Consider the following 144,179-nt stretch of genomic DNA (forward strand, 5'->3'; position numbering starts at 1 on the left):
CAGGGGGCACAACAGACAGCAGCATTTTCAGTCTGAGAGAGAGGGGAGTGTTACTATAGATGTGGCACTAACAAACTGAAGCAGAAATCCAACTTATACTTTATAATTTGTTACAGCAAACTGTTTTCTTTTTTTTTCCTTTGGGATAAAAGTTCTACATAGATACATGAAATCTGATCATTTTAAGCACCCCTGCCACTCTTAAATGGTCTGTCTCTTCCCTGTAACTGCAAAAGAACTTTTCTGCTGGAAAACAAAAGATTTAATGGGTGGATTGCCAGATGAAAATAAGAGGGAAGAAAGCCTTAAAAAGGAAAGAAATTTAGTTATCACATCTAATGCCCCGTATACACAATAGGATTTTCCGATGGAAAATGTGTGATAGGAGCTTGTTGTCGGAAATTGCGACCGTGTGTAGGCTCCATCGGACATTTTCCATCGGAAATTCCATCAAATAAAATTTGAGAGCTGGTTCTCAAATTTTCTGACAACAAAATCCATTGTCGGAAATTCCAATCGTTTGTACACAATTCCGATGCACAAAGTGCCACGCATGTTTGGAATCAAGCAGAAGAGCAGCACCGGCTATTGAACTTCATTTTTTTCAGCTCGTCGTATGTGTTGTACGTCACCGTTTTCTTGACGTTCGGAATTTCCGACCAATTTTGTGTGACCGTGTGTATGCAAGACAAGTTTGAGCCAACATCCGTCAGAAAAAAAAACATGGATTTTGCTGTCAGGAAATCCTATAGTTTGTACAGGGCATAAGGATTGGTAAGCTGCAATATAATAAATGGATGGTTTTGTGTGTAAAGTCTGTACAAAGTCATACAGAGCAGAAAGAGAGGGGTCATTCAACTGTGTGTGTAATCTGCGCCTCAGCTAACTAGCTTTATGAAGCACAAACTTTCTTTTTTTAGCAAAGTAAGCATGTGGAAATGAGTGATATGAGTTCCCTAACCAGATAAATGGAGGGTTTCTTTTTAGATAAAATAACAAACATAATGTTCTACAAATATGTCAGGCTGTATGTAATTACATTATTGCAGCACCATACAGATTCGTTGGTAAAATGCTATTGCAAATATTAAATAGTATTTTTAAAGGTCAGATGTGTCGGACAAAGCTCCAATCCATCTCTAGTGATATAGCTGTTTCAAGTTTTTAAAACACAGTTTGATTTAAATTAACAAAATTTGATTAACAATTTTAGCAACACTGCAAAATTAAACTGGGGCTGCCAAGACTTTTTTCCCCTAGTCTTTGGATAGAGTTGGTAAGGGTTATTGTGGATGTTTGTGACCCCATTGGAGAGATCTTCTATCAATTCCTATTCTGAAGATGCAGAAGAAAGTGAGAGAAAATATCCTCACACAGAAAACAATCAAATCCCAACAGGAAAAAAAAAATGCCTTTTTAGTTTTATATACATGCATGCTTATGATGGTACTCTGACACAAGGTAGGGTTTCCTGCTGTTTGTACCAGTTCTGATTAGTATTCACTATGTGAAAACCTGTTGATTTATTCTGTGGTTAAGAGAAAAAAAAATCACCTGTCAGTTTGCACTTAGCAAACATCTCTCTGAGCATATTTGACGTAGCTATTAAGACAGTTTAAAATTCTTTTTTTTTTTTTTTGCTTAAATAATTCCCAGTATTTACAAATCTGTTTCTGCACTTTTCTTGCATTCCTTAGTATGTGTCACCCCATGCTAATTACTATTCAAGGAGTTTGTCTTTGGCTGGCATAATTACAGAACAATGGTCATTTAAATCAATTCTTAAGGGGGCCCAAAGGATTCCTTAATGGTTATTAACTGGGCGTAAGACTTTACTGCCACTGCATTTTCATCGGTTTTAATTCTGTTTAGATCTACTTAATTGTGTATCTATTCAATAATTATATAGAAAACACTGAACAAGTTCTTGGCTAAGTGACTTCTCTAGGGCTTTATTAGATAGTAGGGATGAGGTTTGAGTTAGCAGCAACACCGAGTTGACTGCAAAGTTGGCTGTTTCCTGTTACTCCTAATTAGCTTGTTTGCCTGCAAAGCAAACCAAAACCAGTTGCTGCAGGAAGTCAAAGATTTAATGGAGGTGTTACTACCACCCCAAAAGGTGACAGCTTCCTGCTAAGAGCCATACATCCACTCCCCTCATTGGTTCCTAGGACACTGTCAGTCGTATCAGGCCACATGCCCTCTACAAGGATACATCCCCCGACAAAGCACCTTGTCTAAATGTTGATGAGGACAAGGGCCTTCTTCCTACATACCTGACCCAGTAGATGTCGAGGTCTTTGGGGGAGACTTATCAGAATTTGTGAGCTACTTTAAAATAACATGGCCCCTAGCTATGCACCTATTCCCCCCTCCATGAATAAGTAGGTAGCACATAATACCCCTAGTTGCTCATTCAAAAAAAAAAAAAAACAGTAAATAAGCACACAGAAACATTTTAAAAAGTTTGTTATAAATAAAAATAATGAAATAACATGTTCCATGGTGCAAATCTGCCGTTAGCTATGTAGATCTATGTCAATCATGATGAGCATCACTCCCTGACTCACTGAAAGAAATTGCACCAACCTGCACCACAATGCGCTCCCAACAGACTTTCGCTGCAAATAAAATGTCCTGGTCCAGCAGCCGAGTATAATCAAAGCAGATCCCAGGTGTCATCATTGCCCCCCAGTGCAGTGGCCAGCTTCCCATGACAAGTGGGCACAGATTAGGAGCCCAAAACATGGGTTTGTGGCTGCCATGTTTTTAAATAAAGTTTTTAAAATTTTATACAAAAAAAAGGAATAAAGAGTGGGCTTCTAGGCGGGAAACACGTTTTCCCTCACGTGTCAGGGTTTTTAAAAAACCCCTGTTGTGACAAGTCCCACTCACAATTGTCCTGGATCAGCTTGGCTGAGCTCCCCCTTTCCTCCCACCCTTGTCGCTGGCACCATTGTGTGGTTATGTCACCCTTGAATCAAGAGGGATTTGTTTTTTTATGAATTCATTCATCTATAGCTCAAGTTCTGTGACTGAGCAAGTTTAGAGTTTGTTTTAAATTTTGAAGTATACATTTATTATTTATTGTTATTTGAATAAAGCTTATTAGATTTCAATACCAATAAAGGTGCCGCGGCCGTTTTAATACCAAATCTTTGTGTTGTGTAATTTATTAATACATTTAGTCATTTAAGTGTGCGACCTACAATCTCATGTCTTTTATTTGACAATCCTAAAAAAATAAAAAAATAAATAAAGGTCCCACAATGTCACTGCCACCTGTCCCCACTGCAATCTGTCCCCACTGCAATCTGTCCCCAGTGCCACCTGTCCCCAGTGCCACCTGTCCCCCGTGTGCCACCTATCAGTGCCATCTGTCCCCAGTGTGCCACCTGTCAGTGCCATCTGTCCTCAGTGCCACCTGTCAGTGCCATCTATCCCCAGTGCCACCTGTCCCCAGTGCCATCTGTCAGTGCCATTTGCTCCAGTGCCGCCTGTCAGTGCCATCTGCCCCCAGTGCCACGTATAAGTGCCACCTGTCATCAGTGGCACGTATAAGTGCCATCTGTCATCAGTGCCACATCAGTGCCACGTATCATCAGTGCCACATAGTGCCATCTGTCATCAGTGCCATATCAGTGGCACATGTTTTCAGTGCCACATATTAGTGCCATCTGTCATCAGTGCTATGTATCAGTGCCATCTGTCATCAGTGCCACCTGTCAGTGTCACGTGCCATCTGTTATCAGTGTCACTTGTCATCAATGCCACGTATCAATGCGATCTATCATCAGTGTCACGTGTCAGTGCCTCGTATTAGTGCCATCTGTCATCAGTGCCACGTATTAGTGCTATCTGTCATCAGTGCCACGTATTAGTGCCACATGTCATCAGTGCCACATATAAGTGCCATCTGTCATCAGTGTCACATATTAGTGCCATCTGCCATCAGTGTCATGTGTCATCAGTGCCACGTATTAGTGCCATCTGTCATCAGTGCCACATCAGTGTCACATGTCATCAGTGCCACGTATCAGTGCCATCTGTCATCAGTGACACGTTAGTGTCACTGTCCTGGTGCTCCAGGGCCTTCAAAACTGTAATAGTTAGTCAACAAGTTAGATGTGTAATTTATGCTCCTAGAACACCCAATGGTGCTCCCTGCATGTTGGGCCTCTCTGAGTGGCTAGGCTGTGGAAAAGTCCCACACATGTGGTATCGTAATACTCAGGAGGAGTAGCAGAATGTATTTTGGGGTGTTATTTGTGGTATACACATGCCAAGTGAGAGAAATAACCTATTACAATTTTGTTTAAAAAAAAATCTTAATTTTGCAAAGAATTGTGGGAAAAAAATGACAACATCAAAAACCTCACCATGCCTCTTACTAAATACCTTGGAATGTCTACTTTCCAAAAAGGGGTCATTTGGGGGGTATTTGTACTTTTCTGGCTTGTTCGGGTTGCAAGAAATGAGATAGGCCACCAGTACATCAGATGTGATCAATTTTGTATGATTTGCACCACAACTTGTAGACTCACACTTGTAGACTTTCACAAAGACCAAATAATATTCACTAATTTGGCTTATTTTTACCAAAGATATGTGGCAGTATAAATTGTGGGCAAAATTCATGAAAAAAAAATAATTAGCAAAATTGTATCACAGAAACAAAGAAAAATGAATTTTTTTTCAAAATTTTCGGTCTTTTTTCATTTATAGCGCAAAAAATAAAAAACCCAGAGGTGATCAAATACCACCAAAAGAAAACTCTATTTGTGGGGAAAAAAAGGACAAAAAATTAATTTGGGTACAGTGTTATTGTCATTCAAAGTGTGAGAGCCCTGAAAGCTGCAAATTGGTCTGGTCGCGAGAGGGGTTTAAGTGTCCAGTTGTCAAGTGGTTAAAAATGGTTTTGTTTACAAACCAAACTAAGCTGGCAAGGAAAACGGAAAATATATATCAAATACTTACCGTAATTTTCCTTTCCTGATAGGCTCCATGGCAGCATACGTGTGGGTAGCCCCGCCTCCACGATTACCCAATAGGACCCAACTCCCATAAATCTTTGCTCCTGGCCACTATCAGTGTTCCGTAACTAGCCAACTCCAGACATTTGGGAGGGAACTCCTGCTGCCATGGAGCCTATCAGGAAAGGAAAATTACGGTAAGTATTTGATATAAATTTTCCGTTTTCCTGAAAGGCTCCATGGCAGCATACGTGTGGGAAATAACTCGCCAAACACACCCGGGTGGGCAAAATGTCGAGCAAAGAACAAAAGTTTATTTAGCATTGTCAACCGACAAAACTTGCAAACCAAAATTAACAGAAGACAGAGCCGCTGGCTCTACACAGTAATGAGAAACAAAGGTATTAATAGAAGACCAAGAGGCCGCTCTGCAAATAACTTCAGGCGCCACATGGCGAGAAGCTGCCCACGATGTTGAAATACTCCGTGTTGAATGAGCCGTTAATGCCTCAGGAGGAGCCAAGCCCTTTGCTCTGTACGCCCTCTGAATGATCTGAACGATCCAGGTAGAGATAGATCTAGCCGAAGCTCGCAATCCTTTATTCTTGCCATGAGGGAGAACAAAAAGAAATTTCGTTTGTCTAAAGGGAGCTGTGACTTCCAAATATTGTTTCAGCGCGTGTCCTACGTCCAGAGGATGAACATCCTGACTCTCTGAGTTTTTGAAAGTGGGAAGCACAACTTCCTGATTCTCATGGAAGACCGAGGTTACTTTGGGATGCGATCCCAACATGGGAATCAATACTGCCCTATCTGGAAAGAAAGTCAGAAAGGGTTCTTCCGAACCTAGATTCCTAATCTCAGAAACTCTCTTGGCTGAGGTTATAGCTACCAAGAAGATGGTCTTGAGAGTGAGATCCCTTATGGACAGAGGCTCCGTAGAATCCTTTCCAAGGTTTGAGAGAAAATCCAGCACTAAAGGGAGGTCCCATTTAGGAAACCTTGGTTTTCTTTGGGGTCTGAGCCTAGTAGCTCCCTTGAAGAATTGTTGTACCAGTGCATGGTTTGCCCAGGAAATACCCGTAAAGGCTGAAATAGCCGATACTTGGACTCTCAATGAACTGATAGCTAGAGGTAAATCAAGGCCTGTTTGAAGAAAGCTTAGTATGTCTTGTATTGTTGGAGAACTGCAAGAATTTTCTCTGGAGGACATATGGGCCGAAAACTTGGACCATATACGCTCATATACCCTATTAGTACTCCCGCGTCAGGAATTGAGAAGGGTTGGGATGACCTCTTCCGGACAACCAAGAGCTTCTAGCCTTTCCCTCTCAAAAACCATACCTTGAGGTTCAGACATGATGGGCATGGATGTAACCTTGTGCCTTGAGATAGCAAATCCGACCTGAGAGGCAGGGGAACTGGCTCTTGATAACTGAGGAGCAGCAGTAGAGGGAACCAAGGTCTGTTGGGCCAGAAAGGAATTACTGCGAGAATCTCCGCCTTCTCTGACCTGAGTCTCCGAAGGAATTGCAGGATCACCGGAACTGGAGGGAAGGCGTAAGCTGTCTGAAACTTCCAATGTTCTGTGAGGGCATCTATCCCATATGCCTGGGGATCCCTGAACCTTGAGTAATATTTCGGAAGCTTCCGATTGCACGGGGAAGCGAACAAGTCGACTTCCAGGGACAATCCTAAGGTCAGGAGCCAATCGAATACTTCCCGGTGTAGAGACCACTCGTTGTTGTCCAACTCGACACGCGATAGGAAGTCCGCCTGAACATTCTGCACCCCTGGGATGTAGACTGCAGAAAGGTTGGACAAATTCTTCTGAGCCCAATTCATTATTGGCTCCGTCTCCTGTAACAGGGACCAGCTGCGAGTTCCCCCTTGCTTCTTTACGTAAGCCACCGCGGTTGTGTTGTCCAACCTTAGCATGACCGAGGCATTCGCTGTCAGATGATGGAATGACCGAAGCGCCTGGAAGGCCGCTCTTAGCTCCAGAACATTGGAGACGACTCTCTGTGATGGAAACGTCCACCTGCCCTGAGCGACCTCCGAAAGGCAGTGAGCACCCCATCCTTGGTTGCTGGCATCTGAAGTTACCGTGACCCATGAGATGGGAATGATTGAATGGTGGTTGCGCAGGTTCTTCCCCTGTAGCCACCAAAGAAGAGACGTCCTCATGGCTGGAGTGAGGAATATGCGCTGTGTCTGGCTGGATAAGTCCCACTGTTGTAGAAACCCCTTCTGAAAGGGACGAGTGTGCCACTGGGCCCACTTTACCATGGGAATGGTGGCTGACATTGTGCCAATCACCCTCAGACATTGGAGAGCCGAGAGATGGGATGCTGCAAGGGCTGCATGAATCCTGTCTCGTATGACTCCAACCTTCTCTTCTGGAAGGGCGATAGTACCTTCTGCTGTATTGAACTGCGCCCCTAGGAAAACAAGAGACTGAGTTGGATCTAGGTGACTCTTTTCTAAGTTCAGAAGCCACCCGAACTCCTGTAGAGTGGAGATGACTAGGTCTTTGTGCTCCAAGAGCTGATCTTTGTTCTGGGATAGCAGAAGAAGGTCGTCGAGATAGTGATGGAGACGAACACCTTTGACTCTGAGAAAGGCCACAACTGCCAAAAGAACTTTGGAGAAGACCCGTGGGGACGTTGTTAACCCAAAGGGAAGACATGTAAATTGAAGATGTTGAATGCCTACTGCAAAGCGGAGGTATTGTTGAAACTCCTTTGCCACGGGAACATGGAAGTAAGCGTCCTTCAAATCGACTGATATCATCCAGTCCCCCAGATACACGGACTGCTGGATGGTAAGCAGAGATTCCATCTTGAACTTCTCTTTGCGAATGAAGGAATTGAGATGGGTCAAATCTATTACCGGCCTCCATGTGCCGTTTTTCTTTTGAACCAGAAACAAAGGGGAATACATGCCCTCTCCACGTTCTTCTTCTGGAACGGGAACGGCTGCGCCTTGATCCAGTAAAGAGTTCACGTAAGTCAATAGGACTTGTTTCTTCTCTTTTGATTCTGGAAGATTTGTGGGAATAAATCTTAGCTTTGGGGTGCTGATAAAACCCCACTTGTGACCTGAGGAAATTGTTTTTACAGTCCAAAAATCCCGAATTGAGGCCGCCCAAACATGCCTGAAGTGGAGAAGACGAGCCCCCACCTGACAAGTTTGAGCGGGCCCAATTTCAAAAGGATTTCGCGGAATCCTGCTTGCCGGACGAACCCCCTTTTGAGGTATTTTTGAAAGAAGATTGCCTGGATCTCCATGACCTTGAGAATTCTCGACCAGGTCTATAGCTCCGCGCCTCCCTGGCACGATCAGGGCCTTGTCTTCTAGGAAATGGATGCCTTTGATTTTGAAGACGTCTGTCCTGGGGAAGAAACCCAGATTTCCCACCTGTAGCCCGGGATATGGCAGTATCCAGCTTGTTACCAAACAAAGATGACCCCTCAAAGGGAATACGGCACCAGGCCTGTTTGGATGCTGGATCCGCCAGCCATGGACGGAGCCATAACGCACGGCGAGCTGAGACTGCTGCTAACATATCCCGAGATATCAGGCGGATAACATCAATAGATGCCTCCCCCAAAAAGGCAGACGCCATCCTGATTTCTTGAATAGGGGAGTCTTTTGCTGATTCAATAGAAATACCCCTCAGGAATTCCTCTACAGAATCAGCCCATGATTCTATGGCCTTGGATACTGCTGCCATTGCAAGCACTGGTTTGCAAGCCATTCCAGAAGTCAGATATATCCTCTTAAGGTCTGAATCGATCCGCCTTTCCAAAGGATCTTTAAAGGATACCGTATCCTCTAAGGGTAGGGTTACATATCTCACCAAACGCATGAGCGCTGCATCCACCAGTGGTGCTGACTCCAGGTGCTTCACATCCTCTTCTTTAAAGGGATATAATTTCAGGATTTTTGACTGCATGGAACCCTTTTTATCCACCTTGCTCCATTCCTCGGTAATAATGTCACCCAACTCTGAAAGGAAGGGAAAAAATTGTCGCTCCTTATTGAGCTGTTTAAAGAACTTTCTCTGCTTTGGTGGGGAAGTAATAGGGTCTTCCCACTTCAGAGCCTCTCTCACTGTTTTGACCAATGAAGGCACCAGTCCATAGTCAAAACCTAAACCAGGATCCTCACAGTCAGATTCACTATCTGAGATGGGAGCAGATAGGCGGCTTGGCTGAGAGGATTCCCATGTCTCCTGCAATGGGTTCTCTCCAGGTGGAGGAGCCAATAATTCTGACGGGGATTCACACAGCTGTAGAGCATCCCTCTCCTGCAGAGACTCCTTCACAACCCGTCTTACTATTGACTCCAAACGCTGGTCTGCACCATCCCTTTCATCTGCAGCTTTGGAGAAGCAATGATCGCATAAGGATACGTCCGAAGGAACAGGCATCCTGCACCCCCAGCATGATTTTTCCGTACGCTTGCTGGAGTGAGCAGCAGGGGGGTGAGAATAATTCTTATTATGCTGTTCAGATCTTGACCTATGCTGGCTAGATCTTGAGGAGGATTTATGGCGGTGTGATCTTGATGATCCACTGCGTCTAGAAGTGTTAGGTTGTGGATCAGACCCAGAAGGGCTGTAAGGGTAAAACAGACAGAGAGAGAAAAGGATATACAGTCAATCCTACCTATGCCAAACACTCTCTCCAATATATAAAAAGCATAAATACTAAAAGACCTACCTAACATGAGCGGGCTGGCCACTAGGAGGCAGTAAGGCGTCCATATTCACAATAAACCCACAGTTTAAGAAACACTGCAACCAAAAAATAAAACACACATTTTTTTTTTTTTTTTTTTTTTAAAAGCATTTCCCCAGCCTAAGGGACACGCTCTTACCTTAAACCGCCGCGCTGACAGCCCCGGGAAGTCGCTGCGACCACTGCAAACATTCCCAGGGTTCTGACAGCTTCCAAAGCCTTTTAAATTTGGCGCCCGTGACGTCATCGCCGACGTCAGACGCGAGGCGCTCGCGCGCATGCGCGGGAACCAAGCCTCGGTCTCATACCGGGTTCGCACATGCGCAGAACGCCTGCATAACCCGGAAGTAGGAGAGAGGTTTGCTGGAACGCGGAAGCGAACGCAAACGGCATGGAGGAGACCGCAAGACAAACAAAAGAAATACACACAAATACAATGCTGCCATGGATAGATAAAAGGCTCACCACTCCACCAACGATCACCTGGCCGAACGGACTGGAGCACACACACGCCATACCTCCAGCAGATAATGGTCACCCATAACAACGGGACACAGACCGTGCGCACTCAGGTAGGAAATCCTTTCTTCAGCGCTACTCTGCAAATACTCTCCATACCCTGCTTAACAGTCAGGGCCTATCGGAGGAAAATTTCTCAGTCAATCAGCCAATCGATCGTCGTGAAGTTTTATTTCCAGGAAAGAAACCATCTGGTCCTACTGGGGAGGACAAAAAAGGAACACTGATAGTGGCCAGGAGCAAAGATTTATGGGAGTTGGGTCCTATTGGGTAATCGTGGAGGCGGGGCTACCCACATGTATGCTGCCATGGAGCCTTTCAGGAAAGGTCATTTAGTGACAAATTATATAATTTTTTTTATTCTAAATGTCACTTTTGTTTTAGTACATCCTACAGATGCGCCACTCCATAGGTTGGCTTAAGGCATTCCCCAAGCAGATTATTTAAATGATGTCTTAATTTTTACTGTTTCACATTAATAAAGGAGTTGCTCTCCACTGAACAATATTTTTTAAACACCATTTTTTTTGCACTGGTACATGTCCCCCCTGGCAGTGCTCAGCTCCCCATGCTCTTTGACAAATCCTTGCCAATTAGCCTTGAAAATGGAGAGAATCAATGTTTAAAATTTACCTCCAACTTACTATCATGGGGTTTGCATTAACATAATATGTGATTTAATTTTTATTGCAATGTGAATCAAACTCAAGTAGATTTACCCATCGCCAGATCATTGTATTGGAGCAAAGATCTGAAAACCATCTGAATTACCTGCATAAGCAAAGAGCCACTATAGATGTGGACAAATTAAAATCATAATGTTTGGGAACCACTTAGCCCTGTACAAAAAAAAAACACATTGGCTGCCACTCCTGACCTATTACTTGCTCTTTCCCAGGCTTAAATCCTCTTTAACTTAGTCCAAGCATGTAAATGTAATCAGAGTACAGTCAGTCAATTCCTAATCTCTATGCTTGTTCCAGGACTAAGACTCAGAATATTCTGAAGCCAAATCATCTGCAGGACAGCCAAGCAAGTAGCATCTGCAGGAAAAGATAGCAATAATAGCCTACATAGTTCTCTCTCGATGGGTTTAATTTAAACAATTACCACACATTTATCTTACTTTTGTGCACCTAAATAGACTACAGAGAAATTCCAGACAGTGAAACCATGAAGCTATTGGCTCCTGCAGCTGTCAATCACAACCAGTGAAGAGGGAGCGGAGGGCAGAGCTGAGCCATGCTCTTTGAGTCTTATGGACACAGAGAGACGGGCTTGGTAGTGAACACACTCTCGGCAGGGAGAAGGCCCCCGTAGCAGCACCAGAAGACCCCAGAAGATGACGATCAGGGCTGTTCTGTGCATAACCATTGCACAGAGCAGGTAAGTATAACATGTTTTTTTTTATTATTATGTTTTTAATTTTTTTGCTGTGCACTGGGAGTACAGATATCGTTATCCCGGAGCTCTGATGGAAGAGATGAGGCTTTGTCACACAGCAACAGCTCTGCACACCACTCCCCTCCACAGTCAATAAACAGTAGGCTTTACATTTTGTGAATGGGGTTACATAATGCAAAGTGTTCTGTGATTGTGTAGGAGGAGATAAGGGGCAGGCAGATCAGCTGCATGTGACTTTGCAGCTGCTGGAGCTGAGAACAGAAGGTCCAGTCTTGGAGTGCCGAAAGTATAGCCATTGCTATGCTTCCAGCACTCAGTAAAAATGTAAATTGTAAATTAGAGATAAGTCCATGAGGTGGTGTACATCTTTAAGTTTCTAGTTTAAATACTCTATTTACTTATGTATTCTTAACCCAAAAAAAACAACAACTTTCTTTTGCTCTCAGCCTCCTTCAAATCTCCAGTCTTTTTTTTATTTGGTGCTCTTATCTAACTTGCTGTTAGAGGGTGGCCATGTTCATTCTCCATGGTCCCACTGTAAGTCTGTAAGAGCACAGCCACCCTTTCTTTCTCATGTAGCGGTCAGAGGTATAGGAGACCGCAATGCAGGTTTCAAGTACGGGACAGCAGACAAGGAGGCTGAAACAAAAACCGGCTTTATTAAACAGTGAGATATAATGGCCGGAGGAGGAGGATAACAGTATTAACAATTCACAGTAGTTTACAGTAAGGCTAACTGGAATGTGGTACACAAAATGGCTTTCCCGCCAACACATGCACAGTGATACAGGCTACCCTCTTCTAATATGTCCTGCCTGATTCCCGCTTATCGGGACACGTTTCTACAACGTACTATCTCATTAGGGACTGTACTATTCCCTATCACAATCCAGCACCGGTGCTCACTCACAGTTTGTTAGACAGCTGGAGGGTCCCTTGTCTTGGCCTCCTTCATGAGGCAGGTGAAGTCCAGTTCCTAGTGCTGCAGCTTGCCCGTCTGGGACGGATGGATGAACACAGATGCGGCCCAAAATCACCACAGCTCTCTCTCTCTGCCCGAGATGCCCGATCTTTAGCTGGATACTGCGACTCTTTATCCACACAAAGTCTCCCTCTCCTCAGGGCAGACTTGACTTTTCCTCAGCTCCGCACAGGAATCCCTCAGCTGCCCACACACTCCTCACAGTTCTCTCTCACTGCCACTTCCTGTTTCCTCTCCTCTGAAGGGTCGGCAGCAACAGTGACATCTTGTGGCTAAACTGGAAATAGCAGGCTGTATATATTATAGATGGAACACAGTGCAATATAGTTCAGTAATCCTAGGGGCTGACCCCTACATGCCTCCCCGCTTAAAGGTGGCCGTCCTCGGCCTTGCTATATAGTCCATGGGGAAGAAAAAGGGTTAAATCAATCTTTAACGGCAGCACAACATTGTTCATAATACATACAGTTAGACCAAATAAACTGATCAGCATTGTACCTGTTTGGTGGAACCCCTGCAGTAGACCTACTAGATCTCCGAAGGTCTTGTCTTTCTGTTAGGACTTGTCCTTCCTCCCTTGGAGCTGGTACTGGTTCTATAACAGGGGCTTCATCACGTGCAGAGTCAGGAACAATCCACCAGTCTTCAATATTATTCCCATCGGAAATGACAAATTCTGAGGAAGGGGCAGGGAGTGGTGTCCTCTGTGCAGGTATCCGATCTTCTGACCGACATGGCCGTAGCATATTCCTATGTAGAACCCTTGAAGCCGACTCCCCATTCTCAACACGAACTTCGTAAACTGGACCATTGGGATACACTCTCTTGATCACTTTGTACGGCTGTACCTCCCAACGCTCACTCAACTTGCCTCTGGGCCGTTTCTCTCGAACCAGCACCCGGTCTCCAGGTTGCAACGGAATCTCTTGGATGGGAGGACGGTCAGTATAAGTCTTTTCTTGCAATCTCTGGCCTACTAACCGGCAGATGGTCTGGAGTCGCTTGCGGTGTTCTTTCACCCATGAGGTGGTTGATCGCTCTATCACATCTTCTGGCTGTTCCAAATTCAATTCGACAATTTCTCGTCCGGCTCTACCGAACAGTAGCATGTATGGGGTATAGCCGGTGGTAGTGTGGACACGATTATTGTAGGCCCAGACTAATTCAGGCAGATAGTCTGGCCAGTGTGTCTTTTTGTCCTCCTCTAAGGTCCTCAGCATCTGAAGCAGAGTCCGATTAAAGCGCTCACAGGCCCCATTCCCTTGGGGATGATATGGAGTTGTCCTGGATTTTCCAATGCCATACAGTCGGTGTAACTCCTCCATCACTTTCCCTTGAAAGCATGCTCCTTGATCTGAGTGAATCCGTTTCGGGCATCCATAGACCCGGATGAAATCTTGACAGATGGCCCGAGCTGCAGACTCAGCCGTCTGGTCCCGAGTTGGAGTGACCACTGCAAACTTGGAGAAGTGGTCAATCATGACCAGGCAGTATTGTGGGCCTCTGGCTGACTGTCCCACGAGGAGATAATCTATCAGCAATCTCTGTCATGGCCCACACCAGGGCAAGGAGCTCTAGCCGGAAGGAACTATAGTTATGAGGGTTTCGCTCCGTATCCCGCAGGGACCTACTGGCATAGGCAATCACTCTTTCGTGTCCGTCCTGCATCTGTGACAACACTGCCCCGAGTCCGTAGAGACTACCGTCAGTAGATAAGAAGAATGGTTTGTCAAAATCAGCATAAGCCAAGATGGGGGCCGATGTCAGAGCCTCTTTCAAGGTCAGGAAGGCCTCCTCTTGCTTCTGTCCCCAGGGAACACTTTGACTCTTGGATTGCCCAGCAGTTCCTCTCAAAATCTCATTCAGAGGGCCCGCTATCTTTGCATAGTCTTTGATGAACCGCCGGTAGTAACCAGTCAGACCAAGGAAGGCCTTCAACTCACGCAGCGTTCTAGGCTCCGGCCATTGTTGAATGGCAGCCACTTTATTTTGGGATGGCAGCACCCCGTCTTTGGACACCGTATGGCCTAAGTACTCGATCTCCTTCTTGAAGAGATGACACTTCTTTGGCTTTATCTTCAGGCCATGGGCCCGCAGTCGCTCAAGTACCTGTCCTAATCGGGCCAAGTGTTCTTCAAAAGTAGCAGAGTACACTATAATATCATCCAAGTATATCAGGGTAGCTTCAAAATTTAGATCTCCCAGACATTTTTCCATCAGCCTCTGAAAGGTTCCTGGGGCATTAGACAGCCCAAATGGCATCCTATTAAATTCAAACAGACCCATGGGAAGTATGAATGCTGTCTTTTCCTTGTCTTGTTCAGCCACCGGTACCTGCCAGTATCCACTTGCTAAATCCAAGGTGGAGAAGTATTTAGCCCGCCCTAGGGCTGTTAGGGACTCTTCGATGCGAGGCAGAGGATATGAGTCCCGCACTGTGCACGCATTCAATCTCCGGTAATCCACACAAAATCGAATGGTGCCATCCTTCTTCTTGACAAGCACCACTGGGGCTGCCCAGGGACTTTGACTACCCCGAACCACTCCTGAATCGATCATCTGTTTCAGCAATGTCTTCACCTCTTGATACAACTTGGGTGGAATCTGTCGATATCTCTCTCGGCTTGGGGGAGTGTCCCCCGTCGGTATCTCATGTGTGATAGCATCTGTGCAACCAAAGTCATTGGCATTGCGGGCAAACGCAGCTTGATTCTCCCACAGCATGGTTTCAACTGCTCGTAAATGATCCGGACTTAGAGCTTTCACATCTATCTCCATTTGTTCCAAGATGACTGTCCCATTCCATTCTGGGGTCGGTGCCTCTGCAGGCTTTGCAGTAACTGCCAAGGTCCAAGCAGAATTGCCTATCGGAGCTAGAGTCACTTCTCCCTGACTCAGCACTTCTCCCCGATGTAGGTACACGCGAGCCAGTTCCACTCCTGGCACCAGAGAGACTTCCCGTTGTCCAACGTTTACAGCTCTTATGGGTACTCGTCCATTTTGGACTACTGCCAGTGTCCGGGCCACTAGGACATCCTGACCTAACTCTCCCAGGCCTTCAGGCTCAATGATCACCTCCATACCTTCAAGGTTGCGGGAGGTTCCCACGGGCAAAGTCAGTATAGTCTCCCGATCAGGAGGGAGGGTAAGGGTAGCCCTTCCCGGCACTCGAATATTTCCTACAGACTGATGTACTGGGACACTCTTCTGTGTCCCACAAAACCGGATTAACCGTTGAAATGCCTTTTGCGTTGGTTTGTGTGGAGTGGCATTCTTCCAATAGCCCGGCCCCCTTTTAGTGAACATAATTTGATCCAACTCTCGCAGGATATTCATGCCCATTATCACCGGTACATCTTCTTTGAAGGTTTCAGGGACCAGCAGGATACCTTTTTTTCCAACTTCCTGTCCACACAGACGTACATTCATCCATACGACACCTGTGACAGGGATTTGTTGCTGGTTAGCTGCTGTGACCCGGATCAATGTCCCCTGTTCTGGCTTGGCCAGTGCTTGAAAGTAACGGTTGAAATATGACTCAGGCATGGTCGTTACCTGTGATCCGGTGTCCACTAAACAGTTGACTGGAATGCCTTCAAACTCGGCTCTTATGGTGGGACATCCTGCAACCAGGTGTTCGGAGCTGTGCTGAGTGGCCTGACACTCTACTTCCCCCGCAGTGTGCCTCATTACTGCGGGGGCCTGAAGTTTAACGCCGGCTCTGGGCGTCTAGGCAGGTCCCTCCGGCATTCTCTAGCGAAGTGTCCTTTTTCTCCACACCGCCAGCACTGAGCCTCTCTGCGTTGTTCTCTCTGTCTGTGTGCGGGAGGCGCCCGTAGGCCTGGACTGGCCGAGCTCACTGGAGGATATTGAGGGACTCGGTAGGTGGGAATACGTGGGTAAGGATGCTCTGGTGCAGGAACCATCGAGGCAGTCTGATAAGGTTGTTGTTGCCCCAGATATGCAACCTCAGGGGGGTAGCTCAAATCCATCCGTCTCTCTATTTGCGTCAACTTCTCATGCATGAGACCCAGGGAGCTTTGTAGGTCCTGCACCACTCTAACCAGGACCTCTTCATTCTTCGCAACCCCGAGGGAGGCGGTCTGGGTCCGTATCACTCCAGAGGCATAAATTTCTTCTTTACTTCGCTCCACGGCCTCAGCCAATATTTGCCGAAAATTCAGTGTAGGGTCCACTCTGACTCGTTCCCGTAGGGCTTGTCTCAGGTGAGAGCTGTAGAGTCCCAGGATCAATTGTTCCCTCAGTATCCGGTCTGCGGATCCCATGGCGGTTATCCCGTCTGCCTCTTTTTTCTGTATCTCAGCCAGTACTTCCTGTAGAGCCGTTGCATATTGTGAGACCCCTTCATTTTCCTGCTGTACCCGGTAGAAGAACTTTGCCCGGAGGTGGCCCGCACTAGCTGTTTCACCGTATATTTCTTCTAGAAAGCGCACAATCTCTTTCAAGGTACTGCGCGTAGCTTCCGGTTGTAAGCAAACAGTTTTCCGCGCTTCACCCTCCAGGGCAGCCAAAGCAATTTCCACCTGTAGCTCTGGGCTGACATTGTAAATTCTAGCAACGCTCTGTAATCTCGTCACCCAGTCTGACAGTGACATGTTCTGGCCATCAAATTTTGGCAACAAGTTAAAAAGCATGCCCATAGGGAGGGTCCTTGTAGGGGTTCCACCATTACCTAAGGCATTCACATCAACATCAGGTACGTTGCCTTCAGCCGCCTCCATCTCTGTAACCGTACCCTGCTCGCAGCGCCACTTGTAGCGGTCAGAGGTATAGGAGACCGCAATGCAGGTTTCAAGTACGGGACAGCAGACAAGGAGGCTGAAACAAAAACCGGCTTTATTAAACAGTGAGATATAATGGCCGGAGGAGGAGGATAACAGTATTAACAATTCACAGTAGTTTACAGTAAGGCTAACTGGAATGTGGTACACAAAATGGCTTTCCCGCCAACACATGCACAGTGATACAGGCTACCCTCTTCTAATATGTCCTGCCTGATTCCCGCTTATCGGGACACGTTTCTACAACGTACTATCTCATTAGGGACTGTACTATTCCCTATCACAATCCAGCACCGGTGCTCACTCACAGTTTGTTAGACAGCTGGAGGGTCCCTTGTCTTGGCCTCCTTCATGAGGCAGGTGAAGTCCAGTTCCTAGTGCTGCAGCTTGCCCGTCTGGGACGGATGGATGAACACAGATGCGGCCCAAAATCACCACAGCTCTCTCTCTCTGCCCGAGATGCCCGATCTTTAGCTGGATACTGCGACTCTTTATCCACACAAAGTCTCCCTCTCCTCAGGGCAGACTTGACTTTTCCTCAGCTCCGCACAGGAATCCCTCAGCTGCCCACACACTCCTCACAGTTCTCTCTCACTGCCACTTCCTGTTTCCTCTCCTCTGAAGGGTCGGCAGCAACAGTGACATCTTGTGGCTAAACTGGAAATAGCAGGCTGTATATATTATAGATGGAACACAGTGCAATATAGTTCAGTAATCCTAGGGGCTGACCCCTACACTCACTCCCCGGATGGACTATTGGATTTGTAGTGTGCATAGGGAGGTGCACATAACCACGACTAACATGCATTGCTCGTTTCAAACCAAAGTGAGAGGGAAAGAAGAAGTTTGGGAGCTCATGGAAGATGTTATAAGGAGGCAGAAAAACACAGTATGAAGGAAAAATAGATTACAGGGCCATTAGGTAGTATATGTGTATTATTTTAGAAAAGAAGGATATTGTTTAGTGTCACATTAATGGCAGACTGTGTCTGCATGTACCATGTTTCCCTGGAAATAAGACCTACCCTGAAAATAAACCTACTGTTATTTTCCAGGAGGGCTGCAATATAAGCCTTGTGTGCTGTGAACAAGGTTTCTGCCGACGCCCATTAGCCCTCACCGTTGTTATACATGGACATATTGGAATAAAGACTATCAAGACTTAATTTCCAGAAGTGCCAGCTCCTTTATGATTTGATTTTATTGAAAGGACGTCGTCTTGAGCCAGAGCCTGGACTGGGTGTGCCATTTACTGTCCTACTAACAGCTACACTGCTCGGAGCGGTGTTTCCCTGTGCTGAATATAAGCCGTAACCAGAAAAATAAGCCCTAGTTTAAAATGGTTATAAAATCCTATAATCCACTCTATTACAGTATTATATAATGTACATTGTGTGTGTTTCTGTAATATAATTGTGCCAAATACTTTTGGTTAAGGCGCTGCTCGGCGCTCAGCTGACCTCCTGCTGACCTCCTGCTGCCCTCCTCTTCTCCCAATTGTCAGCGGGGGATCTCACCCCTGCAGCGCTCGGAACGGGGCAGAGAGCTCCGGCAGAAAGCGGAAGTGCCGTGTGACGATATAACAAAGGTATTTAGCACAATTACATTACAAAAACTCATACATTGTACATTTTATAGTACTGTAATAGAGTGTATTATAGGATTTTATAAGCATTTTAACTTGGTTCACACTGGGGATTCCTGACAGGCAGGGAGGGAGAGGGGGAGAGAAGACAGCAAATTACATGGTAAGACCTACCCCTGAAAATATGCCCTACTGTGTCTTTTGTTGCCAAAATAATATAAGACCCAGGCTTATTTTTGGGAAAACACAGTAGGATATGTATTTTTTTTTTTTTTTTCATTTTAAATATTCTTTAATACAAGACATGCTTGTATGTCTTATTGATCCATTTTACCATGCCTTGTGCATGTTTTCACGCACCTCTATGAATTTTCCTGTAAAACTGTGAAGATACAAGAAAATGTTTATTGATGAGCATAAAAACCAGAGTGAATGCACATCAACATTCCATATGTGTAGATGGAAAAGATCAGTAAGAGGAAAGCAGACTCTAGGAGCTGACAGTGTGAGTGTAAACAGTGAGAGTTATATCCTATGCTGCTCAGACATTGCTAACAGCATGCCATCAAACAGTAAGACATAAAAAAAAAAAACAAGTGGCCTGAGAGTGAACAGAAAGCATTTAGAAACAGTTCAGCTGCTTCATGACTTTGATATGCATAGCTAGGAAATCTCCAGAAATGGCCTGGGGACTCCTGCTAATTATTATGAATACTACACCTCCAAGCCAGTCTGGCAAGCAGAGGCTATCGCAGAGGAGGGGGATAGAGTCAGATGGGGGTGCAGGCTCTGCAGGCTTCCTCTCCCTCTGAAAGGGTAAAGCAGGTCATAGGCAAGTCAAAAACTTTTTGATGATTGGAAAATGAAAATGGCGCATATAAATGCACCATAATTTGTTTTGTTTTCCGAAGAACACAATCCAGAATGTTGGAACAGGCACTTTCGATTGCGACATGAAAATCGCATGTCTCAGCTGGCACACTAATGATGCGAAAAACGAATGACCAATAATTTTCTATGGAATGCTTAAGTGTGTGACAAGATGGAGAAGTAAATTGATGGGAGGCCTGGAGCAAAGGTAAGCTGCCTGTGGAAAGACAGAATGGGGGTTATTTACGAAAGGCAAGTCCACTTTGCACTGCAAGTGCACTTGAAAGTAAAGTCTCTGTAGATCCGAGGGGGACATGCAAGGAAAATAAAAAACAGCATTTTAGCTTGCACATGATTGGATGATAAAATCAGCAGAGCTTCCACTCATTTCAGATCTACCCCTTAGATTTAGAGCGACTGCACTTCCAAGTGTACTTTCAGTGCAAAGTGGATTTACCTTTCGTAAATAATCCCCATTGTGTTTTGATTGTTCTTGCCTTTTATCATCTATGTACAGCCCATTCATTGCCTGTGCATTTTCATAATTGCCCATGTAGCCACCTTGCCGTAAACAGAGGTGACTAATTAAATTTACTGTACTTCTGCCAGGTTGTAATCTGCCTGGGGTAATTTGTAGCATCTCATTTTGCTTTACACAAAGTTCAGTGTTGCTGCTGTTTATGGCTGATGCCAATATTTATCGCTGGCTGGCACCTCTGGCAAGAGACAAGGGAGCTGCAGCAACGCTGGTTTATGAATATTTATTGGCAAATGTGCACATTTAAAAATAAAATTAAATATGAAAACTCAATACAATCTTGTGTATTTAAGAAAGTGTCAAGTGTTATAAACCAAATGTCTGTGCTAGAAACACCTTCTTCGTTGATGTGTATGTAACTACTAAATAATAAAAAATGCAATTCATATGCTATACGTAAATAACCATGTGCAATACAGGCATACCTTTCAAGGCATACTTTTTCAAGGTGCTGTATTATTGCACATGGTTATGTACCTATAGCATATGAATTGCATTTTTTATTATTTAGTGGTTACATACACATCAACGAAGAAGCTGTTTATAACAAAAACTAAAAAATATTGTTTTGTTTTTTTCAAAATTGACCCTCTTTTTTTTGTTTATAGCGCAAAACATAAAAAACGCAGGGGTGATCAAATACCACCATTGTCAGTTAAAGCTCTATTTGTGGGAAAAGGAGGACATCAATTTTGTTTGGGCTCCACGTCACATGACCGCACAATTATCAGTTAAAGTGACACAGTGCCGTATCGCAAAAAATGGCCTGGTCATTAACCACTTGACCACTGGGCACTTAACCACTTTCAGACCGGACCATTTTGCTGGTAAATGACCAGAGGTCTTTTTACACTTTGGCACTGCGCTGCTTTAACTGGTAATTGCGCGGTCATGCAATGTTGTACCCAAACAAAATTTGCGTCCTTTTCTTCCCACAAATAGAGCTTTCTTTTGATGGTATTTGATTGCCTCTGCGATTTTTATTTTTTGCGATATAAACGTAAAAAGACCGCAAATTTTGAAAAAAAATGATATTTTCTACTTTTTGTTATTAGAAAAATCCAATAAACTCAATTTTAGTCATACATTTAGGCCAAAATGTATTCAGCCACATGTCTTTGGTAAAAAAAAAGTCAATAATTGTATATTTATTGGTTTGCGCAAAAGTTGTCACATCTACAAACTAAGGTACGTTTTCTGGAATTTACGCAGCTTTTAGTTTACGACTGCCTATCTCATTTCTTGAGGTGCTAAAATGACAGGGCAGTACAAAACCCCCCCAAATGACCCCATTTTGGAAAGTAGACCCCCTAAGGAAATTGATAAGAGGCATGTTGAGCCCATTGAATATTTTATTTTTTTGCCTCAAGCGATTGAATAATGACAAAAAAAAAATTTTTTTTTTTTTTTTACACAAAGTTGTCACTAAATGATATATTGCTCACACATGCTATGGGCGTATGTGAAATGACACCCCAAAATAAATTCTGCTGCTTCTCCTGAGTACGGGGATACCACATATGTGGGACTTTTTGGGAGCCTAGCCGCGTACAGGGCCCCGAAAACCAAGCACCGCCTTCAGGCTTTCTAAGGGCGTAAATTTTTGATTTCACGCCTCACTACCTATTACAGTTTTGAAGGCCATAAAATGCCAAGATGGCACAAAACCCCCACAAATGACCCCATTTTAGAAAGTAGACACCCCAAGCTATTTGCTGAGAGGCATGTTGAGTCCATGGAATATTTTATATTTTGCCACAAGTTGCGGGAAAATTACAAACTTTTTTTTTTTTTTTTTTTTTTTCACAAAGTTGTCACTAAATGATATATTGCTCATGCATGCCATGGGCATATGTGAAATGACACCCCAAAATAAATTCTGCTGCTTCTCCTGAGTACGGGGATACCACATATGTGGGACTTTTTGGGAGCCTAGCCGCGTACGGGGCCCCGAAAACCAAGCACCGCCTTCAGGCTTTCTAAGGGCGTAATTTTTTGAGTTCACTTCTCACTACCTATTACAGTTTTGAAGGCCATAAAATGCCAAGATGGCACAAAACCCCCACAAATGACCCCATTTTAGAAAGTAGACACCCCAAGCTATTTGCTGAGAGGCATGTTGAGTCCATGGAATATTTTATATTTTGCCACAAGTTGCGGGAAAATTACAAACTTTTTTTTTTTTTCACAAAGTTGTCACTAAATGATATATTGCTCACGCATGCCATGGGCATATGTGAAATGACACCCCAAAATAAATTCTGCTGCTTCTCCTGAGTACGGGGATACCACATATGTGGGACTTTTTGGGAGCCTAGCCGCGTACGGGGCCCCAAAAACCAAGCACCGCCTTCAGGCTTTCTAAGGGCGTTACAGTTTTGAAGGCCATAAAATGCCAAGATGGCACAAACCCCCCCCCCCAAATGACCCCATTTTAGAAAGTAGACACCCCTAAATTTAGGGGTACACTAGTGAGACTAGGTAATAAATGGCGGGTGCCCTGAAACTATAAAAAAATAACTAACCAACCAGCGTCACCTGTAACAGTTATATGGTGATCACTGGTGAAAGGGTTAACTAGGGGGCAATCAGGGGGCTTTATGCGGTAGTATATGGGGGTCCCTGGCGCTATAAAAAGCTGCGGCGAACCTAAATACCTACCTGCCTAACTAGCGTCACCTGTGACACTAATACAGCGATCAGAAAAACGATCGCTTATTAGGCTGGGTTCACACTGGAGCGATGCGGGAACGCCACGAATGCGCGGCGGGTTCCCGCATCGCATGCCTCCCGGCGGCAGTTCACACTGCCCTATGCGAACTGCTGGGAGTGTCAGTGAAATGTTAATGACACCTCCAGATCAGTTCGCATATCGCAGTGCGATCTGCAAACTTGGATCGCATGGTGTGAACACCCATGCGATCCGATTCTGCTGCGGACCAAAAAAAGGGTCCCGTGCGAGTTTGCGGCGGGTGCGGCGGGTGCGACACGAATTCAGCCATACTATCTGTATAGCTGAACTCGAATCGCACAGAGATCGGATGTGATTTGCACTGCAGTGCGGTGCGAATCACATCCGTTCTCATAAACCGCTGCAATGTGAACCCAGCCTTAGTGACACTGGCGACGGGGGGTGATCACGGGGTTAAACCTTTATTGGGGGGGTTAGGGGGGTACCTTAGAACTAAAGGGGGCTAACCCTAACTGCCCTAACAGTTATTAGTCACAAATGACACCTGCCGGGTGATCAGGGGGTTAAACCTTTATTAGGTAATAAATGGCGGGTGCCCTGAAACTATAAAAAAATAACTAACCAACCAGCGTCACCTGTAACAGTTATATGGTGATCACTGGTGAAAGGGTTAACTAGGGGGCAATCAGGGGGCTTTATGCGGTAGTATATGGGGGTCCCTAGCGCTATAAAAAGCTGCGGCGAACCTAAATACCTACCTGCCTAACTAGCGTCACCTGTGACACTAATACGGCGATCAGAAAAATGATCGCTTATTAGGCTGGGTTCACACTGGAGCGATGCGGAAACGCCGCGAATCCGCGGCGGGTTCCCGCATCGCATGCCTCCCGGCGGCAGTTCACACTGCCCTATGCGAACTGCTGGGAGTGTCAGTGAAATGTTACTGACACCCCCAGATCAGTTCGCATATCGCAGTGCGATCTGCAAACTCGGATCGCATGGTGTGAACACCCATGCGATCCGATTCTGCTGCGGGCCAAAAAAAGGGTCCCGTGCGAATTTGCGGCGGGTGCGGCGGGTGTGGCGGGTGCGGCGGGTGCGGCGAATGGCTGAACTCGAATCGCACAGAGATCGGATGTGATTTGCACTGCAGTGCGGTGCGAATCACATTCGTTCTCATAAACCGCTGCAATGTGAACCCAGCCTTAGTGACACTGGCGACGGGGGGTGATCACGGGGTTAAACCTTTATTGGGGGGGTTAGGGGGGTACATTAGAACTAAAGGGGGCTAACCCTAACTGCCCTAACAGTTATTACAGTCACAAATGACACCAATGCAAAAAAAAAAAAAAAAAAAAAAAAAAATGACATTGGTGTCACTGTGACTGGGGGGGCAGGGGTAATTGGGGGGGTGATCGGGGGGTAAAGGGGGGGTGTGAGTGTGCCTGGCATGTTCTACTGTGTGTGGGATGTGTTGGTGCAACTCACTGATCCGCTCTCCTCCGTGTCGGAACGAAAAATACCGACACGGAGGAGAGAATACATCACTTCCTCTCCTGTGTTTACATTACAGGAGAGGAAGTGATGTCACCGGGGATTTCCATTCGTCGGGAGCGATCGCGAGGGGGTGGCCATGAATGAATGGCCGTCCCCTCGTCCGGGATCGCTCCCGAACGAAAACCGACCGCCGCAGGCACCGGGCGGGGGCCCGATCGGGCCCCCGACCCGCGGGAGGCAAATCACGTACATGTACGTGCTTATGCCTGCCCGTGCCATTCTGCCGACGTACATCGGCGTGAGGCGGTCGGCAAGTGGTTAAACACCCTTAATAACCAGACCAATTTTCAGCTTTCAGTGCTCTCACAATTTGAATGACAATTACTCGGTCATGCAACACTGTACCCATCTGAAATTTTCGTCCTTTTTTTCCCACAAATAGAGCTTTCTTTTGGTGGTATTTGATCACCTCTGCGTTTTTTATTTTTTGTGCTATTAATGAAAAAATACCGAAAATTTTGTAAAAAAAAGCATTTTTCTTCATTTCTATTAAAATTTTTTGCAAATAAGTAATTTTTCTTCATAAATTTGGCCAAAAATGTATACTGCTAAATGTCTTTAGTAAAAATAACCCAAATTAGTGGATATTATTTATTCTGCGTGAAAGTTATAGGGTCTACAAGCTATGGTGCCAATCACTGAAAATGTATCAATTTGATCACAGCTGTACTGACAGTCTATCTCATTTCTGGAGACCCTAACAAGCCAGTAATGTACAAAAACCCCCCAAATGACCCCTTTTTGGAAAGTAGACATTCCAAGGTATTTAGTACGTGGCACGGTTAGTTTTTTGAAGTTGTAATTTTTTCCCACAATTCTTTGCAAAATAAAGATTTTTTTATTTTAATTTTTTTTCACACCAAATTGTCATTTTACCAGGCTATTTCTCTCACACGGCATATACATTCCACAAATGAAACCCCAAAATACATTCTGCTGCTCCTCCTGAGTACGGTGATACCACATGTGTTAGACTTTTACACAGCATGTACACTAATCATTATTGTTATTTGCATTCACGGTTTATATTTCACTTACTTTTTTTAACATTTTTGTCACTGTTTGAGTGCACAGATGATTTATGTTTAGCACTACACACTGTCGTGGCACAGGCGGCACAGGTGGGCACTGATGGACACAGGCAGCACAGGTGGGCACTGATGGGCACAGGTGGGCACTGATGGACACAGGCGCCACTGATGGACACAGGCGGCACTGATGGACACAGGCGGCACTGATGGGGCACTGCAGTGGCACAGGTGGCACTGATGGGCGCAGGTGGCACTGATGGGCGCAGGTGGCACTGATGGGCACAGGTGGCACTGATGGGCACTATAGTGACTTTGGTGGCACTGGTGTGGCTCTGGTGGCACTGATTAGCACACAGATGGCACTGGTGGGCACAGGCGGCACTGGTGGGCACAGGCGGCACTGGTGGGCACAGACGGCACTGATGTGGCACTGCAGTGGCGCAGATGAGCACTGATGGGCACAGATGGCACTGATGGGCACAGGTGGCACTGATGGGCACAGGTGGCACTGATGGGCACAGGTGGCACTGGTGTGGCACTGGTGTGGCACTGGTATGGCACTGGTATGCACTGTAGTGGCACTGGTATGCACTGGTATGCACTGGGGTGGCACTGGGGTGGCTCTGCTGGCACAGAGGTGGCACAGAGGTGGCACAGAGGTGGCAAAGGTGGCACAGGTCGCACAGGTGGCACAGATGTGGCACAGGTGATAGATGGCACTGGTCTGGCACTGGTCTGGCACTGTTCTGGCACTGTTGTGGCACTATTTGGGCACTGCTGGGCACTGCTGGGCACTCACGGTTATTTTTTATTTTCACTGGAATGTTCTCCTCTCCTCTCACGCTGCATCGGTGTGAGGAGAGGAGACTGATGACCTTAGCTTGACCCGGCAAGCCGAATTGTTTACATTTGTGATCGCTCCGTCATTGGACGGAGCGATCACGTGGTAAAGGACCGCTGCCATTGGTCCTTTACCGCGATCCGTGTTGCGCCGGGTCCCGTGAACTCGGCGAGCACGGATGTTCCGGCGTGCGCGCCCCAGGGGGCGCGCACGAACAATTCTCCGGGAGGCCGTTAATTAACGGCCTCTCAGAGATAGCAAACCGACCTATAGCCGTTAATCGGCTATAGGCCGGTTATTAAGTGGTTAAGGGGGCAAAGCCTTCCGGGGCTGAAGTGGTTAAAGTAAATTGAAATCTGCAGAATTGTGACAAAGTGCATGTGGAATGTAGAAAGATAAGGCCCGATTACATAAAACCTAACAATGCTAAGTGAAATTGTGTCCATAACTGCAAAGGTCTAGTACAAACTAAAGCAACCTCTTTTTTTTCTAACACATCATGTATACAGACTGACAGACCTGTATTGGACACTATACCAAATTACATTTAATGACTTTTTTTCTCTTAGGCGCCTACTGGCTGATTCCCCAGGGAAACAGACTTGACAGCAGGGGTGCTGTTGGTCTACATTTGGGTTTTGTCAAGGTGCAGCTAGTACCACTTGGCTCTATCGGACTCCCCAGCATTAGCCCTTTCCCCTGGTTTTGAGGACAAAAAATATCTTATTGGTTTCCACACCGCTAAAACTCTGAACAAGGTAAATAGTGCCTTGCCTCTAGATTACTAATTAAACTTTCTTTTGTGGTCTTTGTATAACCAATTAGGGCCACTAAGATAATTAACTTACATGTGGATTTACTTTTCATACCCTTTATTCTCTCCCTACGGTTGCATATATGCCCTCTAAACTCAAGCCTCAGTCCAAAAATCAGGATTTTTCAATTCATTCAAGCAATACCGTGAATCAAAGGATCTGGCAAAACATGCATTCTCAGCTCATTATCAATATATATTTCTTGTAAACATGTATATATTCACTGTTCATTGTATGTTTATGTAATCCTTTTTGACATGATTATCACAATAATTTCTATGTATAACTTTTCATTATTGTTCATTTATTTTGTAGTATTTAACTTCATGCAACACTTTTAAAAGCTCCTGAGGAAGCTCTTATAAGTGAAACATGTAGCCTAAGAAGTGGTTGCACATGTTGTATGAATATCATGCTTTTGAACATTTATTGTCATTTTAAAGAAACATACATCTAAATAAAATGTATATTTTTATAAAATTACTGTATATCTTTTTTGGTACCTCTAAAGTCCTGCTTGTCTTTTACCAATTGTTCAAGTTTAATGACTAGTTCATCTTTAGAACATGTTACATGTTACACCTGTATTGAAGGCATACCTCCCAACAGTCCCGGATTGGGCGGGACTTTCCTGCATTCACACCTTTGTCCCACTGTACAGGGGCTTTGTCCCATATAATTCTGTTGCTTATATGTCAACTTCTGGCTGAATAGGACCTGTAGCAGTGTGAACATCCAGCACATTCAGGGATTGGCGAGCAAAGGATGTGCACTGTGCAGCTTCGATGAGACTTCACCTGTCAAATCCAAGCTGTGATGTCAGGTATGGGCAGGACTGCTACGCAGACCCACCCTCTCTGTCAAACAACCGGTGTAATGAAAGAGCCCAACATGACAGCTCGGATTTGACAGGTGAAGTCTCGGATTTGAGCTGCATGGTGCACATCCTGCTGGCTTGTTCGCCAATCGCTGGATGTGCTGGATGTTCACACTGCTGCAGGTCCTATTCAGCCAGAAGTTGACATACATCACTGGCTGGGACAAAGATGTAAAGTGTCAGGATCAATTGTCTGTCCCCCTCCCCAGGGGTTTCTTTCAGCCTTGTGTAGCCCTGCACTCACAGATCGCTACTTTCACTTTAAAATGCAGAAGCCTGACTTTTGTAGTTGAAAGTGAAAGTAATATCTCTGCCACTGTTTCGTCACATATGGCGACCCATCACATTTGGCTACCCAATAGACTGCACATGTACGACGCCACCATGTGCGTTGTGCATAGGAAACCCTGCACCCTATGTAAAAGGCACACCAGAAACCTGCAGTCTGTACCTAGTGCTCTCCTGAGTCCTGCACTCTGTAAATAGAGCACTCTGTAAATAGAGCACTCTAGAAACCTACTCCCTGTGCATACCAGACTCCTGTATGAGGCACTCTGTACATAGCACGAGGAATGAGCTTGATGTTCGGGTCAAACATAAGTTCCACTCGAACATCTGGTGTTCGCCCGTTCGCTGGAGAGCGAGAATTATGGGGCGTTTGTGGCAAATTCAAGCACCGTGGAACGTCCCATAATGCACTGCGAGATCGCAGTACATTGTTGTATGATGATTGGCCAAAGCATACACCTGACCTGCATGCTTTGGCCAATCACAGCGCCCTCTGCTAAGACAGCCATAATTGGCCAAAGACAGGGTACATGTATATACTGTATATATATATTATTATTACACTAGTCTAGTATATATATATATATATATATATATATATATATATATATATATATATATATATATATATATACAGTGGTGTGAAAAAGTGTTTGCCCCCTTCCTCATTTCCTGTTCCTTTGCATGTTTGTCACACTTAAGTGTTTCGGAACATCAAACCAATTTAAACAATAGTCAAGTACAACACAAGTAAACACAAAATGCAATTTGTAAATGAAGGTGTTTATTATTAAAGGTGAAAAAAAATCCAAACCATCATGGCCCTGTGTGAAAAAGTGATTGCCCCCTAAACCTAATAACTGGTTGGGCCACCCTTAGCAGCAACAACTGCAACCAAGCGTTTGCTATAACGTGCAATGAGGCTTTTACAGCGTCCTGGAGGAATTTTGGCCCACTCATCTTTGCAGAATTGTCCTAATTCAGTTACATTAGAGGGTTTTCGAGCATGAACGGCCTTTTTAAGGTCATACCACAACATCTCAATAGGATTCAGGTCAGGACTTTGGCTAGGCCACTCCAAAGTCTTCATTTTGTTTTTCTTCAGCCATTCGGTGGTGGACTTGCTGGTGTGTTTAGGATCATTGTCCTGCTGCAGAACCCAAGTTCGTTTCAGCTTGAGTACACGAACAGATGGTCGGACATTCTCCTTCAGGATCTCTTGGTAGACAGCAGAATTCATAGTTCCTTTTATCACGGCAAGTCTTCCAGGTCCTGAAGCAGCAAAACAGCCCCAGACCATCACACTACCACCACCATATTTTACTGTTGGTATAATGTTCTTTTTATGAAATGCAGTGTTCCTTCTACGCCAGATATACTTGGACACACACCTTCCAAAGAGTTCCACTTTTGTCTCATCGGTCCACAGAATGTTGTCCCAAAAGTCTTGGGGATCATCAAGATGTGTTGTGGAGAAATTGAGACGAGCTTTGATGTTCTTTTTGCTCAGCAGTGGTTTTCTCCTTGGAACTCTGCCATGCAGGCCATTTTTGCCCAGTCTTTTCCTGATGGTGGAGGCATGAACGCTGACCTTAACTGAGGCAAGTGAGGCCTGCAGTTCCTTGGACGTTGTTGTGGGGTCTTTTGTGACCTCTTGGATGAGTCGTCGCTGCGCTCTTGGGGTAATTTTGGGCGGACGGCCACTCCTGGGAAGGTTCACCACTGTTCCATGTCTTCGCCATTTGTGGATAATTGCTCTCACTGTGGTTCGCTGGATTCCCAAAGCTTTGGAAATGGCTTTATAACCCTTTCCAGACTGATAGATCTCAATTACTTTCTTTCTCAATTGTTCCTGAATTTCTTTGGGTCTCGGCATGATGTGTAGCTTTTAAGGATCTTCTGGTGGACCTTACTGTGTCAAGCAGCTCCTATTTAAGTGATGCCTTGATTGTGAACAGGTGTGGCAATAATCAGGCCTGGGTGTGGCTATAGAAATTGAACTCAGGTGTGGACAACCACAGTTATAGTATGTTTTAACAAGGGGGGCAATCACTTTTTCACACAGGGTCATGATGGTTTGGATTTTTTTTCACCTTTAATAATAAACACCTTCATTTACAAATTGCATTTTGTGTTTACTTGTGTTGTCCTTGACTATTGTTTAAATTGGTTTGATGTTCCGAAACACTTAAGTGTGACAAAACATGCAAAGGAACAGGAAATGAGGAAGGGGGCAAACACTTTTTCACACCACTGTATATATATACTATGCATTTAGCATAGGCTATATATTTAGTGTTTACTATATATATATATATATATATATATATATATATATATATATATATATATTCTGCATCCAGTGTAGCCTATATCTACAATGCATTCTGTGGTGTACTGTTTCTAATACACTTCAGGTGGTGTACACAGTATCTAATACAGCGTGTGCAGTGTCTACTACACTTCTGGTGGTGTACACAGTATAAAATACAGTGCAGCCATTGTACAGTTGCTAATACAGTGCAGGCGGTGTACACAGTATCTAATACAGTGTGTACAGTTTCTACTACACTTCTGGTGGTGTACACAGTACAGTGCCTGTAAACAATTTTTCAGTCCTCAGCGCCAAGGTCTGATCAGTTCAAGCAACCATTGCCAGCATCTGCATTACATGGTGCAGGAATATCTAGGGGCAAGAGCAGACTTGGAGACCTTTCCAACAGAGCATCCATTGGGTTACTGGGTCTTGAGGATGGACCACTGGCCAGAACTAGCTCAATATGCAATTGAGCTACTGGCCTGTCCTACATACAGCGTGCTTTCTGAACACACATTCAGTGCTGCTTGAGGGTTTATAATGTATCAAAGAGTGCACCTGTCCACAGACCCCGTTGATAGGCCCACATTCATAAAAATGGATCAGTCTTGATCAGCAGCTATCAAGCACCTGATGCTGATGTAACTAATTGAATTTGCTATGGATGTAGGATCCCTTGAAGACTGCCTATACTGACTATCCTATTCCTCCTCAATCTTGATAATGCTAGCTTCCAACAATATTTTTGGCTTAGGGCACCACCACCCAAGGCCCAATCCTTCTGCCCTGTTTAACAGGGGCATGCAATTACAATTTTTGATCCAATATTTCACAGCAGGGCCCGTTCCTGCGCCCAACAAGAGTATCTGTGAGGGGTTACAGTGTTGTGGCACCACCACCACCATGGCCCATTTTTTCTGCCCCTGTTTAACCACTTGAGACCCACGCTATAGCCGAATGATGGCTACAGCGCGGACCTCCTTTGCCGGGACGATGTCTATTGACGTCGTCCCGTGCACAAGTGGCCTGCGCGCCCCCTGAGGGGCGCGCGGCACGATCTGTGATCGGCGAGTCTATGAGACTCGCCTGATCACCGATCCGAGCAAGGGGTCGATCCCGACCACTTATGACGTGATCAGCTGTCAGCCAATGACAGCTGATCATGTGATACAACGGAGCCGGTAATCGGCTATTAGAGCCGATCACCGGCGGCCTTGATCGGGACATCAGTCCCGATCACGGCCAGCCCTGCCAGTGCCCACCTGCCCCCTGCCAGTGCCACCTCAATAAAATATAAGTGCCCCCCGTCAGTGCCACCCAGCAGTGCCCACAGTGCCACCCAGCAGTGCCCACAGTGCCACCCAGCAGTGCCCACAATCTGCCTCAACAAAGGTGCTGCACCCCAGTGCCACATATCCGTGCCCATCAGTGTCATCTACCAGTGCACATCAGTGCCGCCCATCAGTGCCCAGCAGTGCCACCTATCAGAGCCACCTATCAGTGCCACCTATCAGTGCCCATCAGTCCCATCTATCAGTGGTAATGTTAGGTGTGACCTCAACAAGTCACCTATTTGTCAGGTTATGTTACCGTTTCCCAATTGTTAGTTAGAGTTCTTATCCAAGCAAAGAGACACGGAGATATTATTCAGTATTTCTGCTCAGAAGTCCGTCGTTAACTCTGACTGTCTCTGACTGACTGTGGCTCTGAGGCTTCTTTATTACATCTTTTATAGACAGAAAAGGGCAAACATCAGCAAATGTAAAAAAAACAACATTTTTGCAAAGGAAAGACAATTCTCCGGGTGTTATCAGCTGATAAGACAATCTTCTGGGCGTAGACTGCTTTTTAGGGCTGATGCGGCCTCTTCTTGATGAGTACGTGACAATAGATGACGAATCCTTATTTTACAAAGAAGGATAGAAAAATACATGTATTTAGTATGACATAAGGTCAACCATTTTGTTTTGACACCCCTTAATCCTTACATTTCCCCCTTTGACATCACCCCTCCCTCTTGCCCTGGGTCCACCTGAACAAGTTCTAGTCGGCCTATATCCAGAGTACTCTCCCTGACCGCGAGTTGTCAGAGGGGTATACACCCATCCCCCTGGACAGTACCAACATCTAAAATTCAGGAAGAGTGGCTTTTCTGACAGATGGGTGATGTCAAGAAACTAAATCTACCTATCTTCACAAAAGTTCCATCTTTTCCGCATCATTTACCTTGGCTTTCTTGCAAAAGCACATAAACAGCTTAAAGCATGCATAAAAGAAAAATACGAATAAGAGCACCACTATAATCGTCATTGCTGCCTTCTTAACCCAAGAGAATAACCCTGAGAAACTAAAAGTTCCACCAAACGGATCCCAGTCGCGACCAATATTTCGGGCCTTCTCTTGTAAATTCTTTACTTCCGTACGGTGTTGTGCAATGATGTCATAATAATCAGGTACCTCAATGCTGGTGTTATGTATCCAAGTACAGCACTCATAGTCCTCAGTAGTTTCACAGAGTCCTGTCAGTGCTGCACTCATACTTTCAATTGCTAATTCATGTAATTCTAATTGTTAATGCTACTGTTAGCAAGATCAGTATAGTTTATAGGAACTGCCATCAGTGGTATACTTGCTGTGCTGGGGTGTAATTTGCTACAAATCCAACATTTCTCATATCCTGACTTCTGGGCATAAGCATATTTAAACTTCAGTAATAACATTTTTTTAGAAAATCCTTCATCCTTGTGTATTTTATTCTGTGAGGTAACCAAACTATTAGCCAGAATTACTGAAACAATAAAAAGATACATGTTGTCATTTGCCAACTGGCTCCTTTTTACAATGAGAAGCGTGGATCCAGGTAGGTTTCCCTTCCAATTTCACTGAGGTTGCTGTAATCAATAGCACCTGGAAAGGACCTTCAAACCTTGGTTCCAGTGTCTTTCTGGTATGTTTCTTTACATACACATAGTCTCCTGGTTGTAGATCGTGTGTACCTGTGACAGAATTAAGGTCTGGAAGAGAAGAATACACACTCTTGTGGATTTTAGTCAGACGCTGTTGCAACTGTATTACATACGTAGTTAAACTATCACATTGTAATTGCATACTTTGAGGAAAATATAAACCTAATCTAGGTGCACTTCCAAACAGTATTTCATATGGGGATAACCCTGTTTTTCCTGTTGGGGTGTACCTAATAGAGAACAAAGCTAAAGCTAGGCACTCAGGCCATTGTTTGTTCAACTCCTGCATAGCTTTTTGTATTTTCAGCTTGATTGTACCATTTACTCTTTCTACTGATCCTGAACTCTGTGGGTGGTAAGGAGTATGAAAACTTTGTTGAACCCCTAACATTGCCATCACATTTTGCATTATTTCTCCCGTGAAATGTGTCCCCCTATCTGATTCTATTGTTTCTGGGAGACCAAACCTAGGTATCAGCTCAGTAATCAGTTTCTTGGCGGTGGCTTTTGCCGTAGCTGATTTCACAGGATAACTTTCGGACCAGCCTGAAAAATAGGCAGATGCACACGAGAACAAATTCAAAGGGGCCGCTCTTAGGCATTTGTATGTAGTCAATCTGCAGTCTCTGAAAGGGATATTGGGCCCGGACCTGATGTTTACGTGGGGTTTTCACTCTCTGTCCTGGGTTATTAATCAGACAGATTTGGCATGCAGCACAGTAGTTCCTTGCAGTACTACTGAATCCAGGGGCTAGCCATCCTTGGCTTACAATCCTATACATAGAATTGGAGCTGACATGAGTGGGTAAGTGAACAGCCGCTGCCATTGCGGGGTATAGAGAAGCGGGTAGACATATTTTGTCTCCTTCTCTCCATACATTGTCAAGGCCTGGTGCAGCTCCCTCCTTAACCCAACGGTCCTTCTCAATAGCCCCTGCTTGTTCCTGTAGTTCCATTAGCTGCTGCCATGTGGTTTCGGGCATACTCACCTGTACCGTGGCTAAGGTCTCAGGGCTTACTTCCCCTAGAGCTGCCTTCTTTGCAGTTAAATCTGCAAATGCGTTTCCTTTTGCCTCAGTTGTTTTTGCGCTCGTGTGTGCCGCTATCTTCATGATGGCTACTCTTATAACCTTTTGAAGATTGTTCAGGACTCTTTTGATTCCTTCACCATGTTTAACAGGTGTGCCTGCTGCTGTAAGGTAACCTCTAGCTTTCCATATGTGGCCATAATCATGTGCAACACCGTAGGCGTATGCGGAATCAGTGTAAATGTTCCCTTGTCCCTCCAAGTGTTCTAGGGCTTTCTCTAGAGCGGTTAGTTCCGCTTCTTGTGCCCACATGTGTGCTGGTAGTGACTTTGCCTCAATTACCTGTGTGTCCGTTACCACAGCATAACCTGTGTGATATTTACCTTTGTCATCGGCAAATCTACTACCATCTATGGAAATGTGTGTTCTGCATTTGTAATGGGTATGTCTGTGACATGTGGGAACCCCGTGGTTTCTTGTTCCATAAGTTGAAAACAATCGTGTTCATCAGATGTTATGTCCTGAAACGAAAGTGTGTCAGAATCCTGAGTATCTTGTGCTGTATCTACACCATTATCATCATTACTCCCCCCTGTCAAATCTGTCTGTAATGGTAAAAGCTGTGCTAAGTTAAAAGAAGTGCATCGCTGAAAGGTAACATTGGGGGGTAGGAGCAAAATGCATTGTAGACGCAGCTGCCTTGCCATTGATATGTGTTTTGGTTGGACCTGTGACAAGATGGCGTGTATGTCATGTGTGGTATGTACCACTACAGGATTGTCTAAGACAATTTCTGAGGATTTGTCAATGATAATTGACACTGCTGCAACTGCTCGTACACAGGACGGTGATCCTCTAGAGACAGGATCGAGAGCCGCCGAGAAGTATGCTACCGGCCTTTGTTTGATGTGTTGTTGTGTCAACACCCCTGTTGCGTGTCCCGTGATTTCAGCAATGTACAAATGAAATGTTTTGGTATAGTCAGGGATCCCGATCGCAGGTGCCGAAATTAGTAACCTTTTTAAGGTGCTAAAAGATTCATGACCTGCTTCTGTGAGTACATAGGGTACTATTTTCAAGCAATCATATTATGGCTGCATCAGAGAACTGGCATGTGGTATCCATTGTCTACAATATGACACCATTCCCAGAAACATACGAAGTTGCTTAAAATTGCGTGGGATATTCATTTGTCTTATGGCCTGGACTCGGTCTTCAGTGAGGTGTCGAGTACCCTGGGATATACAGTGGCCCAAAAAGACAACCTTTTTCTGACATACCTGTAACTTAGTTCTATTCACCTTGCACCCTTTTTCAGCCAGGAATTGTAACAATGATAGAGTGGCTTTTAAACAAGTATCGTTATCTGGACAACATAACAATAGGTCATCTACATATTGCAACAATACACAAGTGTCAGGCGGTTGCCATTCTCCCTATTTTTACCTTTTAAGGTTTAGTCAGTGGGGCATCGGACAAAAGACCGTCATAACCACTTATGGGTATGGTGTCACGGGATGTCATGTGTGGAGGGACTACTGAATCAGACAACAGACTGCGTGACGCTCCTGTGTCAACCAAACAAGGAATATGTTTACCTTCCACCTTCATCAACATGTGGAGCATTTTGTTCTCTGATTCAGCTAGGACTGGGGCAAGTCATGCGGTCGGATCGTCCCTATCATTGGTACGCCTCTGTCTGTAGTCCCTCGTGTCTCTGTCCGTGTTTCCTTCCTGTTCGTCTTTTATCCTTTTCCTACAGTCTCTTTTTATATGTCCCACCTTGTTGCAGTAATAACAGGTAAGAGGTTTACGGGAGGAATTCCCTCCTTCATTGACCCGGGCAACAGTGTTAACTCCCGGTGTCCTTCTGGGTTTAGTTTCTGCTAAATCAGCCTCTATGCCTTGTGCTTTCTGCAACAATGTTCCTCTGTCCCGTATGGCTCTCCATTCGGGAGTACATGCCTTCAGTTTGTCACCTATTTGGGGTACTAGTCCTTCCATAAACTGTCGATTGAAAGCCCTAATGGTGATGGGTAAGGCTAAATCTAGACCTTCGTCAGCCATCATGCTTTCCATGTTGAGGTAAAATTCTGTAACAGTCTGACCTGGGGCCTGTTTTATGGGCGCTGTCGAACCCCTTTCCTGCTGTTTCCCTTGGCAAAATTCTCGTAACTGAGCAATAAACAGGGGTCTAGAGTCTATATGACGGGGGTGTACTCCTGGCGGATCTGCCGCTGGATCCCCATTCGGTCTATGTGGAGCAATTTCATTCATAAATTGATTAAACATTGTCAGTGTCATTTTATGTCTACATATATCTTCCCCATCTTGCCAAGTTGCTTCATGTGTGTCTAGTAATTGTGTCACGAATCTACAGAATGCGGCAGGTTTTGCTACGGGATCAGGAGCATTCTGTATTAATGCCATAAGAGTGTCAGCCGACCAAGGTGTCCATGTCCTCAGAACGACTTGTCGGGTCACTGTAGGTGGCTGTCCTGCTTGACCCGCATTTGGATTATTTACTTGTATTACCCTAGTCCGACTATGGACTGGAGCTACGGGCTCTGGTCTTTGAGCGCCGCAATGCACACATTCCTGTGCCCAGTCTGGGTTCTGGGTACCGCATACTCGGCATACCCATCCTCTTCCTCTTAAGGAAGGATAAAGTTTTGGTCTTTCATTACCTGGTGTGGTAGTGTTATAAGGAGGTGGAGTATCTCCCGTATTAACCCTATCGCCGGGAGCAGAAGGAAGACTTTTGTGTCGGACCTTCATATCCCATCCACCCTTTTCCTGACAATACTCCCATCCCTCCTCTTCAGCCCTGTTGGAAACCTTAATTAAACATTGTATTTGTGATACCCATCTGTTCTGCAATATCTCTCCCTGTTTGTCTTTCTTTATTTCTTCCCAACCTTCTACACTTAATCCATTTTCTCCATCCATCCCCAATTTCTTGAGAATCCTATTTGTGCCCTGTGCCTTATCCTTCCCATACAACATTGTAATTATGTCTTTAACAGCATAACATTTCTGAGATTCCTCCTGGGGTTTACCATGTGTCTGGCCCATTTTGACAGTCCTGCCTAGGTGGCGTTTGGATCACTTACTAAGTGTCTCGTTGCCTTCTCCTCCTAGGGTGCCAAAATACTAAAAACCTCTCCTGGATGAGATTTCTGAAATCGAATTACCTTATATGCTAGCCAACTGACAAATATTATGACCAGACTGACAGCTACAACATATACAAGCATTCCCTTTTGGTGGCCAAACACATATGACTAGGTCTCCGGGACTTGTGGAGACCTTATTTCCTTCCCATTACCATGGAATCTCTCAGCATTCGTTTCTTATTCCTGCTTTATTGAGGCAGTCAGGACTTATACTTTCAACCCGTTTTTAGGCTCATGAATCAAAAAGGCATATATCAAACGTAAGTGTCAGACCCCCAAAGTACTCTTACGAGTTAAGGGCGCATTCCGTTACCCATTGGGATGATATATGTTTCAATTCACACCATACAAACAGGGCTTATTTCATTCACAACAGACAGATGACAAGTAGACAGACAAGAAACAACGGTAACATAAGCCAAAATATTAAGTTCAAGACCCGCTTACTACAGAGGTTGGTGTTTACCTGAAGAACAATTCAGACAGATCAGGTGGGCACAAATCTAAGAAGCACAGAGTTTATAAGAAAATAAAGCTTTTCTTACCTGCGCAGGATTTGTCTGTGGTTCTTTGATGTGCCCAGCCATTTCGTTCCGTCCTTATGTTCGTTCGCCTCTTGTAGTTTCTTCAGCGAGTCCCTGTTCGGGCGCCAGAAATGTTAGGTGTGACCTCAACAAGTCACCTATTTGTCAGGTTATGTTACCGTTTCCCAATTGTTAGTTAGAGTTCTTATCCAAGCAAAGAGACACGGAGATATTATTCAGTATTTCTGCTCAGAAGTCCGTCGTTAACTCTGACTGTCTCTGACTGACTGTGGCTCTTAATCCTTACAGTACCTATCAGTGCCCCTTAGTGCCACCCATCCGTGCCACCCATCCATGCCACCCATCCGTGCCATCTTATCTGTGCCCATCTTTGCCCATCAGTGCCGCCTTATCTGTGCCCATCGGTCCCGCCTTATCTGTGCCTATTAGTGCCGCCTTAACTATGCCTATCAGTGCCCACCAGTGCAGCCTATCAGTGCCCACCAGTGCAGCCTATCAGTGCCCACCAATGCAGCCTATCAGTGCCCACCAGTGCAGCCTATCAGTGCCGCCTCATCAGCGCACTTCAATGAAGGAGAAAAATGACCTGTTTGCAAAATTTTATAACAAACTATTAAACATGATTTTTTTTTGCACCTTTTTTTGTTTGTTTAGCAAAAAATAAAACTCCCAGCTGTAATTAAATACCACCAAAAGAAAGCTCTATTTGTGGGAAAAAAATGATAAAAATTTAATTTGTGTTGTATGCCCGCGCAATTGTCATTCAAAGTGCATCAGCGCTGAAAGCTGAAAATTGGTCTGGGCATGAGGGGGGTTTAAGTGCCCAGTAAGCAAGTGGTTAACAGGGGCATGTAATTACAATTTTTGATATAATATTTCAATGCAGGGACTGTTCCTGTGCCCAACAAGAGTAACTTTGAGGGCTTACAGTGTTGTGGCACCACCACCCAAGGTCCTATTTTTCTGCCCCTGTTTAACAAGGGCATGTAATTACAATTTTTCATATACTATTTAACAGCAGTAATGCATTCCTCAATCCTTCCACACTTTGTGTAATGCACACTTCCATATTTTATGCAAAACCATTTGCAATGTAAGATTTTCTTTTTTTTTATGATAGTGCTGGGGTTTGTATGTGTCCGTAAGACTCTATCTTGTGGCACAGCAATCAAAGAATATTTTAGAGGTACAAGAAAACCTGGGTTTTATTTAACCACACCCATTAAGCTCATTCCACTGTTAAGAATTTGACCACACCCACTTTTGCTGCAGTGCCCGTAGCTTGCTGTCTGTTGCTTCCTCCCTCAAGTGTCCCTCATTCTAAAGTTCAAAAGTTGGGAGATATGTTGAAGGTGTAACATGTAGCATGTTCCAGCCTCCTAAGCTCCCTCCCCTCCCCCATGACAGTGGGCAGAGGTTCATCTTCCCCACAGCCGCTGTGAAATTTAAAATTGATGTGGCTATGCAGGGCTTTGCCTGCCTAGTGGCATCATTCATTCACAGGGATCTTTGAATTAATAAATTACAGTCTCATCTTCCTTGTCTTGTAGTTCTCAATGGACAAAAATTGCACTGGTCAGCACCCTCACAGTCCATTCACCCTTACTCCAGCTTTCTAACTGAAAGCTGATGGGAGAGTGTGTGTAGGATCCTGACAGAAAGTGAGAGGCTATACCTACAAAGTCAGGAAATCCCTGGTTGTTACTAGGATCACCATAACTAGTGCCCTCATTGAAAAATTGTCCCTCTATTCCTGTTCCAGTGACAACCCAAAATGTGTTTGTTTGTTTTTTTCACTTTTCACTTATGGTAATAATGGTAAACAGGACAAATAGAGAGGGTGACTCTCCCTATCCGGGGCACAGATAGCAGTAAAAACCTGACAGGTGTTCTAATCCCTCTCAGCTCTGTCCTAAACAAAACAATTTTTTTTTATTTAGTTATACTTTAAATTAAACCTACATTCCTACAAGGAACGCCTATTGTTGTGCTTAACACCCTATAAATTACTTTTATAGGTTGATGCATCTGTACAGACCCTCCCAACTAACCAGAACTAAAATAGCCCATAGAAGATTTTTTTTTTTCAACCAGTGGGTTGAATGAAAAAAAAAATGACTTGATTCCTCCATCCACGTATTCGAGGTGGATGGAGGAATTCTCCCACTGAGCCATTGTATTCTGACAGTAAAGAGACATTTTCCAGCGGGGAGGCTTCACAGAAGTCAATCGGTAGATTGACTTCTGCACAATCACCATGCCCATACATAGATCAAAATGCATCCAGTCCCTGCTGAACCTGCTGAATTTTGATCCATGTATGGCTGGCTTAACAGCCTTAAAAACAAATAAAACTTCCATTTTTATATAAACTGGGGGTTACACAGTACAACTAAACATCATCATTCTTGGAGGTGGCAGCCATCTTTACTCTCTTGCTGCTACCTGACATTTAATGCATGTCTTGGCTAGCATTTCCCACACATGTCACTGTGGTTGTGCTGTCCATTACATCATAACAAGATGCAACAGTAACATGGTGCCTGGCTGAAGGGACAGCAGCATGCAGGAGAGCACATGCTAACAATAACACCAATACACAAGTTTTAGATAGCAGTGGGGCTCATAGCTCTACAAGACAGCAAATGATGGACGTGCTTTCTTCTAGACAAGCAAGTAATCAAGTTTTTAATTTAAAGGGCTTTTTTTTATTATTATTATTATTATTAACATGGACACCCAGGCAGAGGGGGGGAAAAAGCAGCTCAGGCTGCAAGACTCATTTTCATCCCCTGCAGTAAAGCTATTTGGCCACAAGATGCCCTCAGCCTCATTCAACCTGGTACTCTGAAGACATTCTATAAATGTATAGGTGTCATGGCTTTGCCATGTAAAGTGTCTCCATGGCACCTTTCATTCAAAGTGTATGTTTCATCCAAAGTTATGTCAGTCCTCTACACCTTTGAAGGTCACCCACTACAGCAGAAGAGGTAAAGGAGAAGACCCAGCACAGCATATAGATGAGCTTGAAGTTGAGAATTGTAGCTACCACCTTCTAGGATAGAATACCAATATTATGTGTTGGTAAGGGAATAATTAATATTAATCGATAGTGTCCAAATAACCAAGGATAAGAAAATAATTTAAGTACAAAGAATCTCATCAAGCATTCTCCAGTGAAGCAGTGATTTCATTAATCCAATGAATGGGTGACTGTAGGAATCCTCCACCAACGCCAAGCACTCAGCCCACTCACCAGATGGAGATGATCCCTATTACGGAGATCATAACAGCATTGAGAAATTAGATATTTCTGAAGATCTGTCTCAGTAAGCCCTGTGGTACCTCGGATCGACCACTTAAGGGGGATGGCCACGTGTATCCGGGTCAGACATGAAACAAAGAACAATCTTCCATGGTGAAGTATATCATAAAAAGGTTTATTTAATAAAATAATGGCTCTTAAAATCAATCAACAAAGAACAAAAGTAAAAAGTATACAAATGGACGCGGGAACGTTTGCGCTCCACCAGGGTTCCACTGTGGGCGGAAGTGACTTATCACTCTCAACCACACCCAAGTGTTTCATCAGCACGTCTGACATCATCAGGAGTCACATGATATGTCACCTCCATTATTTATACTGCCGCCCACATTCCACATTTAATTGGGATTAAATGTGGAATGATTCCTCAAGCCACTATCCTGGAATGTTTTGAAGGGAAGAAGGACTCCGAGGAAGAAGGTATCCCTTTGAAATGCGTCATACAGCAGTGCTTCTTACGTCCTCTCTTCCGTCATCTGAAGACTGCTATCACTAGATGGATTGCCACAAGTTAAAGGCTTTCATGTTGCAGTTCCGTTTATATGCTTGTGAGTAGTTTTTATTCTTTCTTTTAATAAACATATCAAAGGATAATGCACAAGGCTGGTGGGCCCTCTTTTTCTATTTTATTTCATTAATAATAACTGCTATGGGCTAAAATTTACTTGCAGTTGGAATCTATACAAGCAGAGTTTTTTGGACCAAGTTCTGATGAAGGGAGACTGTTCAATCACCACCAAAACCTTCTTTAAGGAAACAGATAGGAACAGTTACATCACTACAGCGAGTTGCCATCACCCCAAATGGCTGGGAGGAATCCCAAAGGGACAGATGATGTGTGTACGACACAACTGTGATAGTTTGGGAGATTATCTAACACAGATATAGTTGTGAAGAAGTTTAAAGAGAAAGGGTACCACGTGCAAAACATAATCCCATTGCAGCAGCAGTTAATGGAAATGGATAGAGGGACATTATTGATAGACAAACCAAAAAAGTGTAGAATGAGTGAGCAGATGGGTTTTTTAACCAACTTTAATAGAGATTATAAGGCATTAGAATGCATAGTGAGGAAACATTGAACAATATTGCTTAGGGATAAAACTTTAGTTAATCTAATCCCCAAGTGTCCACAGTTTATCTATCGTAGAGCACCAAATTTAAGAAAGACTAGCTCCCAACATTCATGACCCCCCAAAAAGAAGGTCACTTTTCTAGATCAAACTGTTTTTTTCTACTGCCAGATGTGTAAAGCATGCAAAACCACTAGAAAAAAACATAAGAAAAATAGATAAATTAGAATCTTTCAGCACGGGTAGAGAATTCAGTAACTAGAAGTTCAGCACCTGTAAATCCACACATGTCACATATCTAGTGGCTTGTGCTTGTGGGTTACAGTATATTGGGCGAACTATGAGGCATTTGAGTACAAAAATAAATGATATATTATTGTTTTGTTTTTATTGTGGTTGAACTGGATGGACTTGTGTCTTTTTTCAACCCGACTAACTATGTAACTAACTACTGTATGTAACCCCTCGATAATATTTAAAAGGAGGTCCCAAAACACAGTCTTTCAAACCATTTTAGAATGTATCACAACTAGGTATGAGCCGAACACCCCCCCCGGTTCGGTTTGCACCAGAACTTTCGAACGGACCAAAAATTTGTGCGAACTTTAGAACTAAAATGTTTTTAAAAACTGCAGTTTTTTCAGGAGCACTGATTTTAATGATGATTAAAGTGAAAAAAAAAGTGAAATATTCCTTTAAATATCATGCCTGGGGGTGTATATAGTATGCCTGTGAAGTGCCACGTGTTTCCTGTGTTTAGAACAGTCCCTGCACAAAATTACATTTAACGGAAAAAAAGTCATTTAAAACTGCTTGCGGTTTTAATGTAATATCTGGTTCCAGCAATATGGATGAAAATCATTGAGAAAAATGGCATGGGTAGCCCTCCCTGCCCATTACCAGCCACTCTGGGTCTTGTACGGATATTAAGGGGAACCCCGTACCCAAGCCCTATATACTCAGAACAGCAGTATACAGGCGGTGCAAACAAGACAGGGACTGTGTAGGATTCTTGTGTTAAGTAGAACCTGTTTGTAATTTTGAACTGGTACATTCTTAAAGTGTAGCTCCAGTCAAAAAAGCTATTTTTAAGCTTTTTGGAAAACATAGGGAAGGGTTATCACCCCTGTATAATTTATTTTTGTTCCGTTTGCAAGTAGGAGACGTTTGTAAGTTGGATGTTTGAAAGTAGGGGCCTGCCCTATATGCTCTGCAGAAATGGCGGAACAAGATGTTGGTGTTACCACAACATTGTAAGTCCTCACAGTTACTCTCGGTGGGCACAGGAACGGGCCCTGCTGTGAAATATTATATCAAGAATTGTAATTACATGCCCCTGTTAAACAGGGGCTGAAAAATTGGGCCTTAGGCACTGCTTGCTGGTGCCACAACACTGCAACCTCTCCCAGATACTCTAGTTGGAGTGCAGGAATGAGCCCTGCTTCAAAGCATTGCATCAAAAATTGTATTACATGCCCCTGTTAAACAGGGGCTGAAAAATTGGGCCTATACACTGCAACCTCTCCCATATACTCTAGTTCAGGGCTTGACAAATTTGCTTGGAATCTAGGAGCCAGCTTAAAAAGTTAGGAGCCAGGTCGGTAACGGCGATCCGGACCTGTCCCTGGCCTGACATGGAGACGAGTGAGGGGAAGAACAGTGAAAAAAATAAAAATAAAAAAGTTAAAATAAGGAAAAAAATATATATATATTTTTAAACGTGCCCTGTCCCGCCCGCATATGAAAGCGGTGTTCAAACCACACATAGGAGGTATCGCCGTGATCGGTAGAGCGAGAGCAATAATTCTAGCCCTAGACCTCCTCTGTAACTCAAAACATGCAACCTATAGAATTTTTTTAAACGTCGCCTATGGAGATTTTAAAGGGTAAAAGTTTGTCGCCATTCCATGAGTGGGTGCAATTTTGAAGCGTGACATGTTGGGTATTAATTTACTCGGCGTAACATTATCTTTCACAATATAAAAAAAAAAATTGGGCTAACTTTGTTTTCTTACTTTTTTATTAACTAAATTATTTTTCCCAAAAAAATTGCGCTTGTAAGTCCGCTGCGCAAATACGGTGTGACAGAAAGTATTGCAACAACCACCATTTTATTCTCTAGGGTGTTAGAATAAAAAATATATATAATGTTTAGGGGGTTCTAAATAAAGGGAAGTAGATAGGCAGGTAATAAAAAAACAGGCAGAGCAAGCTTCATTAGCATTGCTGGTTGTCATACCAACGGCCATCACAAGAGGGCGCCAGATTCCAGAAGGAATAATAGGACCGCAGAAGGCCTCAAAGCCGCGGCCTCATTTACCGGCCGCCGGCGGAACGGCCCGACGCGATCACGCTGGGGGTGTCCACGGAGACAGGATATCCCCAGCTGTGCTGCCCTAGGCACCAGGTCACTATTTCTAGTCGCAAATGCGACCTGGCGCCTGGGTTTTGTCGAGCCCTGCTCTAGTTGTAGTGCAGGAATGAGCCCTGCTGCAAAGCATTGCATCAAAAATTGTAATTACACGCCCCTGTTAAACAGGGGCTGAACAATTGGGCCTTAGGCACTGGTGCTGGTGCCATGACACTGCAACCTCTCCCATATACTCTATTTGTAGTGCAGGAATGAGCCCTAATGCAAAGCACTGCATCAAAAATTGTAATTACATGCCCCTGTTAAACAGGGACTGAAAAATTGGGCTGGTGGCATCACCCAGAACCAAAAATGTTCTTCCACGAGGAGGAAGAGGATAGCCAGTCAACATAACAGGACAGTCACTCAGCATCAGCATAGGCAGTTTTGAAGGGATGTGATATTTCAAAAAAAAATATTCGGTTACATCAGCTTCAGGTGCTTGATAGCTGGTGGGGATCCAAGACTGATTCATCTTTATGAAGGTCAGTCGATCAACCGAGTTGGTGGACAGGTGCAACCTGTGATCGGTTACCAAGCCACCAGCAGCATTGAAGTTGCGTTCCGAAAGAACGCTGGATGCAGGACAGGCCAGTAGCTCAATTGCATACTGTGCAAGCTCTGGCCAGTGATCCATCCTCAAGACCCAGTAAGCCAGAGGATTTTCGGTGGGAAAGGTGTCCAAGTCTGACTTTGCCCCTAGGTATTCCTGCACCATGTAAATCAAACGCTGGCGATGGTTGCTGGAACCGATCATACCTTGGGGCTACGGACTAAAAAATTGTCTGAACGCATCGGTCAGATGGCCACCTTCTCCACCGCTCCTTTTAACCGATGCCTCAGTAACACGTTATCCAGGACCAGGAGTTTGTAACCTCCCAGTCTCGGGGAACGCGTTGCACAGACCTTTCTGCAAGGCCTCCCGGAGATGTCTCATCCTCTGCTCCCTCTGCGACGGCCAGATAAGGTCCGCAACCTTACCCTTGTACCGTGGATCAAGGAGAGTGGCCAGCCAGTAATGGTCCCTCTCCTTGATCCGAAGAATACGAGGATCCTTCCGCAGGCTTTGCAGGATCAGGGAGGCCATGCAGCGTAGGATAGCTGAGGCATTCAGTCTGGAGTCCTCTGGGTCACTAAGGACAACTTGATCCGCAGCTACCTCCTCCCAGCCACGTACAAGTCCACGGGTTTCTTGGGACTATAAATCATCCCTACAAGACTGCTGCTGCTGCTGCTGATGCTGAGAGCCAGGCTCCACCTCCATGCTGACACAATCATCCTCATCCTCCTCCTCCTCCTCCTCTTCCTGTGTGATGGGTGGGACAGCAGGAACACTGTCTGGATAAAGGGGGCCTTGAGAGGCAAGGAAGTCCTCCTCTTCCTGCCTCCGTTCTGCCTCAAGTGCCCTGTCCATTATTCCACGCAGCGTATGCTCCAACAGGTGGACAAGAGGTACAGTGTCACTGCTCACCATCCTTGTGGCCTCCTCAAATGGTGACAGGACAGTGCATGAATCCCTGATCATGCCCAACTGGCGTGGTGAGAAAAAACCGAGCTCCACTGACCCTGTCCTAGTGCCGTAGTCGCACAGGTACTCATTGAAGGCCCTCTGCTGTGCGTGCAGCCGCTGCAGCATGGCCAACATTGAGTTCCACCTGGTGGGCATGTCAATTATAAGGCGGTTCTTGGGCAGGTTCAACTCCTTTTGGAGCTCAGCCAGCCGAGCACAGGCATTAAATGATTGTCGGAAATGCACACAGACTTTCCTGGCCTGCTTCAGGACATCCTGTAAGCCCGGGTACCTGCCCAAGAACCGCTGCACCACCAGGTTAAGGACGTGAGCCACACAGGGCACATGGGTCAGTTGTTCCTGTCGGAGGGCAGAGAGGAGGTTGGTGCCATTGTAACAAACCACCAATCCTGGCTTAAGCTGGCATGGCATCAACCACCTCTCGGCCTGCCCCTGCAGAGCTGACAAAATATCTGCCCCAGTGTGGCTCCTGTCCCCCAAACAAACCAGCGCAAGCACAGCATTGCATCATTTTGCCTGCGTACTTGCGAAGCCCCTTGAACGCCTATGGAGCACCGCTGGTCCAAGGACAGAGCACTGGAAGAGGCCATGGAGGAAGAAGAAGAGGAGGGGGTGGAGGAGAGAGGTGTGTCACAACCAGTAGTAGAATTTTGGAGGCGTGGTGGCGGAACAACCTCCAACACTACTGCACCTTGTCCTGCATCCTTCCCAGCTGCCAGAAGAGTGACCCAATGGGCCGTGAAAGACAGGTAACGTCCCCGCCCATGCCTGCTAGACCGTGAGTCAGCAGTAATATGCACCTTACCGCTGACTGCCCTGACATTGCCTTCCACATGCCGGTAGAGAGCCGTAATTAGCCTTGCGTGAGAAAAAGTGTTGTTTGGGGACCTGCCACTGAGGAACCGCACATTGCACAAACTCACAGAAGGGGGCCGAGTCTACCAACTGAAAAGGTAGCAGTTGAAATGCTAGCAACTTCAACCGCTGGGCATGTGGATGGCTGGGAGTGAACTTCTTAATACGGTCCAGCAGCTGAGGCAGGGAAATTTGCCTGCTACACTTGGCTGTGACACACCTAATTCTACACCTTCATTCCTCTCAGTGCAGGTTTCAGAGAAGACTGAAGGTCTAGTGGGGTTGGAGATCCCAGCTGATGAGGAGCAAGGAGAGGTCCGCTTTGTTCTTTGGTGTGGGTCTTTGAGGTAAGCTTGCCAACGAGCTGCATAGCAGGTCAACATATGTCTGGTCAAGCATGTGGTGCCCAAGCGGCTGATGTTTTGGCCACGCGAGATATGCTTGAGACATATGTTGCAAATAGCAGCGGTGCGATCTGATGCACTCGTCTCAAAAAAGGCCCACACTAAAGAACTTTTAGAATAACGCACAGAGGCAGCGCCCTGTACAGGCGGAGCTCTGCGGTGTGATTCAGTCGGTGTGCTGCTCCTAAGCTGGCCCCCGGAGGGCATCCTGCCTCATTGGAGATGTGCCTCCTCCTCCTCCTCCTCTCTCCTACCAGGCACCCACGTGGAGTCAGTGCCCTCATCATCCTCTACCTCTTCATCGCTGAAGGAAACCTGGCAGTATGCTGCAGCTTGTGGAACATGACTGCTAGATTGCTGTCCTTCTTGAGCATTCCCTCTCTCTGCGCTCACGCTACTGCCTTCCTCTAGCTGAGTATCATCATCAGAACATACAAAACACTGGCCATCCTCCTGGAGCATGTACCCAACACTGTGCTCAAAGAGTTCAGGGGACACCTCAGGAGGATGTGGTGGGTCTAGGGAAGGAGTCACTGATGATGACATTGAGACGAGGGAAGAGGATGCGTTGGCAGCTGCTTTGCTAGTACCCCGATCCTGGGTGAGAGAGGATGAGGAGGATGAAGAGGGCTTGGTCATCCACTCTACCAAGTCTTCAGCATGATGCGGCTCAACACGTCCAGCTGCTGAAAATAAGGACAAGCGTGTCCCATGGCCACGTGTTGATGACGATGCACCGCATCCACGACCAGCACTGTTGTCTCTAGACACAGAGCCTGCTTGCCCTCTTTTATCGGCTCGTGCCTGTCTGCCTCTCCTTGTTGGCCTTCCAGACATGGTAATGGCCTGAAGGGAGATGGGAAAACCAGCAATTGGGTAGTGTATATTGTGCTGGAGGCACAAAACACCCACTAACTCCTGCAGATACCTTTATTATAGAACACCAGCAATAAAGGGCAGATACAGGTGTATATTGTGCTGTGCTGGAGGCACACAACACCCACTAACTCCTGCAGATGCCTTTATTATAGATCAACAGGAATTAAAGGGTAGATACCGGTGTATACTGTGCTGTGCTGGAGGCACACAACACCCACTAACTCATGCAGATGCCTTTATTATAGAACAACAGGAATTGAAGGGTAGATACCGGTGTATACTGCGCTGTGCTGGAGTCACACAACACCAACTAACTCCTGCAGATGGCAGATGGCTCAATTAGAGAAGAGCAATATAGGTAGATACAGGTGTATACTGCACTCAAGGCACACAGAAAACACCCAGAAACTCCTGCAGATGGCTGATAGCTCAATTACAGAAGAGCAATATAGCAATATAGGTAGATACAGGTGTATACTGCGCTCAAGGCACACAGACAACACCCAGAAACTCCTGCAGATGGCTGATAGCTCAATTACAGAAGAGCAATATAGCTATATAGGTATATACAGGTGTGATTGGCCAAGCATGCGGGGTCACAGTGCATGCTTGGCCAATCATGAGCCAGCAATGCACTGCGATGGCGCAGTGCATTGTGGGCCATGAGCGCCACGCGAATTTGGCGCGAATGGCCCACAGAGTTCTGGCTTCGCTCATCCCTAATCACAACATAGACCCAAGTTTAGCAACATTTTTTGGTATAGATAGGGTAGAGCCCCACTGGGGGGGAGACATGACCCAGAGGATTTAAAAAAATAAAACTGTGTGGATCTTTAGATTGAATACACTCAATCTGGCGGGTATTAATGTCGACATAGATCTGAATAGTTTTTTGTCAAATTATTAGTGATTATGATATTTCTATCTATATTGTAAAAGGTGTCCTTTATCCAATCTAAGCTTTTCTGCCATATGAGATATATGTTAGTCATAAAGCGGGATTCCGCTGCCGTTTTTTTTTTTTTTTACCTGTGTCACTGGTGGGCGATTCCTACAGTGTCTTTGCAGTCACGATCAGCGTCTTTTTAACCCCCAGCGTGACGATTTCATTGCTAAGGAAAACTTTTAAAAAAGCAGTCCGGCGGTTTCCATTTTCACTGTGGGCGTTTGAAGCCCACAGGCATTTACTTCCTGGATGCGATGACGCTGAGCTCCCAGCATCCACCACTCCATCTCGCACATGCTCATTGAGTGTCCTCTTTGTTTTCCTTCCTCTTGCCTCATGTGCTATAGTGGTAATGGCAGATAGAGCTGCCTGCCCACTTTCAAAATGGCAATTTCGGACACGCCCTCGTCACGTGACCTGCGTCCTCCTTCCGAAATCTCACGAGATTTCGGCATGACTGTGTCCCCCACGGATTCCTGGGAAATAGCTAAAAAAGTTCCCAGGGACCATTGCGAAGCCGATAAACACGCCTACTCCCACGGGAGGAGAGCCGGAAGTCGGCATAAACATTAAAAATAAAAGATAAATACTGCATATTATTTTATTTCAATGGTCATAACTGTATCTATGTTCCAAAGCCATTTGAATAAGATGAACTTGCAATTTTCTGTACAAAACCGCTTTAAGTTGTGATAAATATTACCGATGGCCGCCACATGATGGCGACATTTGTGAATCAATACCCTATTTGGGTTTGACCACTTACTCTCCGCCACCACAAGGTGTCCCATGTGAGGCCAAACTATTAAATTTTCCAATTTTCTGTAGTAATTTTTATCTATTATATTTTAATATTTTTTAACCAATATAATTCTTTATCCACTATTGAACATGTACATGTACTAGTACAAAGTTTATTTTTAATCAGTTCAATGCCAATTGGAAGGATTGGATTGGATTGGATTGGATTGGATATCCTTGAGTGGGCGGCAGTATAAATAATAAAGGTGATGTATCCGGTCATATGAAGTCAGACATGCTGATAAAACGCGTTGGATGTGGTCGAGTGTGATAAGTCACTTCCGCCCATAGTGGAACCAGGTGGAGTGCAAAAGACGTCCCACATCCATTTGTATACTTTTTACTTTTGTTTTTTGTTGGATTGTTTTAAGATATATTTTTTATTAAATAAACCTTTTTATGATATACTTCACCATGGAACATTGTTCCTTGCTTCATGTCTAACCTGGATATGTGTGGCCACCCCCCTTAAGTGATCGATCGGAGGTACCACCGGGCTTGCTGAGACGGATCTTCAGAAATATCTAATTTCTCAATGCTGTTATGATCTCCGTAATAGGGATCATCTCCATCTGGTGAGTAGGCTGAGTGCTTGGTGTTGGTGGAGGATTCCTACAGTCACCCATTCATTGGATTAATGAAATCACCGCTTCACTGGAGAATGATGAGATTCTTTGGACTTTAATTATTTTCTTATCCTTGGTTATTTGGACACTATCGATTTGTGATTCTTATTGAGTTGATGGAATTTATATGTTTGATCACAGTTTATTTACACTTGTGTTTATTATTTAGTGTTTGATTAATTCTCCCTTTGGAGTGAATCTGGTGGTTGTATACTTTATTTTGCACTGTATGAACGTTAAATTAAGGTATTAACCCAGAGGGAGCACGGTTCATCACACACAATACTAATCTATAGTAGAACTCTATGCAGATATAAAAAAAAAACACAAAATAAAGCAGGACTGTAATCAGTAATACATCAATAAATACATTTTAAATGGAAACAGTATAAGTACCTGCATTTGACCTGTTTTCAGCCTCTTGAAATGTTGGAGTGTGACAGGAAGAAGCAGATCCAATCAGTTCATGTGCTGACAAGAAGAATGCTGCTAGGAGGAGAGATGAGAGTAACTAAGATAAGTTAATCATGGTGCTGCTTCTCCTTTCACTCACCAGTCACAAATTGGAGAAGAGTCCAGGACAACCTGGGCTCAGCAAAAGTAGAATAATGGTTGGCATCAAACTGAGGATATTTATTAGCAGGAAAAAAAGTGAATTATGCAGCAAAAGCAGTTTTTTCTATTTTATCTTTCAGTAGGTTAATTATTTGTATTATATTTTAGCAGGAGTTCTGAATTAAAGTCTTAAAAAACCCTAAAAATTGAATACAAATAGTAGCAGCTTACCAGCCACCTGAGCTGGTCAGAAGATCACTACCACAGGTTTCCTCTGCTCAGCTGGCACCATTTCCTTGTGTGTCCTAAGGAGCCTTACGTGTGCTGTCCCAGGAGAGAGACAAGCTGGCCTTACATGCTGCCAGTGCATGTGGCGTAGAGAGGATTAATAAGGGGGGGATCAGGGGACATTCTGTGCTGTTATCATTGCATGTTCCCTGACCTGAATTTCAGAGAACACTGTTAATTATAAGTTGGTTCATTTAACTGAAATGTTGCTGAAAACATTAGGACTAGGACTGAGCTGGGTTTGTTGGAAATCAGCTCGGCAGAACCTTTTGGAAGCTATCACATGAGCCATACCTTTCAACTTTCTGAGGTGTGAAAGAAGGACACATATTCTACTTTAAGGTAAATTCCCAGGTGCTGACCCAGAAAGAAATCCATACAAATCCATAACTGGTAGAGAGGTACTCACTGATCTTGTAGAGGAGATAGATCAAAACAGTAGAGTGTTTATTGTTGATGTTTAGATGAAGCTCAGTCATCTTTCCTCAACGGTCATCAACAATAAAAACTCTCCTCTGCAAGACCCGTGAGTGCCTCTCTACCAGTTATGGATTTGTACAGATTTCTTTGTGGTTCAGCATCTGGGAATTTACCTCAAACATAGAATGCAGTTGCTACTCTTGAGACTATTAGCAAAAAGTATTTAGGCAAAGGATGCACTCTTGCTGCACCCCTGTTACCTGGAGAATTAATCCGTAGCAAGGTCCCAGGCCTCCTTCGGTCTAATGCGTACTTCCAGGGCCAGGTATAGCTGACATCCTTCTGTATGTAGTGGGTTGTGAGGCATAGTGGGTACAAAGATGGTGAAAGTCATTGGGTGCCAGACACTTCTTGGATGCAAATGAGGTTTTATTTCTCTTAACAGTCCTTTTTGTATTTTTTTGGGGGGGGGAGAGGTTTAGAGCCAGGACACCCTTAGGTAGTTGCAAGATTAAATGTCAGACTCTGAGGCTTCAATAGAAGGACAGCCATGCAGGGAAAGGCATCCAGCAAGATGCCACTTCTGCATGTGTAGGAATGCTGTCCCCATATGGCAACAGTCTTTAACAGTTCCAAACACAAGACTTAACAGTTCCTTCACTCTTACTACAATCGCGCCTTGTATTTATACAATACACTGAGCTCACAGTCCCTTGAGCTCCTTCAATCTTCACGGTGGTATCTTCCTCAAGTGTCACCCCTGCTTCTCTGCTGGGTCCTTAGCTTGGCACTGTAGATACCCCTCAAGCTTCACTCCTGCTTCACTGCTGGGTTCTTAGCTTGGCACTCTAGCTACCTCTCAAGCTTCACCCACGCAGATAGTTCCTTACTGGCAAAACAGCTTTCCCTATACCTCCGACCATGACAGGTTCTCCGGCCGGGAGAACTGTTCACTTATTGTTGGACTGCGAGCCACAATCCCAAACCTGCACTGCTTTTACAGACCGCCCACTGACCTTATACATTGGTACTTTGAAGAGGGATATCATTGCTATGGCAACAGCTAGTTGCCATAATCCCGGTATCCTCTTCTTCAGCGGGCGGTCCACTTTCAGATAAAAGTGGTCTCTGCAGCTGATTAGTTGCAAGGTCTCTTTTATCGGCGGCAGGAGAGGATCCCCCTGCCGCCGCACTCCGGTGCCCTCCGCCGCTTACCGGAGCCATCGGTAGCAGTGGAGGCAATTGGTTCATGTGTCCTGTTAGGTATGGAGACGAGTATGGGGAAAGATGACTTTCACTCGTCTCTATACCATTGCAGGGCTGAGGCGACGTCAAAACGTCACTTCCGCTCATAGCTCTTAAAGAGACTTTTTTTTATTGCATTTTAGTGTAAATATGAGATCTGAGGTCTTTTTGACCCCAGATCTCATATTTAAGATGTTCTGTCATGTTTTTTTTTCTATTACAATGGATGTTTACATTCCTTGTAATAGGAAGAAAATTTACACTTTTTTTTTTTTAAACAGTGTAAAAATAAAAAATAAAAGGTAAAATAAACAAGAATTTTTTTTTTAACGCACCCCGTCCCACTGAGTTTGCGTGCAGAAGCGAACGCATACATGAGCAGCACTCGCATATGAAAACGGTGTTTAACCAGTTCCCGACCAGCGCACGACGATGTACGTCGACAGAATGGCACGGGCAGGCATATTGGCGTACAGGTACGTCCAATATTCAATGCCGCCCTGCCATCGGGAGCGCGCCGCCGGCGGCGCGCTCCCGCGCTGGTCGGGACCCCCGTGAGTCCAGTCGCGGGACCCGCGGACTCGATCGCCGCGGGCATCCCCGCGATCGTCTCACGGAGCGGCCGAATGGAGGAAATGCTGTGTAAACAACATTTCTCCATTCTGCCTAGCAACTAGTGATGCTGATCTCTGCTCCATGTGATTGGAGCAGAGATCAGTGTTCACTAAATGAAAGCCCACCCCCCCACAGTTAGTAACACACCCCTAGGAACACTTAACCCCTACACTGCCACCCACTGGTTAACCCTTTCACTGCCAGTGTCATTTACACAGGAATCACTGCATTTATATAGCAGTGATTACTGTATAAATGACAATGGTCCCAAAAATGTCCGATGGGTCCCCCACAATGTCGCAGTCACAATAAAAATCGCTGATCGCCGCCATTACTAGTAAAAAAAAAAAATACTAAAAAATTATTAATAAAAATGCTATAAAACTATCCCTATTTTGTAAACGATATAACTTTTGCGCAAACCAATCAATAATCGCTTATTGCGATTTTTTTTACCAAAAATATGTAGAAGAATACGTATCGGCCTAAACTGAGGGAAAAAAATGTTTTTTTATATATTTTTGGGGGATATTTATTATAACAAAAAGTAAAAAATAATGTGTTTTTTTCAAAATTGTCGCTCTATTTTTGTTTATAGCGCAAAAAATAAAAACCGCAGGGGTGATCAAATACCACCAAAAGAAAGCTCTATTTGTGGGAAAAAAAGGACGTCAATTTTGTTTGGGAGCCACGTCGCACGACCGCGCAATTGTCAGTTAAAGCGACGCAGTGCCGAATCGCATAAAGTGGTCTGGTCTTTGACCAGCAAAATGGTCCGGTCTGCAAGTGGTTAACCACTTGCTTTTTTTTTTTTTATTATTGTTTATTTCTTTATTTGACATATTACAAGTTATAACAGACCAAGTTACAATATCAGTATATATTTTACAGTTTTGTTTCCTTATACCGCTAATACATCATATTCTCGTTTTCCTATTTATTTCAATTGATCCGTGCAAAACAACTTTTTATATTTTTCTCTTATTCTTACTTGCCACTATCATGTATACTACCTAACCATCCTTTAGACACAAGTATTTACAAACATACACACAGAAATAAACACAAAAAAAAACAAAAAAAAAATAAATAAAAAAATATAAAAAACACACGCACTCTCTGGGCGAAAAATCCATAGCGTAGTTTCCATAGTGAGTTATATATCACAAGCTGACAAAGGAGGAGAATGTTTATACCCACATCTTCCTTTGAATACTGCTTTTACTGTCCCGCTCAAACAGAAAAAGAAAAACGATACTAACCACTCAATACAGACTCCCCCATTACCAATGAGGGTGGAGCTACCCGTGGATCCGATATCCATCGTTTCCATATTTTAATCCAGTTATTGGATTCTCCCCTATTGCAACCAATTTGTTGTTCTTTCAAGATGTTTTCATTTACCTGAAGACGCCAGTCCTCAAGTAAAGGTGCATTCGAAGATATCCACCTTAGAGCAATTAACTTACGTGCAATAAACAATAGTCTGGTAACTAATATCATCACCTCCCTGGGAAAGAAACCTTCCTCGTCCAAATATCCCAGTAGACATGTCATAGGGGTCCTGTCGATATGCCTATTACATGTAGCATTGATTGTATTAACCACCTCTCGCCAATATCTAGCCACTTTTGGACAATTCCACATCATGTGTATTAAATCCGCTGGAGACTTTTGACATCTAGGACACTCTGGAGAATCGCGTCTGCCCCACTTAAATAATTTAACTGGTGTTCTATATACCCTATATATTATAAATAGTTGCGTCAGGCAATGAGCCGGTGATAATGATACTAGGGGTACCCTTCTCAAAATAATTTGCCAGTTTTCATCTGAGATGTCCCCTATGTCTCTCTCCCAGCCTGTTCTACCCGGGCTGACAACTTTATCCTGATAAAGTCTCATCAATTGACCATATAAAGACGAGATCAAGCCCTTTTTTCCCTCCCCCCTTGCTAATGATGTTATAAGTGGGGTAGGTTTTATCACTATCTTTTCCCTTCTAAACTGAGTTTGAATCGCATGCCGTAATTGTAAATATTTATAGAAGTGACTAGAAGGCAGTTGAAAGGATTCTTGCAGGTCCTGAAAGGAGCGCAGAACGTTATGTGTAAACATCTGTTCTATATATTGAAGCCCCTTAGAGTGCCAGCTTTCGAATCCCTCCAATTTATATAATTCTTTGTATTGCTTATTCCCCCAAAGCGGGGAGTATTTTGAGACTCCTTCAAATTTCATTATACTCCTCATTTCCTTCCAGACTCTATTCATAAGTGTCGTTGTTAGACCCCTACCGGTGTTACCCAGGGCTCCGGATTCCAACTGAGCCACAAGATTATATCGAAAACTGTTATTTAACAGTAAAACCTGTATGGGGTCTTCCCAATTACTTTCCCCCCAGCCTGCAAAATGCTGAAGCTGGGAGGCTATGAAGTAGAGTCTTGGCTGTGGTACCGCTAATCCACCCCAATCCCTTGTCCTCTGGAGAATTGATAACTTAATTCTCGGGGTTTTTCCTTTCCACAATAGCCTACTAAATATTGATTCTGTTTTTTTGAACCATTTTAAAGTTATCCATATCGGTGAATTATGGAGTATATATAACAATTGAGGGGTCCAGATCATTTTTATGAGATTTGCACGGCCTACCACCGATAATGGCAATTTGGTCCACGCCATGCTCTTAAGTTGAAATTTGTTAAGAATAGGTGACAAGTTATCCATTAAATAGTTTTCTATTCTAGAGTTTATAATTATTCCCAAGTATTTAAATGATGACACTATTTTAACTTGAGGGGCCTCTTTTAACCTGGACAGACTAGGATTGTCTAAGGGAAGTAGTACGGATTTATCCCAATTAATAATGTAACCAGAAAACGATCCAAATTGTTTTATTAGTGACATTAAGGAGCTTAAAGAACCTTCTGTATCCCCAAGAAACAGTAATGCATCATCAGCATACAAGGAGATTTTTTCAATCCTCGTTCCTCTAATAAATCCGCAAATAGATTCTGCCTGTCGAACGGCCTCGGCCAGTGGTTCAAGGGCCAGTGCGAATAGTAAAGGAGACAGGCGACACCCCTGTCTTGTTCCTCTGTATAATGGGAAAAATTCTGAAACCGTGCCATTTATTTGCATACATGCCCTCGGAGTGGCATACAGCATCCTGATCCACCTTATAAACTTGTCCCCCAGGCCAAACAAACCCAACACCTCCCACAGATATGTCCACTCGACACTGTCGAAAGCTTTCGCAGCGTCGAGTGACAAAATCGCTCTTGTCCCAATATTATCAGTTGGTATTTGCATATTCAAATAAAGCCTCCTTATATTAATAGCTGTAGACCTTGTTGGGATAAAGCCACATTGGTCACGATGAATCAATCCCTGCATATGTCTACTTAGTCTTTTAGCCAGGACCCTGGCTAAAATCTTAGCGTCCGAGTTCAACAATGATATCCACTTGCTTACTGGGCACTTAAACCCCCCTCAGTCCCAGACCAATTTTCAGCTTTCAGCGCTGATGCACTTTGAATGACAATTGCGCGGGCATACAACACTGTACCCAAATGAAATTTTTATCATTTTTTTCCCACAAATAGAGCTTTCTTTTGGTGGTATTTAATCACAGCTGGGAGTTTTATTTTTTGCTAAACAAACAAAAAAAGATGCAAAAAATAAATAAAAAAAATCATGTTTAATAGTTTGTTATAAAATTTTGCAAACAGGTCATTTTTCTCCTTCATTGAAGTGCGCTGATGAGGCGGTACTGATAGGCTGCACTGGTGGGCACTGATAGGCTGCACTGGTGGGCACTGATAGGCTGCATTGGTGGGCACTGATAGGCTGCACTGGTGGGCACTGATAGGCATAGTTAAGGCGGCACTAATAGGCACAGATAAGGCGGCACCGATAAGGCGGCACTGATGGGCAAAGACGGCCACAGATAAGATGGCACGGATGGGTGGCACTAAGGGGCACTGATAGGTACCACTGATAGATGGGACTGATGGGCACTGATAGGTGGCACTGATAGGTGGCTCTGATAGGTGCCACTGCTGGGCACTGATGGGCGGCACTGATGGGCACTGATGGGCGGCACTGCTGGGCACGGATATGTGGCACTGGGGTGCAGCACCTTTGTTGAGGCAGACTGTGGACACTGCTGGGTGGCACTGTGGGCACTGCTGGGTGGCACTGCTGGGTGGCACTGTGGGCACTGCTGGGTGGCACTATGGGCACTGCTGGGTGGCACTGACAGGGGGGACACATTTTCTATTCAGGCAGGCAAAGCAGGGGGCAGGTAGGCACTAGCAGGGGGCAGGTGGGCACTGGCAGGGCTGGCCGTGATCGGGACTGATGTCCCGATCACGGCCACCGGTGATCGGCTTTTTTTTTTCTCCTCGCGCTGTCAGCGCGAGGAGGAATAATAGCCGATTACCGGCTCCGTTATATCACATGATCAGCTGTCATTGGCTGACAGCTGATCACGTGATAAGGGGTCGGGATCGACCCCTTGCATGGATCGGTGATCAGGCGAGTCTCGTAGACTCGCCGATCACAGAGCGCACCGCGTGCACCCCTCAGGGGGCGCGCAGGCCGCTTGTGCACGGGACTACGTCAATAGACGTAGTCCTGGAAAAGGAGATCCGCTCTGTAGCCGTCATTCGGCTATAGCGCGGGTCTCAAGTGGTTAAACCACACACATGAGATATTATCGTGATCGGTAGAGCAAGAGCAATAATTCTAGCCCTAGACCTCCTCTGTAACTCAAAACATGCAACCTGTACAATTTTTTAAACGTCGCCTATGGAGAATTTTAAGGGTAAAAGTTTGCCGCCATTCCACGAGCGGGTGCAATTTTGAAGCATGACATGTTGAGTATCAATTTACTCGGCGTAACATTATCTTTCATAATATAAAAAACATTGGGCTAACTTTACTGTTGTCTTATTTTTAATGCAAAAAAAAGTGTATTTTTTCCAAAAAAAGTGCGCTTGTAAAACCGCTGCACACATACAGTATTTTATTCTCTAGGGTGTTAAATAAAATATATATATATTCTTTGGGTGTTCTAAGTAATTTTCTAGCAAAAAAAAAACAGTTTTTAACTTGTAAACACCAAATCTCAGAAAAATTCTCGGTCCTTAATTGGTTATATTAGATTTGGAATTTTACAAATACAATTTAAAAACTGGATGAAAGGTTTCACACTGAGGCACTTCTAAACTGCCAGTAAAACACAGTGCTTCTGAAGAGCTGTTCAGGCGCTTTTGAAGAGCTTTCCATTCATTTCAAAGGAGAGGGGTGTTTTTTCACCGCTCTTCCAGCGTACTGCTCCAGTGTGAAAGCATTTATTGATTTTAATGGAAACAGATTTTCGTGAGCTTTTCAGGTGCTTTTATTTAGCGTGAAAGTGCCTCAGTGTGAAAGGGGTCTTAAACACTTTTTAATAGATAAATAGTGATTTTTTTACACAGGTATACAAGTCTGACCAAAATGAGGCGGAAAGAGGGACAGAGAGACTTTGTTCCAAAGAAGGGACCATCCCTCCAAATCAAGGACCGTTGGGAGCTATGCATTGTTGCGTCTCCACTCAAACAGCTGTACCCGGGGTATTCCCTACCTCACAGCTCGACATACACAAAGGGCTGGGGATGCTCAATTGACTTAATATGACCACATGGCCATTTTTTGGTCAACACCAATGACTAAAGCTCAATTATCTCATGACCAACCAGTGGCGGCCCATCCACTAGAGGTGCCCGTGCGCCGCCACCCACCTATATGCAATGGATTCAATCATAGCATGAATCTATCCACACCCGCTGCGGCCACTCCCTATTCATGCGTCCGGCCCCTTTTAAGCACCTAATTATAGTAGGGTGACCAGACAACATCCCCGGATTGAGGACACTGTCCCTGGATCAAGTGTGTCCCCAGTTTTGTACCTGGATTGGATTTGAACAGGGGCTGGGGCAGTTTCAAAGACAGTGCCGTGATGACCCGTGGAGAGCAGGAGAATGGGGGGCCCCCGAGCAGGCGAGGCCAACGGTGATGGAGTAAGTGCTACCGTCCAACCAAGCAATGGGTGGTTGGGGTGGCATACTGTTTGCCACACCCACCCCAAAAAATTTGCACCAGGCTGCCACTGTGACCTCTTTGTGTGAGGTAATGCTCCAGTCACAGCTCATTGGCCTAGTGGGGATGCAATCGTGTGGCAGTTTCTGTGAAACTGGTTTTGGACCGATTTCCTCCAAATCCAGCTTATCAGGACCAGGCAAGGTCTACAAACCACCATGTTAGAAATGTGGGCACATAAAGTCAGCTGCCTTACGGCAACTAAGCCTCTGTTATCCTTTACAAAGATAGTAGGAAAATAGCTGTTAAAATAAACCCATAGCTCCCAACTGTCCCTGATTTCGAGAGACTGTCCCTGATTTGGAGCAAAGTTCCTCTGTCCCGCTTTTCTCCTCATTTTGGTCTGATCTATATAGTTGTATATAAAATGCACTTTTTAGCTTTCAAAAAGTGTTTTCCAGTGCTAAACATTTCATCTGATTTCTAAATGGCTGAATTTGTACATTTTCAATGCCAATATAAAGGAATAGTAGTGGTAAAAAAAAAAAAGCCCTTATGGATTTAATTAAACTTTTGTTGGTTAATGCTCCTTTAAAGGGGTGTGGCAGGGGGCGTGCCCTATACCTACATATGTTTGCTAGTAGGTGCCCCTCATTCCCATCTCAAAATGTTGTAAGGTATATATAAAATAAACTATAAAATAAACTGACCCCCAAACTTCAAGATTTATTTTTAAATGTTTATTCGCCCTAACCATCCTTATTTTCAGAGTGTGACTAGCGATAATACCGATCGTTAATAACAAATAACGATCGCTATCCCTCATTTACCATAGCGGTGTCCTATCAAATTGGCCAACTCATCAGAAACTCCAAAACAGCGGCGCTCTGACCATGAGACGTGGTACGTGGTGACGTCGTGGTTTATTTCTGTCCTCCGAATTTTCTCTCCCTCTCCGTGCCTTTAATGGTGACGTCAGTTATCCCAGCTAGCTTTTCCTGGACGCCGAAGCATTGGTCCTCCTTTGGAATTAAAGGGGAGGTTCATTACTCTCCGAGGCCTTCTAGGCCTCCTAGTCATCCCCGGGCTTTCCTGAGAGTCCCCGCGGAGCGGAAAGACATACACGTGGCGGTGGCTCAGTACGAGGTAAGGCAGGAAGGATATGGACTGGAGCACGGATGGGGATTTACACTGACATGATGTGTGTATTCCCGCACGGTGTGTCTGCATTGTTTACACAGGAGGAGGCCAGCATACAGTGTGTACAGCCCGGCTGTGTGCTCCTGTGTACTGCCACCTATTCTATAAGGGTTGTATGTCTGTATCCAGGGACAGGCTTGGCTTCAGGTTATCATTAGATCCCAGTGTGCAGACAGTGGGGGACTGATCACTAAGCACATCGAAAATAAACCCTTCCCCTATAAACCTCCATACATTCTAACATTCACCATGCGTTATTTAAACAAAAGATCTTGTGTATGTATTTTTTGCTGTGTGTGTTTTTTTTTGTTTTTACAATTTTTATTTTTAGAGGAGTGTGTGTGTGTAATAAAAAAAATATATAAATAACCATATATATACTTTTGTTATTGTTTTTTAAATCCCTGAGAAGTGTTTTCACCTTAACAAATAGGATGCATTAAGGTGAAAAAATCAGAACCTTTGAAACCCCTTTAAGTCAGTAGCTACAATATTTGTGAGGGGCTGAACACCTCTTTAATGGCCAGCTCATATCACAAAAAAGTCCTCCAGATCCATTCCGGATGCTTTTCTGTATGTGAGTTTTATTTTTATTTTTTTATTTTTTTTTTAATGTATTTTTGGTGCGTTTCCAGATGCATTCCAAATGCGTTTTTTTTAATTCTTTTTTATTTTTTGTGCCTTTACTTCCTCTTTAATCACTTGAGCTTTGGAAGGTTTTACCCACTTCATGGCCAGAGCATTTTTTTTTACTATTCAGCACTGCGCTACTTAACACAAATTCCATTTATAATATTTTTTTTTACAAAAATAGAGCTTTCTTTTAGTGATATTTGTTTTTATTATATAAACGAAAAAAAAGACCGGAGGAGATTATCAGTAATTGTACTCGGTCTTAAGAGTTGTATCGGTGCAACCCTAAGGCCTAATGTACACGGGACGCTGAGGCAACCTCTTCTGAACGATTTTTTTTTTGACAGCTTGAAACCAGCGTTTAAAAATGCCTGTTTAGCGATGTTTTGCCGCGTTCGCGTCTAGGTGCATTTATTTAAGATAACATCATAAGACTCTCCCAAAGCACAAAAAAAGGTATTATTTAACTATTTCAGCCATTCTGTGAGACCTGAGAGAGCATCAGTGTGTTTGTATCTACTTCAATTTCGTTCCTTTTACTATGGATCCCATAATGAGCATATGTGAGGAAATTAAAAAGCCAGATAATAAATTTCACGCAACTATGTTTGATCAAGTCGGGGGGATCAAGCTCAATGGTGAGGTCATCTGGTTCAAATCTAACAACATATAGGTTAAATTCCAATTCTACTTTGGCTAACCGCAATGGTAGTGGTGTATTGGATTGGATCATGGGCTCATTAGCGGTATATAAATGGTCTATGAAGCATTGCAAGCAATTACACGATTTCATTTGCTATCGTTTTTAAGTTTTGTAATGTAAAAAAATTGGGGCACTTTTTTTTTTTTTTTTTTTAAACGCTTCTAAACGAAAACGCCGGTAACGCATTTAGGGCCAATTGGCATCTGAACTTTATTTTTTTTGCCTTTAAAGAAAATCCTCAACGCAACTGCGTTAAAACTACAATAAATGAACGTGTGTACATGGACACATAAGATAACATTGGATGAGTTCAGGGGCAGTTGAAAAAAGCAGCCAACTGCCTCTGAACTAGAGGTCGACCGATATGGGTTTTTCTCTGGCCGATGCCGATGCCGATATTTAGAAATCATGGTGGCCGATAGCCGATATATGATGCCGATTTTTTTGGGCCGATATGTTAGGCCGATTTTATTTTATTTATTTATTTTTAATCCCCCTTGATCTAACACACCTTTCCCACTGGGGCGTTTTTTTAAGGCGCTTTTGGGCTAAAAATAGCGCCTGTAAAGTGCCTGCAAAATGGCTCCTCTGCAGTCTGTGTGAAAGACAGAGTGCTTTCACACTGAGGCGATGCGCTGGCAGGATCTTAAAAAAAAAAAGAAAAGGCCTGCAAGCAGCACGTTTGGAGTGGTGTATACCGCTCCTCCACCACTCCTGCCCATTGATATGAATGGGCACCACTGCCGAAGCGCATGCAATGCGGTTTGGCAGCGGTGCTTCATGGGTGCATTTAACCTCTTCCTTGGCCGCTAGCTGGGTTATATGTGCCCCACTAGCAGCCAAATAGCACCGCTAAAATGATGGTAAAGAGCCGCTAAAACTTGCGTTTTACCATCAACGCCTGCTCGCTCCAGTGTGAAAGCGGCCTTCATAAGTGATACAGAAAATTTCTTACACTTAAACATTTATTAAACAAAACAAACCTCCAATCAGTTTACTTGTATGTGTGATCGAGCTAAAAAAAAAAAAACTATATATTAAATAAAAACAGGTAGTCAAAACTTTTGGACAAAAAAAAAAGGGGCTAACTTTACTGTTTTTATTTTATTTTTATTTTTTAAATGGTGTATTTTTTTCCCAAAAAAATGCATTTGAAAGACCTCTGTGCAAATGCCGTGTGACATAAAATATTGCAACAACCGCTATTTTATTCCCTAGGATCTCTGCTAAAAAAATATATATAATTTTTGGGGGGTCTAAGTGATTTTCTGGCAGAAAATACAGGATTTTTACTTGTAAGCAACAAGTGTCAGAAAAGATTTAGTCTTTAAATGGTTAAACTGAGAACTTCTACACACAGAGATGACTTCATTCATTGAAGTGTAAACATTGTATCATTTAGTTCTTTTCTTGGCAGCCTGCCCAGAGAGGAGGAAAGTGTTGCTATGACGACTCAGGCAACTCACACTGACTTCTTACAGAAGTCATTTCAAAGTCCCGCTGTCGAATCGGCTTTTTATCAGCACAATCGGCCAATGCCGATTATTTAAAAAACGGCAAATATCGGCCGATATATCGGTCGACCTCTACTCTGAACGTCCATTTACCAGCAGCTGTGTATGTGAGGCCTATTATGCAGTATAGCATGCTTGTTATACTCACTGTCTGCATTGTGAAAAAAGGCTGTTTTACCACTTCCCACCCGGTCAATAGCAGATTGATGTCTGGGAAGTGGTATCCTGACTGGGCATCATATGACGTCCTTCAGGATAACAGCCCCCACGCACCTGTGGGTGCGCGCATCGGCGACCGGTGGAGTGGCGTGATCAGCTGTGTCCAGTCACGGCTGATCATTATGTAAACAGTAAAAGCCGTTGATCTGCTTTTCCTGACTTTTGTCTGATAGACGTGAGTCGATAGGCGGCTCTCCTGATGGGGGGGGGGGGGGGGGTCTGCGCTGATTGTTTATCAGTGCAGCCGCCCTCAGATGCCCACACTAGACCACCAGGGAAGCCCCCAGGACCACCAGGAAGGGGGCAACATGTGGATGGCCGTCCACATGTGCAAATGACAGCCCAATCAGTGCCCACAAATGGGCACTCACTGGCACCATCACATAACAAATTAACTCGGTGCCACCCTTCAGTGCCACCCATAAGTACTAGGGGTGCAACGGATCAAAAAACTCACAGATCAGATCGTTCCTCGGATCAGAGTCACGGATCGGATAATTTTTCGGATCAGCAAATTAATAATTGAATTTGCAAAAACCTGTGAAAATCTATAGTTGCCACTGTAAAATACATCTCCCCCACTTCAACATTGGCTGAGCATTGGCTGGGTATTGCAAGGTATTGCAGAGTATGGAGAGATGGCTGTGACTGCACTTGTCACAGCACAGCGCTGTGGGCTCTACAGATGCAGCCCACAGCACTGCTGGCATCCGATCTCTCCCCTCCACGGTACAGATCAGTACACAGAGGGGAGAGAGGAACCGGCGACATCATGATGCCGGTTTGTTTACAAGTGAATGATCAGTTATTTGACGGAGCGATCACATTGTAAACGCCGACGGGTGCACCAAGATGGCCGCCGCTTCGGAACTAGGCCAAAGCCGTGACCTTCCTAAGGCCGAGATCATGGCGTGTGCTGATCTGAACAGGGTGACTCGTTTGGATCACGGATCGTGACGATCCATTGCACCCCTAATAAGTACCCACCAGTGCCGCATATCAGTGCCCATTAGTGCTGCCTTATCAGTGCCCATCATTGAAGAAGAAAACCAACTTATTTACAAAAAAAATTTAACAGAAACAAAGAAAAACTTTGTTTTTACAAAATTTTCGGTCTTTTTTTTTTATTTGTTGCATAAAAAATTTAAATTGCAGAGGTGATCAAATACCACCAAAAGAAAGCTCTATTTATGGGAACAAAATGATAAAACAAATTGTCATTCAAATTGCTACAGTGCTGAAAATTGGCTTGGGCAGGAAGGTGTCTAAGTGCCTGGTGTTGAAGTGGTTAATCCTGTCTTTTCTGATCCTCCCCCATTTCCACTGTCCCCAATCCATCTGCTAATAGAACAGAGCATTGGGGCACTCTGCACATGCTCAGTTTGGTGTATATTGCTAGGGAGTTCCCCCCCCCCCCCCCCCCCCGGGAAGATATATGTGATCTGCACAGGGCCCAATCTGCATTGTCCAGAGGGTCAAGGGTCTTGCAGTCTCATAGAACAGTCAGAAAACACACCCTACAAGCTTTAACCAGTGCTTGGCTGCACACTGATAGAAGCCGCAAGACTACTTTAACTGCTGATGAGAAAAGGTATTTTTCCCCAATCGTCTTTCAGGACAGCCACCTTTGAGAGACACTGGCTCCTCCCCTCTTAGGAAACACCGCCTTGATTTTCATGATTTAAGCCTCCTCCTCCCTTCGTTCCTCAGTTATGGTGTTTCCTCCGGTGGGGAGACATCGCTAAGGAACCTTAGCTGAATTCGGTTGGTGAGACTGAAGCTATCAGAGCGGAGCCCCGGCCCCACTCGGTTACCCGACCGTCTATCGGTCGGCCCTTGACAGTCGGATCAGCGGGGAGCTGAAGCGTTCGTACTGTCTATACACCCTAAACTTCGCTTGGGGAAAGCAGGAAGTTTTACAGGGTCGTCCGTCCGTTCACCCGCGGGTGTTTTAACGGAACAGGCAGTCCGGTCGGCTGGGGAAGCTGAACTTTTGACTGACCTTTTTCTCTATACGCACTCCAATCTTCGCTTGGGGAAAGCAGGAAGTTTTTGGGGAGGTTCATCCCTGCGTTTCGCCCAGTGGGGCGCTGCAACGAGGACGTCCAAGGCCCCCCTGTGTATCCAGTCGGCTGGGAGCCAGAGGCCGGACCGGTTGGCGGGCGACGTCAATTCCGGTGGGGGCGGACCTCTTCGTTGGATCCGCGTCTTCCGGTTCCGGACGCGGCACGTGGAGGGGAACCTAGCGTTCGGCTGGTGCAGCCTCTCTTTCTACAGTTGCACAGGTAGCTGTTGGAGGCACGTTCGTACCACTCTTCCTCAACAGGAGAATGTCCAAAGCAGTGGCTTCGGGAGCTCCAGGAGTAACGGCACCAGCCACTCAAAGGTAAAAGCCCTGGCGAGGGGTTCCCTTACCTTACAACCAGTAGCTCCACTGGTGTTTTTTCCCCCTAGGTGGTCGGGGGGAAGGGCAGTGCGTCTGGGATCCAGATGGAGATTGATCCTAGGGGAGGGCACTCCCGGTGGTCCTCTTAAGTAGTGCTGGTGTTTGTTTTTTTTAGGATTTTATGCTGCTCTTTTATCTCTAGGTCTCTGAAGGACATGAGCAAGTCTCCCTTTGGTTCTAGGAGGGAGCGTCCTTCATATAGAGCCTCTTTGGGGGAATCCCTGGGTCAAAGGCACTTGGTAAAGAGTGTATTGAGGCACCGGATAGCTCAGTCAGACCTTTAACCTAAGGTTCCAGTGGCCTCAGAGGGTTCAGGTCCCTGTTTGAGCGCCATTAGGAAACAGGCAGCAGAACACGGTGCATATCTGGCGGCTTCTGTGAAGGTTACAATGGCCTCAGCTCCAGAGCACTCTTTCACCAGCACAGCAGAGTGTTCCACCTAACCCGATGGATGTTCCTCCTGCAGGTTAAGGGAGAGTCTAGAGGGTTCCAGAGAGGAAGTTGAGGAAGAAGTTGACAGTGCCGTCTCAGACTCCCAAGGGACTCTGATAAAGGTGAGGGCTTGGGTGGGGAACCCAAAAGAACCCCTCGATATAAACTTCCCCCTGGATGAAGTGGATAAGCTCTTGAGAGCTATTCATACCACTTTAGGAAGAAGGCATTGTCACCCCACGATCAGATGTACTAGGACCTGGGGGAAGCGGGTGTTCCCGGTTCATGATGTCTTGATCGATGCCATCAGGATGGCGGGGTCCCGAAGGAAAACCTTTCTTTTCTGGTGCTTTAAAGCAAAGGTTTTTTCTTGGGCGGAAGAGGAAGCTCTTGTCTGGAATAGAATCTCCCAGGTTAGAGACTACCTTTCTTCAGACGTCCAGGCATACTGACCTGTCCTCAGGGACATGGGAATACTTTCAGACCCTATGTTTGAAATGATGGACTCACTTCTGAAGTCTATCCTCCTTTCCCATACTGCTTAAGGTGTTGGCATACGCTGCTTCGATTCAATCCAGGCGAATGTATGCAAGATCTTCGGCTCTGACCAACTCAGCCTGGAGGGCTCCAAGGCTGAAGACATGGCAGGGGGTCAAGGCGTCCAAGGCAAAAGCTCTGTGTAATCCTTTTTACAGGAAACCTGCTGTTGGATGGATTCACTTCTGAAGGATGCCTGGGATTTATAATAAGAAAATCTTTAAGCCTGACATAGAAGCCACAGTGGTGGCTCGTAATATGAAGTGTTAGCTTATCCAGATTAATGCATGAAGCAATGACAGCAGAGGAGACTTTTCTATCCTCCTCTCCCATGGTGCTTAAGGAGTCAGCATACACTGCGGGTGCTTCGACTCAATCCATGCGAATGTATGCAAGGTCCTCGGCTCTGGCCAACTCAGCCTGGAGGGCCTTAAGGCTGAAGACATGGCAGGGGGACAAGGCGTCCAAAGCAAAGCTCTGGAATCCTTTTTACAGGAGACTGCTGTTACTGCTACTGTTTACTGCTGTTTTGGCCAGGTCTTGAAGCAGTGCTAGATCGCACGGCTGATAAGAAAAAGGCCTTTCCCCTTAAGAAATATGGGGAGCAGTAAAAAAGGGGCCTTCCTCCCCCAGTGGGAGATGATCACCTCCAATCAGTTTGTGTTGGGGATCATCGTAAGAGGTTACCGTTTGGAGTTTTCAGAGCTCTCCTCTTTTGAGACTCCTTGTCACTGAGCTGCCAAAATGTGCCCTTCTTTCCTCTTCAGGAGTTAGAGGAACAGGAAGTGGTAATACAGGTCCCAGCAGGATATATAGAAAGGGCTCCTATTCTCACATTTTTGTGGTTCACAAGCCTTTGGGAAAATTCAGGCTCATCCTGAACCTGAAACGTCTGTGTGTCTTAGTCACCTACAGATGGCTTTCGTTGGTTTTGGTCACTGGGTGAGGGCACCTCTTCCACCAAAACTTTTTCAGGGCATGGATAGTATGGATGCATACCTGCATATTCCCATTGCAGAGAACCACCAGCGTTTCCTTAGGCTGGCAGTGATAACTTCTGTAGGGGTGCTACACATTCAGTTCAAAGCACTTCCCTTTTGGGCTATCCCTTTCCTCCTCCTATCTTCACCAAAGTGATGGTAGAAGTTCTGGCATTCCTGCGTCTCAGGGGAGTCTCGGTGATCGTGTGTCCTGAAGATCTTCTCCGGTTTGTACCTTCTCTGACGCAGTCGATTTGGGATCAACAGGTAACAAAAGACCTGTTTGTGAGCCTGGGTTGGCCTCTGAACCTAGAGAAACCCAACTTAAATTCCTTACCAGGGGGTCACCTTCCTGGGGTAGGTGCTGGGCTCAACAGAACAAAAGGTCTTCCCTCCTTGGAGAAGATCCAGAAGATAGACAGAGCACTGTTGTTTCTCCAGGGCAACTGTCAAAAACTCAGTTAGGCAGGTTGAGTTTACTGACAGCCACGCTCCTAGCAGTTCAGTGGACGGGGTCATGTTACCGTCCTCTGTAAACTATTCATCTTGAAGATTTGGGACCACAGTCAGGGGTCTTGGGACTCTTTGGTTCCAACTCAGGTAAAGAGGTCCCTTTGGGAAAGGGAGCACGTTTGTTACAAGACCTAGAATGGAGTTTCCCAGTATCCAGGGTGGTTACAACCGATACGAACGGCTTAGGTTGGGGTACACACCTAGACTCCTGTTTGGTACAGGGTACCTGGGAGAGGAAGGAATCTAAGAGATCCTCAAATTGGAGGGAGTTGAGAACAGTAGATCTGGTTCTCAGGACCTCTCAGAGTTCTCTGGAGACTTCATGTAAGAGTCATGGAAACAATCCCTTGGCAGTGGCTTGCGTCGACAGGATGGGGACTCCTGGAGCGGATCCTTTATGGGTCCTAGCGAAGGCCATCCTCAGATGGGCCGAATATTGAAATCCTGTCTTTTCAGTGATCTGTTTTGAAGGAGAGCAAATCCTGATTTTAGATTTCCTCAGAGCAACCAGGTTCTCAAGCAGGAGGTTCTTCGAATGGATCACCCAGAGTTGGGGGATTCCTTGGATGGACCTCTCTTTTTCTCAAGGGAAAACGCAAAGGAAGCCATCTCCTGTTCCATGAACAGGGGAGATGGGAGGTCGGGAGCAGACACACTAAAGCACAGAGTTAGGGTTTCTCTAAGTGCTATGCTTTCTCCCCTCCCGTTCTGATTCCTGCAGGGTCAGGGAAGTTTTCAGGTGGAGATTACTACCTATTTTTTAATCACACCTCTTGGGCCCAGGAGGCCGTGGTTCTCCATTCTGAAGGGCCTGTCAGGGGAACCCCCCCCCCCCGGGTTTTCCCGGTCTAGGAGTGTCCCTTCTCCCAGGGTCCAGTCTGCGGTCCCCAGGTGGATTCTTGCAGCTTGGCTACTGAGAAGGAATTGCTGAAGGGCAAAGAGGTCTCAGACTGTTTAATAGCCACTCTTCTGAATTGCAGGTAAATAGAAACTCAGACCATTTTCTTGAAGGTATGGAGACGGTTCAACAGCTGATGCTCAGAGAACTCCTTCAATGTGCACAGCCTCGTAGCCGTTCTAGAGTTCCTGCAGTCAGGGGCAGATAAAGGTTTAGCCCCATAAACATTGAAGAGTCAGGTTTTCGCTTTTAGCGTATTCCTGGAAGGGCATCTAACATCAGACCTTGGTATAGTAAGGTTCTTAGAGCCTTAAGTAGGCAAAGACCAAGCCTTTGGTCGCCCCCTTCCCAGTCGGGGTCACTCATTAGTTTTACAGGTTCCCACAAAGGAACCTTTTTCAGCAATTGGAATCTGGCTGGTTATGGTTGATCACTCTCAAAACTGTGTTTTTTTGTGGCGATCACTGCGGCAAGGAAAGTGAGTAAACTCGAAACCTTTTCTGTTAAGGCACTCCCTTTCCAGACCATTCAGTTTTTAAGATCATTCTGGCCTTTTTACCTAATGGTAGTCTCTAATCCTCAGAGAGTCCGAGAGATTATGCTGCCTATTTTTCGTTCAAAACCAGTGAGCGAACAGGACACATCTTCTTGGACGTGTCCTTCATTATTTTGGTTACACAAAGCCAGTTCAGGAAGTCTGATTTACCTTTGGTGTTACTTCCAGGGGCTAGGAAGGGTTCCAAAGCCTTTAGACGTACGCTAACCAGATGATTAAGGTCAGCCATTGGGCAGACTTGCGCGGTTGGGGTATTAAAGCCTCCAGTTAGAATTAAAGCACACTCAGCCAGGACAGCGGCAACTCCGCAGACAATGTGGGCTGGTGTGTCTCCTGAACAGATCTGTAGAGCCGCAACGTGGTTCAAGTTTTCTACGTTCGTGAAGCACTATAGATTGGATCTTCTCTCAGCCAAAGACCAAGCCCTTTGGTCACAAGGTGCTGCAAGCAGTAGGTCCCACCCTAAGACAGGGTACTCGCTTATCCTCTCAAAGGTGGCTGTCCTGAAAGACGATTGGGGAAAAATGGAATTACGTACCGGTAATGTCCTTTTCCAGGAGTCTTTCAGGACAGCACCGGTTCCCACCCAAGTTTTTTGCAGATCATCGGGAACTCATTACATGAGGCCGTCAGGTAAGACTTAAAAGTTTGTTTATTTGACGTGTTCTTGTGTCTCCCCAGTTGGCCGGAGGTACTCTGGAAGAACTGAGGAACGAAGGGAGGAGGAGGCTTAAATCATGAAAATCAAGGCGGTGTTTCCTAAGAGGGGAGGAGCCAGTGTCTCTCAAAGGTGGCTGTCCTGAAAGACTCCTGGAAAAGGACATTACCGGTACGTAATTCCATTTTTTTTACTAAAATAATTGCCTTTCCATGTTCTGTGGGAGACCAGATATTGTGAATGTGGGGTCCTGGGTTTAGTAACACTTTAATGCCTATCTGACAGACTCGGTTCTATAGATGGTGTAAAATGAAAATGGCATAAACTGATTTTGGTCACCTTGTGTTGATTCTTCTTGATTAGTTGGTAAAATGTGTAAGTTGCAAACACCAAAATTATGTGAATTTTTATATATATATAATAATTTTTTTTACATTACACACACTCTAACTCCTTTTTTATTTTTCCAGAGAAAGAATTTTTATGAAAGGATTATTTAGACATTTACTTCTTCAAACGGCAAGGACGTTTTCACCACTGTCAAGGAGCATTTCAAACACTACTACGCCCTTTCTTCATTACTGCTCAAGATTGCCTCGTCTCCATACCTTACAGATACACTTTGCTATAAGAATCAGTGGCTGCCACAACATGGCAGAGCAGCGATATTGTGTAGAATATGCCAAGCGCGGGACTGCTGGCTGCAAAAAATGCAAAGAAAAGATAGCAAAAGGCATAGCACGAATTGGAAAAATAGTTCCAAATCCTTTTAGTGAATCAGCAGGAGATATGAAGGAATGGTACCATGTCAAGTGCATGTTTGAGAAGTTGGAGCGTGCACGGGCAACCACGAAGAAGATTGATGACCTCACAGAACTTGAAGGCTGGCAAGAGTTACAGGATGCTGAAAGAGAACTCATCAATCAGCATGTGAACGGTAAGAGTTCCTTAAAAGACACATGGGTAATCATCCTGAAAATGTTAGTTTCCTGGCTGTCCATTAGTCATAGTCCCAGATCAGATTTAAATGTATACTAGTTACAGGTCAGTTGCTGAAAGTACTGAAGCCACTAGCTCAACATTACAGCCAGCCACCTAACTTTGTTTTTAAAAGGAATTCACAATGGTATCAGACACATTTCTTTTAGTAAAGGTTTATTTTAAAAGACAAATATGGGAATTGTTTTTTTTTTCTGTTTTTGTTCAGAATCCTACTTACCTAGGTGGATGCTGCAGGATAGTTTCAATGCTGTATCTGTACTTTGCCGGCTCGAAGACTGAGAATTGAGCAATCAAACGCCGATCTCTCATGGCTCCCTGAGAGAAAGCTGGTGACTGTCGGTCACCGCTGTCTGCTCTGCCCTGTCGCTCGCTGGATCGTTGGGATGTAGAGGCGGCAGGAGCAACCAGCTCAGGCTCTCAGCGACTCGTTGAGAGGGTGAGCCAAGTGCATATGGACAGATCCTGACTACATGGTCGTGATTTTTCCTGTGCCTGGCCCAGCTCTGTGACGCCAGCCGACAGCGGGCCTTAGCCTGTTGTCTGCTGAAAATGGGTCACTAGAGTGTGGAACGAACTGCACACCTGCAATTCACTGGAGAAGTAGAGCTACACAAGCTTTGGCTGTACTTCCCCTTTAAAATTAAATTATGTGGACAGTAGAGGCACTTGTGTCCAAAAGCTGTGGTTTTAGTGGCAACCAGCTACCATCTAATTCTTATGTGTGTTATTTAAAGTAAGCTTTACATAAAGCATAGTAAATATTTTAAAGGCATTATAATTTCAGCCATAGTTTTTTGTTTTTTAGGATTTAAAAAACAAAAAAAAATTTCTATATACTTTAGGACTACTTTACCAAAGGTCAGTGTTGCATTTGAACACTGATTCTGCGCCCAACACCTTGGTCATCTGTCAGCTTATAGCTTCTGTTTTTCTGGATAAAGCAACCGGGAATATTTTGAGTTTTAACTTTCCAGGAACTTGTCTTTCCACTACTGTGGAAAAAAAAAAAAAAGTAATGTAAGTCAATCTTAGAAATGACAGACTAGGAGACACTACGCTCCTGATTTTTTTTTTTTTTTTTTTTAGCTGGGATAGGCATATTAATTATCAGTCTTTTTTTCTGTTAATAGTAATGAGCGCCTCTTTCATATGCAGCAGTACATTGCATATAAGGCCTTAAATGGGTTGGAAACCCTCATGGTTTTCCACCTTAAAATGGTTGTAAACCCTTACAAACCACTTTGACCTACAGGTAAGCCTAGATTAAGGCTTACCTGTAGCTCCAAGAAATATCTCCCAAACCTATACAGTTTAGGAGATATTTGCCCGAAGACGGGCACCACTATCAGCGGTGCGCAGGCGCACTGAGCGGGGCATCCCTGATGACGGCAATGCCGCGAGTCTCGGCTCCCGTGTGCATGCGTGGGAGAGACGTCATCGCTGCTCCGGCGAATCACAGCGCTGGAGCAACGAGACCCACCAAGAAGATGGACGCTCAGAAATACAGGGGACAGCGGTGACTTTGCTGGCTCCTGTGTCAGGTAAGTGACACATAATGGACTACTATGCGATGCATAGTAGTCCATTATGCTTTGCCTTTACAGGGAATGAAAGAGGAAGTAAACTCATCAGGGTTTACTTCCTCTTTAATGCATTCTATGCATTAAGGTGAACAACCCTCTGTGGTGCTGGAGCCCCCCGAGCCCCCATTCTACTTACCTGACCCTGATCTTTTTCCGGCTGGCAATGAGAGCACACCGGCTCTATCTGGTCTCTTGTGTCCTGATTGGATAGATTGATGGCAGTGCAGCCATTGGCTCCCGCTGCTGTCAATCAAACCCAATGACACAGGGCCAAGTCCTGCATTCTGTGTGAATGGATGCAGGACTCGGGAGTGCGCCCGCATGGGTGCTTCTCCAACGTGGACACTGAATGCGGGGGGGAGCCACCAGTGCCACAGAGGGACACCAGAAGAGGAGGACCAGGGCCACTGCAAAACAATCTGTACAGTGGAGGTAAGTATGACATGCATGTTTAAAAACAAAAATAAAAGGCAACATGTATTTATTTGTGTCATTTTATTGGCTACTTTCCCAGAACTTGCTGCTAAAGCTGGAGCTGCACCAACACCTCGCAAAAAGACTCCTTCAAAGGCCAATCAACCACCAACAGCACCAAGTCCATCTCCATCAAAAATGCCTGCACCAAGCCCTTCACCTTTGAAGTTTTCTGGGTTTTCAGGTATGCGTGTCTGATTTCAAAGTGCTTTACACTTTAAATTCAAGCAATAAAAATGTAATGTAGTATTTAAAATGTTATGGACAGCCAGATCTGCCATCCATATGCTACAGGCCAACAAGGGTTTCAGCCCCAGCAGGAGACCTCTGAGTGCTTGTTTGACCTTATTTGTACACCTTTTTACACCCATTTTTAGGGTGTAACATGCTATGAACAGACCGGCCCCTGCTCCCTCTTTATCCTCAGCTCTGATAGCTAGCAGGGATCTTCTGTATGTTTCCACCTGGGAATATTTTCTTTCATTTACTGTCCCAGTGATACAGCCAGAAATGAAAAGTAATCGCCCAATAGCAAGGGGAAATCCTACATACTGGTATGACCATTGTTTCTGGAACAGGCATCCCCGCTGAGAGATTTTCCTTTTGCGGTGACCACTCTAAATGTTAAGACTTCCTCTCACATTTCCTCCCAGTACTAACAGTCACCAGGATACAAATAATAACAGCAGGACTAGACTTTTTAGGGCCTCACCCAAGGACACAAATTCCAGAATGAACTGTTTTAATACTGGGCACTTTCTCCCTCTTCCTGCTCAGGTCAGTTTCAGCTTTCAGTGCTGTCTCACTTTGAATGACAATTTCGGGATCTTGCTATTCTGTACCCTAACTACATTTTTATAATTTTTTTCACACAACTAGAGCTTAATTTTGGAGGTATTCAATCCCCACTGGCTTTTTTGTTATCTTTTGCTAATTAAACGAAGGATTGAACATTTTGAAAAAAAAACAAACACCTTTTGTATCTGTTTTGAAATAAAAAATCATCATACATTTAGGCCATAATGTATTCTGCTACATTTCTTTGTTGAAAATAATCCAAATTGGTGTATATTATATAGTCTACAGACTATGGTATATGTATCTGAAATTCTATCAATCCTGATGGGCTATCATTTCCTGAGGCCCAAGAATTCCAGGTTAGCTTATATGAAATTACCTGTTCTTAGAAAGTAGACACTCCAAGGTATTTAGTAGGAGGCATGACAAGCTTTTTGAAAAAAAGAAATGTAAAAAAATTCACAATTTAGTGATTTTTATTTCTTAAATAAAAAAAATACAAATTGCTTGTTTAAAAAAGGGATTTTCTTTCTTTTTTCCGTGACCCGAGCAAATATAGTGTTACCACAAGAACACTGTACAATTTTGGGGAGGTGCTAACAATTATTTATGACCTCTTTATAGCAGTGATCATCACTGTTATAAGCAACCATTTTTTCGGAATGAAATCCATTCCTTCAGTGTACACTATTGTGATTGGCCACAGCTAATTACAAGGTACAGGTGAGCTGTGATTGGCCCTGTCTGTACCATGCGATCACTGTAACCAATCAGATATCAACACAATGGAAGCCTTCAATTGTCACGTTATCTGCTGTGATTGGTCACAGCAATCTGGTACACTGATCTGTCACCCACTGACATAATGGATGAATTATTGCACCGCAGCACAGCCTGATACTGGGTGGACTTCATATGACATCCAGGATGGGGAGAGCTCCTGCTCAGCTGTCATTTTACAATGGGTGAGAAGCAGTTAATAAAGACTGCGTTTACCTTCAAAAAACTATAATAAACGCACATGTTTTTGAAGGTAGGAGAGTACATGTACTTCCCAGGAGCTTGCAGCACATTGTACCTGGTATCAGTGGCTCACAGGTGCATCGCCGGGCTCCTGCACAGTATTTCTACAGCTCTCTGCCTGTAATTCCTTTGTGGGCTATCAGTTTCAGAGCTGCAGGAACACTAATTGGACTACAAGCAAACTCGTCAGCACCCCCGCAGCCCATTGAAACGAAAATGTTGTCTGCTGCGGTAGCAGACAGTACTTACAAATGTTAGGAAAAAATGTATGCACTGCCACTGATCTAGCCTATAAATATTGCTGCTAATACCTGTTGTGTTCCCAAACTGACAGGTCAAGAAAATTATACAATGGTCGCGTGCATCGCCACTCCTGTTTAACATATATTGTTTTAATAGTGGTGATGTCTCTTCACCATTTCCTAAAAAGCAGGTGATACCACAGCCCCAGTGCTGCAAGTCCATCACATTAAACACACCATCACAATTGCGAATATATGTTCGTGCCTTACTTCATGGGATTACAGCAACCAGATTGTTACCCCTACATTTGAAAAGAATCTCTTAAAGGGCCCAACACACCATGTTTTACCTCCCAGAGTTCATTCTAAAAGAAGAAAGCTCCACTGGTGAGCATGAAGGGTGCACGGTGGTGAAACCTCCTCCGTCCTTTTTTATTTCTTTTTTTCCCATCAGAACGCTGCCTCGCATAGCAGAGAAGACCTCAAAAGTGCATATTGAACACACGTTTCTGGACTTGCAGCACTGGAATCATAGTATTCACCTATATCGCGATTCTCACATTTGTTTTGGGTTCATATAAGCTTTCAATATGTATCATATTTGTTTATAGTTTTATGTTTCTATTTTGCGGTTGGAGCCCTGCACATTGATTTGAAATTGTGACAGCGGGTGCAAGAAGAACTCCCGTATGCTACCAGGGGTGGTGCTGCATAGTAACATTTTACACCCTAAATACGGGTGTAACATGTTACTAAAGGTGAACTTTAATCACATCCTGTGAAAGTTTAAAAAAAAAAAAAAAAAATCACATGATCTACAGTACAATATTCATTCCGGAGGCAGGGTTTATGTGCTTCCACTGATAACAAATGGAAGTTAGGCAAAGGTTTCATTAGGATTAAACACAAGTCCATTAAACCTATGAATTTCATATGGCTTAGTTCTGCTAGCCAGCAAAGGAAGTCTGATTTTTAAATATGCTTATAACCTTTCGTAAATACCCAAGGTCTTGGTAGCATACATTTGCAAATACGAGCTACAAAACACTATGGCGCTGCTGTGAAAGTGGTCCTTCTCCAGTCTATTTTGGAACATATGAGTAGAATGACTGGCTAATATGGGGTTTTCATTTTTCAGTTCTGCGTATTTTATTTTATTTTTCTCTTCTGATTTATTTCTTATTTATTTATTTTTTTTCTTTTCCTCAATGCTGTAATCCCACTTATGCATGATCCCCTAAAGAAAGGGGTGTTGGCACTAAACACAATTTGCTTCAAGTTGCTGAATACTCCACAAACAGCTAGTCATAATACCTAAACCAAATACAGTTTAAAGGGTTTGACCTATTAACCCCTTCATAACTAGGGCTTTTCCATACTGGACCAACTTATTTTTTTTTTTACACCCACCCCCCAGCCTAAAAAAAAAACTGAAAAGCTTTTCAACTTTTTAAATCCTAATCCTGTGCATAAGATTGTTGAAAGTGTTCTTGGTAGAAGACTTTGCTGTAGGATTTCTTTGAAAGATCTTTTACTGGGAGCCCTGGTGAATAATTGCCTTCCAGCAGTCCTTGGAACTGAAGGGACAGGCTTGCCTTGACTGGGAAAAGCAACAATGGAGAGGGATATTTGTTTTGTTTGTAAACACATGTATACCAAGCCCCAACTTCACCCCCACCCGCACCGCTCCCTCTGCCGTGATCCCCAGCCTGACAGCTCAGTGCAGGGAGAAGCTGCAGATGGTAAGAGGGAAGGAGAGATGCCGCTCGGAGCAGGGATGGATCAGGGGTGTGGGGGGCTATCTGGCCAGCGGGGGGGACGCATCTGCGCCCCCCCCCCCCAGCCCATGCAGCACCTGAAGCAGACGGGAGTTGCAGAGGAGGGATGCTGGCTAATGATGGTGCGTGCGCGGGTTCGGTTTAGCCTGGTAAAAATCCTGTTTGGTATAAATTTTTATAATTTTCATAGGAATATCCATATTTGGTAATTACATAGCCATGTGTGCTATTTGTTTTGCCATGTTCTACATTAATTGTGGTTTTCTGGTCCCGCTCACAAGTCGCCATGCCCCCCCCCCCCTTTTTTTTTTTTTTTTTTTTTTTTATCTCCAGCCATTTATCTGTGTGGCTATTATAAGAAAAATTGCATTGTTTAAGTGGTAATGGTTCTTTGACTTGATGTGCACTGTAATTGCCTTGAACTGTGTAGTACTGTTGAGTAAACGTGACGGTGCTAGGTTTCGCTAAAACTGTATGTATTGCTCCCATGTGTGCGAATCCATGTTAACCTCTTTCTAATCATAACAGCAAAGCCTGAACCCTCATCTGCATCCAGTTCCAGTAGTGGGTCAAGTCTCTCTGCTGAAAAATGTGATACAAAACACAAGGACTGCCTACTGCGTGAATTTCGCAAAGTGTGTGTCATGGTTGCAGAGCAGCCAAGCTATAATTCCAAGACCCAGATCATTCAGGATTTCCTAACAAAGGGAACCAGTGGAGGTATTTTGCAATACCTCAGTTCACTGTATTATGATATGATTGTTTAACTGTTTACTGAAAGTCTTGTGTGTGTGTGTGTGTGTGTGAGAAATAATATATATATTATACACAAATCTACATTAGAATTGTCAAACATGATTGTAAACTAGTAATTGTGAATACTTCACTTTGTACAGATGGTTTCCATGGAGATACATACTTGACAGTAAAACTGCTGCTACCAGGTGTTATCAAGAGTGTGTACAACCTCAACGATAAACAAATTGTCAAGCTCTTTAGTCGTATATTCAACTGCAACCTAGAGAAAATGGTTAGAGACCTTGAGCAGGTAAAAGAAAATGTACTAAAGAAAATGACTGTTTTTATAATGAAGGGGGTTTTATTTTTATTTTTTTTCAATCGGTTTAGTTTTCAGCACAAACATTTTAAAGCTTTGATCATTGTGCCTAAAGCAACCATGTATTCGTAGGGAGATGTTTCAGAGACTGTTCGGATTTTCTTTGAAGAAAGTAAAACTTTTCCACCAGCTGCAAAAAGTCTTTTGACAATTCAAGAAGTAGATGACCTGCTGAACCAACTTTCTAAAATGACCAAAGAAGAAGACCAGCAGAAAGTACTGGAGGACATCGCATGCAGGTAATATTGTCAAATGCTGAGCTGACAAATTCAGTCTTTGTGAGGGACATCAAACCTTTTTACGAATATATCATATTTTATGTCTGTTTCTTTTGTGTGCGCTTAACAACTATATTTTATTTTTGCCCTTTGTTAGTGATCATAGACCTAGAATTGATGAGTAAACAAAGTCCATTGAGTGCACCAAAGTACAAGAGTTCAAAAACTATATTTGAACTGTAAAAATTGCCACTAAATGCAGCATCCCGTAAAAAAATTTCAGTCACCTTGTACAGTATAGTGGTTGCTTACTTTGAGAAAATGTATCTTGTTTTTGCAAACAGTAGAGAATTGTGTTTGGAGGAGAGGGGGTTATGATGTTCATTCAAACCTCCTTCATTCACAGAACTCATTCTATTCTTTTGAGAGTCTTTTATAACCTTTTAACGTGGTTGTAAACCTCTGAAATGAAAAATTAATGGAGCCTATCCTTCTATAGTGTGTACCAGCCTCGATCCAAGCACCAAGTCCTCTCTTCACGCTACGATCTGCATTAGTCACTTCTAACAGGTTATAACCCCCACCCGAAAGCACAAGGTGATAGCCTCAGCTATTTCCTTATGAGACTGTGTGTGAGGCCTTTCCCTCCACTCAGGCCTGAGTATACACTCGGCTCCCATCTCTGTGCTATGCAATGTGACATTGGATTCCCGCCACTTGCCTGCTTGAGCTGAGAAATATCCTTTTTGATCTGTGTATTTTAGAAGGCTCTAAAGAAGAGGGCTGCCGATAAACAGGTAGGGCTTACATAGGAGAATTTGGTTTATTTCTGTATATCACCTGGGGCTTGTCATTTCACTGGCTTTATGTACAACCGCTTTAATGGCATTGGTTAACAAAGCACACAGTGGCTCTATTTTGTTGCATGAACAAGACTTTTGTTTTACTTGAACAGCGCAGCGTTTCATCAGTTTGACTTATTTTAATAATTTTTTTCCTTTTTTTCTTCGGTCATCTCAGGCTTTAATTTTTGGGTGGAGGGTAGGTGTGAGAATTCCAAAAAAATTCTGGTTTTACCTCACTAAACTTTCTCACATTTATTGCATGAAGAACCTCATTCCTTTTACACCTTTTTATATTAAAGATAGGAGATTTTGCGCTTTAAAATTGTAAACTTGAAATGATGTGAAGAAAAAGTGAAACAAAGGCTGTAAAGAGTTCCATTTTTGGTGGGGTAAAAAGGTTTGCAAAATCTGTAAGGCAAGTTTTAAAATATAATTTTCAAGTGGAGTCCTATGCTTTGCTGTTTAGAAAAGCATTCAGAGCAAGTAACTAAATGGACTGATGTGCAATGAACACAAATGCCTGAAAAAATTCCAAAAGGCTTTACATAGAATCCATTATTTTATTATTGATTTTATTTGCAGATGTACTAGTAATGATCTGAAGTGCATCATTCGGCTAATCAAGCATGATTTGAAAATGAATGCAGGAGCCAAACATGTGTAAGTTTATGTGTGATTTATATATGTACAATCTGTACGGTTGCATGTTTTTAAAGTACAATGGCTCCTATATTTGAAAATGTTAGTGGAAGGTTCTGACTGTCACTTTGCTATCAACATATGGTCAGAAATGCTAAACCCCAGTTTGTTTTTTTGTTTTTTAATATCCATGTTGCATAGTACATACCAAAACTCACATTGTATAATTGTGGTATACCACATTTCATTCTGGATCTTATTTGAACATAATATCTTTGCTGACTCCTGTATTGTGTAAAAATCTACATATTTGATTAGTTGATTGGGTTGAGCCATTCATGACGTTGGGGCAGGTGAACGTAATAAAGGCTTTTTTAGTGCAGGAAACCTTAATGGGACTCAGTGCCTTCTCCTGGCCTCTTTAACAAGCCTCATGCGTATCTTTTCCCACTCTCCTGAGATGTCTATGTGGCCTGCTTAGTTCAATGCAGATTTTTGAAAGTCCACCATGTATGGGCTTGCTCCTTGTGTGTATACATGGCAAGCTTTTGCTTTCATTCCAGATTTCACCTTTTGATTTATAGTATTATAGCAGTACAGTAATGGGGGGGGGGGGGGGGGGGTAGCAATATATACTCCCCTTTTAAGTTGGGTATTTTTTGCTGAATGGCAGCTGCTTAGGTTAAAGTATAATTAAAAGAAAAACTTTTGTTTTTAGTTTTGGGATTAGAATACCTGTCAGTTGCAGCGCGGACGCTAACTTCCCCTTTAACTTCCGCGCGAATCGGGGAAATTCTGTGCTGGCCATGTCCCCCGGACACAGCCAGTCACAGATCGCTGTAAACGGCCAATCACAGCGGCCATTTACAGCGTGATTGGCGTGCCCAATGAGAGATGATCTCATATGTAAACATATGAGATAATCTCTCATCGCCGGCTCTCCCTCCCCGCACAGACAGCGTGTGAGGAGGGAGAGTTGAACCGCTGCATCTCTGCAGCGGTCAGTGTAAAAAAAATAAAACTGCCCATCTGTCATCAGTGTCACATATTAGTGCCATGTGTCATCAGTGCCACGTATTAGTGGCATCTGTCATCAGTGCCACGTCGGTGTCGCGTGTCATTGTCCTGGTGCTCCAGGACCTTCAAAATTGTAATAGGTAGTCAACAAGTTAGATGTGTAATTTATGCTCCTAGAACACATGATGGTGCTCCCTGCATGTTGGGCCTCTCTGTGGCCAGGCTGTGAAAGTCCCACACATGTGGCATCGTAATACTCAGGAGTAGCAAAATTTATTTTGGGGCATTATTTGTGTTATACACATGCCACGTGAGAGAAATAACCTATTACAATGACAATTTTGTGGAAAAAATTTAAATAAAATAAAAAATCTTAATTTTTCAAAGAATTGTGGGAAAAAATGACAACATCAAAAAGCTCACCATGCCTCAAAACATCATCAAAAAGCTCACTAAATACCTTGGAATGTCTACTTTCAAAAAAGGGGTCATTTGGGGGGTTATTTGTACTTTCCTGGCTTGTTCGGGTTACAAGAAATGAGATGGGCCACCAGTACATCAGATGTGATAAATTTTGTATGATTCGCACCACAGCTTGTAGACTCTCTAACTGTCACAAAGACCAAATAATATCCTCTAATTTGGGTTATTTTTACCAAAGATATGTAGCAGTATAAATTGTGGACAAAATGTATGAAGAAAAATGAATTTTCTAAATTGTATCACAGAAACAAAGAAAAATGCATTGTTTGTTTTTTTCAAAATGTTCGTTATTTTTCTCATTTATAGCACAAAAAATAAAAAACCCAGAGGTGGTCTAATACCGTATATACTCGAGTATAGGCCGACCCGAATATAAGCCGAGGCCCCCAATTTACCCCCAAAAAACTGGAAAACTTATTGACTCGTGTATAAGCCGAGGGTGAGACATGGCTGTCCATCCCTGTGTGTCCGTCCATCCCTGTGTGTGTGTCCGTCCATCCATCCCTGTGTGTGTGTCCATCCATCCATCCATCAATCCCTGTGTGTGTGTCCGTCCATCCATCCCTGTGTGTGTATCCATCCATCCATCCATCCCTGTGTGTGTGTGTGTGTGTGTGTGTGTATCCATCCATCCATCCATCCATCCATCCCTGTGTGTGTGTATCCATCCATCCATCCATCCATCCATCCATCCCTGTGTGTGTGTGTGTGTGTGTGTGTCCGTGCAGCCTTGTGTGTGTGTCCAGCCTACCTGTGTCCCGAGCCTCCTCCGTCCCGAGCCTCCTCCGTCCCGAGCCTCCTCCGTCCCGAGCCTCCTCCGTCCCGAGCCTCCTCCGTCCCGAGCCTCCTCCGTCCCGTGCCTCCTCCGTCCCGTGCCTCCTCCGTGTCGTGCCGATGGATCGCCGCTCCAGGATCGCCGCTCTTCTCGGCGGCCATTCTACAATTCAAAAGCCGCGCCTCCGCCTCCGCCTGTGATAGGCGGAACACTCAATTTCCCAGCAGCCTGTGTTCCGCCTATCACGGACATCCTCTCATCCTCGTCCGTAGTATGAGAATGAGCGGATGTCCGTGATAGGCGGAACACTGACTGCTGGGAAATTCAGTGTTCCGCCTATCACAGGCGGAGGCGGAGAAGGAGGCGCGGCTTTTGAATTTTAATGTCCGCCGTCTGTCTGCTCGATACGCTGATCGAGCAGTCAGACAGCGGTGACTCGAGTATAAGCCGAGGGGGCACTTTCAGCCTCAAAAAAGAGGCTGAAAATCTCGGCTTATACTCGAGTATATACGGTACCACCAAAAAGCTATATTTGTGGGGAAAAAAGGACACAAATTTCATTTGGGTACAGTGTTGCATGACTGAGTAATTGTCATTCAAAGTGTGAGAGCACTGAAAGCTGAAAATTGGTCTGGGCAGGAAGGGTGTTTAAGTGCCCAGTAGGCAAGTGGTTAAAAGTGAAGGTAAAAAAATCTCAAATTTTGGGTTAGCCCCAGAAAAGTAATAGAGGGGAAATCTTCCAATGGGGACACTAGTTCCAGTGATCTTGGGGTCCCCTAGGAATTTCCTTTATTTGCAGGGATTTCCTCTTCCGGTTTGGCTATGAGACGGAAACTAAAGGGAAATCTACTTAATGGGACATGGATGGCGAAAAAAAACTGACAGTTTTAACCCTTCCTTGCTCTATCCAAAATGAAAACCATTTTGCCCATAGTTCTAAGGTCTAATTCTGTAATTTTATTTATTTTTTCTAGACTTGATGCTCTTGATCCTAATGCATATGATGCATTCAAAGCTTCTCGCAATTTGGGAGATGTGGTGGAACGTGTTCTACAAAACCATCAGCAGGCACCAGGCATGAAACGCACACTAAGTGTAAAAGCTACGCTTATGACGCCTGTTCAACCTATGTTGGTATGAACCTTATCACACATACCTGTTCTCCATAAATGGGTGCCTGTATTTCTAAAACTATCTTACGGTTGTATTAGTTTTAAGGTTGTATTATTTTGAATCCCAGCATGATAGTTTGCAAAATTTACAGGATTAGCAAAAAAAAAAAAAAATCAATGTTTCAGCTTAGATCTCTTTTGCTCCCTGACAGAACAGCAGTCTGCCTCATTTACAGACCGCTGTACTCTCTCTCCTCTGAAAGATTGGCGGGTCCTGGCTCCCTGTTTCTGCTTACTGTATCAAATTATTTCACATCCCTTTTGTCCCTAATGCTTTGTCCAGTGCCCTGCATGCACTTTTATATTATATATACTGTTCTTTCTGCCTGTAAACTTGAGATTGTCCATAGCAACCAAAAAGTGTCCCTTTTTTACGTCAAAAGCGATTTTAGACCAGCTATAAATCGGCGATAATAAATTAGAATCACTTGAATTGAGCGATGGTGTTTCGTGGGGAAATTCGTCATCAAACACTGAAAGTAACGACCGTGACCATTCTTCAACTGAGCAAATTTTTTTTTTTTTTTTTTTTTTTTATTTGATTACATTATTGAATAAATATTATTATTTATAGTTCTTTATTATAATTTATGATTTTGTGTTTCAAACTTTATCATACCAGGGATGTCTACTAGACTCTTGTTTGGACAATTGTGTTATTCCTAAGAATTACAGGCCTACAATATAAAATGCCAAATTTCCAGGCAAAGCATTGTACTGCTTTGAGCTTCAAAAATCTGACATAATCATACCGCCAGGGAGGTTACTGCTACCACCCCAACCATAGGGCCAGGGTGATGCAGAGCTATGACCAAGCTGACAGATTAAACTTTAATCTTACAAGTATCTACCCTGATGGGTGATGGGAACATGTATAAACTAAACTTAGTTTGTAGCCTCTTTTCTAAGACATTTCTAGAACATTTGTTATAGCTCATTCAATTTTCTATTGGTATTAAAATGTGGGCTTGTATAAAGCATATTTATCCAATTTACACTGGAAGGAGGAACCATTTTTCAAGTGTATGCCCTAGAAGAGTCCTCAAAACAGATCCACTCATAATTTCAGTATTGTCTAGCTTCCTTTTTGTTAGTGTATAGATGTGTTAAGCAATCTCCTTAATCTGCCACACAGTTGTCAGCTAAAATTGTTTCAGCTGCTGCATTATATGAGATCTGTGTAGCGAGGAAAAGAAATCGGTGCATTTTATAAAGGGCTTGGATGGACAGAAGAGATTTCAGCATATAGAAAATGTTATATTTTACAGGTCATTTTTTATTTTATACTCCTTTTTATTGGTAAAATATTCAGTGCTTATCAACTGCAATCCTTGGTGACCACCAATGGAATGCACAAAATATTACAGGAATGTCTATGCCCTCTTGTGCTTCTGCCTGGGAATATTAAAACATCAACTATTGCAGTCCATGATGGCTTGCAGTTGCAAATTACTGGTAATTGTTATACTTTAGTGTTAGCGCCTAGGGTGCCAGATTAAAATAGAGTTTATATTGTGATTTGTGAAAGGAACTCCTAACATGGTGATTGTGTGGGGATAGGAAAATGTTTGTTCCAACTCTTGCTTGTGTTCCCATCTCTATAGGCTGAAGCCTGCAAATCTGTGGAGTATGCTATGAAGAAATGTCCAAATGGAATGTATGCAGAGATAAAGTACGATGGAGAAAGGGTCCAAGTGCACAAAAATGGTGATCACTTCAGCTATTTTAGCCGTAGTCTGAAGCCAGTTCTTCCCCACAAGGTAAGTTCTTTAGTTTACTTTTTTTTATCTTATTCTCTGCCGTTCTGTGATCTGTTATATAGGTATGGAAGTCTTAGAGTATGCCTTTTAAATATCATGTGTGAATAGCCTCAGATGGAAATTACAGCTGTCCATCTCTCCAGCTATGTCCCAGAGTATGACAGCACTTTCTTAGCACCTCTTAAAAAGCTGACTGTCCCAGAACTAGCATAAAACCTGATAGTTTAACCACTTGCCGACCGCCGCACGACGATGTACGTCGACAGAATGGCACGGGCAGGCATAAGGGCTTACATGTACGTCCTTGCCTGCCCGCCGGTCGGGGGCCCGATCGGGCCGGTGCCTGCGGCGGTCGGTATTCGTTCGGGAGTGATCCCGGACGAGGGGACGGCCATTCATTCATGGCCACCCCCTCGCGATCGCTCCCGACGAATGAAAATGTCCCGTGACATCACTTCCTCTCCTGTAATGTAAACACAGGAGAGGAAGTGATGTAATCTCTCCTCCGTGTCGGTATTTTTCGTTCCGGAACCGAGGAGAGAGCATCGGTGAGTTGCACAAGCACTACACTACACAGTAGAACATGCCAGGCACACTCACACCCCCCTTTACCCCCCGATCACCCCCCAATTACCCCTGCCCCCCCAGTCACAGTGACACCAATTGCTTTTTTTTTTTTTTTTTTTTTTTTTTTGCATTGGTGTCATTTGTGACTGTAATAACTGTTAGGGCAGTTAGGGTTAGCCCCCTTTAGTTCTAATGTGCCCCCCAATAAAGGTTTAACCCCGTGATCACCCCCCCCCTCGCCAGTGTCACTAAGGCTGGGTTCACATTGCAGCGGTTTATGAGAACGAATGTGATTCGCACCGCACTGCAGTGCAAATCACATCCGATCTCTGTGCGATTCGAGTTCAGCCATACAGATAGTATGGCTGAATTCGCGTCGCACCCGCCGCAAACTCGCACGGGACCCTTTTTTTGGTCCGCAGCAGAATCGGATCGCATGGGTGTTCACACCATGCGATCCGAGTTTGCAGATCGCACTGCGATATGCGAACTGATCTGGGGGTGTCATTAACATTTCACTGACACTCCCAGCAGTTCACATAGGGCAGTGTGAACTGCCGTCGGGAGGCATGCGATGCGGGAACCCGCCGCGGATTCGTGGCGTTCCCGCATCGCTCCAGTGTGAACCCAGCCTAATAAGCGATCGTTTTTCTGATCGCTGTATTAGTGTCACAGGTGACGCTAGTTAGGCAGGTAGGTATTTAGGTTCGCCGCAGCTTTTTATAGCGCCAGGGACCCCCATATACTACCGCATAAAGCCCCCTGATTGCCCCCTAGTTAACCCTTTCACCAGTGATCACCATATAACTGTTACAGGTGACGCTGGTTGGTTAGTTATTTTTTTATAGTTTCAGGGCACCCGCCATTTATTACCTAGTCTCACTAGTGTACCCCTAAATTTAGGGGTGTCTACTTTCCAAAATGGGGTCATTTGGGGGGGTTTGTGCCATCTTGGCATTTTATGGCCTTCAAAACTGTAACGCCCTTAGAAAGCCTGAAGGCGGTGCTTGGTTTTCGGGGCCCCGTACGCGGCTAGGCTCCCAAAAAGTCCCACATATGGGGTATCCCCGTACTCAGGAGAAGCAGCAGAATTTATTTTGGGGTGTCATTTCACATATGCCCATGGCATGCGTGAGCAATATATCATTTAGTGACAACTTTGTGAAAAAAAAAAAAAAAAAAGTTTGTAATTTTCCCGCAACTTGTGGCAAAATATAAAATATTCCATGGACTCAACATGCCTCTCAGCAAATAGCTTGGGGTGTCTACTTTCTAAAATGGGGTCATTTGTGGGGGTTTTGTGCCATCTTGGCATTTTATGGCCTTCAAAACTGTAATAGGTAGTGAGGAGTGAAGTCAAATATTTACTCCCTTAGAAAACCTGAAGGCGGTTCTTGGTTTTCGGGGCCCTGTACGTGGCTAGGCTCCCAAAAAGTCCCACATATGTGGTATCCCCGTACTCAGGAGAAGCAGCAGAATTTATTTTGGGCTGTCATTTCACATATGCCCATAGCATGTGTGAGCAATATATCATTTAGTGACAACTTTGTGTAAAAAAAAAAAAAAAAAAAAAATATTTATTTTTTGTCATTATTCAATCGCTTGAGGCAAAAAAATTAAATATTCAATGGGCTCAACATGCCACTTATCAATTTCCTTAGGGTGTCTACTTTCCAAAATGGGGTCATTTGGGGGGGTTTTGTACTGCCCTGCCATTTTAGCACCTCAAGAAATGAGATAGGCAGTCGTAAACTAAAAGCTGCGTAAATTCCAGAAAACGTACCATAGTTTGTAGATGTGACAACTTTTGCGCAAACCAATAAATATACAATTATTGACTTTTTTTTTTACCAAAGACGTGGCTGAATACATTTTGGCCTAAATGTATGACTAAAATTGAGTTTATTGGATTTTTCTAATAACAAAAAGTAGAAAATATCATTTTTTTTTCAAAATTTGCGGTCTTTTTACGTTTATATCGCAAAAAATAAAAATCGCAGAGGCAATCAAATACCATCAAAAGAAAGCTCTATTTGTGGGAAGAAAAGGACGCAAATTTTGTTTGGGTACAACATTGCATGACCGCGCAATTACCAGTTAAAGCAGCGCAGTGCCAAATTGTAAAAAGACCTCTGGTCATTTACCAGCAAAATGGTCCGGTCTGAAGGTGGTTAAATAATAGCCGTTTCCGTGTAAGATTGTTATATTCAGTACAGGTCCTAATGATGAAGCTTGTGTGAAGGGCATGTATCCTTAATTTGGTATTGCAAAGAGGCCATGAGATTTTTTTTTTTTTTTTTTTTTTTTTTTGTATGTAGTGCATTAATATTTAATGTGACTAAATCTGTATGCAGGTTGCTCATTTCAAAGACTATATACCCAAAGCATTCCCTGGTGGCAATAGCATAATCTTGGACTCTGAAGTGCTTCTTATTGATACCAAGACTGGCAAACCCCTTCCATTTGGAACCTTAGGCGTTCACAAGGTACATTTTTTCCTTCAGATGTGTTTTTCTAAATAAGGAATGCTTATGAAGGTGTTACAGAAGAAAAGAAAACGAAGCTAAAAGGCACAACTTCATGGTCCTATACAAAATGTATTACAGAAGATCAACGTAATATACAGTATAGTGTAGAGGTCGACCGATATGGGTTTTTCTCTGGCCGATGCCGATATTTAGAAATCATGGCGGCCGATAGCCGATATATGATGCCGATTTTTTTTTTTTTTTTTTTTTTTTTTTTTGGCCCGATATGTTAGGCCGATTTTTATTTTATCTATTTATTTTTTTTTTAATCCCCCTTGATCTAACACACCTTTCCCACTGGGGTGTTTTTCGGGCGCTTTTGGGCTAAAAATAGCGCCTGCAAAATGGCTCCCCTGCAGTCTGTGTGAAAGACAGAGTGCTTTCACACTGAGGCGATGTGCTGGCAGGATCTTAAAAAAAGTCCTGCAAGCAGCACGTTTGGAGTGGTGTATACCGCTCCTCCACCACTCCTGCCCATTGATATGAATGGGCACCACTGCCGAAGCGCATGCAATGCGATTTGGCAGCAGTGCTTCATGGGCACATTTAACCTCTTTCTTGGCCGCTAGCTGGGTTATATGTGCCCCGCTAGCAGCCAAATAGCACCGCTAAAATGATGGTAAAGAGCCGCTAAAACTTGCGTTTTACCATCAACGCCTGCCCGCTCCAGTGTGAAAGCAGTCTTCATAAGTGATACAGAAAATTTCTTACATTTAAACATTTATTAAACAAAACAAACCTCCAATCAGTTTACTTGTATGTATGATTTAGATAAAAAAAAAAACCTATATATTAAATAAAAACAGGTAGTCAAAACTTTTGGACAAAAAAAAAAAAAATGGGCTAACTTTACTGTTTTTTTATTTTATTTTTATTTTTTAAATAGTGTATTTTTTTCCCCAAAAAATGCATTTGAAAGACCTCTGTGCAAATGCCGTGTGACATAAAATATAGCAACAACCGCTATTTTATTCCCTAGGATCTCTGCTAAAAAAAATATATATATAATTTTTGGGGGGGTCTAAGTGATTTTCAGGCAGAAAATACAGGACTTTTACTTGTAAGCAACAAGTGTCAGAAAAGATTTAGTCTTTAAATGGTTAAACTGAGAACTTCTACACACAGAGATGATTTCATTCATTTATGTGTAAACATTGTATCTTTCTGTTCTTTTCTTGGCAGCCTGCCCAGAGAGGAGGAAAGACGTTTCTATGACGACTCAGGCAACTTACACTGACTTCTATTACAGAAGTCATTTCAAAGTCCCGCTGTAGTTCTAAATCGGCTTTTTATCAGCACAATCGGCCGATGCCGATTATTTAAAAAACGGCAAATATCGGCCGATATATCGGTCGACATCTATTATAGTGTGGTAATGGATATTTGGAAGATTTAAGCCTTTTGTTGCCATCAACATATGTCAGCAACAGCGGGGAGTTTTACACACACACACACACACACACACACACACACACACACACACACACACACACACACACACACACACACACACACGGCTTCTGTAGTTGTTAATCTGACAAGCCAACAGTCTTCTGTCAGATGGAAGTGATAGTGGCAATACAGTCGCCTAATCACTTCCACGCACCCTGTGACCATTTTGACAATTTTTCACCGGGGGAGGGAGGGAGGGAAACGTGCACCATTTCACGGCGCACGTTCATTTTAATGCTTGACATGTTTGGTATCTGTTTACTTGGCACAACTTCATACTTTACATTTTGCCAAAAATTGGGTAATGTATTAAGTTTATCCCCTAAAATTAACTTTAGCATGATTTTTTGCTGAAATTCTGTGTCTGCCAAACTGTTGCATTAATACCGCATAACATAGAAATCTAAAACTGGCACTATTTTATTGTACAGGGCGTCTACTTTAAAAGATATATTATATTATGTTGTGGGTTTTTTTTTTTTTTTTTTTTTTTAAAGGGGTAACTTTATTATACACAATTTGAGTACAGATGAGCAAGGACAAGGAAAATAGAGCAAACGGTGCTCAAATATCACTATGTATGATATACAGCATGTCCATTCATTATACATGGTTTTAACATGGACATATCAATCATATATCGCAAACTCGACTACAAATAGAAATACAGAATAGGTTAGTCAAGATACTACTAAGTAGGATCCACCATAGATCCTTATCCCTGGCCAATAACTTAGCAAGTGGTATAGTGCAGTCTAAACTCACCCGTAAGTCCCAGATTTTATGGAATTTATGAGGGCAACCTCTGGCCTCATACGTCAATTTGTATAGTGGAAGTGCCTGGTTAATGAGGGTAAGCCAAAAAAGTTATGGGGGGGGGGGAGGCGGGTCGGCTTCCATTAACATAGTTGTAGATTTTTTTTTTTTTTTAGAACAGAACTAGACGTAAAAAAAGTGCGCGTTTTTGGAAAGTGGTTTATCGTCAATATAACCATAGAGGCACCTTAAGGGATTAGGTATTTTGGTAATTGAACTATTAAAGCAGTGACAGAATGCTCTGCCTGGTGGACACTGCTACATCATTTGATAAAAATGTACCATCAGCTGAGGAACTTCTGGAGCAGACAGCAGAGGGCAGTCTGTTTTCGATGGAAGAGTTGACATGAAGAATAATAGGACCTATATAAAACCTTAGTCTGTATAACTTTATCCCTAGTGGAAATAACCGTGGGAACCGGTAGAGGGAGAATTTCCGACCGGATTTCCTCCCATAAGTTCCGGTATATCTGAACGCCATCTAAGCTCCGTGAGATTAAGTCCATCAGTTGTAGAGTGTAGAAAGGTGGAGTAATGAATGTAGAAATAAGTTTTTAGAATGAGAGGAATCGGTCAACATGCATTCCAGTGGAGAGGGTAGAAATATTATGGAGGAAAAATTGTGCTGCAGCATTATGTCATAATTGAAGATACCGGAAGTGAGCTATGGGTGGGGTGGAATATAAACTCTGTGAAATTCTGCAAAAGAGCGATTGGTATTTTCCAAACACAGGTGGGAAATTCATTTCACACCCCATCTAAACCAAAATGCCTCATCAGTTCCCTCAACTCCATCCCTCAAGTACCCCCAACAGGTCATGTTTTCAGGCTTTCTGTTATTTTGCACAGGTGATTTGATTCGTTTCGCTGCCTTAGTCATACTAGTATTAGTAGTACTTGAGGACTGGGGTTGAGAAACATTGACATAAAGGAGCATTGGGGGGAAAAACGGTGGCTGCACCTGATGGGAGCAATTTTGAGAGTTTGAATACCCGCAATGTTTTAGATAAAATACTTCTGCTGTCGACAATGAATGAAATTTTGTAGGGACTCCTAGAAAGTAAAAATGGCAACTTACAGAGCTGTGAAATCATTATTGGCTTCAGGGTAGAACCATCCATGGGCAATTGGGGGGTTTTAGTCCATTTTCAAACCTAAAAGTTTTTTTGTTTTTTTTTAAAGATGTGTGCAAAAAACACACATGACTCTGGCGGCAAAAGGGTTCAATGTTAGCAAATAGCTGATAAGATTATTTGTAATAAAGCATGCAAGGTCTAACTGGGATAGATAATTTTCTGTGTATTTTTGTTATGATGAAATGGGGTTTACATTAATGGAGAAAATGTCCTAAAGCATATAATAGAGGTGGTATTTGGAATGCATAGTGGTTCTTCCTTTCTTCTTTCCGTTTTCACAATATGTAACATGTTAGTGTATCTGCCTCTTCCTCCCCCCTCCTCCCTTTGACAGCTGGTGGAGGATCCTCTCCCTGAACCCATCCCCACCTCTCCGCTGTCACATTTTGAACAGTGCAGCCATGTGGGGTATCGCTCACTTGGCTGCATCAATTCATTCACCGCTTCCTGTGAATAAATGCCTACAAGTACCGTCAGCCATCTCTTGCAGTCTATTGATCTTCTTGCTCTTGGGTAACTCCCTGTCCATATCAGAGGTACAAGCAAACTGCTATGCTGAATCTTCAGGAGCCTTGGATTGTATCCACAAAGTTCTGCAGGCTCTTAAGAAAAATAATAATTCAAATTTTTTTTAACCTGCAAAAGTGCATTTATTATTTTTCCAAAAGGTGAACTTGCCCTTTTTTGAACTTTCAATATACTGTGTTCTGCTCAGAGCAGAAATGGTTTTTATTTTTATTTATTTTTTGACATAGATTGTCAGATCGTTGACATTCTTCAATAGTTTTGAAAGTTATCCAGTGTATTTTAATCCCAGAGGTTATATCTTTAGTGAGCATATCATTAACTCTGTGGATCCACAGGCACAGTGGAGAGTGTGTTTCTTTTTTTTTTTTTTTTCCATACTCGCATTAGTCAAAGCTGGATCGATGCAAGAAAATCTTACCTTAACTTTGTGAGGAGTTTGTACACACTTTTTTTGTTACTTTTAGTTATTGGTATCGCTTGCTTTTTCCTTTTTTGGCTTTTTATTTTTTATACTGATAAATTTAATCTTTTGCAGAAAGCTGCTTTCCTGGATGCCAATGTATGCCTCTTTGTTTTCGACTGCATATATTTCAATGGAGTTAACTTAATGGACAGGTGAGTGTCAGAACATTACATTGCGTTTTCCACCCTATAAATCCATTTCTAATATCTTATTTATATTTGTAATAGGCCATTGGTTGAGAGGCGAAAGTTTATGCGTGAAAATATGGTGGAAATCCCCAACCATATTCTGTTCTCGGAAATGAAACATGTCACGGTAAGTGGGATATCCATATACTTGCTGGACATTTTAGCAAGGATTGTTCTGATAAAAAGGGGGAGAAACCCTCTGGAGGAAAGGGCTGAATGTTGCGCATAGTCATTGGGCTATCTTGTTAACTTTATTTTTTCTGTTCTCATTGTGCAGGTTTTCCTAAAAGGCCTGAAAACCCATTTACTGTTCCCTTTTATGGTGTATGGGAACGGTGTTGGTTTTTCCCTGATATTAGCAGTACTTTAGAACATTATCCAAAGGACATCATATGATGTCCTGGAATTTGATTGGGGATATCTGAATGATGCTTGAGTCCTTTCTTTCTTTCTTTCTTTCTTTCTTTCTTTCTTTCTTTCTTTCTTTCTTTCTTTCTTTCTTTCTTTCTTTCTTTCTTTCTTTCTTTCTTTCTTTCTTTCTTTCTTTCTTTCTTTCTTTCTTTCTTTCTTTCTTTCTTTCTTTCTTTCTTTCTTTCTTTCTTTCTTTCTTTCTTTCTTTCTTTTTCAGCCTGGAGGAGAGATGTGGGGTCTTATAGACCCCACATCTCTCCATAAAGAGGACCCGTAGTGCACTATTCCAAGGGATGTTTTGCATTCCTTGTAATAGTAATAAGTGATCAAAAAAAAGTTTAGAGTGTAAACCTTTTAAGTGCCCCTGTTCCTGTGTGCCCACGCACAGAAGCAAATGCATACATAAGTTGCTCCCACATATGTAAACGGCATTCAAACCACATATGTGAGGTATCACCACGTGCGTTGGAACAACAATTCTAGCCCAAGACCACCTCTAACTCTAAACTTATACCTGTAAGAAAAATATAATGCGTCTCCTATGAAGATTTTTAAGTACCAAAGTTTGGTGGCATTCCATGAGTGTGCGCCATTTTAAAGCGTGACATTTTGGGTGTCTATCTACTCAGCATAACATCTGTCACATTATACAAAAAAATTTGGCTAACTTTACTGTGTAAAAAAAAATAGTTAAACTAGTAATCTGGCAAAGTGCTTGGCAGTCTAGCCTTTAGTGTGGGGATTTCGGTTTTGATGCTGTGCAGGGTCTGTATCTATAGTTAAGTTATAGTTATAGTTATAGTTATAGAGTTAAGAAGTTTTCATCTATTCCCTCTTAGTGGTAGAGTGTGGTGTGTTTTTTTTTTTTATTTTTTTTTCTCTTCCCTCTGAGCCCAACAATATGATTGTTACTTGGCATCTGATCAGCTTGAACTTGTGATTGCATTCTCAAATGTGTGACTGCATAATTTGTATACTACTAGTTAAATTTAAAGCATAAAGGAAATTTGTTTTATATAATATAAAACGGACGTTCCTGTGGTACAGTTATATTTTGTTTTGATATTTTGAAATTTTTTTTTTTTTACACAGAAAGCATCCGATTTGGCAGACATGATAACTCGAGTAATCAGGGAAGGTTTAGAAGGCCTTGTGCTAAAAGATATAAAGGTATGTCTAATCTGCAATTAAAAAACTCTTATAAAAACACTTTATATTAGCTAAATAGTTCTGCTCTACGCTTATTTTTTATTTTTTTTATTTTGCTCTTTACATCAAAATAAAAAAGGGTACATGTACAAATAAGAGCTTGTCCTTGGACCTGTAGTGGTTTTATATCTGACATACTAAGGGAACAGTTGCTTTTGTTGCCGGAGAGAAGACCGCTAAAGTGGAACTAAAATTGCAGATTCAACTGCCCAGGTCACCAGATAAACTAGCATTGGGAATTTCATCTTTATTTTTTCATCTAATTCTGCTCAGTAGCACAGGTAGGGTATGTATAGTCTGTGCTACGTTTCCGGCTTGCTTGCGATTCCTATATCCATTCTTCAGTCTTCTGGGGTGATGCCATTCTGCCTCTCCCTCAACACACCCTGCTCATGCGCTATATTATTTAGCAGCCACCCACATCTGACATTGCCATCACTGAATTGGAGTTTATCAAAGATTGTGCTAATTTCGGGGGTGGGGAAGTTGTGCAGGCAAGATTGGCTACAGAGTTAATACATTTTGGCAGTGGATTGGCACTACACAAGTTTGATCTAAAGTGGAGGAAAACAAAAACGCAATCTATTCGTTACAACTTATTATGTAGTAGCTGTAATATGTTTTTATTTGATTTTTTTTTTTTACCGTTTACCCTGTAAAGCTGACCATATGTGTAAGGCTGACCGCAGGGTAAGCCTGTATTTGTAGGAGGAGTCAGGCTGCATAAAGCCTGCCCTCCTCTGCCTCCTTCTCGTTGGACGTCGGGTCCCCCCCCTCACCCGCCTGAGCTCCACGTGGCGTGCCCAACCCCCGCCTGAGCTCCACGTGGCGTGCCCAACCCCCGCCTGAGCTCCACGTGGCGTGCCCAACCCCCGCCTGAGCTCCACGTGGCGTGCCCAACCCCCGCCTGAGCTCCACGTGGCGTGCCCAACCCCCGCCTGAGCTCCACGTGGCGTGCCCCCCCCCCCCCGCCTGAGCTCCACGTGGCGTGCCCCCCCCCCCCCCGCCTGAGCTCCACGTGGCGTGCCCCCCCCCCCCCCGCCTGAGCTCCACGTGGCGTGCCCCCCCCCCCCCGCCTGAGCTCCACGTGGCGTGCCCCCCCCCCCCCGCCTGAGCTCCACGTGGCGTGCCCCCCCCCCCCGCCTGAGCTCCACGTGGCGTGCCCCCCCCCCCCGCCTGAGCTCCACGTGGCGTGCCCCCCCCCCCCCCGCCTGAGCTCCACGTGGCGTGCCCCCCCCCCCCCCCGCCTGAGCTCCACGTGGCGTGCCCCCCCCGCCTGAGCTCCACGTGGCGTGCCCCCCCCCCGCCTGAGCTCCACGTGGCGTGCCCCCCCCCCCGCCTGAGCTCCACGTGGCGTGCCCCCCCCCCCGCCTGAGCTCCACGTGGCGTGCCCCCCCCCCCCCGCCTGAGCTCCACGTGGCGTGCCCCCCCCCCCCCGCCTGAGCTCCACGTGGCGTGCCCCCCCCTCCCCGCCTGAGCTCCACGTGGCGTGCCCCCCCCTCCCCGCCTGAGCTCCACGTGGCGTGCTCCCCCCCGCCTGAGCTCCACGTGGCGTTCTGGTGCAATAATATTCTCGTGCCATTCATGTTCTCGTGCTATGCACAGTTTTCTCATGCAGGTTTACGTTCTGGTGCATTTTATGGTTTTCCCATGCGATTCGGTCCCATGCGTTTCCGGTCTCAGGTCATTCACGTTTTCATAGCGGTCACGTTCTCAAAGCAGTTACGTTGTTATGCATTTGCGTTTTCATGCATTTGCATCTTCTTGCAGTTGCGTGTCTTTCTGTTGCGTTTTCTCGAGCAGTTGCGTTTTCTCGAGCAGTTGCGTTTCTCAGGCAGTTGCATCTTCAGGCATTTGCGTTTCTTGCATTTGCGTTTTCATGCAGTTATGTTTTGTTTCGTTTTACGTTTTTATACAGTTATGTTCTCGTTCATTTACATTCTCATGCAGTTATGTTCTCATTTCGTTTTCCGTTCTCATTCAATTTGACGTTTTCATGCTTGTTGGTTTCAAGCACGTTGCTTACGGTTCTTACGCAATTTTGTTTTTCATGCGATTTGGGTCTGTCATGTGATTTACTTTTCTTATGAAGTTGTTGTTTCTCATAAAATTTATGGTTTTCCATGCAATTTTACGGTTTCTCATGCAATTGCGTTTCTCGTGCGTTTTGTTGGCGGTTTAAACAATGTACAGTTCTTACGCATTTATGGTTCTCATGAATTTATGGTTCTCAGGCATGGTAAATTTCTCAGGCAATTTACGTGTTAGATGTTATTTACCTGTCTCACGCAACTTCTTGCGTTTCCCATGTTTCTGACGTTTCCCCATGTTTTTTATAGCATTTTCTGACGTTTCCGGTGGTTCTGACGTATTCCCGTGGTACAGTTGACGGTTCATGCAACTACGGTTTCTCATGCTTTTTTATGGTTTTCTCTCGCTTCTCTCGCTTTCCAGGTTTCTCTCGCTTTCCAGGTTTCTCTCGCTTTCCAGGTTTCTCTCGCTTTCCAGGTTTTCTCTCGCTTTCCAGGTTTTCTCTCGCTTTCCAGGTTTTCTCTCGCTTTCCAGGTTTTCTCTCGCTTTCCAGGTTTTCTCTCGCTTTCCAGGTTTTCTCTCGCTTTCCAGGTTTTCTCTCGCTTTCCAGGTTTTCTCTCGCTTTCCAGGTTTTCTCTCGCTTTCCAGGTTTTCTCTCGCTTTCCAGGTTTTCTCTCGCTTTCCAGGTTTTCTCTCGCTTTCCAGGTTTTCTCTCGCTTTCCAGGTTTTCTCTCGCTTTCCAGGTTTTCTCTCGCTTTCCAGGTTTTCTCTCGCTTTCCAGGTTTTCTCTCGCTTTCCAGGTTTTCTCTCGCTTTCCAGGTTTTCTCTCGCTTTCCAGGTTTTCTCTCGCTTTCCAGGTTTTCTCTCGCTTTCCAGGTTTTCTCTCGCTTTCCAGGTTTTCTCTCGCTTTCCAGGTTTTCTCTCGCTTTCCAGGTTTTCTCTCGCTTTCCAGGTTTTCTCTATCGCTTTCCAGGTTTTCTCTATCGCTTTCCAGCGTTATGCATTTTGCGTTTCATGCTTTTTTGGCATTTCATGTTTTGCGTTCTCATGCACTCATGTCCTCGTTTCGTTTTACGTTCTCATGCACCCATGTTCTTGTTTCATTTTAACATTTTCATACACATGTTCTCGTTTAGTTTACGTTCTCATGCATTTTATGTTCTCGTTTCGTTTTACGTTCTCATGCGATTATGTTCTCATTCGATTTGATGTTCTCATGCTTTGTTTTCACGCACGTTTCTCACTCGTTGTACGGTTTTACATGCAATTGCCGTTTTCCCAGGCATTTCAGTTTATGCAATTCACGGTTTCCATGCAGTTGGTGTTTCTTGAAGTTACGGTTCTTACGCAATTTTGTTTTTCATGTGATTTAGGTCTCATGTGATTTACATATGAAGTTGGTGTTTCTCATACATTTGATGGTTTTCCATGCAATTTTACAGTTTCTCATACAATTGCGTTCTCGTGTGTTTTGCTGGCAGTTGACGGTTTTTAAACGACTTACAGTTCTTGCGCTTTTATGGTGCTCATAAATTTTTGGTTATCAGGGTTTTTACGTTTCTCATGCAATTCACGTATCGGATGTATTGTTCATGGCTGTTATTTACGTGATGCAACTCCTTGTGTTTCCCTTGTTTCTGACGTTTCCCCATGTTTTTCTAGCATTTTCTGATGTATTTCCATGGTTTTGACGTATTCACATGTTTCCTTACGTGTTGTCCGGTGTTTCCTTCCGTATTTCCCATGTGCCGCACGTTTCATGTCTCATGCCTTTCATGTCATTACCCTTGTGTAGTTTCATGATTCTCAGGCTTTTTACGTTCCTCATGCTTGTTAGTGTCGGATGTATTGTACGTGTCTGATGCTATTTACGTGTCTCATGCATCTTCTTGCGTTTCCCATGTTTCTTTTGTTTCTCGTGTTTTCTTGCCTTTTCTCGTGTTCTTACATATTCCGATATGCCGCACGTTTTGTGTCTTATGCTTTTCTTTTCTCTTGTGTACCCCCCAGGGTTTTCTTTTGTGTTTTTCATCAATTTGTGAAGCCTGCATTTCCTAGGCAGGTCGTGTTTTCTAGCAGCCGCGGTTCTTAAGCCGCTCACGGTGATCAGTTCACGCTTCTCATGTTTTCGTTCAGTCACGTTCCCTTATCGCAGGTTTCGTTTTTGTCGCAGGTGTTTTTTGTTTGATCACGATTCTCTCGCTAGTTGTGTTCCTGATCAGTTGGGTGCCATTCCTCACTTTTTACTTTAATTTCCTAGCTGCGTCTCCGGCCAGGAGTTGTCCTGGGGTATGGAAGTTTGGTTAGTCAGGTTTTCACTGATCCACGGTTTCTACTGGCTCAGGGGCTTTCGTGGATCACGGGGCCCGGGCTAGTATCTGTAGGCTCGGGTCTCAGAAGCAGGTTTCCAGTGACACACTTTCTTGTCAGTTCCAGTTGTGGTAGATTGGTTTTCCATTTGGTTGGCACTGCAGCCTTGATCATTGGGTTTTGTTTTAAATTCCAGGAAAGCCCATGACACCGCTTGGCATGTTTCCAGGTTAGGTTTCCAGTCCTGATGGTGAAACGTCTAGTTCCCTTTGCTTTTCTGTTTTGTTTTAGTTTCCTTTTTTTGCCTCCTCCAGCTTGTATCAGCCTTCAGCACTTTCTGGGCGTATCCAGTTCAAGTCCCAGCATTTCATGTTGAATGATCGGTCAGGTTGTTTATTTTCGGCTTTTCCGTTTGAAGCCATCCAGGTCTCCAGCGGTGGGGACTCCCTGCTGTGCTTAGCTGACTTTCCATGGTGGGTTTCATTTTATGACGTTCACGTACTCTCAGGTTTATCTTGTGTTGGTCGCTGGGTTGGGCTCAAGGGGGTGCTTTAGCTGGCCTTGTGATTCCTGAAGCCAGGGGAGGGGCTACTACCTTTCTTAGCGTTTCCTTCTCTGCGGCAAAGGCATAACTCATTTGCCACCACTCAAGGTTAGACGTTATTCACTGGGTCATCTGGTTGTTGAGCTTTTTTTCCTACTGTGTTATTTTTTGGCCCCTTTAGGCATACTGACCACGTGACCTTTGGCACACTTCAGGTCTTTTTTCCTTGTTGCTCTTTGTTCCTTTCCTCATCATCCACAGAGTGACTCTGAGTACAAGTGTAAGGCTGACCGCAGGGTAAGCCTGTATTTGTAGGAGGAGTCAGGCTGCATAAAGCCTGCCCTCCTCTGCCTCCTTCTCGTTGGACGTCGGGTCTCGTATCCCACCCACCCATTCCCCTTTTTCTTTTAATGTCATTCTTTACATTTCATACTTGGGTATGCCCCCTTTAGGCATACTGACCACGTGACCTTTGGCACACTTCAGGTCTTTTTTCCTTGTTGCTCTTTGTTCCTTTCCTCATCATCCACAGAGTGACTCTGAGTACAAATGGATTGAACAAGGACTGGCAGAATTTCAGTCCATGTATGGGCAGGCTGGTTATACAGGAGTCTATCAACTTCTGGAAACTTTTGGAAAATTGTGCACTATCATTACTTCCAGCTATAGCCAGCTTTTCTAATCTGCGTATTCTGATGGCAGAGAAGTCTCCCTGCTGTCATAATACAAAAGCTCAGGGGGAGCACTTTTCTCTCAGCCAGCTCTAATATGTGAATGGGGGGGAAATCTGGTTCCCTTTTTTATTTTCATTTTCAACCCCTTGGTTGAAAAAAAAAAAATAAAAAAAATATTAACATATGGGTTGCCGAACACACTTTCTTTTCTTGTTTACCTATGCTCAACCCCCCTTCAGTATTCAGAGCAACAGAACAAGATTACAAACAACTTCCTCTGTCCATAACAAAGGTGGGCAGGGTCTTTTAGCCCTTGGATATTCTTGTAAATAGTTTAGGACAGGAAGTTATCAGCTGACCAGATTTCTGCCAAGCTTAACAAGTAGTTTTTGTACTTGCCAAACAGATATGACACTGCTTTCAGTGGTTGAAAAGGGGAGAAGTTAGTTTCTAGTATTTACTTCCCTTTTAATCTCTAGGAACAAACTAGTGTTTGCAATGCCCCAGTCTGATTGTACAAGTAGGATACAACACCCTATTTAGAATGACTGAAAATAACAAATATTATGTCTGCTTTTTGTCCTCTTTTGCCAACACAGTTTCTTTAGAATATAAAACCTTTAAAGTATATTCTCTCAAATTATATAAATGTATAAAAAAAGTATAGCTTTCTATTATTCATATGTTGCATAGTAAATGTGGCCCGTACCGTTTGTTTATTTTTTGCACGTTGCTGCAAATTTCCCTGGGTTCCAAATTCATACTAACCATGCAAAGCCATTAAAATCCTTGTGTTCTCAGTTTATATCCCAGCTAGGAAATGGCTGGACCTATTTTTTTTTTTTTTTTATTCTCCTATACTGTTTGGCGTCTCTGCCCAACTCTGCTGTGTTGATTTGACAGTGCAGTTCCACTGACAAAACGGGACACAGTCCCAGATTCTCTTCATGGGGCCCCTAGGGTCAGTTATGCAATGCATACTAGCATGTTATAAAATATTTACCTGTCATAATGTGCCCCTCCAGCGTTGCGCTGTCACTGATCCCACCAATCCATAGCGCTTCCATCTTGGCCCGTCTTCCTTTCGGTTCTGGCTGCTCAGCCGCAACATTGTCACTTCCTTGCATGCACAATCATTCATTCAGCTGAGCATGTGCATCTCAGTGTATGTACATTACAGCTGACAGGCAGGGGGGAGCATTTGACACTAGAGACGAATAGAGACGAATAGCGTCTTGCCTTTAGGCATGTTTTTAAAAAAGTGGGTTTTAATACACTTTAAAAGAAGATCAAGTGAAGGAAGGCTGTGAAGTCACAGGAGAAACCTCAAGATACAAAAAAGACCCCATTTTGCTTTGTGAAAAAACGGTTAAGTAATATTTTGTATATTAAAATGTACTGTTCACATATTTTTTTTTTAATCATTTAAATTTATTCTCCAGTCAATTTATGAGCCAGGAAAACGTCACTGGCTGAAGGTCAAAAAGGATTATTTGAATGAAGGCGCTATGGCTGACACTGCTGATCTTGCGGTTTTGGGAGCGTTTTATGGAAAAGGAGCAAATGGTAAGTGACCCTGAAAGTCTGTATAGTAATTATATTGTTGTTGGGTTTTATATACATGATATTGTTCCTTTCCAGGTGGTATAATGTCTGTATTCCTTATGGGATGTTATGACACAGAAAGTGGCAAGTGGTGCACAGTGACAAAATGCTCAGGTGGTTATGATGATGCGACGCTTGCCCGTTTACAGAAGGAGCTGGATATGGTCAAGATCAGCAAGGTTAGATTGGGGTATAAATGATCACATTACCTAACTTTGCTTTATCTATTGAATAAAGGCTAATTTCACCCAACACTGAAAATGTAGAATTTGAGCACTGGGGGCAGCAATAAAAAAAATACTCGCGACAGCCTCAAGTGTTTTTCTTTCTGTTGGAATGTCTTTGTAATGTAGAAGTAACTTGTGCTGCTGGCTCCTCGTCCAGAGCTCACCTGGTTCATAGGATCACTGTAGATGTGGGAGTTTGGAGAATTTCTGATCCTTACTGTATTTTAAAGCTAAACTTGGGGCATTGCGCAAAAAACACCCTTGCAGACCCTACAAGACTGTAAGGTTTAAAGCTTCAAGTCTAGGGGTAGAGAAATTAGGCAAGTATTACAGCTTATTTCTCAAACCAGCAGACTTCTCCTTTCTGATGCTTGAGGTTGTGGGCGGGCCCTCACTGTCCTTGAGTACAATGCAGGGCTATTGACCCTGCATTGTATGTGAGGACATCAGGATAATATCGCCAGCAAGAGAGCCTTAGAGAATAGGCTTCACTGGAGCAGTCACACAGCATGGATGAGGAAGACTGCTGGAGTTCACCATTTAAGATTTTATGCGGCAAGTTTAATTTTACATTTATGCATGCCATTCTCGCAATTGCATGTCCATTGCCTGGGGGGTACTTTAAAAAAAAAAAAAAATTTTATATATATATTTATGGTTTCCATAAACTGGACAGGAGGGAGGCGTTTGCATGTATGAATTGGGCATATCTCCATTTGAAAGACAGTCTTAGTGCTGTTTTGGGGCACCTATCTGGTTTGCATTTTACAAATTTTTAGTTATTTTTTTCTTTTCTTCAGGATCCGTCTAAAATTCCTTCATGGCTGAAAATCAACAAGAACTATTACCCAGACTTTATTATTCGGGATCCTGAGGTAATGATTTACTTTTTACTTTGGTCCTTTCACACGGCGTCATCAATTTTATTTTTTATTTTTTTTTTATTATTTTTTTTTAAACTGAATACTGATCCTGGTTACATTAGTTTGTACATATGTCTCTTCAGTTCAGAAACTAGTCATAGGTGATGAGTATAAACAAAAAATGTTTCTTGCTAAAAAGGTACATAGGGGAAAACAAACAAATGCACTCATTTCTTTACATCCCTTCAGATCTGTTTAAACGGGATGCAGACTTGCTCTGGTTACAAAAAACATACCTGAATGAATGTGGATGTAGGAGAGTGTTGATTATAGTGGATGTAGACGGAAGTTTAAAATAGAGGACCTTTGGGCGTGGGGCGCTTGTGTAACCCAGCTTACCTTGGAGAGCTCTGGAAACTCCTTGTCTAGCTCCCCTGGCCCCTCCTATGTGCAAGTCACACTGTGTCTATTGGGGGCACATGGTGGCCCGAGAATCCCAGTCAGATCTGCACTAGCCCGACTCGCTGTACAACCACTCCAGACTTGTGTTACCCCTGTTATCCTGGGTCTTATATGTGTGGTTTGTGTTGAAAGAATAAAGGGGCTCTTTCACTTCGTACAGTAATATTTCTGGACAATATCCCTCAAGAAATCCATGAAGACAAAGTCCAGCTTTCATGCTATATGGTTTGAAGTGGGTTGGGAGGGTGTGCCTGTATCCCATTGTTCTATTTCTGTCTGTCCTGGTAGCAAAGTATTATGGAGGGGGGGGGGCGCGCGCTTTCTCCAGCCACCCCTTCTAAAGACGGTCTATTGTTGGAAAGTTGAATACACCTGTGTCATGTTACTGATGGTAAAGTTTACCCCGCCCTATGTCATATGCAAAGAAGGTGGGGATTGTCCTAAGTGTAGATCTTTGTGCCCGTGTTTTGAATAAACAGTCCTGTGTTTCTCCACCCTATACTGATGCCTCGACAAGTGACTGGGTGGGCTAAGGGACCTTGGATCGTGCTGGTACCGGACAAAGGAAGTGTATACAGCAGACCTAATCCTGTTTAGGATGGGGGTCTGTGATGACCTCTTTACAAGATTAAAATATTATACTCTGATTTGACTGGATATATTTTTTAAATACCCACCACAAATGCAGTAAAGAACCTCCAATCTGCAATGCAAAAGCAGATCAGAAAAGCTTACTTTTTTTTTATTTTATTTTTTTATTTAAACTTTAAATTGTCACCTTGCAACTACAGCAATGCCTCCGGAACTCTTGCATCCCTTGTCATAATTTTGCACAGAGCTGGAAGTCGAAGTACTTTTATTCAGTGTTAAAGAAGCCTAATTTTCTAGTCTTTAGACTAAAGCAAGTCTTGTGTTCCTCCTTCTCATCGCAGTACTGAGACCGCTCAGGTGGTGGTACAGTTTTAGGCAGGCCCTTCGCAGCAGTCAGTTAGAAACTTCATTTTAAGAATGATTGTTTCATTTTCTGATTGTTACGGAAGTTTGTTTCGGCCACAGTAATGAGAAAATATGAAGGGGCAGGATGGAAAATCTTTTCAAATTTCACAATCAAATGTTAAAATAAAATACAATTTTGAAGGATGTTTGTCCAGTGATCGACTGTAGAAAATATTTGTGTACAAATATTCATTCAAAAATCTATTGGTGTATAATGGCCAACTTTAAGGCTTATCAGTTTCTTTGGATCATGAGCAGGGAAGAATATATACAATAAAGGGTGCTGAAGTCCTTGGGATTTTTTATTTTTTATTTTTTTTGATGTTTTTGTTTTTTTCTTTTAAAAGAATGTATCGCTGTGATATATAAAGTGACCCACGCCATGTAGGTACTTTACTGTGTTTTTTTTTGTTTTTAAAGCCTACCACTGCGCAATGCAGTGGTGTGGACCGGCCACAACAGAGACCAGGCATTTTGCCTTGTCCTGTGTGTATGACTACTGGAATAACCACCCAACACAGTCCAACAGCACCTGATGTAAATGGAACCTTAGTGTACTGTGAGGCGCAGAGGTATTCTGAGTCTGTCACATCAGTGCAGGGAGGGGGCTCTGCTACAAACTTTCTCAATCAGATGAACCTGGCTTTATGAAAGTTGTGTGTCTTGTGGAAGACTGGGCATAACACACTGGTGTGCCTTCTGCATTGCCATTCAATTGGTGCACAGTATGGAGGTGAGGGGCAGAAAGCTAAAGAGTTGTACTTTTTTCTACCAGAAGCAGATAGGGCAGTAACAGGTGAGGCCGGAGTTCTGCTTTAAATACTTCTAGGTATGCCTGTGCTTTAACTGCTAGTGTGTTAGGCCCTGTACACATCTAGCAATTTTGAGATCATGGGCAGGATGTCCATGATTCAGCCCGTGATTTCAAATTTTTCACTGCAATACTGACAAAAGGCAGCACGTTTTGTATGCCTTTAATTTTTAATGGCCCCTAAAACGCAGTGCGGTTTTGCCACTTTAAGCTTCTCACCTAAAAAGGAGCAGGCGCTTTTTGGGCAACAAGCATCGTGCGATGCATTTTGCCACGTGACCATTGTGGCATTACTCCACTGTTTTTTGGCATAGTGAAAATTTTAATAGAGTGCACACACAACGTGTGCTGTGTTTTGCCAGCATTGCAATGGGATTTGGAATCCTGGGCAAAGTTGCGGCGAGAACAGTATTGATTTTCTAACCATTTTCCTTCAAATCTAATGGATGTGGAGATTGATTAAAACCTGGTATTTTTTTTTTTATTACTCCCTCTGCCCCCAATAGGGAAATTCACCCGCTCAGTTTTAATCTGTTTGCCATTCACCTCAAAAGTGAAAGGTAAAAGATCTCAAATTGTGGGTTGTTCCCAGAACAGTACTAGAAGGGAAATCTTCCAATGGAGGACACTAGTTCTAATGACCTGTATGCTCCTACGGATTTGCTTTTATTTGCAGGGATCACTTCCTGGTTTGTCTGAGACAGGAAGATGATTAAACCCCAGTAGGGCACAAATGGCAGGAAAATCTAACAGGGATTACAAACCTCCCTTACGCTGTCCAAAATAAAAGAAAAAATAACATTTATAGTACAGACAAATGTCGTTTTAAAGCAGATGGGGAGAATGTGTGCTCAATATGTCGGTCATCAAGCTACCATTGACAAATTTTTCATGAGCGTTATTCGTTGTTCTCTGTTCTCAGAATGCCCCTATCTGGGAGATCACAGGAGCAGAGTTCTCTAAGGCAGAGGCCCACACAGCTGGTGGAATTTCTATTCGTTTTCCGCGTTGCACCCGCTTCCGTGATGACAAAGACTGGAAAACAGCCACCACTTTACAGCAGCTAAAGGTAAGAGAAACACAGAAAATTGCTGGACAAGTATCTAGAATTCTTGCAAAGGGTTATGATATGCATTTTAAAACCTGAATGGGACTTCTACACTGCAATGGCATCTGACATGCGCAGTGGACAGTAGATATCAGTTTAGCTCTTTTTTATTTTTTTTATTTATAAAATCTGAACTTTTTTTAAGGTTAATCTTTTAGAAAATTGGATGAAACAAACTGAACACCTAATGTAAAAAAATCTATAAGCTGAGGTGGTCTTTAGTGAAACCCACAAGGCAACAAACCAGTCATAGAAATGGGCAGATGAACCTATATTTTTATATACCCAACTTTTCCCGTAAAAGTAGAACTTGTTTCTTCCTGTTTCCCAGTGTTGCTGTTGGTCAGCAAGTCGGTTCATTGTATTGAAGAACCAATAGCTCAGTTTTTTTTTTTTTTTTTTTTTTTTTGAGGAGGAATTTTGGGTGAGTGTTTTTTTACTTGGAGGCGCCATCAACGTAAAGAAGGGTTTTGGTAAAATTATGCATGGATCCAGCCCTGAGTCTGTCCCACCTACTAGTGCTCCCAATGCAGGCACTCCCTCTGCTTCCTATTGCTCCCACTCTATCAGTCTTTTGTTTTAGCTATGATTTTCTCTTTTTTGCTGTCTCTTCCCTTTCAGGAACTTTATCTGGTCTCAAAGGAGACGTCTGATTTCACTGTTGCTGCCACATCATCTCAGGATGAGGAAGGCTCTTCTGAGAGCAGCAGTCGGGACAATGAAGGCAATTCCAGACCACCTACGCCAAGTGGCTCTGTAAAGAAGCCAAAAACCTCAAGTTCTAAATCACCTGGCAAAGATAAAAGAAATGATAGTAAGCAGTATTCTTTATTCCACATATTTTTTACAGTTGGTTGTGCTGGTCATGTAAGTAACAGACTTGCTCAGGTTAGAATTGCCACAAAAGTGCTACTTGCAGCAGTAAATGGAACTGGAATAGATAGTGTGTCTGGAGTAGTTCAGACAATTTTTAAATCCATTGGTTTGTTGCTAGTCGCAATAATATTCGGCTACCAGGAGATGGTAGAGTTTTATTTTCTTTGAATTGTGTACATTTAGGTGGCAAAATTCCCCAACCAAAGAAAAAAGATGAACCAGCTAAAGCAGAGAAGAGGAAAATTGTATCGCCTCCATCTGTTGACACTAAAAAGGCAAGTAGTTGGGTGGTGCTTCCCTTTTTTTTTTTTTTTTTTTTTAAACGGCTTGTGTTTTTACGTGGCTCGTTTTTAGTTTTTTGTTCAACATAAATGTAACATGACACAAGTGCATATTTTTTACGTGGCTTGTTTTCGTTTTGGTTTTGTTCAACATAAATGTAACATAAAACAAGTGCATATTTTTCCACAGGCAAAACTCTCCAGTGCTAGTAATGGGAATGGGAATAGTGCAGCACAGCCATCATCCACCACTAAAGTAAGTATATGTCAGACGTTCTTAATCTCCCATACCTTTTTTCTGAATGCTTTACTTTGTATTTCAGTGTAAGCAGAAGCTTCAGAACTGTAGGGGCTGCAGTGCAGAGGTGTGGGAGTTGTCATTACTGATCTTTCCTTACAAAAGGACTAGCGCTATTCTTGGTGTAGTCAATAAAGAAGCCACACTCTTACTAGATTTCTACCGTCATCATGTAATGAATAGAGAACATGGCAGAGGATCGCTAAATAGAAGAACAAAAAAAAAAAACTTTTGGATTACTAGATGTAATTCTTTACAATTTACAGAGGCTTGCGATTTAATCATCGCTTAAATATAAGCACACTTTGCTTACAGCCAGCAACATTCTTCCTGCCAGTCTGTTATATAGGTAAACCTAGATTGATTCCATCATTCTCTAAGGCCTGTTTCACACGGTTTTCATCTTGTATAAGAGCAGTGTGAACAGCCAGCTTTGACAAAGTATTTGCAGAGCTTTCAGCAAGCTTTGAAGCTTTTAAAGTACCATTCAACTCCCAGTTTGTAAATGTTGAACACAGATCCTAATGGGAGTCTTGATTGCCACTTTAAGCCAGCTGCTAGTAGGCTCCGCAGAGTTTCAATGAGCTTTAAGTAGTGTTAAAGCTTGCTAACTGTGTTCAACATTTACAAACTGGAGCTGAATGGTACTTTAAAAGCTTTAACAAAGGTCTGCAAATGATTTGTCAAACTTGCTGTTCACTGTGCTTATACAAGCTTAAGTCTGTGCGAAAACAGGTCTTATTACTGAGCATTTATGATATGTTTTATGAAGCATTGACAACTTTAAGAATTTATAAATGCCTTGAAAGTGTTGCTTTTTTAGTGGGAAGTGCTTAAAGGGGAAGAGATGTAGAGGGAATTATTAACTTTTGAGGTGTGGTTAGGTTGTTGTGTAATGGCAGTCATTTTTGTGAATTCTTTGCAAGTTGGATTCATATACTTCGATTTCTCTGACCTTTTAACTTGGTCCGGTTCAGCTTTGCTGAAAGATCTTTGGCACTGGCAATAATGCTCAATGCCTCTGCTCCTGCCTGGCACTGTCAGTATTGCTGGCTGGCATGTTTCTTTTCCCTGCACACAGAGGGTGTTATCACCCAGGTGTTCTGTACAAACAGAAAGTGACTGGAGCTGCTCTGTTCTAGTTCTCTGTTTCACAGTGCATTCTGAAATAGAGGAGCCTCCACTGCCTCTCCCCCAGCTCTTTATACATGCTTCACTAACAGGCCATAAGACACCATAGCGCTTTGTTTTGACAGTGATTCTGCCTGCAAAACAAACGCCGCAATACATGGGATGCATTTGCGATCCCCGTTACTTTGGCACAAAATTGCAGTGCGATTTTGCTGCATTTGTCACCCCAAGGAATTGTGGTCAAGTTACACAAACTTGAACTTTTTGGGCATCGGGCACCCCCACAATTTTGTTTGTCACACAAATCATTGTAAAATTGTGCAATCGCAGTAAAATCGCGTTGTGATTTTGGTGCCATTCAAAATAACGGGGATAGCAAGGGCGTCCCTTGATTTGCGGCGTTTCTGCCTGGTTTGGTTACAGAGCATTACCATTGCAATCAACAGAGGCAGCTCACAAGTGTTGATACCTCATAAAAGCCATATGCTGCTTAGTTTTAACACAACACTGTGATTTTGTTTAAGAAGATCTTGTGTGTTACAGCATTATGTAGTGCAACTGTAATATTCATGGCATGCAATGGAGAGAGGGCTTTAAAAATGTTGCACCAAACGCATGGTTTTGATGGGTGAGGACACCCATGCGATCAGATTCCATTGAGTCAGGGGGCGGAGGAATCCATGCACTACTTTTTTATTTATTTTTGTGTAACGTATCTCCGGTCTCAAACTGGAGTCTCTTAGGATCCCCTGTAGTATGTTCAATCTAACAGTTTTCTCTAGTATTATATGTGCCCCTTTGAAAATTCTAAGGGCTGCACTTTAGTTTGACTGCCATTACTATAATATATATATATATATATATATATATATATATATATATATATATATATATATATATATATATATATATATATATATATATATATACACTTGTTTCTAGATTCTGATTTTGTTTGTGCAGTAAATACATAGGTCTTCTCTTGAAAGCTCTTGGTTTGTTTACAATCCCTTTTTATTTTTTATTTTTTGCATTAGCTCAGTTTGCAGCATGTGTGTGTGTGTTGTTGTGTTTTTTTTTTTTTTTTTTTTTTGTGCTACTCATAGGGCTTTATTAAATAGACTGAAGTCCTCATTAGGTGACTTTGCCAGGTCTCAACCTCTATTTGCAATTTCCTTTTTTATTTTTAGACCCTTCTGGATATATTCACAGGAGTAAGGCTTTATCTGCCTGCTTCACTTGAGGAATTTTCAAAATTGCGCCGCTACTTCGTTGCCTATGACGGTGATCTTGTTCCAGAATTTGATGTTCCTTCTGCCACACATGTGATGGGTGATGTTCCTGAATGTGCTGAGGATGCCAAACATGTGACACCCCGCTGGATATGGGAATGCATTAGACGCAGGAGGCTAGTAGTGCCTTGCTGATGGCTCTGGGGACCCTCTGTTATATCAATGATATCATGTTTACAGGACTAAACAAGTACTCACAAATTAGTCATGGTTAAAGACCTGACTATGAAATATGCTAGGTAATGTCTTTTTATGATCACAATTGGTACTCTAGTTTAATGGAGACTTCCCTGAAGGTACATGATCTGATGTCTGTCCTAAAAGCTCCCAAAGCCATCTATCCCTTGGTTTACCCAGATTGCTTGGGTAAGAGTATATACTATGTGCCATTGTTGAATCGTTGCAGCATTGTTCTGCACTTGTAAATCTGTTTTGTCAATTAAAAACAAATTTTGTTTTATCTCATTGACTGGTGCACGGCCATCTAGAATACTAATTTTTTAACTGGAGAAAAATATTTTTGTAGGACACCAATGCTTTTACAGGTTTAGATATAGATAATTGCATATTTTTGTGTGTGACTGCTGAGTTGATATGTGCAGTGGCCAACTACTGCAAAAATGCTTGTATTTAATAAGCCATCTAGACCAACCCTGTCTAGTTCTTCAGGTAGGGACTAGAGATCTAATTTTTTTTATTTTTTTTTCTACAGTGATGTTCTGTTGCAGAGTATTTGTGGATGTATTAAATATCTGAATCACTGTGAAGCTTTTTTTTTTTTTTTTTTTTTTTTTTTTCTAAATTTTAATGGGTCTTGAAGTTTGTTCCTACCATCCTTACATTCTTGGTAAAGGTTTAAAAAAATGTTATCAAAATTTTATTAGGAATAGCCAGCTATTTTTTATTTTGGTGTATAAGCAAATTGGCTGTGGTATGTGTGCTAGTCCTGAAAATGTGACTACTATATTATAGTTCAGTGTGTCCATTTTACAGTGTGCAGGTGGCTTTTTTTTTTGTTTTTGTTTTTTTTCCCCTTGCCATTTGTATACAGGATATTGGAGGTTTCATAGAAGGCTGTATTCACTAGGACAATGACTGCTCAGTCTCATTGAGCTGAAGAATGTGTGTTATTCACTGCAGGTATTGCTGTTGAAAGCTTAATGTATCCATTTCATTAGACAACTGGAAGCTCCTGTTACTAGTTTCAATACAAAAATGCTCATGTACAGTCATATCTAAACGTAAGCACACCCCATGAAATTGTTGACATTTTAACAGCAAATGTTGTGGGTTTTTTATTTTTTCTTCATTTTTTTTTTTTTTTTTCTTCTTCAATACATAAAGATGATCTACTTGACTTGCAACGCAAGGAACATTTGCCTTATCAATCTTTTGTTTGTAGTCGTCTACTGTGGGCAAAGTACACCCTTGACCTCTGAATATGGTATTGGCTCCTTTTTAACACCAAACTTTTGTTGGTTTCCTTATATATGAACAGCCTGTCTGGAATACACCCACAACGTTTCAGTTGGTGCTTTTACTAGGCCAGACTTTACCCCTCCAATACTCCATTTTGAGCTAAGGTGGTTTACATGCAGGGCTCCAGCTGCAACACTATTGGTTTTGGCTGTGGAGATATCCTCTGCTACTCTGAGTTTATGGATAAAGTTTAGTTTACTACCATATTAACTAACATGGACTGCAAGCATGCTTTCATGTCTTTTTCTTCCAGAATCTAGCTCTTATTTCCCATATTGGTCTTGGTTCATTAGTCATATCTTTTTATGAAAAGCTGGAACAGGAGGAGCCTTAATCTGCAGCTATAACTTCAAATATAAGGATACTATGACACAGTTCACATATGCCAGTACTTGGCGCTACCTATGTCCCCTATACTGAAAGTTACCAGCTTGAGTTCTGAGCATATTAAGACTTTTTCCCAGTACATCCACTTTAGCTTTTATATATATATATATATTATATATATATATATATATATATATATATATATATATATATATATATATATATATATATATATATATATATATATATATATATATATATATATATATATTCCAATCAACCAAAAGCAAAGTCTTTGCTCTTTCTGAAAAAGGTGGCCATCACTATTGTGGACCTGACTAGGGCCGAAACAACTAATTGATTATGAAATTAATCGCAGCCAGATCGTGTGCACAAAAAGCAATGCTTAAATTGATCAAAAGCATTAGGTAGCTAGGCATAGGTGTGTACTGAGCCTTATGCTGGCTACACATCAATTTTCAGACAATAATATTCATGCGAAAAATCTTAGTACATTCGCTAAATGAAAGAATCTATTAACCGATTTAATCAAAACAGTAATCGGCTAACTAATCGCTTATGAAAATAATCATTAGTTTCAGCCCTAGACCTGACCAGTTCCTCTCAGGCCGCGTACACACGCGGGGACTTTTCGCCCAACTTTGTCCGTCAAACAGTTTCGGCAAACAGTCCGCTCAAAATTAGCATGGACGGACATGGCCACACACGACGGACGAACAGTTTGCTGAAACCGTGCGCGATGACGTGAACGGCACGTACGACGTCCTATACACTGCATTATAACTTTCGGCGTGTAAATCCTTTCTGAGCATGCGCGGAACTTAGTTTGACGAACAAGCCTACACACGAGGGGACTGTTCGCTGAAACCAAGTTTCAGCGGACAGTTTTACGGAAATTCCGAAAAACTTTGTTCGTCAGACTGTCCACTGAAAGCCCACACACGAGCGGACTGTCCGCTGAAACACTGTTCAGCGGACACTGTTGGGCGAACAGTCCGCCCGTGTGTACGCGGCCTTAGAGAGACCTTCTCTGTCCCTTTCAAGAACGTCCTCCTTGTTTAAAGACTGGAGGAGCTTTCAAGAGACCTTATTCTCCCTCGCAAGCATTGCCTCACAATCTGCTATTGCTGCCAGGCTTTGGCTGTCTGGTTCAAGGATATCTCTCAGAATCCTGAGTCTATCCCAACGGATCCTTCTTTCCAGTTACTCTGGCCATATTCAGTGTTCACAGGCTAATGGATGGTTTACACTAAATATCCAGAATGGTATACACACATGCAAAGGACCCTTTGGTTGAAACATTGGCCTACAGAGCATTAGCGCAAAAAATGCTTCTTGCATATGCACTTTGTTGAGGAACATCTCTTTGATAAATCATTGGACAGCTCTCTTAAAGAGGTCACTGAGAGAGTAACCGTGCCCTGCCCAAAAAAAGGCAAAACCACTCCTGCAATGATGAGCTCTGTTTCTGTCAGGCCTCCTACAGAATCTTTCACCACACGTCCCTCACAAAATGAGGGGTAGCCCAATTGTCAGATTGAGGGAATGTCTGTTGGCCTTTGTGGCCATCTGGGCCCAGGATATTTAAGACATTTTGGGTAAAGAACATTATGTCTAGTGAATACAAGCTGAAACTTGCCAGCATCCCTTCAAAGTTGGGCAGATGTCCATGCTGCTCAGGCAAAGCTCCTCTTAAGAGGTTGTAGCCATTATCCTGAAAGGGGAAAAGTTCCAGGGTTTCAATGTAAGCCTGTTTACTGGGTATGAGGGTCTTCAACTCCTTCCATCAGGCACAAAAATTCCACATGAAATCTACAAGGCCAGTCATTGCTTACATTACTTTGGGAGATGTTCTGTGGATAACAAGGATCCCTATTAGCATTGATCATCAAAAACGTGAGGGCATGCAGTCTGTATTTTGTAGTGGGTATACATAACCATTTTGTTGCTTTTCCCTTTGGTTTGTCCACTGCATCTGGGGGTTTTAATCAAGTTGCTAGGCCCTGTTCATGCTCTCAAGGCACTTTCATAGAAGAATGGTTATCTAGCTATCCCACTAACAGTGGGCACATTCTGGGCCAATAGATAGCAGACTGTCAAGACCCTACACAGGTTTGGGTGGAAGCTAAATCTCCAATCGGCACATGACGGTCTTGTCACCTTGGAGTATCTGGGCCCTTTCCAAGGTTTTCCATCCACAGAAAAACCTCCATAGTCTCCACTGCTATGTCCTGTGTCTATAGTCTAGCCAACTAACCCTCAGGCTTGACAATGGCTTCTTTAGAAGCAGTTCTCCTTGCCCAACTTCTCTCTAGCCCATTGCAACGCAACATTCTGGCAACATCGGACAAGCAGGCTCATTTCCTGGACCGTCTAAACCACAAAACCAGATTTGCCCTGGCCTGGTTCAACAGGGGTCTATTGCTGGTGTCGGGTTAAATCTCTCCTCCCTGTTTGGTTTTGAGAATTCCCACAAAAGATGCAAGCCTGTCAGCCTGGATGTTCTTGGAAGCCAATATGCTTATTCCCTGTACTGCTGGCACCCTCTGTTGTGAGGTCATGTGACCAGGCTTCAGTTGGACAGAAGGGATCCGGAAGTCTTTCAGTACTCTACTGTCAAATGAATATAAGCTATTATTGTTCATTAAGGGAGACAAACATCTGCACTATTGGATGTCCAAAAGCAGGCCATTTGAGGGGTAAGAAACAGCAAACAACCAAAACTAGGCTCAATGAGAACAGTGAGCTGGAGCCTACCTTCAGCTTAAGGGCCAAATGACCAAAGCTAGCACCAGATGAGGCTAAACTTCCCACAGCTGGTAAGGGGGGGGGGGGGGGGGGGCATAAGACCAGAAGGAGAAAACATGTGGAGCCGTGCCTGATACTTAAAGTAGAGTTCCAGCTGTTTGGGTTCATTAACCACTTAAGGACCAAGCCTATTATAATTTTTTTTTTTTTTTTTACACTTGGTGTTTAAAAGTTAAAATCTGTTTTTGTTTTGCTAGAAAAATACTTAGAACCCTAAACATTTATATATATTTTTTTTTTCCAGACCAAAAAAAATGGCAGGCATTGCAATAATTTGTCACACCGTATTTGCACAGCGCTCTTCTACATGCAATTTTTTTTAAATTAAAAAAATAAGAGCAAAATAAGCAAAAAATTTTTTATATTGCGAAAGAGGTTACACCGAGTAAATTGATACCAAACACGTCATGCTTCAAAATTGCACCCACTCATGGAATGGCTATAAACTTTGACACTTAAAGCGGAGGTCCACCCTAAAGTGGACCTTCCGCTCATTGGAATCCTCCCCCCCCCCCCCCCCCCTCCGGCGCCACAATTGGCACCTTTCAGGGGGGTGCAGATACCTGTACTGTACAGGTATCTGCACCCACTTCCGGCGTAGATTCTGCTGAAGGTACGCCCCTTTCCGAAAGTCCCCCGCTGCCTGCTGGAAAACACACGGATCCCAGAGACAGCGGGGACCATCCTTATTGCGCATGCACAGTAGGGAACCGGGAAATGAAGCCGAAAGGCTCCACTTCCTGATTCCCATACCCAAGATGGCGGCGGCAGCACCCGAGAGATGATCGAGATATGCTTAGGGTGCCGACATCGCGGGAGCGCTGGGCGGGTAAGTGTCACTATTTTAAAAGTCAGCAGTATTTGTAGCTGCTGGCTTTAAAAAATAAAGCAGGAGTCCGCTGTTTTTTTATCTCCATCGGCAACATTTAAAAATGTCTACAGGTTACTAGTTTTGAGTTAGGTCTTGTGTGGTTTAAACACAGTTTACATATGGGGGTGCTCATGCGCAGAATCAAACACAGGGACAGGGTGCACTGCTTTTTTTTTTTTTTTTTTTTTTTTTTTGACAGTGTAAAAAATTTATATTTGTAAACATCCCTTGTAATATGGGGGGGGGGCGGGCAGGAAGCGTGACCTCTTTCATTTGAGATCTAGGGTCAAAAAGACCTCAGATCTCACATTTACAATTAAAAGCAAGAGAAAAAAACATTGTGCCTTTTGAGGACACTGGGCAGATGTAAAATTTGATGTCTCTCCCATCATCCAATGTCATAGTCGAGTGCCTAACAGGTGAAAAGGATTGTCTCCACTACTACCGATGGATCCGCTAAGCAACAGCGACAACCAGGCACCTGTCCTGCTGCCAATGAAAGTGCTCTTCGTGGCAGATTTGCTTCACTTTTATCTTAAAGCGGACCGCCTGCTGTTGGGATAAAAAGAAAAAAAAAATACCAGGGTTATGGCCGCTAGCTGCTGCCATACTGGTATTTAACGTAAATCCACATTGGACAGTCCGGACGTGGTTAAAAGTCAGCAGCTAGGAGGAAAAAAAAAAAAAAAGCATAGCTGCTGACTTTTAGCACACTCACCTGTCCCACGATCCAGCGCTGCGGCTGCCTGAAGTCTTAGTTCTCTCCCTAGCAGCACGAGTGTGGGCTCTGCTTTGAAAACTCCTGATTCCTCCTCCTCTCTTTCCAACCTTGTACCTTCTCCCCACTTTCATCAGACTTCACGGAGAAGTATGTCAGCCCCCTACCTCCTCCTTCCCTTGAGGTCAGGCAGTAACAGCCCTTCGCGTATGTGCAGTAGGGTAACCAGCTATGAAGCCGTAAGGCTTCATTGCTGGGTTCCTTTACTGGCGGCAGCTGGAGTGCCGATGTTACTGGATTCCAGGACAAGTAAGTGTCCTAATATCAAAGTCAACAGCTATAGTATATGTAGCTGCTGACTTTAAATTTTTGGGGGTGGGGTAGAACTCCACTTTAAAGACCAAGAACAACATTCAGATAACCAGCAAGGAATGCCTCGACATGGTTGGAGAAAAAAGACCTTGAACCATAGGCATGAAACCAAAAGCAACCAGGAGTGTTGAATGAAAATACAGTTTACCTACAGAGGCAAAAACCTCACAAACCAAACACCACCATGTTCAACAAGGAGAAAGTTACCCTCTTATCTGGGACTGGACAAAGGAATTGTAGAACATCCTGGTAGAGAGAGGACCAGGGCAGCAGTATAAAAGGCTATTGGTCCCATGGGATCAAAGGAACATGAAGACCAAACTGAATAACTGTCAGGTATGGCTTGGTGAGATGAATGTCTGCCCTGTCATATGAATCTAGATGATGGTTTGGATCAAAGGGCACCTCAGGAGGAGTATAATTGTGTGGTTTTGGATCCTACCTACAGAACCAACGTTCGATCCCACGCAGTCAGCATTACCAAATGGGGTAAGTTACATGGGGACGTTCTCAAACACGGTTGAACAGGGGCACTATTAGACAGTAAGAGATTGAACCCGCATAGAGCTGAGGACAAAGCTCAACTCACACCCCATCAGCAAGGAGGAGGCATCCTGGGGCAAAAAATGTATCCTGTCTATTCTGGAGGCAAGAAGGGTTGCCCACAGGGTTAGATATGTTCCCGACTCCCCAGATCCAACGATGCATCAGACTGCCTTAAACAGAAGGCTTACCAGGATGGGAAACACATGACATGATCCAGCAATGTAGGAGAAACCACCTGCTATGGGACTTCAGAATGTAGATCAATAAAAAGAGGTTCTCGGATAACAGGACCTTCCAGAAGTTTGGAAAATAAATCAATGCCAACTCTAGAAAACTGATCCACCAGCTTCGAAACTACCAGTTACTCAAAGGCAGATTCTTTTTTCTGCTTAGAAGCTTGATCTACAATGGCAAAGGTAGGATCTGAGATTGAGAAGACAGTGACATAAAGGGAAGTCCTCAAAGAGGATGCCAACACACAATTCTCCTGCAACAGCAGGAGATTGGAAACTCCCTGAACAAAAGAAAGGGTGACAGCAGAGCTAGGAAGCTTAAAAGTGGTTGTAAATTCACTATATGAACTTACTGGTATGGTGTCCTCTGGGTTATAAGGACATAAAACTAGTGTGTGTTTTTTTGAAAATGATAATGCTAAATGCCTTTTCTCATACTGAAACTGTGCAGTCACGTGACCCCACCACCGATATAAGGAGAGCAGTGGGAGGTGCCACGATTCCTCGCAGACAGCCATGGGAGATCATGTGACCGCACAGCAGTGGTAAGAGAAGGTATTTAGCATTATCATTTAAAAAAAAAAAAAAAACACTGTAGTTTATGTCTTTGTTGCATATTGCAGTGGCATAGTGGTAGGAGTGGTGGAGGGGAGATTGGCTTTCACACTGACTAGGAAATTACAGGCAGGGGGAGGGGAGAGACTCAAACACCGTAGGATGACGGAGGCACATAAACTGACCACGATATTATGGATAAGCGGCCATGATTACCATGGTCAGCACACAAGAGCAGGCAGGCTCAACCAGGTATTTTACAGCATTCAAGGGGACAAATTACACTGCAGACGCCCTTTAACGGAACATAATTTTTTTTTTTGGGGTTACGACTTTAAAAGCTGAATTCCAGGAATTCAGCTTTGTAAAAAAAAAAAAAATACATAAATAATAAGGCACATTATGAGTTAAATCCAGTGAGGTACACGACACCTCCTGGGCTTAGCGCCATCATTTATATCTGACAGCTTTGTAGTACTCCCAAAAACAGCTATCGCTGTAGTCCCCGGAGAGCAAAGCTGATCCTTCTGAGCTATGTATCTTGAACAGGTGAGTCCCTTCAACTGCTATGCCAGCTCCTGTCAGTTTACAGAAGCTTTTTTTATTAGGTGAACACAAAATACAAAGGCTTTTCTGAATAGGCAGCGGGGAGGGGTGGACATAACTGCTCTGTATGCCTTTCTCCTTTCACAGCCCCCATTGTCATGCTCAGAAGAGCAATAAACCGGTCAGATATAAATGGAGATAAGCCCAGCGGATGCCATTCAGCTTCTTGAACTTAACTCATAGGGTGCCTTCACTTTTTACAAAGTGACTTAATAAGAGCCCTCTACTGTTTTGGCTGGAGCTATATTTTTTTTTATATATATATTACACATGCATACATACAGCTTTTTGGGTAGCATAGAGAAGGGTTAACAACCCTGTAATGGTTGTTTTTCTGTCTGCACCTCTGTTCAGATTTCACCTCACTTTCTGTCCCAATGGCAATTTTATTTTGAAAATTTTTGGTTATTGTGGAAACAAGCCTTTTTGATAAAGCATCAGTGGAGACCCATTTTTCCCATAATTCTTACAGGAGTGAATTTCCCTTCCTCGAGGTAGATAGTTCCTCTTGCATCCTGTTGTCTCCCTCTAACTATGGGACTGCCTGTATGTATGTATGTATACACACCACACACTTGCAGCCTGGACCTGGAAGTGACATGACATTGCTCCAGTCCTCCCAAGGCCAGAGTCAATCAAAGAGTATCTACCCTTTGAACAATTATGGGAGCAGCCGGCCACCGTCGGATTGTTTGGTGAGCTTCGGGAGGGGACTCCCCCCTCCTACCACTGCAGAAAGCAAAAAACTGGTGCCAGGGTTACGGCGGATATCTTCAGCTATAATCCCAGGAAACCACTTGCAAACCGTAATTTGTATATACGTATTGCGGTCGGCAAGTGGTTAAAGTTCATTTGACTGCTTATTAAGAATAGACCAACAGTTTATGCATAGACTATGGATATTAAACTCCTCATATAATTGCCATTGACATGGTAGAATCTCAGTTCTTCGGTTATACATAGAAAAACACTGGAGTGGAGTGATCAGGCAGTTTTAACCGCTTGCCGCGTGGTGTGGCTCTTGTTCCTGGAGACACTGCTCGCTACCGGGGGGGGGGGGGTGAACAGCCATTAGGCATGACTTCATCACGGCTAATCAGACAGTACCCCCCCACTTTGCACGTCGCATGCACATCAGTGGCAGCATATTCCCAGGAACACTGCTCGTCACCAACGCTGTTAAACAGCCATTGGCTGGCGGCTGTTTACCACGTGATCGGCTGTGATCCATTCGCAGCTGATCACTAAATGTAAATACAGAGCAGTAACGAGATGTTACCGGGTTCTCCTCCTCACACACTGATTGTATGACATCTTGTTACTGCTTACAGTGTACACCAATCACATTGATTGCAACCCCACCCCCCCATAAAGAGGACTTGTCACCACCCTAAGTACCTGGCACCAGGCCCTCAGAGTACCCGGGTACATATCTGCAGCCCATGCCTCATAGAATATACATTGGGGTGTTCAATTTCCAAAATGGGGTCATTTTGTGGGCAATTCCATTGTCCTGGTGCTCCGGGACCTTCAAAAGTGTAATAGGCTGTTGAGAAATGAGATGTCATTTATGCTCGTAGAACGCCTGAAGGTGCTACTTCAATGTTGGTCCTTTGTACGTGGCCAGCTGTAAAAATCTCACACATGTGGTATCACCATACTCGGGAAGAATAGCAGAATGTATTTGTGTGTAAATTGTTGTATGCATATGCTGTGTGTGAGAAATAACCTGTTAATATGACAATTTTTTACAAAAAAAAATAAATATCTTAATTTTGCAAAGAATTGTGGGAAAAAAAATTACAATTTAAAAAAAAAAAAACTCACCGTGCTACTTACCTAATACCTTGGATTGTCTACTTTCTAAAAAAAAAGGGGGGTAATTTGAGGGGTATTTGTACTTTCCTGACTTGGTTGTGTCTCAAGAATTGATAGGCCTTCAGTACATCAGGTGTGATCAATTTTCAGTGATGTTTGTAGTAGACTATAAATTTCACAAAGACCAAATAATATACACTAATTTGGTTATTTTTTTACCAAAGATATGTAGCACCATAAAATTGTGGCCAAAATTTATGAAGAAAAAAATACAAAGGCATTTTTTTCACAATTTACTGTATTTTTTTATTTAGAGCACAAAAAATAAAAAACCCACTAGTGTTTAAATACCACCTAAAGAAAGCTCTATTTGTGTGAAAAAAAGGACGCAATTTTCATATGGGTACAGTGTTGCATGACTGAGTAATTGTCAAAGTGTGAGAGCGCTGAAAGCTGAAAATTAGGCAGGAAGGGGGTGTAAGTGCCCTGTATTGAGGTGGTTTAAGGATACATGGACTAAAACAAAGATCTCATGCAAAGAAATAAAACTGAAGGTTAAAAACCAAATAATATTTTTTTATTTAAAACTTTAAATTGAATCCCAAACAAGACAGAAAATGCAATTCCTGTAAATAACAAAAAAAAAAAAAAAAAAAAGACAAAAATAAAAGATGAATTATGCCATATAAAAAGTCCCAAAGCACCTGAAGTAGAACTATCTAATCAGTAATATGCTAAAGCATCAACAATCAGAGGCACAAAAAGTCCACAGAGTGCTGTGCAGCTGGATCAGCACCCATATGTCTATAGCCCTTTTTATAGCGAGGATGGTACACCAGTATAAAAATCAGTAGGAAACAAATGTGTCTGACACTCCAAGTTTTGTTATTTTACCACTTATCTATAAACAAAATATTTTTATGAAAAAAATAAAATAAAACACTATTTTAAGGCAAACAGGTGAATTTTTGCCTTATTCAAAACAAATATTTTCTTGTATGCACACTAACCACTTCCGGACCAGCCGCCGCAGGTTGGCTCCCCTTTGCGAGCCACTGTAGCTGTACGTGTTCTTTAAGACGCTGTAGCAGGCGCACAGCGTGCCCCCAGAGCCACATGAACGGAGGGAGCGATGACCACCGGGCACCCGCGATCGCTAGTGACAAAGCGAGAACCGGGATCTGTGTGTGAACACACAAATCGCGATTCTCTCAGGGGAGTAGACACAGATCGTGTGCCCCTACTAAGTAGGAACACCGATCAGTCTCCTCCCCTAGTCATTCCCATCCCCCCACAGTTAGAACACACCTAGGGAACACAGTTAACCCTTTGATCGCCCCCTAGTGTTAACCCCTCCCCTGCCAATGACATTTGTACAGTAATCAATGGCCAATTTTTAGCTCTGATCTAGGTATAAATGTCACTGGCCAGAAATAATTGTCTGCCGCAATGTGGCAGTCACGATAAAAAAATAAAATAAAAAAATAAAAACACTGATCACCGCCACTACTACTACTAAAAATTTATATATATATATATATATTTATTTATTTATTTATTATAAAAATGCCATAAATCTATCCCCCATTTTGAAGATGCTATAACTTTTGCAAACAAATCAATATAAGCATATTGTGTTTTTTTTTACCAAAAATATGTAGAATACATACCAGCCTAAACTGAGGAAAAACTATTTTTTTTTTTTTATTTAGGCTATTTATTATAGCAAAAAGTACAAATAGTGTTTTTTTTTTCAATATTGTCGCTTTTTGTTTATAGCGCAAAAAATAAAAACCGCAGAGGTGATCAAATACCACCGAAAGAAGGCTCTATTTGTGGAGAAAAAAAAAAAACACATCAATTCAGTTTGGGTACAACGTCGCACGACCACACAATTGTCAGTTAAAGCGACGCAGTGGCGTATTCGCAAAAAATGGCCTTGTCAGGAAGGGGGTAAATTCTTCCGAGGCTGAAGTGGTTAATACCGAATGTTGAACGTTTGCGCTGCGCACCAACCCCTTGTTACTTTTCTAAAAGGTTCATTCAATTAAAAAAGGTGCAATGGAAGCTACTATTTGTGACCCATTTGAAATGTGCAGGCTTCAATACTGCCATCACTTGCTTCAATACTCAGGGTCACTGACCTGAAACAAACATACAACAAGGTGTCAAGACTCTCGACTTACATACTTGCTTCTGGTTAGTGACTCAAAAGATAATGAAAAAACATGTAGGAAAAAGCCAGATGAGTAAAGTGCACCATAAATCCTTCTTTAAATGTCATACAGTAAAGTAGCCAACGTTTCTTCACTGTATCCCACTTAACATTACCCATCTCATTTGGTGCTTTACTACATATACCTGGTTTGAGATATGAGCCATGCTTCTTGTTCATCAGAGTTGACTAACGGATTTTCTCTATCAGAAAAAGGTAGAGAATGTAAGCAATTTGTAGAAGCGATTAGTAGCCGACTGAAAAATACAAGCATTTGGAGCTCTAAAGCTTCTTCAGGTCTTAACTACTTGAAGACCAGGCCTTTTCTGGCACTTAGAAAAGTTTTGAGCACACAGCGCCCGCCCCCAAAAACAAAAATGGGACTTTAAATTGGTTGAAAAATATATTATGCAAAAAAGACAAGAAAAACCACGCAAAAAAAAAAAAAAAATCACCACATGAGGATTACTACAACATACACTAACACATAACACAGTTACACATAAAATTATATCTTGCAAATAGAATATGATGGTATATATGCAAAGTAATTACACTCCAGTATTCGATAAACTTAACCCGGATGTTGGGCACTGGAAAGTATTAACGGTACACAACACGTTTCAGGTTTAAAGTCTTTTCATCAGGGGTAATTATACAGGAGGATTTATATTCTGATACACAGAAAAGTCCAATATAGTTTATATTGCAAGACAACTTTCACAGGCATAATGAGCATAGTGCGACTAAATTCAAAAGATGCAAGGGAAGGACTTTGAACCTGAAATGTGTTAGTTACCATTAAAACTTATCCCGGATGTTGAACACTGGAAAGTATTATTGGATACTGGAGTGTAGCTACTGTGTATCTGCGCCGTCATCATGTAATGATGATTTTTTTAGCTTGGTTTTTCTCGTCTTTTTGTATAATAAATATATTTAATCAATTTATTAGTGTTTTGCCAATTTAAAAGTCAAATTTTTTGGGGGGGGGGGGGGGGCGGCGGAGTGCGCAAACCTTTTCTATGTATACAGGGATGTGCCAAATTCACTACAATATCTGACATGGTGAAAGCCTTCATTTATCTTTTCTGGCACTTGGTTTACATCAGAATTTGTTTGCTAGAAAATTACTTACAACCTCCAAATTTTTTATTTTTGCAGAGACCCTAGGGAATAAAATGGAAATTGTTGCCATTTTACTATGTCACAGTATGTGCACATTGGTTTTGCAAATTTTATTTTATTTTTTTAAATATACTTTACAAAAATAAAATTGGGTAGATTTTTTTAACTTTAATTTAAAAGTATAAAAGATGTTACGCCAAGCAACTGGATTCTGAACAGGTCACACTTCAAAATCGTGCACGCAAGTGGAATGGCGACAAAATACGGTACTTAAAAATCTCCATTAAGTGACGCTTTAAAAATATTTACAGGTCACCGGTTTAGAGTTACAGAGGAGATCTAGCACTAGCATTATTGCTCTTACTCTGTTTACAGCGATACCTCACACGTGTGGTGCAAACACGTTTCCGTATGGTGCACACCTTACATATGCGTGCGCTTCTGCGTGTGAGCACTGTGGATAAAAAAAAAAAAAAAAAAAAAGTGTTTTCTTTATTTTCTTTTTACACTGTCCCTTTAATTATTTTTTTTTCCATCACTTATATTCCTAGAACAGAGAATGTAAAAAATCCCTTGTAATAGAATGACCCCAAATCTCTTCTATACCTTTAAAAGCAAAAGATCAAAAATGATGTCGCTTTGGTCGTTAAAGGCCATAGAGGCAGTATTTTATCGCCTCTGACCAGCTGGTCACACTGTGGAATCATTTCTCAGGCGTGCTGGTAAAAACGGTAGGCCCGATTGGCGAGCAGCAGAAGGGGGAATACCTTCCCACCGCTTCTGAAAGCATTCCAGTGGCTCATTTCATGAGAAAGCCAGCCGTCGGCTGAAAAATAAAAAAAAATGAAAATTCTGGTTTTATGGCCGATAGCCTGGTTAAAGTATACAAGAACCCTCAACCCACTTATACACACACTTCTGTGCCTAGCGTGATCAGTTTGAAATATGAGAGCAGGGGGACTGGTAGGATTACCAGGGATTTCACACAAAGGAAGGAATACACAGAACAGGAGACTTTGTAACAAAAGTATATGGTACAACAGGCACGTACTGTATAAGAAATATGAAAAGGTGGGGTTAGATACTAATTTTAGAGCTCCAAAAGCTTGTATTTTTTTATTTTTTTTTAAAGCCACTAAAAAGATATCACACTGAGAACATTTTTTGCTTGCTTCCTGCATCAGACAAATAATGGATTCCTACTCCTACGAAGAAACCCAGAGCCCCAGTAGCAGTTCCATGTTGCAGGCTTCACAAATTATATAGTAAGCGTCCCAGGTTATATTTAACAAAGTGTAGGCAACTTCTTGTCTCCAAAGTTTCCTTAATTCGTAAAAGTAGTAAATGGGAGACTGAAAGGTTGTTTCAGACACTGATCACCCAGGGTGATTTGCTTATATAAACTGTATGCACTATAGAATTCTGATTGAATATAGTATGGCAACAACATTTCTGTAGATAAACTAGTTACATTTTTTTATTTTTATTTTTTACAGATGCCGCGGAAGCAATAGATTAAGATGTGCAGTTACCACATTTTAAGATGCTTAAAAAAATCTTCGTAATGATCTGCTAAATTCATAGGTATAACATTGGGATGTAAAGGCACACTTCTGCTTTGAAAAACAGCTTACAATCTTTAATTCTATAAACAGTTCATAAATTATATTAAAATATTTGATCTGATTAAAAAATAATTTCTTCTTTTGTTTTGCTTCACAAGTAAACAAGTTTAACAGTACCTTTAAGCAGCATACAGATAAGTAGTTATTTTAAGAGAGAAGTGCAGGTTACAGAAAAAACAAAAACAAACACTCACCTATGTGGCTGCAGCATTAATCAGAAGCTGCCTCCCGCTGCCTCTCCCTGAGAACTGAGCGATCAAAGGCTGCTGATCACATGGTTCTCAAGTCCGCTCTGAGCAGAAAGCTGTGACCGTCAGTTATCACTCTGGGGCTCTGCCCCTTCAGCGCTCACTGGAGTGCCGGGCTGTGGAGGGGCTGGTTTAGGCTCTCAGTGGCTGATTGAGAGGCTGAGCCAGCTGCTGGTCAGGCATCTGTGTGGAACCAGACATTGTTGGTATCTCTGCAGATCCTGGACTGGCTCTGATGTCAGCCGAAAGCAGGGGTTAGCCAGCTGTTGGCTGAATCTGTCACAGGAGTGCATAACAAAAGCCTCATACACATAATCAGATTTTCGGATCACCGTTCGTTTTTGTTGCATGCTAGTCTCGTGGCGAAAGTGAAGAGGTTACAAAAATTCTCGTACGTCAGAATTCAACTTCAGAAGTGACGTAGCATGTTGGATAGTTTTGTGTGTATTCTTTCATTTCCGAGCATGCGTAGTCATGCTATTGTGATTTTTTTTCTGAACAAAAAACGTACTAAACAAAAATCGGATGTTGTGTTCACATCCAACAAGAATTTTATAGTCTGCACATTCAACTTTTGTCATACGAAAAAGCGTAATCAGCTGTCGAAAGCACTTTACTAATGATGCAAAAATTGGCAGATTGTTCGGACTAAATTTTACTTCCGATTTTTGTATCACGTTTACGGGCCTTTAGTGTACTCCAGTGACCCACAGAAGTAGTATGGCCAAAAGAGCTTTGGCAGTACTTTTACTTTACTCTATGCAATTCAATATTATAACAAAATATGTATATAATATGATGAAGGGTACTAGCTATTTTTTTCTCTTTGTTCTGACCTCACTGCAAACATATAATAAAAAAAAAAACTAGGGTAACCACATTCTTTGTACATTTGGGAATAAGTGAACACCAACAGTTTCCAATGTACCTTAGATGAACTACATGCAAAAGCTAGTGTGAACTGTCTGTCAGCTTAAAGCGATTCACATTTTTTCAATTTAAAATAACAACCTTTACAAACGTGTTACACCTACCTGCTCTGTGCAATTGTTTTGCATAGAGCAGCCCAGATTTTCCTCTCCTCGGGTCTCCCCCACCGGCGCTTCTGGCCCCTGTCAAGTTCCCCCACTGCAACCCACTTGCCCTGGGGGCACTTGTGCCTGCTCGCGCTTGAAACCATGCTCTGTGTGTCCATTGACACTCAGTGTGGCTCAGCCATGCCAACTCCTCACTGGCTGTGACAGCAGGTCCAGGAATTGTCATGTGGAGGGCAGGCCTATGCTTACACAAATAGTGTCCATCGTCAACGCATGAAGCTTTGGAGAGCGATAAAGTCGTTTCTACAGAAACAGGTGTGTGCTGACAGCTAAGGCCCTGTTCACACTGATGCGACAATCACTCCAACTTGGGAGCACTTGTCGCATCAGAAGTTGGACTCTGTACAAGGGAACCGTTCTAAATGGTGCAACTTAGAAAACGTTTCCTGCACTACTTTTGTTCTGACTTGCATTGACTTGTTAAAGTAGTATGCAAGTCATGCCAAAGTCGTGCTCTGGTCTGACTTCAAAGTCAAGGTAGGGTGAACCCAGGCTAATGCTACAAACTACCTGCTGCTAATGTTAACCTTTGGAATTTTTCTTTTACACACAGCTTTGCTTTAAATGTGTTTAGAGCAATCAAGGGAGAATCAAAAACAGACATCTTTCCCATTTTGGAGCCTATACAAAAAAAAAAAAAAAAATGGCTATAGGTTGTCCACAGCAAATCATTTGTTACGGTAAACACTTTTCACCACATGGAACATTCAGGCACATTTGAAGGAATAAAAAAAAAAGTGTCGCTGAGATGACTGGTGCATTGCCCATAGCAACCAATCTGTTTCTAGCTTTCATTTGTTCCCACATAGCTTCAAAAAGAAAAAATGTAAAAGCCAATTGGCTGCATTATAGTTAAGACAGTTTGTCTCAGACACTTTATTAAAGTGGAGGGGCACCTTAAAAAAAAAAAAATAATAATAATAATGACATTAACACACATTATATATAATTTATTTTTTATTATTATTTTTTCCTAATCTGCCTCTTCCTATTCCGCAGCGCTGTCTCTTCAATGCCTCCTCCTCGGTGAGTGGCCCCGTTGTCTTGTGGGACATCGCGGGCTCGCTGGACAGGTAATTGTCCTTATTAAAAGTCAGCAGCTACAGTGTTTGTAGCTCCTGACTTAAAAAAAAGGGGGGGGGGGCGGAATACCCCTTTAATCCCCCCATACAATGTATCCACGTCTGTTTATTGGCGTGTATATACTTTAAAAGGGGGGGGGGGGGGTTGTAAAGGCAGAATTTATTTATTTATTTATTTATTTTTTTAGCTTAAAAACTGACCTTCGTTAATTTTCTCAACTTTTCCATCTATTAAATCTTCTGTCCTTGTTTTAACTTTGGATAGTAAAACATTTTTTTTTTCTGCCAGTAAATACCTTATACAGCTCACTTCCTGTTGGTAAAAAGCCTAGGCGTATGACATCATGCACATCTCTATCACTCAAGTGAGAGTTTGCCAGGAAAGGGGGGGGGGGGTTCATAAGAGGGCCAACAAGAGCTGCAGAGCTGGAGGTGTGCCTCCATGCAAATTCAGGAACTGAACAGGCAGCAGCTTCAGCTGCCCACAGTTTAACTGGTTGCAGCCAGACTCAGTAGAGGGAGATTTCTGCAGCATATTTGGCAAGTACAGAATCACAGTATATATAAAATATGAAAGTGGTTGGAGGGAAGCTTCTGAATGGCAAAGATGTTTTTATTACAAATTATGTGAGCAGACTGCAGTTCCTCTTTAATGCATTCTATGCAATAAGATAAAAAGCCTTCTGTGCATCAGCCCTCTTAATACTTACCAGAGCCCTATCTAGATTCAGCAACACTGCAGCATTACTCCCCTCATTGGCTGAGGCAATAGCGTGGCACCATTGGCTACCACTGCTGTCAAAGTTAGTCAGCCAATGAGGAGGGAAATGGGGCAGGGCTGGGGCTCTGTGTCTAAATGGACAAAGGGAGCTGTGGCTCTGGTGCCCCCCTAGCAAGCCGCTTGCTGCGGGGGCACTCAACAGGGAGGGGATAGGAGTCCCGAAGAGGGACCCGAGAAGAGGAGGATCTGGGCTGCTCTGTGCAAAACCACTGCATAGCATGTTTGTTTTTTGTTAAGATTAACAGAGACTTTACAATCACTAACTTTTAAATCATATAGCGCAGCCGCAGGGATCATGGGGTTGATAACTCTGGCAGCATACTAGAAGGTCTCATACCATTTAACTCCTTCCTGCCCCGTTTCAGCAGCCCTTTACCTGGGTCTCAACTCCCAGAGGCAGGGCAGACTATACGATCCCCATAATTGCCCGTCACAGTGGTCACATGATCGGGAACCCATCCTGCGAACTCCTGATCAAAAACAGTCTGCCCAATAGCTTTGTTACTGCATTGGGAGCACACAGTGAGTGTGCTCAGCACTGGAACAGTCATGGACGCCTGCCCTGCTGCCACACTTATGCATTACATTGTAAGCAAGAGGTTACTTGCTCAAGCTCTTCAGACCAGCACTATCCCACCTTCCTCACTTAATACACTCTTCCTCCAGTCTGGACTGCTAAACATAAATCTTAATGTAATGCTGCAATAACTTTAAAGTGTTTTTTTTTTTTTGCTTTGGATAATTGAGGGGGGAGGGTTCAGGCTCATTTCTGAAACCTAAGGTTTAAGCTGTAATAAGCACTGCTAATTAAAGCATGAAGCGAGGACACTCTTATTTACAGAACGAGATGCTACAGCAACCCACTTCCCACTCAAAAAAGCTTTTTTACATTAACTCTAATGTATGTCCACTTTAAAGAAATACTGTCACTTTTGCCCTGTCAAATAAAGTGTTTTCACAGAGCCCCTTTTGTTGCCTTCTTGCATTACTGGAGCCCTCAACAAGGGAACAGTTCTTTTGGGTATGGGTTAAATGTAATCTCTACCATGTGACAGAATTCGAGCCTAAGCGCTGGCATCAAGCGACACCTGAACATGATGCTGCAGCTGGGAGATGCCAAGACAGCATGGATGGGCAAGTATACATGCTTGGAGAGATGGACTATCTGCAGATGCCACTTTGCCTTTACCAGGCAAAACAACAATGTCTCCAAGATATGTATTCAGTAGTCCAAGGAGGAGGGGGTAAGCTGGAAGGTGATTTAAGGGCTTCAGAGAAGCTGCTGAAAGCTTGTCAAATGCTTACTGAACCTGACACTTCACACTAGCTCTTAGTGCCCGTTCACACTACCGCGACTTGTCAGGCGACTTAGCCGCCTGACAAGTTGCGCTCCGTTCTGTACTATGGAACCGTTCTAATAGGAGCGACTCAAGTCGCTCCGACTTAGAAAAAGGTTCCTGTAGTATTTTCGGGGCGACTTCAGGCGACTTGCATTGACTTCTATACAGAAGTCATTTTGCAAGTCGCCGCTGAAGTCGTGTGCAGGTCGCGTCTGTGAGTCGCGCTGCAAGTCGCGTCGCCCCTGTGTGAACGGGCACTTACAGGCCAAGACTGCACAATAACCAAGTGCATGAGATTTAAACACAATTGGAAACACACAATGTCCATTAATACTTATACTACTTTCTGTTCCCGGATTCTTTAATACATTCATGTGAGCCCTTAAAATGCCACTTCCCCATCATTACTGTAAACTGCAGTGCAAATCATAAGTAAAAAGAAGGAAGTTAAAAAAAAAATTTAACTCAAATATACTGCCACTAACTAAATAAAGATGACTGGGCTCAATTCACTAAAGCATATCGCATGCATGTGGCACATTTTTCCACAAACGTCAATTCACTATCCCTTTATGCGGTATTTACCTCAAAAAGTGCTTGCTGAATACTGCATAAAAGTCAATTCACTAATGGGAATAAATGCAAGCATTTAATAAGCAGTGGCCCAGGCAAGCAAAATTTAAGGAATGTATAAACGTTCAGCTGGTTAAGGAGCCAGCACCCGCCGGCGTCCTTAACCACGACTACCCGCTGATAACAGAATGTAAACAAAAGCTGATCTTACAAAAAAAAAAAAAAGACAGTGTGGGGTCCCCCCAATCCATAGCAGACCTTCAGGTCTGGTATGGATTTTGTGGGGGAAAGCTCATGCCAATATTTCTCTTTTTGCCATGAGGTCCCTCCCAAAATCCATACCAGACCCAAAAGACCCTCCGAGTCCTGATACGAATATGGGGAGACCCCAATTTTTTTTTTTTTTTTTATGCGAGTGGGGAATCCTGCTGACAGCAGATGAGTCATGGTTGTTAAGGGTGTGGCGGGTGTCTGCTTCTTAATCAGCTATTCACTGGTTAAGGATGGCACTTAACCACTGGTATACCGCATCACTTAAAAAAAAAAAAAAACGCTTTCGGTATTTTAGTAGCCTTTAGTGCATTGCAAACTTTTTTTTTGAAAAATGCTATGAGCTTTTTAGCACTGGTCCTAAAATTGTAGATAATGTTTCATGAATTGAGCCCACTATCAACTTTTGTACTCATTAAATCACATACTCTTGCTTTGTTGTTCTTTTATTATGAAAAAGCACTAAAACTCTTCCTGTCAAAAAAATTTTTTTTTTCATAAATAAAAGTTGCAAGTCTTCAAAAAAAACAACTTTTTTGATATGAGATCAAAAAAGTCAGTAGCAAAAATGGTTAAGGTCAACGCAGAAAGGCACAAATGGTATCAAACAGAAGTCCACGCTCTTGTATTTTTCTGTACCGCATGTGTTGATTGTCCTACATTGGGGAGCCTCTGTTGGGGTTCTTGTTCCAACAACTTTATGCAATACCAAGAAATTAAGATGTGACGAATAGAGATGACAAATTTCCTGTCATACTGCATGAGGTTCAAGAATTATTCAAGAGTAGTTGTAGGTTCATTACATAGTCTTGGTTAGCCATACCAGTTCACAACCATGCAGACTGTTGCACTATTGAGGAACCAGGTCAAGATCGGAATACGTGGACTGCTCTCACTACATATTGTCGACAGATGGGACACTCACTCATGCGCTTGCCACATTTTGTGCAGGTTACCATATGGCCGCACTCCAACAATACACAGTCAATGGGGGAATCCATGCAGACCTTGCACAGGTGTTCATCAATTACAGCACTGGGTTTACCTGTCAAATAAAAAAATAAAAAATAAATTAAAAAGTGTTCAAGTTACAGCACAAAAAATGCATGCATGGTTTATGTATGATTCTACAAATAGTATTTACAAGCATTTAACAGCATAATGTAAAACAATACTTTGTGGTTACCTGTAGAAAACTGGTTTCAATGCTCAGTGATTCCGAGGGAGTAAAACCAACAGTTAAGCTGCCCAAACATGGATCGAAATTTGTCCAGCTTTAGCAGGAACCAGCTAAATTCAATCCATCTATGCCCGCTCCTGTTCATAACCCATAAGTGGCACATTGCTGCAAGTCATCTGTAAAGGTGGCAGTCTCGGCCAGAGCTCCAGCCAAGCCATGCCCCCAATGTGTTTTGCGCCCCCCCCCCCCCCCCAGAGCTTAATTGTGGGGATCTATTGATCGACTTATCAAACATTTCCGTTGGAAATTTTCCAGTCGATCAGTGCTCCCAGCCAAACGGCTATAGTGCTGATCAGTGTTTTCTGGTGGCAGAGGAGTCCCACTGTCAGAATACAGCGACACAGCGAGGAGGGATTCCCCCATCCAACTTGGTTGCCTGAATAAAAGATCTGAATCATCTATAGTCAGCTTTACTTTATGATGAATGTGTAGGTTACTTGCTCTTCATTTTATTTAAATATGCTCACTGATCAGCCAAAACATTATGACCAATGACAAATGAATAACATTGATTATCTCATTACAACAGCTTTCGAAATTGGGTGGAATATATTGGGCAGCAAGTGAACAGGTTGTCCCTGAAGTTGACGTGGTGAAAGCTGAAAAATGGGCAAGCGTAAAGATTTGAACAACTAGCACATTATGGCATAACCCATCTGGGGACCCCTAAAAAGAAAAAAATATATAGTGGACTCAACTACTGCTTTAACAGTAACCGAGAGGAAATATCCTCAAAGTAACCCCCCCCCCATGCGACATTGTAAGACCCTCTGGTGTCAAAATACAAATATATTTTTCCAAAATTGTGGATCAACTTCTGTCAAACAGGAATGGCCACATATGGTTACCTGCTGAACTGGCCACATTTAGGTTAATCTATAGCCAGCTTAAGCATGCATATACCGTACCTGGTGGATCACTGTGGAAGCGGAGAATCACCAATAGTGGTCACTACTACAGTGATCACAGCCGTCTTCCAGGTCCCACGCCAAGAGTCTTCCCTTCTGTATAGTAACAGGGGATCACTATTCACAGAATGCCTTGCATTCTTCACAATGACTGCAAAGCATTCTCTGATTAGAGAAAGTGGCAATAGTGACATCACAGCCTCATCTGTTCACCTCAGAACTTCTTGCATGCACTGTAGGAAAAATAAATGCAAGGGGTTTGGTGAAGGGCACCTTTGCCAAGGGAGCAATCCCATGTTCACTATGCAGCAGGGGAGCTTCTCTGCACAGGTCAAAGACACCAGTTAACACTGTAGTAGCAGCAAATACTACAGTGATTCTACGCTTCCACAGCGATCCCACTGGTGTGGCATTGATCAAAGCTGGACTAATGTAACTATAAAATAAAGTCCATATCTGGCGTTCAGCTTTACCCTACCTCTAATAAGAAACTCTGAAAACCCACATTCACCTCTACATTCAATAATCAACAGTGCTTTACATTGTGGCGGTTTTGTTGTGGTATAAAAGTAGCATTTTTGCGATCAACCAACTGGCAGAAAGTTAAGTCTAATTACACAGTGTGCATTAGAAGGGAGCTTTTATTTTTCAAACTAAACTGGAAACCTTACTCTGCATTACCCTCCTGGGAACAGTTCAATGTGCGCTTCAATTAATCCTTTTCTACATCCCAACCTCTTTAATCTTCTCTAGTTGCAGTCCTAGGACTGTGTGTGACCTGCAATCAGAACCTTAAAAGCTCAGCACTTCAGTCTCATCCCTGAATTACATGACATGGCTAATGACGCTCTACTGCCCGTGTCTAATCCTTCTCGCTAAGAGATTGAAATAGTTCAAAAGGTGACAATGACACTGTGGATTAGGCACAGCTGGCCTCTTACCTTCTTCATCGACCACAGAAGCTGGAAAAGGACAAAAAAAAGAAAGATTTAATATACTATATTTGCAAAGTAACACAAGAAAAAAAAAAAAAAAAAAAAAAAACACAAACACGCACATTAATTAAAAAGTATATAAACTTAAGATCAGCTGAATAGCTTTTAACCACTTGGGTACCGCGCTATTGCCGAATGACGGCATTAGCGCGGACCTAGATTGCCGGGACTACGTCTATTGACGTCGTCCCGGTTACGAGCGGCCTGAGGGGCGCGCGCGGCGCGCTCTGTGATCGGCGAGTCCGTGAGACTCGCCTGATCACCGATCCGTGTAAGGGGTCGATCCCGACCCCTTATCACGTGATCAGCTGTCAGCCAATGACAGCTGATCATGTGATAAAACGGAGCCGGTAATCGGCTAGTATTCCTCCTCGCGCTGACAGCGCGAGGAGAAAAAAAAAAGCCGATCGCCGGCGGCCGTGTTCGGGACATCAGTCCCGATCACGGCCAACAATTCAAGCGGACACCTGCCCCCTGCCAGTGCCCACCTGCCACCCGCAGTGCCATCCTGAAATAAAGTAAGTGCCCCCGTCAGTGCCACCCAGCAGTGCCCATAGTGCCCACAGTGCCACCCAGCAGTGCCCACAGTGCCACCCACAGTGCCACCCAAAATCTGCCTCAAAGGTGCTGCACCCCAGTGCCGCCCATCAGTGCCCAGCAGTGCCGCCCATCAGTGCCCATCAGTGCCACCTATCAGTGCCACCTATCAGTGCCCATCAGTCCCATCTATCTGTGGTACCTATCAGTGCCCATCCGTGCCACCCATCCGTGCCATCTTATCTGTGCCCATCTTTGCCCATCAGTGCCGCCTTATCTGTGCCCATCGGTGCCGCCTTAACTATGCCCACCAATGCAGCCCATCAGTGCCCACCAATGCAGCCCATCAGTGCCCACCAATGCAGCCCATCAGTGCCCACCAATGCAGCCCATCAGTGCCCACCAATGCAGCCATCAGTGCCCACCAATGCAGCCATCAGTGCCGCCTAATCAGCGCACTTCAATGAAGGAGAAAAATGACCCGTTTGCAAAATTTTATAACAAACTATTAAAACATGATTTTTTTTTTTTTTTTTTTGCATCTTTTTTTGTTTGTTTAGCAAAAAATAAAACTCCCAGCTGTAACTAAATACCACCAAAAGAAAGCTCTATTTGTGGGAAAAAAATGATAAAAATTTCATTTGGGTACAGTGTTGTATGACCGCGCAATTGTCATTCAAAGTGCATCAGCGCTGAAAGCTGAAAATTGGTCTGGGACTGAGGGGGGTTTAAGTGCCCAGTAAGCAAGTGGTTAATGTCTTAAGGTCACTGCAAAATACTTTCTGAAAAAAGTATTTTCTTTATTGCATTTGAACCTACATTTTTCATTGGATGGGATGGTCAAATATATAGTAACTGAGTATAATTAAAGCCAAGAGACACACACTCCCTTCAGGGCCACCTTGCAGTATGTTTTAATTATTAGAATATATATATATATATATATATATATATATATATATATATATATATATATATATATATATATATATATATATATATAGTGGGGATGGAAAGTATTCAGACCCCCTTAAATTTTTCACTCTGTTATATTGCAGCCATTTTCTAAAATCATTTAAGTTAATTTCTTTCCTCATTAATGTACACACAGCACCCCATATTGACAGAAAAACACAGAATTGTTGATATTGTTGCAGATTTATTAAAGAAAAACTGAAATATCACATGGTCCCAAGTATTCAGACCATTTGCTCAGTATTTAGTAGAAGCACCCTTTTGATCTAATACAGACATGATTCTTTTTGGGAAAGATGCAACAAGTTTTTCACAGCTGGTTTTCGGGATCCTCTGCCATTCTTCCTTGCAGATCTTCTCCAGTTCAGTCAGGTTGGATGGTAAACGTTGGTGGACAGACATTTTTAGGTCTCTCTAGAGATGCTCAATTGGGTTTAAGTCAGGGCTCTCACTGGGCCATTCAAGAACAGTCACGGAGTTGTTGTGAAGCCGCTCCTTCGTTATTTTAGCTGTGTGTTTAGGGTCATTGTCTTGTTGGAAGGTAAACCTTCAGCCCAGTCTGAGGTCCTGAGCCCTCTGGAGAAAGTTTGTCCAGGATATCCCTGTACTTGGCCACATTCATCTTTCCCTAGATTGCAACCAGTCGTCCTATGCCTGCAGCTGAAAAACACCCCTACGGCATGATGCTGCCACCACCCTGCTTCACTGTTGGGACTGTATTGGACAGGTGATGAGCAGTGCCTGGTTTTCTCCACACATACCACTTAGAATTAAAGCCAAAAATGTCTATTTTGGTCGCAGACCAGAGAATCTTGTTTCTCACCATCTTTGAGTCCTTCCTTCAGGTTTTTTTTTTTTTTTTTTTTTTTTTTTTAGCAAACTCCATGCAGGCTTTCATGTGTCTTGCACTGAGGAGAGGCTTCCGTTGGACCACTCTGCCATAAAGCCCCAACTGGTGGAGGGCTGCAGTGATGGTTGACTTTCTACAACTTTCTCCCATCTCCCGACTATCTCTGGAGCTCAGCCACAGTGATCTTTGGGTTCTTTACCTCTCTCACAAAGGCTCTTCTCCCCTGATAGCTCAGTTTGGCCAGCTCTAGGGAAGGTTCTGGTCGCCCCAAACGTCTTCCATTTAAGGATTATGGAGGCCACTGTGCTCTTAGGAACCTTAAGTGCAGCAGAATTTTATTTTGTATCCTTGGTCACATCTGTGCCTTGCCACAATTCTGTCTGAGCTCTTCAAGCAGTTCCTTTGACCTCATGATTCTCATTTGCTCTGACATGCACTGTGAGCTGTAAGGTCATATATTAGACAGGTGTGTGGCTTTCCTAATCAAGTCTCAAGGATGATCAGAAGAAATTGATAGCACCTGAGTTAAATATATGAGTGTCACAGAAAAGGGTCTGAATACTTAGGACCATGTGATATTTCAGTTTTTCTTTTTTAATAAATCTGCAAAAATGTCAACAATTCTGTGTTTTTCTATCAATATGGAGTGCTGTGTGTACATTAACCACTTGCTTACTGGGCACTTAAACCCCCCTCAGTCCCAGACCAATTTTCAGCTTTCAGCGCTGATGCACTTTGAATGACAATTGCGCGGTTATACAACACTGTACCCAAATGAAATTTTTATCATTTTTTTCCCACAAATAGAGCTTTCTTTTGGTGGTATTTAATTACAGCTCGGAGTTTTATTTTTTGCTAAACAAACAAAAAAAGATGCAAAAAAAATAAATAAAAAATCATGTTTTAATAGTTTGTTATAAAATTTTGCAAACGCGTAATTTTTCGCCTTCATTGAAGTGCGCTGATTAGGTGGCACTGATAGGCTGCACTGGTGGGCACTGATAGGCATAGTTAAGGCGGCACTAATAGGCACAGATAAGGCGGCACCGATGGGCACAGATAAGATGGCACGGATGGGTGGCACGGATGGGCACTGATAGGTACCACTGATAGATGGGACTGATGGGCACTGATAGGTGGCTCTGATAGGTGGCACTGCTGGGCACTGATGGGCGGCACTGGGGTGCAGCACCTTTGAGGCAGATTGTGGGCACTGCTGGGTGGCACTGTGGGTGGCACTGCTGGGTGGCACTGACGGGGGGCACTTACTTTTAATAAGTGGGGCACTGCAGGGGGCAGGTGGGCACTGGCAGGGGGCAGGTGGTCGCTAGCAGGGCTGGCCGTGATCGGGACTGATGTCCCGATCACGGCCGCCGGTGATCTGCTTTTTTAGCTTTAATAGCCGATTACCGGCTCAGTTATATCACATGATCAGCTGTCATTGGCTGACAGCTGATCACGTGATAAGGGGTCGGGATCGACCCCTTGCACGGATCGGTGATCAGGCGAGTCTCATGGACTCACCGATCACAGAGCGCGCCGCGCAGGCCGCTCGTACACGGGACTACGTCAATAGACGTAGTCCCGGAAAAGGAGATCCGCGCTGTAGCCGTCAATTGACTATAGCGCGGATCTCAAGTGGTTAATGAGGAAAAAAAAATTAACAAATGATTTTAGCAAATGGCTGCAATATAACAAAGTGAAAAATGTAAGGGGGGTCTGAATACTGTATGTATGTATACACACACACACACACACACACACACACAAACACACGCCCTTGACAGGCTAAGGATCCTGACAATGTAAGGATACACCAGGCTGATTGACAGGTGGCTCTACCTGCCAGATCCAGCCTCACCTGTTTCCCCAGCTCAGAGCTCCAGCAAGACCATCTTACCGACCATCGCTACTCTCTGCCTGGAGCAGACAGGATGAAGAAATCAGTGGTCGTGTGATCAGTCACTTCTTGGTCATGGGAGTGAGTATATGTTTTTCTTATAATCCCATACCTCTCCTTTAAGTCTAAATAGCGGCTACAGTAGCCATACCTTTTGTATAAATCATTAAGAATTGTCCTGCCTTATTAAGCGAATATGATGTTATTTATTAAAATGCACAGGTTTTACTCGTAGATTAAACTACCTTTTTGTATAAGATCCTTCTGTTCATGGTACAGTCGAGTTACACGCTCCATTAGCTCCCATTTTTCACAGCAGCCCTTGTAATTCACAAAGTTTCTGGCCAAAATCTCCTTCAGCTGACGCACAGACAAGGATTCTATGTCATCTGGGTTGCTGATGTCAGAAAGCGAGGCCCTTCTTCCTGGCACCAGAATCTCTTCTGAATCTATGGACTAGGAAAAAATGAACATTTAAAAGGGTAACTTTTGGGGGGCTAAATAAAAAATATAGTGTATACAATTGCGACACAAGTCATATTGTAATTGAATGGTATTAAAATGACCTTTCCTTTTCAATGTGTAGAGCTGTATTTCTGTAAAATACAATGCAATATGGCTACCTTGAGGTGTTCTGTATACATATGGTGTACAGAACGCCTGGTTGTATTGGCTTGCTGATTTTCCTAGAAGTCTACACCAAGATACAAATCAGATTTTGAGCATCCCTGGCAACAAAAATTACATTTTTGGTCAGATACTCATAAAAAGGTTAATCACATCTGTAGGGATGCAGATACTGCAACTTTCCTCAGAACCCAGCAGGTGCAGCAGCTGAATTATAAAATCACTCCCATAGATTCACTCAACACATGGACACAAACCGCTATTTCCTCAGAACAAAAAGGTAGGAATCTGCAACACAGTTTTTAATATCCTTCCTTTGTACATAGATCACCCAGAGGGAAATGTTTTTTTTTTCCCTCAACAAAAGTGTAGTTATGCCAGGATTGTAATGTTAAAATAATTCTTCCCAGAAATGAACAGTTGGGATTCTTACCATTTCTAGTGTCTAGTGTAAATTCTCCTGCTGCTCCTAGGCTCACGGCTGCTAAAAATTATTCAGCTTCAAGACAAAAGTGATAATTGCTAGAAAGTTAGATCATAATTTCAGGACAGTTTTTGGCCGTGTGTAATCAGATCTATTGCCACACAAAGCCAAAAACAGTCGTGAGAAAATTCTGAAGATAGGAAATTGCCTGAGGGTCTGGTATCTAACAGTTGGTTCACATTTTTGGTGAGGTTATATGCACCTGGAGAAGGAGGTCACCAGACTACCAAGTTTTGATTAGCTAGTGAGACGGGGAGACCGGATATGAATGGGCACAGTCTCAACATGTCTGCTGTTGTAATGAAACAGATTTTCAGTTTTAAGAAGAAAAAAAAAAAAAAAAAAAGCAGGGGATTACAATAAAGCAGTAATGTCACTAGTCTGGCAGTATAGCTCCTTTAATATCACCTGTGCCTAGTTCATTAAAGCCGAGAGATTCTAAAAGAATTACCATCAATTTGCAGATATGCAAACTGGTGGTAACTTGGATCAACTCAAAGTTAGCATACAGGGGACAGGGGTGTTGTGTGAATTACTAATATGTTTGAATCAGTTTGTTGAAGGAGTCATTGGTTGCCAAGATGAAAGCCGCCCGTGTCCTGGCAATCAATGTGGCAAGTTACACTGAACTGACAGTGTGCATATCCTGATGGGGAACTCAGACTAATCCCAATTAGGTCCGCCTTGCATGTTTTTGACAGCATATGGCAGTGGCCAGATTCCATAACTGCTATTCAGTCCAATAGTGGCTTTGGAATCCGTACACTGCCATCCACTGTCAAACACGCAATAAAGGCCTGGGGAACTAGTCTCAGAGTTCCCAATTAGGCTGCACTCCCCTGAAAACTAAAAGTCAGTCACTGTGCCTGTGATTGATGGTGCACAACAGTGGGTGGATTCCAAAGCCACTGCTGGACTGAATAGTGGCTATAGAGCCATCCACTGCCATGTGCTGTCAATCAAACGTAACGCAGACCTGGTGGGGAACTAGTTTTGGTTTCCCATGAGGTGCCTGTGATTAGTGGCCCACAACAGTTGGTGGATTCCAAAGCCATTGTTGGACTGAATAGCAGCTATAGATCTGCCCACTGTCCATGTCAATCAAAAGTAAAGCAGACCTGATGGGGAATGGAGACTAGTTCCCCATTAGGTGCCTCCATCCCCTAGTTCACAACTCCTTGGTCATGCGCCTGTCCTCAGTGCAGACATGAATAAAATACCTGTCTGACAGGTACATATATTGGGTGCAAGCACCATCACTTCCGTTCTCTGAAGGAATACTAAAGGATGTACAGCACTTTATGGATTCTTCAGAGCGTGTCTAATACTGCAGCATTTTCATTATGCTTTGGTAAATTGCAGCTACATACTGTATATAGGGCATACGCCTACACAAATTATACTTCTGAAAAATAAACACCACAAAAAAAAATAATAAATAAAAAGGAAAGAATGAACCATTTTAGTAACATTGGAATTACCAGCTCTTGAGAAACCTATACTTCTGGTAAGACTGCCAAGCAACAACTTCCTATTTAAACATACACTTACGAAACAATGGGATGTGTCATGTGCTTTCTAAGACCTAAAAGCTCAGTTGCCCTTATATTAAAGACAAGGCTTCTACCACCTAACAGTATAACCTACCAATAAGGAGATTAAGATTCCACAGTGTGACAAACCCACTCCCTAACAAATACATTTTGATGAAAAATTTGTGTACATCTCATGTATCAAACAGCTTTGAGTATCTACGGACAAGGCATTGTTTTGTTGTACTTGAATTTTATTGAAAAGATCAAAGAAAATAGGCACTTATAGTGCAACAGGGTTTTATAATATCAGAAGCACTCAAAAGGAGTTTAACAAAGCATTATTTTACACCATTAAGGGGTACTGACAAGGGGTGTTTGAATTAAAGTGGCTCTAAAGCCTTAAGGTTTTTTTTTACCATTATGCATTATATGCATTAAGGTAAAAAAAACCTTTTATGCTGCAGGATACCCCTAGCCCACCCCCAAATACTTACCTGATCCCCAATCCAAATCCAGCAAAGTGCACAAGAGCACCGGCACTCGTTGTGGCTCCCTTCCCTCACTGGGCAGATTGATCGCAGCGGGAGCCAATCAAATGCTGTGATAAGGGACGGGGCAAATAGATGCAGACAGGGTGGCTCGGGACAGAGCCCATACAGGTGACCCCATAGAAAATCTGAATTAGACTTACCGGTAACTCCTTTTCTGAGGATTCCCACCACCAGTTAAGTCTTGCGTTATGTGTATTAGGTATATGTTTTACAGGTACGTCCTATGGTCCTTAAAAAATACTGACATGGGCCTGGAGGACCGCCCCTTTTATCTGGTGGGGGTTGCGTTTCCTGTCCTAGCAGGAGGAGCCCTAGGTCTCATGGGCTGTCCTGGAAGATGCTTCAAGAAAGTGTCTTTATGCAGGCAGAATAACAGGATCGGGATGCTCTGTGCAAAGGTACTGCAAAGAGCAGGTTTAGAACACTTTTTTTTATTAAAATAAAACTTTAAACCAATGTTTCACAACTTGTGTCCTAAAGCAGCTCCAAGTCAAATGGTCAGGAAATCCTTCATCTAAAATGGTTACCGTATTATCGGCATATAACACGCACATTCATTTTAAGAGGGAAGTTTCAGGGGGGGGGGGGGGAACGTACATTTTTGTATTGGCATATAACACGCACACGCTATTTGCACCCGATTTTCATGGTGAAAAAGTGAGTGTTATACGACAATAAATACAGTAATTTGCTTCCGGATGCTGAGAAGCAGATTACAGTGAACCTTTGCTTTGACCATGCATGAATCAAAGCAACAGGCTCAGTTAAAAGGGATTTGGTCATGTAAGAATCATGGACACTGACTCTGCTGAAGTCGCCTTTTCAGAATAGCAGACAGGGAACTGGTAACGTTTTGGCATCAAAGTCACTGACTCGGAACAGAGATATAAAAAAGGAATTCTGACACTTATTTACAGCATATGTGTTTTTGGGCTATGACTCAAAGTGCTTAAAGGGGACCTTCAGTCATTTTTTCATCTTTACATCCATTAAATCTTCTGCCCTTTTTTTTAACTTTGGATAGTAATTTTTTTTTTCTGCCAGTAAATACCCTATACAGCCCACTTCCTCTTTCTTGTCTGGTCATAAGATTAGGCTTATGACATCATGCACAGGTCTTTCTCTTGCGAGAGTTTGCCAGGAAGGGAGGGGGGAATGAGTCATAAGAGGGTCAATGAGAGCTGCAGAGCTGGAGGTTTGCCTCTGTGTGTAAATCCAGGAAGTGAATAGGCATCGG

The 144,179-nt window shown here is 43.2% G+C and overlaps 2 protein-coding genes across 6 annotated transcripts in view; one reads left to right on the forward strand and one right to left on the reverse strand.

Annotated features, from left to right (window-relative positions):
* The first annotated feature begins 61,593 nt into the window (after positions 1-61,593).
* Positions 61,594-112,087, forward strand: LIG3 (DNA ligase 3). The gene is made up of 21 exons (XM_077482286.1): positions 61,594-61,751; positions 72,365-72,831; positions 74,994-75,137; positions 79,323-79,514; positions 79,691-79,842; positions 79,984-80,150; positions 81,557-81,634; positions 84,863-85,022; positions 86,665-86,820; positions 89,742-89,873; positions 94,383-94,462; positions 94,538-94,625; positions 96,002-96,079; positions 103,120-103,243; positions 103,319-103,461; positions 104,310-104,384; positions 107,564-107,710; positions 108,371-108,563; positions 108,809-108,900; positions 109,097-109,162; positions 111,526-112,087. The coding sequence occupies exons 2-21, from the start codon at positions 72,378-72,380 to the stop codon at positions 111,760-111,762; spliced, it is 2,958 nt and encodes a 985-aa protein (XP_077338412.1). The 5' UTR covers positions 61,594-61,751; positions 72,365-72,377; the 3' UTR covers positions 111,763-112,087.
* Positions 112,088-123,674: 11,587 nt separating this feature from the next.
* The window catches only part of RFFL (ring finger and FYVE like domain containing E3 ubiquitin protein ligase), a 97,665-nt gene continuing 77,160 nt past the window's right edge, over positions 123,675-144,179 (reverse strand). For 4 of the 5 annotated variants that reach the window (XM_077482287.1, XM_077482288.1, XM_077482290.1 and 1 more), the window contains 3 exons: positions 139,991-140,201; positions 135,430-135,450; positions 126,774-133,385 (listed from right to left, as the gene is read on the reverse strand). In XM_077482287.1, coding sequence (XP_077338413.1) covers positions 133,207-133,385; positions 135,430-135,450; positions 139,991-140,201 — 411 coding nt within the window. In that variant the 3' untranslated portion in view covers positions 126,774-133,206. Of the gene's footprint in view, positions 133,386-135,429; positions 135,451-139,990; positions 140,202-144,179 lie in introns of all 5 variants that reach the window. The other variant, XM_077482292.1, reaches the window with a different exon arrangement.

The sequence above is a fragment of the Lithobates pipiens genome, unplaced genomic scaffold (assembly GCF_037356315.1).
Source record: "Lithobates pipiens isolate NorthernLeopardFrog02 unplaced genomic scaffold, aLitPip1_a1.2 Scaffold_16, whole genome shotgun sequence".
Taxonomy (NCBI): Eukaryota; Metazoa; Chordata; class Amphibia; order Anura; family Ranidae; genus Lithobates; species Lithobates pipiens.

Excerpts from the sequence above, each read along its gene's own strand:
- LIG3 (XM_077482286.1), top strand. The coding sequence starts at position 72,378 with ATGAAAGGATTATTTAGACATTTACTTCTTCAAACGGCAAGGACGTTT. Across the intron at positions 79,515-79,690 it reads AACAAAGGGAACCAGTGGAG|ATGGTTTCCATGGAGATACA; the intron begins GTATTTTGCAAT and ends CACTTTGTACAG. Across the intron at positions 79,843-79,983 it reads TGGTTAGAGACCTTGAGCAG|GGAGATGTTTCAGAGACTGT; the intron begins GTAAAAGAAAAT and ends ATGTATTCGTAG.